This window comes from Pelobates fuscus, chromosome 13 (genome assembly GCF_036172605.1).
Source record: "Pelobates fuscus isolate aPelFus1 chromosome 13, aPelFus1.pri, whole genome shotgun sequence".
Classification (NCBI taxonomy): Eukaryota; Metazoa; Chordata; class Amphibia; order Anura; family Pelobatidae; genus Pelobates; species Pelobates fuscus.
In genome coordinates this window covers 108,000,986-108,145,164 of record NC_086329.1, presented here as the reverse complement: position 1 = coordinate 108,145,164, position 144,179 = coordinate 108,000,986, and the positions used below count along the sequence as shown (strand labels likewise).

The window sequence follows — 144,179 nt, the reverse complement described above, 5'->3', positions numbered from 1 at the left end:
TAACCTCTGTAGGCTCTAGAGACCTAGCCTGCAGCAAGTGACAGGGAATATCCTCTAGACTTGTGACCGGTTCAGGCTGTGGAATAATATTGTGTTTATAATACTCTGCAGAATACTTTTTTCCATTTTCCAGTTCTTTTTTGTCTACTTCTTTTCCTTGGACATTTGTAGCCTTTTTAGTTGTTTTATATTGTTTTGTAAGTAATTCAGGCTTCACCTTAGAGAATAGGAATGGGTCCCTGCAATTAAAATAGGAAAAGTTAAAATACAGATACAGTATCCTTTTCTCCCTTTCCATCCATCAGCCCATTTTGTCACTTATCTTATTCCTCGTCAGCTTTCCTCTTACTTTCAGTCCATCGGCTACCCCATCACTCGTTATCTATCAGTCATTATTGCACAGCTTGTAGTGACACTATCAGATCATTTATGTTACGCACATTACATTCTGGTTACAGTAATTCCAGTAAATAGTTTTTTTTTTTGTACCATTAAAGCTTCTGTTTATATTAAAATACATATCTTATAGAAATTAGGTTATGCCTGGTAAGTCACTTGCTGTAGTACTACCCAGTGATTTGTGATGTTGGCTCAGAAAGACCATTGACATCTTTCTCTATCTGTGGATCTTCTCATTGGTTCCCTGTGTACACAGACAGCCAGTGAGAGGACCAGGGTATTGGCCTACTGAGGACACTGAAGGTTTATTTGGATAACGTTATAGCATTATGGTCGGTCATTCTGTGTCTCAATAAACACTTACCTAGGTGGCCGAGCATATGTCACTAGGTTGTTGGTTTCTCTTGGAGTCACCCGAATATAGCATGGTACACCGGGAATCTTCTCCTCTTTTCCATATCTGACATAGTTATTATAATGTCTAAAGATTTTGAAGAAAAACCCACAAAAACAAAAAGGTCATTAATAAATTGATGTTATATTTCTGGAATAACAGAGTGTGTTTAGGAGATGATACAAGAAGCCATGAGATATTATGCATTGCTATTTGGGTTGTATTGTAATGATTAAATAATTCAATTTGATGTGTAAAACCTTTGTCACGTCTTGACAAGTTTCATCCTGCATTTCATCCCAGGATGGTGCTGTCTATTTGGGGTCTCAAAACACATTTAATAAATGGGGAATTATTGTGTCAGAAACACAAATATGTATTCCTGACACTATAGTTCGAATATTACTTTTTAGTGCCTCAGCCCCCCTGTCAAGAATTTAAAGGGGTTAAAACTCATCTTTTCCCAGTGTCACGCGGGGCTCTTTACGTCTGACTCCATCCCTAAACTGCCTCCTTAGCTGACAAACAGAATTGATGATCTCAGCCAATCCAACGCTTTACCTTTAGAAAGCATTGGATTGACTGAGTTAGTCAATTTTAATGATCCCAGCCAAGAAGGCATGCTGGGGGCAGAGGCAACGCTGCCCTGGCCAATCATAAATTGATGCATCTTGAAGAGGAATGTTCAGTGTCTTCATGCAGAGCGTGGAGACTCTGAATGTCAGTTCTGCACACTCTGCAGCACTGCCACAGGAAGCACTTATAGTGGCTGTCTGAGGGACTGCCACTGTAGGTGTCCCTAGGGACCTTCAGGGACAGACTATAGACACCAGAACCACTACATTAAGCTGTAGTTCTTCTGGTGTCTATAGTGTCCCTTTAATCCCAATATATTTAACTTTTTTTGTACACCCCTGTGTATTTTCCTGCTTATTTTATTTCAAATTCCATCATTACAAATGAGCTAGGCTGCACACATTCACGGATTTGTTCATTTTTATTTATTTTTTATCTCATCTGTTTAGAAAAATAACTAAAAGGTGTAACTCAAATTCGATTTTAAGCATTTTAACCTCTTGGATTACTACCATTCATTTAAAGATAACATTATTAAATCTACAAGAAATTATGCCCATTAACAAACCATCTTTTATTCTAACCTCTATCGATCTTTGACCCCCATCTTCCAATAACCCCATCTAACATACCTGCAGCAACTGTCCCCTTACCTGTCCGTAGAAGGCTGATAAGGAATATCCTTTAGACTTGTGACAGGTTCAGGCTGTAGAATATTATCCTGTTTATGACACTCTGCACAATAATTTCCACTTTCAGCCTTTTTAGTTGTTTTGTATCGTTTTGGGAGTAATTTAGGCTTCACCTTAGAGAATAGGAATGGGTCCCTGCAATTAAAATAGGAAAAGTTAAAATACAGACACAGTATCCTTTTCTCCCTTTCCATCCATCAGCCCATTTTGTCACTTATCTTATTCCTCGTCAGCTTTCCTCTCACTTTCAGTCCATCAGCTACCCTATCACTCGTTATCTATCAGTCATTATTGCACAGCTTGTAGTGACACTATCAGATCATTTATGTTACGCACATTTCATTCTGGTTACAGTAATTCCAGTAAATAGTTTACTTTGTACCATTAAAGCTTCTGTTTATATTAAAATACATATCTTATAGAAATTAGGTTATGCCTGGTAAGTCACTTGCTGTAGTACTCCCCAGTGATTTGTGATGTTGGCTCAGAAAGACCATTGATATCTTTCTCTATCTGTGGATCTTCTCTCATTGGTTCCCTGTGTACACAGACAGCCAGTGAGAGGGCCAGGGTATTGGATTACTGAGGACCCAGCAGTTTTATTAGGATGACCTTATAGGATTATGGTTGGTCATTCTCTGTCTCATGATACACTTACCTAGGTGGTCGAGCATATCGAATTTCCAAGTTGGATTTTTTTGGAGTCACCCGAATATAGTATGGTACATCGGGTTTCTTCTCCTCTTTTCTATATCTGACATAGGTATCATAATGTCTAAAGCTTTTGAAGAAAAACACAAAAACAAAAAAGGTCAGGCCAATTCTTACAGCACCCAGCCTAGAGGTTGTTATCGCAATTTGTTAATGTGATCATATAGTATGTACCTTTTATCAAGCACAGCAAATTTAGATGTAACAGAAGGGGGAAGGCGACGTCTCTCTGTGCCTTGTTGGCAACATTTTAGAATTTCATCCACAAACCCACCATTCTGCTCCCGTGGCTCCCATCTCTTCCCCTTCTCAGTTTCCGGAGAAATATCCGGATTAGTTGATAATTGGGGGAATGTCTGGGGCTCTGCTTTAAGAGGTAGCCTGTGTAGGAAAGAAAAAGTGATTAGTGAAGTTTCATATTTTATACATTTGATGCTTTGTGTTTGAAATAACGGAGTGTGTTTAGGAGATGATAAAAGAAGACATAATATATTATGCATTGTTATTTGGGTTGTATTGTCATGGATAAATAATTTGATTCAATGTGTAAAACCTGTGAAGACTAATTTCATCCCAGGATGGTGCCGTCTGATTATGGACTCAAAGCACCTTTATTAATTCCTATATATTTTCTTTTTTTTTCTGCACCCCCTGTATATAATGCCTGCTTATTTTATATCAATCACTACAAATGGGCTAAGCTACACACATTCATTGTTGTGTTAGTTTTTTATCTCATCTGTTAAGAAAAATAGCTATACGATCAAACACAAATTCACATTTTAAGGATCTTAACCCTTGTACCTGCGCTCTTCCCAAATCCCTATGTATATTTAAACAAATGGAGGTTATTTAGTTACTCCAATGGCAATGAGAGGTGATGCCCACCTGCCACGTCAAGGCAGACCTTTCACCTTGCCTCCTTGAGCTTCTGGCAAAGATATCTCCAATGAGACAAAGAGGGGTATTTAAATGAAAACATGTGTTTTTGCATTTAAATACACAACTTAATTTACCAAGTCGTGGTTGTGGCATTAAAGGGATACTCCGGCAACCATAACACCTTCATCACAATGGAGTTGTTATGGTGTGATGAGGTCCATGGCACCATTTCACCTTAAGGTGTTAAACCATTAACAGTTTAACCCCAAACACTTCCTCTAAAGGTCTGCAGCCTTGAACTGGGTGCCGCTGACAGGGCCAGCGCTATCAGAAGGCGTCACAGGTGTCCACCATAGGGCACATCGGCTCGGGGGTGCAAACTTCCATATGACCTGCAGGAGGAAGGCGCACAGTGCTCTTCTCCTGCCAGTCTCTTTATGTAGCATGGCCGCGTTCCAGGCCTGGTACATGGGATCGACAGAGGTCAAGAAATCTCCCTGTCTGGCTCCTAATGGGTCAGCTCTTCTCTAACGCCGGCTTAGGGCAGAGGGTGATGAACCACGGCAGCCTGAGTCGGGAGAGTTGGAAATTCTCCCTCCTACTATCAGAGCGTTCCTGTGCATTGCCACGGCAACGCTCTGATCCTTTCCCCGGCGGCGGAAGCTCTCTGCACCGACTGCGGGTGCCGACAAAGTAGCCCGCCTTCCACGAGGGAACAGGATTCCCTCTTCCCTTGCCAAAGGTAAGCCACATAGAGTATCTAACGTATTCTGGGTGTTTTGGTTGTATATTTTTATAGGTGGTTGTGAAGTACACCTGGGATTACTTCCAGCTAAACGTTTTATAGATCTTTAGTGTATATACTTTGTTTCTGTTTGCACAAGCCACATAGAGTGTTTTATTGTGTGACTTTTATGTATGCGTGCCTACATGGCTGTGTGTCTGTATGTTTGCGTCTATGCGCATGTATGTATTTTTGCCTGTCTATATGGAAGAGACACAGAAAGGGGCTGAGGGAAGTAAGGGACACACAAGCGGGTGTAAGGCACACTAAAGGGAGGATAAAACACACTAAAGGGGGTTAGGACACAAGAGCCAAAAGGGGTTTAACATTCAAGAGAGGGGAAACACTAAAGGGGGTAAGAAATTCAAAAGGGGGCTTACAAGACACAGAAGCAAAGATGCATTTCTATTTGGGGGGGTGAGGCAAAAGGCATCTTTGCTTCTGTATCTAAAATCCTTGATCAGCTCTGGCCGCTGTAAGACTGAGAGCACTCCATACTGCGCAGCACATCCTGTAGTCGCTGTTTGAGTCTGGTGTCGAAGCCGGATACTGTCCGGCAGTACTTGCCGTCCATACTGCAGTAGTGCTGGTTTTCCCAAGTCTAGGAAGCCATCCCACCACTTGCCACCAATGTAACGAAGCTCCCTGTACCCCGACTGGGTACCTCAGTCTATCGCTGCTTTCTAGTACTTGCGAGTACCATAATCACTGCACTGGACCACCATAGACCCCACAAACCGCCGCAGCCTGGTTGGGGTCTCCTCGTGCACTACCCACCCTGGACCCAAGACCAGGATCCAGCTTCCAGTGGGTAGACCTCTCCTAGTCAAGAGAGCATAGCAGGAACAGGGGACAAACCGTGTATACTGGTTTTGTGCTGACAAAACTCAGGCGTCTCCCCCCCGCCCCCTCTCCGCGCCAATCCCACCCAACCTTTCCCCCCTGCCCCGCCTTCTAAATATACACACACACATTCACTGACAGATACGCATACACTAGCTAACAGACAAACACACACTCACTAACAGACACACACACACACTAACAGACAAACACACTCACGCTAACAGACACACACACTCACTAACAGGCACACACTCACTCACTAACAGACACACACTCACTAACTAACAGACATACACACACACTAACACACACACACTCACTAACAGACACATACTCACTCACTAACAGACACATACTCACTCACTAACAGGCACACACTCACTCACTAACAGACAAACACACACACACTAACAGACACACACTCACTCACTGACACACACACACACTCACTCACTAACAGGCACACACTCACTCACTAACAGACAAACACACACACACACACACACACACTAACAGACACACACTCACTCTCTAACAGACAGACACACACACACTAACAGACACACACACTCACTTGTTTTTTCTCCCTCTCCCTGGGGTCTAGTGGGGCTGCTAGGCGGTCGGTCAGGCGGCGCGGGCGAGGGAGCACTTTCCCCTGAGCGCTCTTCTCAGCTCCCTCGCGCGCCACAGAGCGATGCCGGTCACCTTGAGCCGGAAAATGACGTCATATACCGGCTCCCAGTATCCCTCTGCGGTGCGCGCGCGCGAGGGAGCTGAGCAGAGCGTTCAGGGCAAAGTGCTCCCTCGCCAGCGCCGCCCGACTGACCGACCACCCGTCTGGCTTGTCAGTTAGCCGCAAGGCTAACAAGACATTTGCCCTGGGCATTTGGGGGAGTGGCGTTTTTTGCCGCCCCCTGGAAAATGCCACCCAAGGCAATGCCTTGTTTGCCTTGCAGCTAATACGTCCCTGACAAACCGCAGCACTTCTGCCCACAGTCACCGTGGCTTGACTGGGGCCCTGAAACTGCTCCTTCCTGGAGCCGAACTGGGAATTAGCTCTAGTCCTTACAAGGACTTTCCCCATTGAATCCCCTGGAACAGCAGACACAGGAGTAAATCTTCTTTCCCTCCAATAACAGGACGACACACAGTTTTGGAGTGTAAGCTGGAATAGGATTTTAATGGAGGGACACTGACCTTTTATGCAAGTTTCCCAACAAGGGTGACATCCAGGTGGACCTTGCTGGGCACAGGGACACAAACCAATAACAACACATTTACAATGTAATGCACTCCCACACAAGGCAAACAATCCCTGACCTCTGCTTGGGAGATAATTGAGTTAATAACTGTATCAACTCAATTATATCCTGGAAGAAAAAAAAACACATTTCTAAAAAGTCCCAAAAGTACCCCAAAACACAACATATCCCCAGTCACATCCCCTGCTAGCCCTGATCTGGGTGAACAACATATCCAAAAATCACCCAAATCGGTACAGGGGTTCAGGAATTTCCTGGAAGTCATAGTTTTGACCGACCGTGCACATGGTCCTATGCCCAAAACAGTTCCAGGGAAATCAGTGCTAACAGTCGGTCAAGTTTGGTAGTCTTTTACAGGTTTCCCTGCAGGGCCCATAGTCTATGGGCAGGAGGCTAGCAAGCAGGCTCCTCCAGGAGCTTGTGGTAAACTCACTTGGAGAGGGGAGTTTGTAACATCTGGTAGGCAGAAATTTGTGCTCACCTTTGCAGATATACACAACCCAAGGTGATAAGGTTAGAAACCACCAGGACTGTGAATCTGTGCACGGGGGCTGTGCATGAAATGTGTTTCCAATATGCGGTACAGACACGGGCAAATCCAGAAGAGTAGTCAGACACGGTTCCAAAAGTCAGGGCAGGCAGCGAACAGGCAATAACGGATTGTGACGAAGTGCCCTTCGTCACTTGTGCCTGGAGAGGACTAATTGCCAGCCTCTTGCCCTCTGACTATGGCCCTGGGGGGTATGGCCCTTTAAAAACAGTATATGGGCATATTGGGACTTTTTGGAACAATGACACTTTAAGACTGTGTCCACAGACTGTTAAAATACTGTGTTTGTGCCTTTTTCCCACTTGGTTCGGTAAATGGGGCTTACCGAACCACTTACTGCACAGGCGGACCACACACAAGTGGAAGTGTGCAGGCAATTTACCTCCCAGGCTGGCGGTTAACCGCAGGTTAATTGCCGACCGCTGGGTGGCCGCCGTTCGTACAGTCGATCATGTGGCAGCTGCCATCTTTATTTAGTCTAACGCGGTCAGCGGTGTGTGCCGTCAAATCCATGGAACTAAAATCGGCTACACATTTGCACGAACACCGCTGACCCTTACCTTCTCCTCCACTTCGATGCTTCGGCTAAAAAACAAAGCCCCATTCAACGATGCAAACGCACAGTATAGTAAGCCATTTGGTACCGTTCGTGCATTCGAATGTGACTTAGTCATTTTTCTGAGTGAAGGACTTACAGCTCACTTTTTAACCACTGGAGGGAATTGTCTGATTTTTGGGGTATGTTTGTATTTGAAGAATGCTGATTAATAATATGTAACTTTTATGTGAATTGCATGTATGGTTTGGAAGTTATGAATATTGTATAAAACTGTGTATTCTCCTGCCTGTGATAATTATGTCAACCCATTGTGTACAGTAATGATATCACAGGCAGAGGGGAGGATTTTGCTGGGGTGAATGGGAGTGTTTAACTGTATTATACGTGTTTGATTGGCTGTTCTACAAAACCATGCGGGTGGTACTTTGTGTGTAAAACTTGCATAAAGAAAGTCATTTGGTGCTTAATAAACAGACCTGCTTGACCCTTTCTTGAAGCCTTGGCTCATGCTTGGGGGATGGGATAACTACACTCTTGGGGGATTGCTATATCACAATACTCCCCTGAGTATAAGCTCTTGTAAGAGCTTGTTCCTGATATGCTCTCTAGATTAGGAGAGGTCTACCCACTGGAAGCTGGATCCTGGTCTTTGGTCCAGGGTGGGTGGAGGATGGCGAGACCCCGGCACAGCTGCATCGCTGGAAGTGGGGTCTGCAGTGCTTATGGTGTCTGGTGGAGTGCTTGGAGTCCTTGACAAGCACTAGGAGCATCTATTGGCGAAGGTACTCGGTTGGAGTGCCAAGCAATCCGTCAAACGGATAATCCAAGAAGAAAGGGTCACAGGCCAAGTCAGTCAGAAACAGCAGGGGCGGGCTGGGTCGGGGGGCAGGGAGGCAATTGCCCCCCAGGCCGCCCTAAATGCAGGGCCGCCCACATACAAAAATAAAGAAAATTGTTCCCCCCAAGTGGCTGGACTACCGGGCTCGGCTGCTCTGTAGACCCCTGCTGGCAGGACTGGCTCCCCTGGCAAAACTGCTATTTAGTATTTTGCTAATTCTGCAATATACTAAATAGCAATTATCCTAGCTCACTGATTGGCCGATCGGCCAGTAACCTCAGTAAGGGGCAGAGTGGGGTGCAGATGGAGGTCCCGCTGCATTCATTGTTTGTGTGTCCCGCGGAGGCACACCGGAACTCAATGCCTACCCTCACCTCTTCCTGGGTGGAGTTCTGGCAGAGCTGCCTCCATATCCTGCCTGCAGGGCCCCTCCCTCAGTTCCCAGGATGCCAGCACTTAGACAGCACAGGTGGGCTCAGAGCAAGCCCAGCAGACCTCAGGCCCCCAGGATTCCCTGTCCCAGCTGGCAGCACTGGGACTGCACAGGGGGGCACAGAGCAAGCCCAGCAGCCCTTAGGCCCCCAGGATTCCCTGTCCCAGCTTGCAGCAGTGGCACACAGGATCAAGGTGAGTGACATACTCTCCCTCACCTCTCCCTGCACACATAGGAGGCTGTCTCCTCCTGGCTCTACTTCTTTCTGTGTGTCTCACCTCCTTTCTGTCTCTCTCTAGTTTTTTAACTGTCTTTGGCTCTCCTTTCCTTGTGTCACTCTCTGTCTCTCTATAGCTTTCTAGCTGTCTCAGTCTCTCCTTATCTTGTGTCACTCTCTGTCTCTCTAGTTTTTTTTAACTGTCTCAGTCTCTCCTTTCCTTGTGTCACTCTCTGTCTCTCTAGTTTTTTTTTTAACTGTCTCAGTCTCTCCTTTCCTTGTGTCACTCTTTGTCTCTCTCTAGCTGTCTCAGTCTCTCCTTTCCTTGTGTCACTATTTGTCTCTCTCTAGCTGTCTCAGTCTCTCCTTTCCTTGTGTCACTATTTGTCTCTCTCTAGTTGTCTCTGGCTCTCCTTTCCTTGTGTCACTCTCTGTCTCTCCATCTCTTTACATGTGTAGCTCTGTCTCTGTCTCTCCTTCTCTGTCTTCTCTGGCACTCTCTATCTCTATCTCTACTTTAATTCTTGCACAGGGGCCCAACGGTCCCCAGTTACGCCCCTGGTGCTGGTACTGCAGTTGCACTGGGGCCCACACACTAAGGGGGACCAACGGGTGGCCCATACACAGCAAGCAGAGCCAGACCCCAACCCCCAAGCACCCTAGCCAGCACACTGGACCTCAGGAAAGGTACCAGCAAAGGTAGGAAGCTGGCTTTAAAAGTGTAAAGTGTGTGTGTGTGTGTATGAGTATGTCTGTGTGTGTGTGTGTCTGTGTCAGTATGTTTGTGTGTGTCAATATGTCTGTGTGTGTCTGTCAGTATGTCTGTGTGTGTGTGTGTGTGTGCAAGTAGGTCTGTCTATGTGTATGGAAGTATGTCTCTGTGTGTGTGCCAGTTTGTCTGTGTGTGTTAGCCAGTATGCCTGTATGTGTGTGTGTGTGTGTGTGTGTTTGTTAGTGTGTGTCAAATCAGCAAATGTGTGTGCCTGTCAGTGAGTGTGTCTGTTTAGGTGATTGCCCCCCTTTCAATTACATGGGAAACGTGGTTTTACTCCTCTTGGTGCGATGGGCCACTTGACTGGATTTGTCCCCCAGGCCTAACACTGCCAGCCCTCCCCTGAGAAACAGGATACAAGAAACAGGATACATGAGGGCCACAGTTCCCCTGTTGGGCACTTCTGTGGGGACCGCATCTGGCCAGCTTGATGTCCCAGTGAGAACCGTAACACTGCTGCTGCTGGCTGAGGATAATTGGAGACAGTGTAAGGGTCTGCAGCTTCCTCTTCCCCTATGTTACCTGTCTGTCACCCTGCTACCTCCTCTATGTATGAAGCTGGGAGGAAGTGTTCAGCTGTCACTTCCACCCAGCCAGCCGATATCACGGGGGCCCAGTCACGTTTTTAAATGGCGGCGGTGACCGACCAGGCTCCTGTTTAGAAATTAAGAAATAATTAAGCAACAATATCCATTGGATGTCCCCCAATGCATGGGCCACCCGAAGTGCCCCCAAAAGTGGCCACGATCCAGAGCACCACCAGTTCTGCCACTGGTAGTTCTGCCACTGCTTCCTTCTTCTGCAGAGGATAGAGACCCAGAATCCCTTTTTTAACCACAAGGCGTACGGCCCCTCATTCCCAAAATGGACATGTGTATATATAGCGATTATCGCTATATATTTATATATGTGCCATGTGCAGCGGCATAACTACCACGGGTTCCTGCACGCTGAGGGGGCTCATCGGGTGACCCATGCACTTAGGGCTTCCCAAAGGGCATGTCTTAAGAGGCCTGCTTAGCGCTGTCAATCTCAAATAGTGCGACCGGGCACCTCTAAAGTTCATGGCGGTGCTGGGAGGAAGTGAGCTGCTCAGTGCTAAATAAAACCATCCATGGATGGGCAATGAATTTTTACACACACTACTTCCATTACACAAACACATCCACTGCATCCACTACATAAACACACTACATCCTTGTGGGCAGACTCTCGGGCAGACACTGTGTGCGGATTCAAGAGCAGGCCCTATGGCCAGACTCAGAGGTGGGCCCAGACCTTGAGCTGTGTCAAGAACACCAACATTTCTGATGGCAGCCCTGCTGACCATAGTAATTATGTTCCTTTACTCCTCCTGCTAAACCCCATTCATTTCTACACAGTTTTGCCTTATATAGAGGACTTGGAGATTCGCAGTGGTAAGAAATGCAATTCGGCTGAATTTCGGCAGATCGGGTGTTCGGTCAAATTCCCAAACTCCAAGCCACAATGTGCCGAAATCTCCAACCGGGGCGTAGCAAACATGTTCTTTTTGATTTCTGATTTCCGTCCATGGCACCAGAAAAGAGGGTTGATTGATGGACTAGAGATAATTGATTTCTAAGGACAGTAATGTTTTTTTAATTTTTTTTTCACACGTCAAGTGAGAAGAGAGCAACATGGGAAAAAAACACTATATGATATAGAAATGTATAAATATAGATTTATTTTTTTAGCATTATTTTACTTTTGCCACTTGTGGCGGAGTAGTGAAAACAATACATTAATTTTTTTTAGTAACTTGATAATAGACAGTTGTACATGTAACAGTATTGGGGTACAGTCGATATATGGTAAGCTTGACTTTATTTGCAAGGAGTATACTATGAACACGAGTACTCGGTGAGCATTTGGCATCGGACATTAATAGTGGTTTCTGTTCCTGCGAGTATATACATTTATCCAATGGAACGGTTGAGATAACAGTAACTTTTAGTACCATCCGTAACCCCATATAAAAGTAGTATTATAGTAGTAAGTGTATGGTAAGGATCCCATTATAGATGGAAGGTATATTATAGAAGATCAGAAGAGGGAGAGAGTGAAGAAAGTTATAGAGAAGAATTAGATAAAGTGAGAGAGCGAGAGTAATTCCGTGTCATCGTCAGCAGGGCGCGCCGGGGCAGCGGAATGGGGCAACTATGGGGGGGAGGGCCACTGCGAGGGGCCAGGCACTTCCGTAATGGGGCACAGAACAGAAAAAACAGCCTGAGTGGAGAACCGGCGGGGAACGGCAGGCCCCAGACTCTATCACTCTCCCCGATCTCCCTGCTCCCCTACACAGTTCCTGAATACATTTCCCACAATTCCCAAACCCATTCAAACTTCTTCATGGTCCCTTTTACGTGCACTGTTAATTTTTCCACTAAGTAGTTATCTTTAAGTTTATTGATCACTAAGGTTAAATATAGATTTATTGTACTGCTTCTCCCGGACAGATGACCAGGCGCAGTTCTTCTCCAGATGGCATGTTCGGTGCTGCCAACTCACGGCTGTCAGATCAGTTGGCGCTATCCACGTCATCCCTGAGACCTCACTCTCGCATGTTTGGGGTTGGGGAAAAAAATTCACACAGGATTATTCTTTTAACGAGCTGCTTTTTCATTCAGCTTCTATGAATGCCAAATAAGTGTCAGGCATCCAATGAACCCGGCGCCATGTGAAATATATACCACCTCAAATGTATAACCCTGTCACTCCCAAGGAACACGATTTATAACGCCCCCCCCCCCCTCCCCCCCCCATGCCGCAGATGTCATCACAAACAGAATTGCCGCACGGACCTGCTTCCCATTGGTTGAGAGATGGCCAAATAGTGCCCTGCAGGGCCGGATAATGAATAGGGAAGACACGTTGTGGTGTTATTAAACATGAGATGTCATCGTAAATGCTGCAAAGACTTTTTTAATTACAGACAATAATTAAGCATGTTGTAACATGTTTAATTATTCACTGTATTGTTCTATTAGGCATTACGTTACACTGTAAATACGGCTAAATAATTAGTGTTCATGCGTGTGCTGATCACGCTGAGCATGAATCAGGATTAGTCACACTGATCAGGGATTCCATCTATTAACAAACTGTTCCTACATTGTATTCCTAGTACTTCACACAGGACATAACCATCCTGCAGGGCAAGGGACATAACGCAGCCTGCTGACAGAGGATTGTAGGAATTGTAGTCCATACGTATGCTGTTTAGGCTTAAGCCTAATACCCGTGGCACACCATGACTATCCCTGCTCAGTGCTCAGTGACAGCCATTCTGATTTAATACCAGACAGACACATATAACTTCACATCAATAAGCACTGACCCCAAACACTCCTTATAAAAACCTGTATAGCGAGAACAGACAATAAACTCAGAAATAAAGTAGAAATCGAAATAGTTTTTTCGAAACCTTTCCTGTAAATTTCAAGCCTCCGCTCAGGAACCCAGCTAACAAAAAAAACGTCAGTTACGCTAAGCACTCCCCACCCAGGATCCATCTATCTTATATCATGCTTCTACGGCTGCGTGAGATCAGTCAGTTATTCCCTTTACATGTTACCTGTAGCTGCAAGTATCTTCTAATTCTCTCTGGCCGTCAATTCCAAATTCACCCGCTACCGCTTGGCTTATCTCCCCATTAAATCCTTTAGAGTGTAAGCCCATGGGCCATTTTTCAAAGTACTTCAATGGCTAGATCTCATCTGACGGGCAGAGTCCTCTATACCTTTTTATTGGTCTGTGTACATTGTACTGTCTTTTTCCCTGTTGTACAGCGCTGCGGAATATGTTGGTGCTTTATAAATGCCAATAATATTAAATCCCAAGATCATCAAAGTTCTTATTCACTCCTTTAAGATCTCCTGTCTTGGATGAATATTTTCGGTAAGATGGTTCTTTTTATCGTGACTTGGTATCTCTCTATCAAGGACAGAATAATTCCGCTCATAGTCTCCGGTCTGTCTGTCTTGTTTGCCTGTCTGTCTGTCTGTCCATCAGTCTGGCCTTTACTCACATTCCAGGCTAAATGACATGGTGGGAACAAACCAGAAATGTGTGTCAGTAAAGGTAGTATTTATCTGTCTGTATGCCTATCTGTTCTATCAATACACAGATTCATTTGTCCGGGTACCTATCAGACAGTAGGTAATTCCTGATAGAAAGATCATATTTTCAGGGAAACTCCTTGTAACGGCACCCCAGGTATAAAAGGGGTTAAAGCCGTTTAGGAGATGTTCCCTTTCCAAAGATGAAGGCAGCTACAGAATCCACCAATCCGCCGAACTAGAAAAACCATATGAATGATTTACACTCCAAACAGCCAAACATGATAAGCATACGAATAAATCCCCCCCAAGTATGAGACAAGGCTCTGTATTGAGGGTCAAGCAAGAACAGACAGAGCTGTGGTTTTATTGTTCTTATATACACATTTTTTACACAATAGTACCACCCACAGGGTTTTGTGGAACCGCCAATCAAACACGTAATATACAGTAAAACACTCCCATTCATTCCCACAAAATCCTCCCCTCTGCCTGTGATATAATTACTGAACACAATGGGTTAATATAATTATCGCAGGCAGGGAAAATATACTTTTTACATATTTACTATAACTTTAAAACTATACATCCAATCTTCATAAAAATTATACAAATCCCTCCAGTAGTTAAAAAGTTAGCTGGAAGTCCTTTGTGACCGACCGCAAGCACATTTTCCTGCCCAAAACAGTTCCATAGATTTGGGCTGTGCGGTCGGTCAATTTCACACTGAAAAAATGACTAAGTCCCATTCGAATGTGCGTTCGAATTGCCAAACGGGACTTAGTCTCTGTGGCTGAAAACTCAATGGAGGAGAAGATAAGGGTCAGCGGTGTTCGTTGAAATGTGTAGCCGATTTCAGTTCCATGGATTTGGCTACACATACTGCTGACTGCGTTCGAATGAATAAAGATGGACGCCACCACGTGTTCGTTTGTACGAACTGCGGCCACCCAGCGGTCGGCAATTTACCTACAGCAGGCTCCCAGCTTGGGAGGTAAATTAGCCACACGCTTCCACTTCTGGGTGGTCCGCCTGTGTGGTACTTGGTTCAGTAAGCCCCATTTACTGAACCAAGTGGGAAAAAGCCATGCACACAGGATTTTAACAGTCTGGGGACACCGTCTTAAAGGGGCATTGTCCCTGTAACGGACCGTTTTGCACACAAGAGGTTAAAAACCGTTTAGGCGATATTCCCCTTTTAAATACACGAACAGCTGCTGCAAGCACCAATCTCCCGAATTGCAAACACATGAATACTCAAACTCCCGAACAGGAAACACACGAATTCACCAACTCCCGAACCGGAAACACACAAATTCACCAACTCTCGAACACACGCATACTGTTAAACAGCCGAACAGGAAAAACGATATGAACAGCTTACACTCCTGGCAGTCGCACTGTAACAGCATACAATCCAATTCCCCCCAAGAACGAGACGACACTTCATTTGAGGGTCAAGCAGAACTGATTTACTGGGGCTACCTGCCTGGCTTTTATGCAGGTCTCCCACCTGGTGGACACTCCCATAGGGGACCAGATGGAAGACTGGGAAATATATTGGACATTGACCAATCACAAGCTTACAATCCTACAATGCATCACAATCCCTCCTCTCTGTCCTGGAGATAATTGGGAAGTAATCCAATTATCTCCAAGGACAGAGGCAAAACTCCATTAACCACATGGCGGACAAAGGACAATAAAAGACATAAAAATACATACTGATACATTTATCACATATAACATACACATTCTACCTATCCCCAGATAGCTTAGATCTGAGCACACATTATTACCGGATGGCGCTCAGATCACATACATACAGTTCAATCGCCATGGAGCCAAAGTCTTTCATACAGTCTTTCAGTATACGTCTGGGCTCCATGGCATAGCTATCTGGGGTAGCATGGTTTAAACAGTAAATTACAGAATGGACTGGTGTTCGGATAATTGACTGCAGGTAGGAAGAGGGAGGTCGGCGGCTCAGCGGTGTTCGTGACTTTAACAGTCCGTAGAAAGGCACGAACCAGCCTTTCTGCAGGGAAAAAGAACAGTGTTAAACATGGGGCCATAGTCTAAAGGGAGCAGGCGAGCAACCAGGCTCCTCCAGTGGCCAGTGGCGAGGCTGGTTTCACCACAGTCCCAAACCAGTCTGGGGACACTGGGGACACCGTCTTAAAGGGGTATTGTCCTAAAAAGTCTCAATATGCCCACAGACGGTTTTTAAAGGGCCATACACCCCAGGGCCATAATCACAGGGCAAGAGGCTGGCAAGCAGGCCTCTCCAGGACCAAGTGGCGAAGGGCACTTCGTCACAGTCCTACAGGGCAGGTTTACCTGAGTGGTAAATATTAAACATCTGTCGTTTCCTGATGTACAAAGTCTGACTGTGCGACCCCGGCAGATTGATTTTCCAATTCGTGTCCGTCGATGAAAGACCGTTCTGTGTTGGTTTATTGAATTCCTTTTGTGCTGAGGCCTCACAGCCTGTTCTATTTTCCGGTCTCCATGTTCGATACCAGACGCTCTGACTGCACGTATATGGTGCTTCAGAAATTCTATTTATCAGACAAGTAACGATTATCCTGTGATATAAAATGTCGCGGTGGTAGCTTGGAAACCATTTTTTGGCGACATTTAACCTTTCACAATCTCTGCCGCTTCCCCAGACATAGAATCATTAGCCAATGTTTAAATCAGACTTCCCCAAACTCCGTCCCTCCAGATGTTGCTGAACTACAACTCCCATGATTCTCAGCCTATCTATATCATTCATAGAATCATGGGGGTTGTAGTTCAGCAACATCTGGGGACCGGAGTTTGAGGAAGCTTGCCTTAAATAAACTAATCTCCAGTGGAAATATTTAAATAGCTTTATTGATATTTAAAAGCGGAGAAGGGGTCAGAAAGTAAAGGGTGAAAACAATCTCAACAATACACATGACTGCTTTCACCTGACATCATAAAATCTGCAGAGTAGTAACATAAAAATCTATGACCGCAGTAAAACTATGATCCTACATGAGGAGAAACGACCCCGGGATGACAGCGGCGTGGGAAGCAGTCAGACTTGTCATTTTACCTGAAAATGACTGTTCTATTACTAAAATATTCATAGCGGAGTGCGTACACTGTGATGATCTGATCCCTGTGAGAGGAGGAAGCTGGATTTTTAATTTAAATGATTGATATGTGTCAGGACTACTACCAGGTCTATCCTGACGTGATTTCGTTATTCCGTTTTGTTATCTGAGCTGTTAATTAAGCTAAGCATTAAGCTCGGGCACTCTATGGTCCGAAGATCTACTTCATTCCTGGCAATAAAAGAGAGTCTCCACCTTTAAGGTTATTTATTTAATGAGTGAAAATTACATATATGGTATTATTCAACTGCGTGTCCTAATCAATGTCTTTGCCAATGGTATAAAAATGTCGGTTGGTCTGTCTATCATCTATCAATCATCTATATATATGGCTGTCTAGTGAACTCTCTGTCTATCTATATTTGACTGTCTATCTATCTATGTCTGACTGTTTATCCATCTCTCTGTCTGTGTCTGACTGTCTCTCTGTCTCTCTGTCTGTATTATTTATAGGGAGCGAAAGCTAGTAAACTTGTAGCGAGGCTGTTTGTATGACGCTGTCTGCTAGCGCTGCTGGGGAACAATACATGTTTTTCAGGGAAAGACTAAGCTGTAATTCAATCCCGGACTGTGGAAGATGTTTCATCCGATCCGTGCCCGTCTGTGACTGTGTTTATCAACCAGCACACCCCCAAGATGCATTGCATTATGGAAACACAACAATGGGTTTCCCTGCACAATGCTTACAATTGTATACCAACGTTATGTATTAGGACAATGTATATATTAAAGTTCAAATGAAAAAAAGCCCAGAAATCTTCCAAAGTATAATATGTCATTTATTTGAACATAGAGCACAAATATGTTAAAGTGTAAACAATTTGAAGCTGTGGATTATTTACAGTCTTGGTGTGTCCCATCATTAACATAGCATTAATTCTGTAACCACCTGCAACGGACGGGTGAGTGTCCCTTTAAGGCCATGAATTCTAACTTTTATTAGAATAAGCCAGACTTCAATGAGAGAAACATCTTACATGGTTATTAGATAGAGTTCAAGAAAGGGAAAGAGAGGGAGAGAGAAACAGTCAGAGACAAAGTAGGGGAGAGAGAGACAGAAAGGGAGAGTTAAAAAGGGGGAGAGACAGAGCCAGGATAGGAGAGAGAGAGAGAGAGAGGGAGCAATAGACAAAGAAGGAAAAGAGAGTGAGAGGTTTAGAGAGAGATACAAATTGAGAGAGTGAGAAAGGGATCCCCTGGACTGTAAGGAAGGGGAGGCATGACTGCTGCCACACAGTAAGGGGTGTGGACTGATGGGATACAATTGTGGCAATATGGGGGACAGTATAAGTATGTATGCTAGGGGAGGGTACTCACCATTCCTGAAAGAAGGCTGGAACAGGTTTTTTCCCTATTGTTTCCCTTCTTTCCATATACTACAAAAAAAAAAAAAAAAAAAAAGGAAAATTTCAGGAGATTTGATTAGTTTATTGCCTTACCTGATTGTTGATTTTAAGATGGCTGCAGTGTCTAAGGATGCCCTGATTGGGATGCTGCAGGCTTACCGTTCATCTCATGGAGCTGGCTCTCTGGCTGAAGTAATGGCCGGTTTACCCCAGGAGGTGAGAGGAGAGGAGAGGACCTGCTGGATGCTGAGAGCCCATCGCTGGTGAGTGGTAGGAGGCCTAGGCGGTCTAGGCCTCCTACTCTTCTTTCTCCAAGCCCAGTGAGACGAGGTGGCGGTGAGGTGGCTGTTACGGTCGGGAGAAGCACCAGGATCGTTGATGGCGTGGTGAGCGGTGGATCCTGGGCTGCCAGGAGGTGGCCGCGGGCTGCACGGATGCCGGTGAGTCGGGCCCAACATGGCGGAGCGCGGGAAGAGCGCTCGAGGAGTCCTCCTTCTCTTCCGGCCGCACCGGAAATGACGCGCTCACTCAGGATGGCGGGAAAGAGCGTGGTCGCGCCGGCAGTGACGGGCGGCGCACGCGTGATGACGTCACGCGCGCAAATGCCGCGAAACCCGGAAGTGGGGCAGAGGAACCTGGAAGTGGGGCAAATTCGGCGCAGTGAGGCTAGGGAGAGCCAGGAAAGAGCCTCAATATGTGAAGGAAGGCACCAGAGAGGCAATGTGGCGGGGGGTTGGCCCCTGGCTGCTGAAGGACGTGGAGGAAGCAGAATGGTCACTACCAGCAACCCATCTGGTAGTGGACCCAGCAACTGGCGGACCGGCCGGAGTACTGCTGACCGACAGGATTCGGAGTCTGGATCCCACGAATCAGATGACCAGGACCAACAAGGAGATGGGCACCTGCCTTGTTCGGCTACCTAGACCTTATTTGGGGTGCATATAAGGTTTATGGCGGTCAGAGCTGGTACCGGTATGACCAGCAGTTCCGCCAAAAGATGGCAGCGTGTCCAGGGTTCGATTTTAGTACCCAGGATGGTAGCCTATGGCTGCTGATAATGACTCCCAGTCGTCCTTCCCCCTTTTCAGGAGCAAAGAAAGGAGTGTGCTGGCTCTTTAACGAGAGCCACTGCAGGTGGTACTCCTCCTGCCGGTTTAGGCATGAGTGCTCGCATTGTGGAGGGGCTCACCCCGCTATGCGGTGCTTTAAGAAGGCGAGGCAGCCTGTGCCTAAGGCGGGGGGGCGAGACGACGGGTCAAAGGGGGAAGACTCCAGTGAGCGTGGCAAGGATGATGCCGTGGCTCGAGCTTTACCCTAGACGCCACGACGCAGTGGTACTGGGGGAAGGGTTTTCCATGGGTTTTTGGATCCCTTTTGTTTTTTTCCCAGAGCCACGTTGGGCTGACAATCTCCGGTCAGTCAAGGGCAGAGAGCCCCTGTTGGGCGCAAAGTTGGCTAAGGAGACAGTGATGGGTCGCATGGCTGGGCCATTCGATTTTTCCCCTTTTTCTAACTTACGGGTCTCCCCTTTGGGACTTGTCCCAAAAAAGGAGGCTGGCTCTTTTCGGATGATTCATCACTTGTCCTACCTGGCTGGGAGTTCAGTGAATGATGACATTGACAGAGAGTTCAGCAGGGTCTGGTATGCCTCCTTTGATCGGGAGCTGTCGCTGGTTAGAAAAGCGGGAGTAGGGGCACTCATGGCAAAATCTGATATTGAATCGGCATTCCGGTTATTGCCGGTTCACCCGGAATGTTTTCACCTTCTGGGTTGTCAGTTTCAAGGGTCATATTTTTATGACATGTGCCTTCCCATGGGTTGTGCCATTTCCTGTTCCTATTTCGAAATCTTTGCTTCGTTTTTGGAATGGGTAGTTGTTCAGTTCTCAGGTATTGCGTCAGTTACGCATTATCTCGATGATTTTTTGTTTGTGGGTCCTCGGGAGGGGGTGGAGTGTGCCCAGTTATTGTCGGCATTCCGGGCAGTGGCGCACAGGTTTGGTGTGCCGGTGGCGGAGCAGAAGACAGAGGGGCCGCTTACCACATTGTCGTTTCTGGGTATCGAAATCGATTCGATTCGTATGATTGGTTCTGTTGAGGATGGTAGATCTGGTAAAAGGGGCTAGGAAGATCCAGCTCAGAACGTTACAGGTGTTGCTGGGTCATCTAGCGTTCGCTTGTCGCGTTCTACCTATGGGTCGTGCTTTCTGTCGACGCCTGTCGTTGGCGACGGTTGGTATCAGGGAGCCACATCATTACATCAGAGTCACGGCCAAGCTGCGGGCTGACTTACAGGTATGGAGTTCCTTCCTAAGCAAATATAATGGGCGGTCGTGCTGGTTGCATGAAGCGGTGTCGAATTCAGAGCTGAATCTCTTCACTGATGCGTCTGGTTCAGTCGGTTTTGGGGCCTTTTTTAGGGGCAAGTGGTGTGCTGCGGCGTGGCCTCCAGAATGGCGTGAGTTACCTGTTATGCGTAACCTTACCTTCCTGGAGCTTTTCCCCATAGTAGTGGCCCTGGCATTGTGGGGTGAGAATCTGCGGGATCAGGTGGCGGTTTTTCACACGGACAATATGAGTGTTGTCCATGTGATTAACCGACCGTCTTCTGCGTCTCCTCCTGTTCTGGCTCTCTTGCGGCATCTGGTGTTGCTTAGTTTGCAATTTAATGTGTGGATGCAGGCCCGGCATGTACCGGGGGAGCTGAACGTGGTAGCTGACTCTCTTTCTCGGTTTCAGTGGGACCAGTTTCGGGAGTCGGCTCCAGAGGCGGATCGCGAGGGTCTTCGCTGCCCTTACTACTTATGGGACCTAATTTCGGAGGCTTGATGTCCTTGGTGTCAGACTCCTTGTCAGCTCCTACTTGGAAGGCATACAGGTCGGTATGGGTGGGTTGGTTGGCTTTGGTGGATAGGTCAGTGAGGCTGTCCTCTGAGGCCGCCCGGGTGGAGATCACTTTGAGGTACCTGGACGCGTTGCTCGCTGCTGGTAGGTCTTGTTCGGCGGCAGACAAGGCGTTGTCTGCCCTGTCTTTCCTGTTCCGGTTTCTGGGATGGAGGGACATCACCAGAGAGTTTTGCTTACAGAGGGTTATGCGAGGTTGGAGGAGTCGGAGAGGTCCAGACCGACGTCGGCCGATCTCCTTCGATTTGCTGGGCCAATTGTTGGCGGCTCTTCAGGCCGTCTGTGTATCACCAGGTGAGTGTCTGCTGTTTCAGGTGGCATTCTCCTTTTGCTTCTTTGGCGCGCTTAGAGTGGGGGAGCTGGTGGCCCCTTCCCGGCGGGCGACCCCCCCTTTACTGCTGTCGGATGTCCGCTGGTCTGACATTTTTGTGGACTTGCATATCCGTAGGTCTAAGACGGATCAGTCGGCAAGAGGCATGTGGTTGCGTGTGGGGAGTACTGGCGGGATGTTGTGCCCGGTGCGGCTGTTTGGGCAGTATCTGGCCATTCGTCCGTCGTCTGTGGCCTTGCTAGTTCATGCGGATGGGTCTCCATTGACGCGTTTCAGTTTGCATCAATGCTGGTTAAGGCGTTGCAGCATTGTGGTCTGGATCCAACCGGTTTCTCTCCTCATTCTTTTAGGATTGAAGCAGCCACTCAGGCTAGTGTGTTAGGATATTCGGGGTCTCAGGTGCAGCGATTGGGTAGATGGTTAGGTATCAGCTGTACGTGCGGCCTCATTTACTGTAAATTGTCCTTTGTTTTAGGGTGTTCTTCCCGGTATGTTTGGATTGTAGGACACTCTTTCATCTATTGGGCTGCTCACCAGGCAGAGTCTCGTTCATATGGTCGAAATTTGGGGATTCCAGCCGAGTTAGCAAGGGTTCGTTGGAGGGGTATTCGGGGTCTGTCATGGTGCCAAATCTACCCGGAGTGCGTTTCTCTCAGCAGGTTTGTGTCTGGGTCTGTGGTCATTGTAATCCATGCAGGGGGGAATGACCTAGGGAGGGTAAGGACGGTGGATTTAATACACGATGTACGGCGGGACTTGGCTCGGTGCATGACATTATTTGCAGAATGTTGTTTGGTGTGGTCAGAGATTGTCCCCCGTCCGTGCTGGCAAGCCTTGCCGCATGCAAAAGGGTTGGAAAGGGCCAGGCGAAAATTTAATGTTGCAATTTCCAGGTTTGTTCGCTGCCTTGGCGGTGTGTCGGTTCGACACACGGAGTTGGAAGGGGACAATCGGAGTTTAATGAGGGCTGATGGGGTTCACCTGAATCTGATTGGGCTGGATATACTTAATGTGGGTATCCAAGGTGGGATTGAAACGGCGCTGTCTGCGGGGGGCTGCGATGCCGACAAATGGAGATCAGGGTCGGCACCGCGGTGGCGGAGGTCCTGGCCAGCGCAAGTAATGCAAGACAAGGCTTTGGGGATCGCAGCTGCCAGGGCTGATGGCAGAAGGCAGACTGTACGGACTCTTGGAATTATCCGGTATATCTGTCTGTTGGGTAGTCACCCCAACAGCCGACAGGTGGTGATAAAGCTGGCTGAGTTGATATGTTGGAATAATAAAGCTGTGGCCGTTGCCCTTATCCAATACTCAGGTGTCTTGTCGTTATTGGGGGGGCAACGGGTATGTAAGTGGTCTGCAGTCAAGGGAATATATATATATATATATATATATATATATATACAGAGAGAGAAATGAGATAGATTGAAAAGGAGAGAGCCAGAGTGAGAGAGGGAGACAGAGTGCCCCTATCAACTATAATGTGCCTTGTGATAGGTGCAATGTGAGCAAAGAGAGAGAGGGAGAGAACGTGCCTTGTGCTAGGTGCAATGTGAGCAAAGAGAGAGAGAGGGAGAGAACGTGCCTTGTGCTAGGTGCAATGTGAGCAAAGAGAGAGAGAGGGAGAGAACGTGCCTTGTGCTAGGTGCAATGTGAGCAAAGAGAGAGAGAGGGAGAGAACGTGCCTTGTGATAGGTGCAATGTGAGCAAAGAGAGAGAGGGAGAGAACGTGCCTTGTGCTAGGTGCAATGTGAACAAAGAGAGAGAGGGAGAGAACGTACTTTCTGCTCGATGTAATGTGAGCAAAGAGAGAGAGTGACAGAGAACGTGCCTTGTGCTAGGTGCAATGTGAGCAAAGAGAGAGAGAGGGAGAGAACGTGCCTTGTGCTAGGTGCAATGTGAGCAAAGAGAGAGAGAGGGAGAGAACGTGCCTTGTGCTAGGTGCAATGTGAGCAAAGAGAGAGAGAGGGAGAGAACGTGCCTTGTGCTAGGTGCAATGTGAGCAAAGAGAGAGAGAGGGAGAGAGCGTGCCTTGTGCTAGGTGCAATGTGAGCAAAGAGAGAGAGAGGGAGAGAGAACGTGCCTTGTGCTAGGTGCAATGTGAGCAAAGAGAGAGAGAGGGAGAGAACGTGCCTTGTGCTAGGTGCAATGCGAGCAAAGAGAGAGAGCGACAGAGAACGTGCCTTGTGCTAGGTGCAATGTGAGCAAAGAGAGAGAGAGGGAGAGAACGTGCCTTGTGCTAGGTGCAATGTGAGCAAAGAGAGAGAGAGGGAGAGAACGTGCCTTGTGCTAGGTGCAATGTGAGAAAAGAGAGAGAGTGACAGAGAACGTGCCTTGTGCTAGGTGCAATGTGAGCAAAGAGAGAGAGAGGGAGAGAACGTGCCTTGTACTAGGTGCAATGCGAGCAAAGAGAGAGAGGGAGAGAACGTGCCTTGTGCTAGGTGCAATGTGAGCAAAGAGAGAGAGGGAGAGAGAACGTGCCTTGTGCTAGGTGCAATGTGAGCAAAGAGAGAGAGAGGGAGAGAACGTGCCTTGTGCTAGGTGCAATGTGAGCAAAGAGAGAGAGGGAGAGAGAACGTGCCTTGTGCTAGGTGCAATGTGAGCAAAGAGAGAGAGAGGGAGAGAACGTGCCTTGTGCTAGGTGCAATGTGAGCAAAGAGAGAGAGGGAGAGAGAACGTGCCTTGTGCTAGGTGCAATGTGAGCAAAGAGAGAGAGAGGGAGAGAACGTGCCTTGTGCTAGGTGCAATGTGAGCAAAGAGAGAGAGGAAGAGAACGTGCCTTGTGCTAGGTGCAATGTGGCCAAAGAGAGAGAGGGAGAGAACGTGCCTTGTGCTAGGTGCAATGTGAGCAAAGAGAGAGAGCGACAGAGAACGTGCCTTGTGCTAGGTGCAATGTGAGCAAAGAGAGAGAGAGGGAGAGAACGTGCCTTCTGCTAGGTGCAATGTGAGCAAAGATAGAGAGAGGGAGAGAACGTGCCTTGTGATAGGTGCAATGTGAGCAAAGAGAGAGAGGGAGAGAACGTGCCTTGTGCTAGGTGCAATGTGAGCAAAGAGAGAGAGGGAGAGAACGTACCTTCTGCTTGGTGCAATGTGAGCAAAGAGAGAGAGCGACAGAGAACGTGCCTTGTGCTAGGTGCAATGTGAGCAAAGAGAGAGAGTGACAGAGAACGTGCCTTGTGCTAGGTGCAATGTGAGCAAAGAGAGAGAGAGAGGGAGAGAACGTGCCTTGTGCTAGGTGCAATGTGAGCAAAGAGAGAGAGAGGGAGAGAACGTGCCTTGTGCTAGGTGCAATGTGAGCAAAGAGAGAGAGGGAGAGAACGTGCCTTGTGCTAGGTGCAATGTGAGCAAAGAGAGAGAGGGAGAGAACGTGCCTTGTGCTAGGTGCAATGTGAGCAGAGAGGGAGAGGGAGAGAACGTGCCTTGTGCTAGGTGCAATGTGAGCAAAGAGAGAGAGGGAGAGAACGTGCCTTGTGCTAGGTGCAATGTGAGCAAAGAGAGAGAGGGAGAGAACGTGCCTTGTGCTAGGTGCAATGTGAGCAAAGAGAGAGAGCGACAGAGAACGTGCCTTGTGCTAGGTGCAATGTGAGCAAAGAGAGAGAGAGGGAGAGAACGTGCCTTGTGCTAGGTGCAATGTGAGCAAAGAGAGAGAGCGACAGAGAACGTGCCTTGTGCTAGGTGCAATGTGAGCAAAGAGAGAGAGAGGGAGAGAACGTGCCTTGTGCTAGGTGCAATGTGAGCAAAGAGAGAGGGGGAGAGAACGTGCCTTGTGCTAGGTGCAATGTGAGCAAAGAGAGAGAGAGGGAGAGAACGTGCCTTGTGCTAGGTGCAATGTGAGCAAAGAGAGAGAGAGGGAGAGAGAACGTGCCTTGTGCTAGGTGCAATGTGAGCAAAGAGAGAGAGAGGGAGAGAACGTGCCTTGTGCAATGTGAGCAAAGAGAGAGAGGGAGAGAACGTGCCTTGTGCTAGGTGCAATGTGAGCAAAGAGAGAGAGGGAGAAAGAACGTGCCTTGTGCAATGTGAGCAAAGAGAAAGAGGGAGAGAACGTGCCTTGTGCTAGGTGCAATGTGAGCAAAGAGAGAGAGAGGGAGAGAACGTGCCTTGTGCTAGGTGCAATGTGAGCAAAGAGAGAGAGAGGGAGAGAACGTGCCTTGTGCAATGTGAGCAAAGAGAGAGAGGGAGAGAACGTGCCTTGTGCTAGGTGCAATGTGAGCAAAGAGAGAGAGGGAGAGAGAACGTGCCTTGTGCTAGGTGCAATGTGAGCAAAGAGACAGAGAGGGAGAGAACGTGCCTTGTGCTAGGTGCAATGTGAGCAAAGAGAGAGAGGGAGAGAGAACATGCCTTGTGCTAGGTGCAATGTGAGCAGAGAGAGAGGGAGAGAACGTGCCTTGTGCTAGGTGCAATGTGAGCAAAGAGAGAGAGAGGGAGAGAACGTGCCTTGTGCTAGGTGCAATGTGAGCAAAGAGAGAGAGAGGGAGAGAACGTGGCTTGTGCTAGGTGCAATGTGAGCAAAGAGAGAGAGGGAGAGAACGTGCCTTGTGCTAGGTGCAATGTGAGCAAAGAGAGAGAGGGAGAGAGAACGTGCCCTGTGCTAGGTGCAATGTAAGCAAAGAGAGAGAGAGGGAGAGAATGTGCGTTGTGCTAGGTGCAATGCGAGCAAAGAGAGAGAGAGAGGGAGAGAACGTGCCTTGTGCTAGGTGCAATGTGAGCAAAGAGAGAGAGGGAGAGAACGTGCCTTGTGCTAGGTGCAATGTGAGCAGAGAGAGAGAGAGGGAGAGAACGTGCCTTGTGCTGGCAGTCAGTATAGAGAGAGACACCTCCATCTTAGCTCCGTCATTCATTGTTATAAGCTCCGCCCTTTACACCTGGCAGTCAGTATAGAGCCACCTCCATCTTAGCTCCCTGTCAGTCATTGTTATAAGCTCCGCCCTTTACACCTGGCAGTCAGTATAGAGAGAGCCGCCTCCATCTTAGCTCCCTGTCAATCATTGTTATAAGCTCCGCCCTTTACACCTGGCAGTCAGTATAGAGAGAGCCGCCTCCATCTTAGCTCCCTGTCAATCATTGTTATAAGCTCCGACCTTTACACCTGGCAGTCAGTATAGAGAGCGCCACCTCCATCTTAGCTCCCTGTCAGTCATTGTTATAAGCTCCGCCCTTTACACCTGGCAGTCAGTATAGAGAGAGCCGCCTCCATCTTAGCTCCCTGTCAATCATTGTTATAAGCTCCGCCCTTTACACCTGGCAGTCAGTATAGAGAGAGCCACCTCCATCTTAGCTCCCTGTCAATCATTGTTATAAGCTCCGACCTTTACACCTGGCAGTCAGTATAGAGAGAGCCACCTCCATCTTAGCTCCCTGTCAATCATTGTTATAAGCTCCGACCTTTACACCTGGCAGTCAGTATAGAGAGAGCCACCTCCATCTTAGCTCCCTGTCAATCATTGTTATAAGCTCCGACCTTTACACCTGGCAGTCAGTATAGAGAGAGCCACCTCCATCTTAGCTCCCTGTCAATCATTGTTATAAGCTCCGACCTTTACACCTGGCAGTCAGTATAGAGAGAGCCGCCTCCATCTTAGCTCCCTGTCAATCATTGTTATAAGCTCCGCCCTTTACACCTGGCAGTCAGTATAGAGAGCGCCACCTCCATCTTAGCTCCCTGTCAGTCATTGTTATAAGCTCCACCCTTTACACCTGGCAGTCAGTATAGAGAGAGCCACCTTCATCTTAGCTCCTTGTCAGTCATTGTTATAAGCTCCGCCCTTTACACCTGGCAGTCAGTATAGAGAGAGCCACCTCCATCTTAGCTCCCTGTCAATCATTGTTATAAGCTCCGACCTTTACACCTGGCAGTCAGTATAGAGAGAGCCACCTCCATCTTAGCTCCCTGTCAATCATTGTTATAAGCTCCGACCTTTACACCTGGCAGTCAGTATAGAGAGAGCCACCTCCATCTTAGCTCCCTGTCAATCATTGTTATAAGCTCCGACCTTTACACCTGGCAGTCAGTATAGAGAGAGCCACCTCCATCTTAGCTCCCTGTCAATCATTGTTATAAGCTCCGACCTTTACACTTGGCAGTCAGTATAGAGAGAGCCACCTCCATCTTAGCTCCCTGTCAATCATTGTTATAAGCTCCGCCCTTTACACCTGGCAGTCAGTATAGAGAGAGCCGCCTCCATCTTAGCTCCCTGTCAATCATTGTTATAAGCTCTGCCCTTTACACCTGGCAGTCAGTATAGAGAGAGCTACCTCCATCTTAGCTCCCTGTCAATCATTGTTATAAGCTCCGCCCTCTACACCTGGCAGTCAGTATAGAGAGAGCCACCTCCATCGTAGCTCCCTGTCAGTCATTGTTATAAGCTCCGCCCTTTACACCTGGCAGTCAGCATAGAGAGAGCCACCTCCATCTTAGCTCCCTGTCATTCATTGTTACAAGCTCCGCCCTTTACACCTGGCAGTCAGTAGAGAGAGAGCCACCTCCATCTTAGCTCCCTGTCATTCATTGTTATAAGCCCCGCCCTTTACACCTGGCAGTCAGCATAGAGAGAGCCACCTCCATCTTAGCTCCCTGTCAATCATTGTTATAAGCTCCGCCGTTTACACCTGGCAGTCAGTATAGAGAGAGCCACCTCCATCTTAGCTCCCTGTCAGTCATTGTTATAAGCTCCGCCGTTTACACCTGGCAGTCAGTATAGAGAGAGCCACCTCCATCTTAGCTCCCTGTCAGTCATTGTTATAAGCTCCGCCCTTTACACCTGGCAGTCAGTATAGAGAGAGCCACCTCCATCTTAGCTCCCTGTCAGTCATTGTTATAAGCTCCGCCCTTTACACCTGGCAGTCAGTATAGAGAGAGCCACCTCCATCTTAGCTCCCTGTCAATCATTGTTATAAGCTCCGCCCTTTACACCTGGCAGTCAGTATAGAGAGAGCCACCTCCATCTTAGCTCCCTGTCAGTCATTGTTATAAGCTCCGCCCTTTACACCTGGCAGTCAGTATAGAGAGAGCCACCTCCATCTTAGCTCCCTGTCATTCATTGTTATAAGCTCCGCCCTTTACACCTGGCAGTCAGTAGAGAGAGAGCCACCTCCATCTTAGCTCCCTGTCAATCATTGTTATAGGCTCCGCCCTGGCAGTCAGTATAGAGAAAGTCGCCTCCATCTTAGCTCCCTGTCAATCATTGTTATAAGCTCCGCCCTTTACACCTGGTAGTCAGTATAGAGAGAGCCGCCTCCATCTTAGCTCCCTGTCAGTCATTGTTATAAGCTCCGCCCTTTACACCTGGCAGTCAGTATAGAGAGAGCTGCCTCCATCGTAGCTCCCTGTCAGTCATTGTTAGAGGCTCCGCCCTTTACACCTGGCAGTCAGTATAAAGAGAGCCACCTCCATCTTAGCTCCCTGTCAATCATTGTTATAAGCTCTGCCCTTTACACCTGGCAGTCAGTATAGAGAGAGCCGCCTCCATCTTAGCTCCCTGTCATTCATTGTTATAAGCTCCGCCCTTTACACCTGGCAGTCAGTATAGAGAGAGCCTCCTCCATCTTAGCTCCCTGTCAATCTGATACCGGAGAAACTGACGGAAGCCAAGCACAGAGAGATGGACACAGGTTTCTTCAGGAAGGAAGAGATTCTTTATTGGATCACCGATCGGGACTCAGAGGGACTAATGTCACCAAAATACAGCAAGTTCTGAGCCCCGGACAATAGTGCAGGCTCCTTATATAGGCACATAACTCCTCCCATATTAAGCTCCACCCGCACATTCTCTTGACCAATCAATACAAATAAAAATTAACTTCCTGCTTGACCGCATGGCCTGTACAGCACAATGGAGGAGGGGAATACTACATCCTGTATTCTTGCACATGCTCCGTACACTACTGATCGTATCTTGCCTCGTGCAACCAACTGATCGATACGTCAGCATATGCACGTACACATGCCATGTGGTAATCTCGGCCTACTAAATTTATTTTTACCGAGATTCCACCACATTCCCCCCTTTGATGCCTCTTGATATTTCACAATTACTTGAGGCATCACTTAACCTTGAACCAGACCAGACTTATCTTATGATGTGAATCTTCAACACGCATTGGTTCTCCCTGATCTAGAGCCTTATATTTATAAATTGCCATTATCTGTGCAGCAGCTTTCCTCTCTGCTATATTTTCTATCAGGCTTTGCACAGACCTAACTACTAAGGGTGTAAGACACGGCAGGAGTAGACACAACATTAAAATCAGTAGGACTCCACCTACCACTGCCTTAAGCCCTCCAAACCACTCATACCAGCTACCAAACCAACTACTTGGATTATACCCTTTCCATACCTGAGTAGGCACATGCGCTAGTTTAACCATATGGCTAGTAAGCTCAGCTATTGCTTGCCCTTCGTCATCTATTTGAAGACAGCAATTGCTCAGTTTAAACTTCCCACATACACCTCCCTCTACTGCCAAAAGGTAATCCAAGGCTAATCTATTTTGGTAGACTGCTGTCCTCATCCTGGTATTGTGCTTCGCTAGAAGATTGAGCGCTTGTGATGTCTCGTTAGTAATGATCTCAACCACTGCCTGTAATCTTATAATACGGTTGAGCATATAAATAGGGGTTCTATAACCAAAGGTACCGTCCTCTGCCCACGTGGCTGGCCCATAGTAATCTATAATACGCTGGGGAGGCCATTCATTATCTTCCCAGGTGCCTATCTCTATGGGTCCCCTTTTCTTCCTATGATTCATATCATACACTTTAACACCTAAAGTCTCACCTGTTTCAATAGGTAACAAGAAGAAGGATGGTTTGAGCATACCCAACACACATGCCCCTTCCCAGTCCTGTGGCAACTCCGAATAGGCTTTCTTACCACAGATCCAGTACAAATTTGCTGGGGCTCTCCAGGTAGATGTGATGGATAGATCAAACCACACATCCTTTAAATTGGTGTATCTAGCAAACGGGTTAGATGGTTCTGAGACATTTGAAGCCGACCACCAAGTTGTATTCTTTGTATCATCATCATAAGCTTTTTGCCCTAGACAAGTTAATTCTCCTATAGAAGTATTATACATCATTCCTTTCCTCGCTATGCAAACATAACCTATGATGGAGGTCTTTAATCTCCACTCAGATTTACCTCTAACACTCATATGATAATCGGCTTGTGTAGATATTAATTGGTCAGCTGCCTCAGAACCGGACATTACCTCCTTTGCTTCCCAAGGCCATTGGTCTCCCATGTTAGTACCTCCACACACATAGCAGTTGGTAACATTAAGACTACCGGCAATACTTTCGGCTAAATCAATAAACAGGTTTTTAGCATTATGGGGGATCTTATTATCTATGCTCATCTCTTCATAAAAGGAATGGTATACTTGATGAGTCTGGGAGGATACCGTATCAGTCTCTATCCCTATAAACAATACTGTCCCAGGATCTAAACCCGTCCCATATATTTGAAACCCAAATAAATTACCATATTTATCTAAGAACTTGTCGGGGTTATTTATAAGTATATGGACTGGATTGCATTCCATAGACTTACAATATGGGCTGGTAGGCAACTTAGTCACAATCATGTCCTTGTCTACTGTCTGTACCCAAGTTGCCCACCCCACACAAGACCAATATGGGCAAAAGTTATAATCTCTATTTGGGCATCTAGGACTCACATATTTATTTTTACTACTGGGACAAATATATTTATCGTTAGACCCATACGTCCTCTCCCATCTAAGATCCCCACATACATTCCATGGCTTTCTACCACTTGATATCGCCTTACACGCATCAAATAGCAGAACACCCGAAGAATGTACGGATTCTAATACCGTCTTATTAATTTGGGTCCCCTGAGGATCTCCATTCCTGAGAGTCAACCAAATTGTACGAGGTTGATACTCTGGACTGAAGCACTTAGGTTCTCCTACTCCTAAATGGCACACACTATATTCTATATTTAGGTATCTACATCTTGATACATCTCCTTTACACTCGTATTGTGAATGCCAAATTAGGGTTTGGGAAATATGGTTACCTGTTCTTGTAGTCTTAATGCATACCTCACAGCTAGGAGTGTCGGTACCTCTACCTTCCTGAATATAAAAATACACATATAAAAACATTATCAGAAACACATCTTTCGTCGTCATCCTCAGTCTTCGTCCGTGCAAAGGCACCTCAGCTTCCAGGATGTAAGGGCTGCAGGGAATGGAGTTCTGCTCGTCTTCACAGGGGTCCCTTCGGGACTTTTCCTGGCTTATACACTATACGTCGGTGAGCGGACAGGCTTTATTATGGCCTTCTCACTCACTTACCAAATCTCTGAAACAATAAAATTTGTAATCCACAAGGTTCCTCGTCACTCCGACTGAGTCGTGCGCTTTAACCGGATCTTGCAGGGATTCTCTGGATCTGCTGTAACTTGCCAAGAATCGACTGCTGCTGGTTTAACCCTGGAGTGATGTATCCACGGAGTCACTTCGGCTACTTTTATCGCTGTAGGGGTAGACAAAAGAACAACATAAGGACCTCTCCACTTGGGCCCTAACGGTACATTATTCCACTCTTCAATCCGCACTTGGTCTCCTGGGTGGTAACTATGAACTGGGGGATAAATATTCACAGGTAATCTATCTTGTACCCATTTCTGTACCTCCTCCATAGTCTTACCCAACTCTACAACCTGCTGCCGGGTAATTCCTTCTCCCAACTGACTCAAATCCCCCCTTAAGTTACCAAGTACGGGAGGTGGTCGCCCATACATGATTTCAAAAGGAGAGAGGCCCATCCTTCTGGTAGGTGTACTGCGGATTCGCAATAGAGCTATGGGCAAGAGAACGTTCCACTTAAGTTGGGTTTCCTGACACATTTTAGCCAACTGATTCTTAATAGTTCTATTCATTCTCTCTACCTTACCAGAACTCTGGGGTCTATATGCCGTATGAAGCCTCCACTTTATACCAAGCATATGAGTCAGTTTTTGTAGGCACTGATGAACAAAAGCTGGACCATTGTCCGATCCTATAGAGCAGGGTAGTCCATATCGGGGTATTATTTCTCGTAACAGGAATCTCACAACTTCTCCTGCTTTCTCCGTACGAGTAGGACATGCTTCTACCCAGCCTGAATAGGTACACACAACTACCAGCAGGTAGCGATGTCCACCAGATTTAGGCATTACTGTATAGTCAATTTGTAAATCGGACATGGGGAGTCCCCCCATAAACTGGACTCCTGGTGGCTTTACTGGTCCTTGCCTTGCATTATTTTTAGCACACGTTACACATCTTCGTACAATGGCCTGAGTCAAGTTGGACAATCTTGGTATGTAGAAATGTTTTCTGAGAGATTCTTCTGTGCTGTCTCTCCCAGAATGTGTCCCGTTGTGATAGTTTTGGACAATTTCTACCGCTAGTGATGCTGGAATGACTATTCTTCCATCTTCTAACTGATACCATTTGTTCTCCAAATACTTTCCAGGTTCAGTCTTTAACCACTCCTCTTCTTGAGCTGTATAAACTGGAGTCCATTGAGACAGTGGAGTTGGTATAAGAGCAGCTATATGCCCCACATACTCCTGTCTTCCCGATTCAGCGGCACGCTTAGCTGTACTGTCTGCCATCCGATTTCCTTTGGTTACATCACCATCTCCTCTCAGATGCGCTCGACAATGTATAATACCGACTTCTTTCAGCTCCCACACTGCTTCCAATAGTTGTAGGATTTCAGCTGCGTACTTGATTTCTTTGCCTTCTGAATTCAATAGTCCTCTTTCTTTATACAAAGCTCCGTGGGCATGAGTGGTTAAAAACGCATACTTGGAGTCCGTGTAGATGTTCACTCTTAAACCTTCAGCCAATTGTAACGCTCGTGTCAGTGCTATCAATTCTGCCTTTTGTGCTGATGTTCCTTTTGCCAGTGGCCGAGCTTCTATCACCTTGTCTATCGTTGTTACTGCATATCCCGCATAGTGGATCCCTTCTTTCACATAACTACTGCCGTCAGTGTAATATTGAACATCGGGGTTCTGGATGGGAAAATCACGAAGATCTGGTCTACTTGAAAATACTTCATCCATTACTTCCAAACAATCATGTTGACTTTCAGTAGGTTGTGGCAAAAGGGTAGCTGGATTTAAGGTATTTACAGTCTCTAAATGCACTCTTGGGTTTTCACACAACATTGCTTGATACTTGGTCATACGGCTGTTACTAAACCAATGATTTCCTTCGTAATCCAACAACGTCTGTACTGCATGTGGGACTCGTACATAAAGTTCTTGACCCAGAGTGAGTTTATCGGCTTCAGCTACTAGCAGGGCGGCTGCAGCTACGGCTCTTAGACAAGGTGGAAGTCCGCTGGCCACTGCATCCAATTGCTTAGACATGTAGGCGACAGGTCTTTGCCATGATCCCAGGTACTGTGTCAATACTCCCACAGCCATTCTTCTTTGCTCATGTACATACAGGTAGAATGGTCGTGTGTGATCAGGTAGACCTAATGCTGGGGCACTCATCAAAGCCTTCTTCACATCTTCAAATGCCGTTTGCTGTTCTTGAGTCCATAAGAAGGGGTCGTGCTCTGTACCTTTGATAGCTGCATACAGAGGTTTTGCCAGTATCGCGTAGCTGGGAATCCATATCCTACAGAAGCCTGCTGCCCCCAAGAATTCTCGCACTTGTCTTCTATTCTTGGGTATCGGTATTTGGCACACAGCTTCTTTTCTCTCTGGCCCCATAATTCTTTGACCTTCAGAGATATGGAATCCCAGATATTTGACAGTTGGCAAACACAACTGAGCCTTCTTTCTAGACACCTTGTATCCTGCCTTCCAGAGAATGTGTAGTAGATTGTGTGTTGCTTGCTGACATATTTCCTTTGTAACTGCTGCTATCAACAAGTCATCTACATATTGTAACAATACACACTCTCCTGGGATGGACTCAAAATCCAATAAATCTTGACTTAGAGCTGAACCAAATAGGGTAGGTGAATTTTTAAACCCTTGGGGCAGTCTTGTCCAGGTCATTTGGCGTTTTGAGCCTGTTACAGCGTTTTCCCATTGGAAAGCGAAGATACATTGACTTTCTGCGGCAATTCGGAGGCAAAAGAAGGCATCTTTGAGGTCTAGGACTGTAAAGTAAGTAGCCCCGCCCGGAATTAAAGCAAGCAGGTTATATGGATTGGGCACAACTGGATGTATACTAACAACCGCATCATTGACTGCTCTCAAGTCCTGCACAGGTCGATACTCATCTGTACCGGGCTTTTGAACAGGCAGCAATGGGGTGTTCCAGGGGGAAGTACAGAATTTTAGGATACCATACCGTATGAACTTATCCAGATAAGATTGGATGTTCTTCTTAGCCTTCTGCGGGATGTGATATTGTCTTAGGCTCACTGGATAAACCCCAAGTTTTAGTTCGATTTTAATAGGTGGAATATTGCGGGCCAGTCCTGGTGGGTTGTTCTCTGCCCAAACTCCTGGTATGTTGAATAAGGATTCATCACTCCTAAGGTTTTGGCTAGTCAACGCTGTATAAAGTCGCCACTCTTCTTCCTTTGGTACGGATAATGTCATAATACCTGAAGGTCCATTAAACTTTAAGGATGTTGTTCCATTTGGTAGGAACGTAATCTGCGCTTGTAACTTAGATAGCATATCACGTCCCAGCAATTGGACTGGACACTCAGGCATATAAAGGAATTGATGTTTTACTACGTGGCCTCCCAATGTACAGAGTCGACTTTTAAGAACCGGTTTTGCAGCACTTCTTCCAGTTGCTCCTATTACAGTAATAGTTCTTCCAGATGGAGGAGCAACTAGGTCAGTCACCACCGAATGTTCAGCACCAGTGTCGATCATGAACGCACTCCTTTTTCCCCCTATTGATACATCGACCATAGGCTCCGCTCGACCAAGGGGGATGGAGCCCGGTCGGTATCAATACTCCTCCATGACCGTGTCAGCCAATCCTACAAAGTCCCTACCTTCTCTATCGCGGGACCTTTGCGCTGCTGGATAGTACCTATCTTCCCTTACACTTCCTCTGTTCCCATTACTCCCTCTATTACCATTGTTCCCTCCGGGGCCTCCTCTACCTCTCGCTCTGCCTCTAAAGTTTCCGTAACCTGTCCTAGGTCTGTCTCTCTCATACTGTTCTCTTCGCGGACACTCACTTCTCCAATGCCCTTCTTCCCTACAGTATGCGCACTGATTTCTACTCAGAGGTTCCTCATTCCACTTACTATCGCCTCTATCTGGGCCCCGTCTATCTACGCCTGCGATCGCTACCGCTAGCATATCAGCCTTTCTACGCATCTTGCGCTCTTCCTCTTTCTTAGTCTCTGTTTCCCTGTTCATATATACTTTATTTGCTACCTCCATTAGTTGGGTGATAGACATACCTGCAAACCCTTCTAACTTCTGTAGCTTGCGCTTAATATCTCCGTAAGCTTGGCTGACAAAGGCGGAGTTTACCATTCGGGAATTATCTGCGTCTTCCGGATTAAAGGGGGTATACAAGTGGTATGCCTCCAATAATCGGTCATAAAAGACACTGGGCGCTTCATCACTTTTCTGAATCACCTCAACTGTCTTCGACATATTAATGGCTTTCTTCCCTCCGGCTTTCATGCCAGCAATTATAGCGTCTCTATAGGCTTTAAGTTGGACCATATCTGCGCCATTAACATTCCAGTCGGGATCGGTGTTAGGATAATGTGTTGCGGCCCATGCTGCCGGATTGGCTTGATTTAAAGCACGGGCTCTATCCTCTAGCGCTTTAATGGCCGCTTGGTTAATCCTTGTCCTTTCCTCATTATTAAACAATGTCATTAATAACTGCTGGCAATCAGCCCATGTCGGATTATGTGTCTGAACTATCGAGGTGAACAGATCGGTCATAGCTTGTGGTTTCTCAGTGTACGAGGAATTGTGGGTCTTCCAATTCAAGAGATCGGTAGTAGTGAACGGGACATATACGAAGACTGGGTCAGCATGTGCCATTTGACCTGCGGCATCGAGATAGGCTGACCCGGGATTCAGACGAAGAGGCATCTGATAATGTCTAAGTTGTTGGGTACCGGTCAGTTGTCGGGTTAGTATAGGGCTACGTGGAGGGGCGTCAGTTATAGGTTCCAGTCGGGGGGAAATAGGGCATGAGGATGTGGGAGCTTGATTTTGGGAAAAGTTGGTAAATAGAATACTCCCAGCCGAGCTAGAAGAAGCTTGACCGGAAGTTTGAAGTGGCGCCAAATCAGGATATTCAGATCTAACGGGGGTTGGTTCTGGTTCCGGAAGGGGAGGTTTAATACGAGGGGGGGTGGATTCTGTACTGGAGGAGGAAGCGGAAGTGGATGAGGGCAATGAGGGGAGGGGTATAGAACTTCCTGCACTCGCGTCACCTCTTCCTGTAGGGAAGTAAGGGGGCGGCAAAGGGATCTCGGACTCAGGGGGCGTGTCCAAAATGGGCCTAACCACAGTCCTAGTGGACAAACAAGTCCTGGCCACCATGAGGCGACATTGCTCCTCGTGGCATATCTGAATCCATTTTGGCGAGTCGTTTACGGCCTGTCTCCAACAGTCAATATATGGAAACTGTCCGTAAAGTTCAGGCCTACCTGACACAGCCACGTGTACACGCTGTATCAGGGTTGGATCCAAACTACCACGTGGCGGCCATGCCGCAACCAAAGTAGGCCACTCCCTAGTGCACAAAGTGACCAAACGTACAGGAGACATTTTAACCCCTTAAGGACAGACGACGGTTATATTCCGTCATGATTCCCTTTTATTCCAGAAGTTGTGTCATTAAGGGGTTAACCCCAAAATCACATGTTTTGAATCCCTTTTTAAAATTCTTTACCATACAACCTAAGGGATCCGGAATCGTTGACTCCGACGCGCCCATACTTATCAATGGAACGTCGTTGACAAAGAATACTATGCACGCGTACTATTCAACAGTCACACCCGTTTCCTCTGGCAACAGCACCACGTGGTACGGTTACCAAGTGAAACGTACACAATAACACAATAAACACTCAGGGAATTCCCGTACACACACAGCTGTTACACCAGTCACTAGATAATCAATATTATGCCCTTTGGCGAAACTATACAGTCACCCACGCTATAATTCTCTATGTATGAATTACCCGTCTATAACACACCCCAGTAACATCGTCTTTTACAAATAGCGGTTACAGTACGGTTAGCATAGGTCAAAGCACAATTTAAGGTCACAATACAATTATTAGTGGTTATGGTGTTAAACATGCAATAGACGACAATGATTAGTACTTATATACAGTGTCAGTAAATATACAGGGTTATGGTACCGTGCACTATGATACAGCAACACACTATTAACACTCTCGCTAGACGGCTGAGCTCGCGCTATCTAACAAGATATACACTTTACTAACAATCTTTAACACATTTACAATTCCCAACTAAACTATTGGCCAGTACCTTGAATGGACTACCTAAAACTATCTACATCTGTTTTGGTTAGCCACACTGCCCAAGCACCACATATAGCGAACTAGAGGACCGAATTTACACAGACGCCTCTTAGTCGATTACTCTATCAAAAATCTAGTGGGTTCCAAATTTACACGCCTTCCCACTTAGCCAAGATAGGTTGAGAGCTAGCGGACCGAATTTACACAGACGCCGCTTAGTCTCCCGGTCCCTCCGACCTAGCGAACGAAATATACACCATAGAACGCTAGTCTAGACAAGACACCGGTGTCCGGCTAGGGCTATTTACACAGAACCCCGCCTGACTCCAAACCAAATCAAACGGTCTTACTAAATAGCGTTCGATTGAGAGGTGCGCCTTCGCTCCTTCCCTCCGACAGAGGGGGCAGATTCCATACACAATTCAAACCCCTTATGGGCCTACCGCACAATCGGTATACCCCTAGTGGGTCTGCCATCTAAAACAGCAGTTGTCTTACCTCCTCGTTCCTGAACCTGAGTTCACACTCATCGACGGGGACACCCCAGCACTTCTTACGTAGAGGCCGATGATCTCCTGGACAACAGACCAGTGGCGCCGAGACGAAGGGAGGTCCACGCAGAAGTTCAGGGGTGCAGCCGTAGAGAACGTGGGCAAAGATAGACCGTCTCACGCCTCTGCCTCTCAGCTACCGTTGAACGATGAGCTTCCCGGCCAATGCACCAAATGATACCGGAGAAACTGACGGAAGCCAAACACAGAGAGATGGACACAGGTTTCTTCAGGAAGGAAGAGATTCTTTATTGGATCACCGATTGGGACTCAGAGGGACTAATGTCACCAAAATACAGCAAGTTCTGAGCCCCGGACAATAGTGCAGGCTCCTTATATAGGCACATAACTCCTCCCATATTAAGCTCCACCCGCACATTCTCTTGACCAATCAATACAAATAAGAATTAACTTCCTGCTTGACCGCATGGCTTGTCCAGCACAATGGAGGAGGGGAATACTACATCCTGTATTCTTGCACATGCTCCGTACACTACTGATCGTGCAACCAACTGATTGATACGTCAGCATATGCACGTACACATGCCACGTGGTAATCTCGGCCTACTAAATTTATTTTTACCGAGATTCCACCACAAATCATTGTTATAAGCTCCACCCTTTACACCTGGCAGTCAGTATAGAGAGAGCCACCTCCATCTTAGCTCCCTGTCAATCATTGTTAGAAGCTCCGCCCTTTACACCTGGCAGTCAGTATAGAAAGAGCCACCTCCATCTTAGCTCCCTGTCAATCATTGTTATAAGCTCCGCCCTTTACACCTGGCAGTCAGTATAGAAAGAGCCACCTCCATCTTAGCTCCCTGTCAATCATTGTTATTAGCTCCGCCCTTTACACCTGGCAGTCAGTATAGAGAGAGCCGCCTCCATCTTAGCTCCCTGTCAATCATTGTTATAAGCTCCGCCCTTTACACCCAGCAGTCAGTATAGAGAGAGCCTCCTCCATCTTAGCTCCCTGTCAATCATTGTTATAAGCACCGCCCTTTACACCTGGCAGTCAGTATAGAGAGAACAACCTCCATCTTAGCTCCCTGTCAATAATTGTTATAAGCACTGCCCTTTACACCTGGCAGTCAGTATAGAAAGAGAGCCACCTCCATGTTAGCTCCCTGTCAATCATTGTTATAAGCTCCTCCCTTTACACCTGGCAGTCAGTATAGAGAGAACAACCTCCATCTTAGCTCCCTGTCAATAATTGTTATAAGCACTGCCCTTTACACCTGGCAGTCAGTATAGAGAGAGCCACCTCCATGTTAGCTCCCTGTCAATCATTGTTATAAGCTCCGCCCTTTACACCTGGCAGTCAGTATAAAGAGAGCCTCCTCCATCTTAGCTCCCTGTCAATCATTGTTATAAGCTCCGCCCTTTACACCCGGCAGTCAGTATAGAGAGAGCCTCCTCCATCTTAGCTCCCTGTCAATCATTGTTATAAGCACCGCCCTTTACACCTGGCAGTCAGTATAGAGAGAGCCTCCTCCATCTTAGCTCCCTGTCAATCATTGTTATAAGCTCCGCCCTTTACACCTGGCAGTCAGTATAGAGAGAACAACCTCCATCTTAGCTCCCTGTCAATAATTGTTATAAGCACTGCCCTTTACACCTGGCAGTCAGTATAGAAAGAGAGCCACCTCCATGTTAGCTCCCTGTCAATCATTGTTATAAGCTCCTCCCTTTACACCTGGCAGTCAGTATAGAGAGAGCCACCTCCATCTTAGCTCCCTGTCAGTCATTGTTATAAGCTCCGCCCTTTACACCTGGCAGTCAGTATAGAGAGAGCCACCTCCATCTTAGCTCCCTGTCAATCATTGTTATAAGCTTCGCCCTTTACACCTGGCAGCCAATATAGAGAGAGCCACCTCCATCTTAGCTCCCTGTCAATCATTGTTATAAGCTCCGCCCTTTACACCTGGCAGTCAGTATAGAAAGAGAGCATACAGAGAAGAAATGAAACAATATTTGTATTTCCCTTCCTCATTTGCAACGTGTGCCTTGGCTGTGCCTAGCCTGAACTGGGTTATAAAGTCACTTGCTAAACCCTTAAAATATATTTAAAACAAATAGAGCTCATCATCAAAAAAAGGTTAACACAATTGTATTATAAACCAATTTCGCTGATACCTTATACACACCATGAACTTATTTTTTACTTCCTGCTCTTAGCACTAAGTGTTAAAGGATCCCAAGATACAGAGCATTTCAAGGATGTGTTTTTCTGACGGCGTGTAGTCCTTCGTACATCTCCGCGATGCACTTACTCAGCTAGTGAAACTCAGTACAATGTGTCCAGCGATCCTGTAAAATACATGCTGTTAATATTAGCCATGTGCGAGGCTTAGAATTACAAACTGCATTCTGGAACCATCATTCATTAGGAATTCACAGGATCCTGTCACTCCAGGCTTGTACGAACGGAACACTGGCTGATTATTACGTAACGCGCTCTCATATAATATACCAGCCACAACATAAACACGGATAATTTAACTCTCGACGTCTAGCTACGACATCTAACCAATACGGATTATAGTATTGCTGGGCTCCACTATCAAGCCTTTTTGGATATAGAACAGGTAAAGAACTGGCAGGTAAGCACCTAAGACATTGTCTAATCTATCTATCTGCTTACCTACCTATCGATCTATCTATGGATCTATCTATCTGCTTACCTATCTATCTACCTACCTACCAATTTATCTACTTACCTATTTAGCTGGTTATCTATCTATATATCTATCTACCTACCTATATATATCTATGTATCTACCTACCTACCTATGATTGATATATATCTGTAATAAATAGGGCAGGTCTGGTTTCTATACACTGAAGGGTTGATTCACTAAACTCTGAATTGTAGTGAATTTAAAAGTGAATTTGTTAAACTTTTCCTGATCTATAGTTAAGGCTGTTATTTTATTCTTAATGTTTAAATCTGCTTTTCAATTCTGTATTTTGGTGAATAAACCCCAAGGTATTGATTTAAAGTTTGAAAGGACACGATGATAAAATAAAATATGTTTCCTATGTGATTTAGGAAATAGTTTTAGATCAGAGACATGTCAGTTTGTTATGGCTTTGTTTACCGGGTGAGAAAGGCAATCGCTGTGATGTAATAACAGAGGATTTAGGGGGCTGAGATCAGCCATCTGTCACAGAGATGGTGGTCTAGCGGAGGGGTGCATGGCTATGACATCACATCTCCAAGCCAACTACAATACACACACACACACACACACACACACACACACACACACACACACACACACACACACACACACACACACACACACACACACACACACACACACACACACACACACACACACACACACACACACACACACACACACACACACACACACACACACACACACACACACACACACACACACACACACACACACACACACACACACACACTCTGAACACTCCCAGAACACTCCCAGAACAGGCTGGAAATACAAAATATTACTTTTATTTACATCACAAATTAATGTTTCAGTTTTACAAAGCCCAGAAATATTGGTTTTTATCTTTGAGCTGAGTAAAAGTGATATTTTCTGTTCTAGAACTCCATCTCCCTTCATGCACCCTGTCTGTCAGGACTCGGTTTCCCGGCATGCCGCGCGGCCCCCTGTCTGTCAGGACTCGGTTTCCCGGCATGCCGCGCGGCCCCCTGTCTGTCAGGACTCGGTTTTCCGGCATGCCGCGCGGCCCCCTGTCTGTCAGGACTCGGTTTCCCGGCATGCCGCGCGGCCCCCTGTCTGTCAGGACTCGGTTTCCCGGCATGCCGCGCGGCCCCCTGTCTGTTAGGACTCGGTTTCCCGGCATGCCGCGCGGTCAGTGTCTGTCAGGACTCGGTTTCCCGGCATGCCGCGCGGCCCCTGTCTGTCAGGACTCGGTTTCCCGGCATGCCGCGCGGCCCCTGTCTGTCAGGACTCGGTTTCCCGGCATGCCGCGCGGCCAGCACTTGGCTCGGGTTGAACTCCTGCCATCGAGCTGAGGAGAGCGAGGTCAGAGCTGGGAGCCGGGGCCCCGGGGAGCCGCTGACTGGGGGCCACGGAGAGCAGCCCCCCCGGGAGATGAGTGCGGCCCGCGGGCCGGAGCTGGGCGGGAGGCTCACTGGCTGCTCGGATACTTTACTCCGGGGATTGGGCCTGGACTGAGAGTACCTACCGCCCGGACACTGACACCTACCGGAACAACATGGCGGCCTCCAGGGGTAAATACTGATACTGAGAGAGAGAGAGAGAGAGAGAGACTGACTGAGACTGCATGGCCTCCAGGGGTAAATACTGAGAGAGAGAGAGAGAGAGAGAGAGAGAGACTGCATGGCCTCCAGGGGTAAATACTGAGAGAGAGAGAGAGACTGCATGGCCTCCAGGGGTAAATACTGAGAGAGAGAGAGAGAGAGAGACTGCATGGCCTCCAGGGGTAAATACTGAGAGAGAGAGAGAGAGAGAGACTGCATGGCCTCCAGGGGTAAATACTGAGAGAGAGAGAGAGAGAGAGACTGCATGGCCTCCAGGGGTAAATACTGAGAGAGAGAGAGACTGCATGGCCTCCAGGGGTAAATACTGAGAGAGAGAGAGAGAGAGAGACTGCATGGCCTCCAGGGGTAAATACTGAGAGAGAGAGAGAGAGAGAGAGAGACTGCATGGCCTCCAGGGGTAAATACTGAGAGAGAGAGAGAGAGAGACTGCATGGCCTCCAGGGGTAAATACTGAGAGAGAGAGAGAGAGAGACTGCATGGCCTCCAGGGGTAAATACTGAGAGAGAGAGAGAGACTGCATGGCCTCCAGGGGTAAATACTGAGAGAGAGAGAGACTGCATGGCCTCCAGGGGTAAATACTGAGAGAGAGAGAGAGAGAGACTGCATGGCCTCCAGGGGTAAATACTGAGAGAGAGAGACTGCATGGCCTCCAGGGGTAAATACTGAGAGAGAGAGAGACTGCATGGCCTCCAGGGGTAAATACTGAGAGAGAGAGAGAGACTGCATGGCCTCCAGGGGTAAATACTGAGAGAGAGAGAGAGAGAGACTGCATGGCCTCCAGGGGTAAATACTGAGAGAGAGAGAGAGAGAGAGAGAGAGAGAGACTGCATGGCCTCCAGGGGTAAATACTGAGAGAGAGAGAGACTGCATGGCCTCCAGGGGTAAATACTGAGAGAGAGAGAGACTGCATGGCCTCCAGGGGTAAATACTGAGAGAGAGAGAGACTGCATGGCCTCCAGGGGTAAATACTGAGAGAGAGAGAGACTGCATGGCCTCCAGGGGTAAATACTGAGAGAGAGAGAGAGAGAGAGACTGCATGGCCTCCAGGGGTAAATACTGAGAGAGAGAGAGAGAGAGAGACTGCATGGCCTCCAGGGGTAAATACTGAGAGAGAGAGAGAGAGAGAGAGAGAGACTGCATGGCCTCCAGGGGTAAATACTGAGAGAGAGAGAGACTGCATGGCCTCCAGGGGTAAATACTGAGAGAGAGAGAGAGAGAGACTGCATGGCCTCCAGGGGTAAATACTGAGAGAGAGAGAGAGAGAGAGAGAGAGAGACTGCATGGCCTCCAGGGGTAAATACTGAGAGAGAGAGAGAGAGAGAGAGAGAGAGAGAGAGACTGCATGGCCTCCAGGGGTAAATACTGAGAGAGAGAGAGAGAGAGAGAGAGAGAGAGAGAGAGAGAGACTGCATGGCCTCCAGGGGTAAATACTGAGAGAGAGAGAGAGAGAGAGAGAGACTGCATGGCCTCCAGGGGTAAATACTGAGAGAGAGACTGCATGGCCTCCAGGGGTAAATACTGAGAGAGAGAGAGAGAGAGAGAGAGACTGCATGGCCTCCAGGGGTAAATACTGAGAGAGAGAGAGACTGCATGGCCTCCAGGGGTAAATACTGAGAGAGAGAGAGACTGCATGGCCTCCAGGGGTAAATACTGAGAGAGAGAGAGAGAGAGAGAGAGAGAGACTGCATGGCCTCCAGGGGTAAATACTGAGAGAGAGAGAGAGAGACTGCATGGCCTCCAGGGGTAAATACTGAGAGAGAGAGAGAGAGAGAGACTGCATGGCCTCCAGGGGTAAATACTGAGAGAGAGAGAGAGAGACTGCATGGCCTCCAGGGGTAAATACTGAGAGAGAGAGAGAGACTGCATGGCCTCCAGGGGTAAATACTGAGAGAGAGAGAGAGAGAGAGAGAGAGACTGCATGGCCTCCAGGGGTAAATACTGAGAGAGAGAGAGAGAGAGAGACTGCATGGCCTCCAGGGGTAAATACTGAGAGAGAGAGAGAGAGAGAGACTGCATGGCCTCCAGGGGTAAATACTGAGAGAGAGAGAGAGACTGCATGGCCTCCAGGGGTAAATACTGAGAGAGAGAGAGAGACTGCATGGCCTCCAGGGGTAAATACTGAGAGAGAGAGAGAGACTGCATGGCCTCCAGGGGTAAATACTGAGAGAGAGAGAGAGAGAGAGAGAGACTGCATGGCCTCCAGGGGTAAATACTGAGAGAGAGAGAGACTGCATGGCCTCCAGGGGTAAATACTGAGAGAGAGAGAGAGAGAGAGAGACTGCATGGCCTCCTGGGGTAAATACTGAGAGAGAGAGAGAGAGAGACTGCATGGCCTCCAGGGGTAAATACTGAGAGAGAGAGAGAGACTGCATGGCCTCCAGGGGTAAATACTGAGAGAGAGAGAGAGAGACTGCATGGCCTCCAGGGGTAAATACTGAGAGAGAGAGAGAGAGAGAGAGAGAGAGAGAGAGAGAGACTGCATGGCCTCCAGGGGTAAATAGAGAGAGAGAGAGAGAGAGAGAGAGAGACTGCATGGCCTCCAGGGGTAAATACTGAGAGAGAGAGAGAGAGAGACTGACTGACTGCATGGCCTCCAGGGGTAAATACTGAGAGAGAGAGAGAGAGAGAGAGACTGACTGCATGGCCTCCAGGGGTAAATACTGAGAGAGAGAGAGAGAGAGACTGACTGCATGGCCTCCAGGGGTAAATACTGAGAGAGAGAGAGAGAGAGACTGACTGCATGGCCTCCAGGGGTAAATACTGAGAGAGAGAGAGAGAGACTGCATGGCCTCCAGGGGTAAATACTGAGAGAGAGAGAGAGAGAGAGAGAGACTGCATGGCCTCCAGGGGTAAATACTGAGAGAGAGAGAGAGAGAGACTGCATGGCCTCCAGGGGTAAATACTGAGAGAGAGAGAGAGACTGCATGGCCTCCAGGGGTAAATACTGAGAGAGAGAGAGAGAGAGACTGCATGGCCTCCAGGGGTAAATACTGAGAGAGAGAGAGACTGCATGGCCTCCAGGGGTAAATACTGAGAGAGAGAGAGAGAGAGAGAGAGACTGCATGGCCTCCAGGGGTAAATACTGAGAGAGAGAGAGAGAGAGAGAGAGACTGACTGCATGGCCTCCAGGAGTAAATACTGAGAGAGAGAGACTGCATGGCCTCCAGGGGTAAATACTGAGAGAGAGAGAGAGAGAGAGAGAGACTGACTGCATGGCCTCCAGGGGTAAATACTGAGAGAGAGAGCGAGAGAGACTGCATGGCCTCCAGGGGTAAATACTGAGAGAGAGAGAGAGAGAGACTGCATGGCCTCCAGGGGTAAATACTGAGAGAGAGAGAGAGAGAGACTGACTGCATGGCCTCCAGGGGTAAATACTGAGAGAGAGAGAGAGAGAGACTGCATGGCCTCCAGGGGTAAATACTGAGAGAGAGAGAGAGAGAGAGAGAGAGACTGCATGGCCTCCAGGGGTAAATACTGAGAGAGAGAGAGAGAGAGAGAGAGACTGCATGGCCTCCAGGGGTAAATACTGAGAGAGAGAGAGAGAGAGACTGACTGACTGACTGCATGGCCTCCAGGGGTAAATACTGAGAGAGAGAGAGAGAGACTGACTGCATGGCCTCCAGGGGTAAATACTGAGAGAGAGAGAGAGAGAGACTGACTGCATGGCCTCCAGGGGTAAATACTGAGAGAGAGAGAGAGACTGCATGGCCTCCAGGGGTAAATACTGAGAGAGAGAGAGAGACTGCATGGCCTCCAGGGGTAAATACTGAGAGAGAGAGAGAGACTGCATGGCCTCCAGGGGTAAATACTGAGAGAGAGAGAGAGAGAGACTGCATGGCCTCCAGGGGTAAATACTGAGAGAGAGAGAGAGACTGCATGGCCTCCAGGGGTAAATACTGAGAGAGAGAGAGAGAGAGAGAGAGAGAGAGAGAGAGACTGCATGGCCTCCAGGGGTAAATACTGAGAGAGAGAGAGAGAGAGAGAGAGAGACTGCATGGCCTCCAGGGGTAAATACAGAGAGAGAGAGAGAGAGAGAGAGAGAGAGAGAGAGAGAGAGACTGAGACTGACTGCATGGCCTCCAGGGGTAAATACTGAGAGAGAGAGAGAGAGAGAGAGACTGACTGCATAGCCTCCAGGGGTAAATACTGAGAGAGAGAGAGAGAGAGAGAGAGAGACTCTGCATGGCCTCCAGGGGTAAATACTGAGAGAGAGAGAGACTGCATGGCCTCCAGGGGTAAATACTGAGAGAGAGAGAGACTGCATGGCCTCCAGGGGTAAATACTGAGAGAGAGAGAGAGAGAGAGAGACTGCATGGCCTCCAGGGGTAAATACTGAGAGAGAGAGAGAGAGACTGCATGGCCTCCATGGTTAATTAGTGACTGAGACAGACACTCGGAGAATGAGACTAAGGGAGACGGTTGGGATAGAGAGACACTGAGCGAGACGGTCAGCGGAGAGAGACTAAGCAAGAGGGTGTGGAGGAGAGTGAGGCAGGGAGAAATAGATTGATCGGGAGGGAAAGACTGGGAAAGGGACACTAGGAGAGAGTGTAGGGAGTGAGACTTGGGGAGAGTGTCGGAGAGTTAAATACACTCTCTCGCAGTGTGAGGGAGACTGCGATATGAGATGTCAGCGAGACGTGGGCAGGTTAGCTGGGTGTCTGTAAATGCCAGTTTTTCAAACCTTGTGCCTACAAACTTTGGCTCTTATAGTTCATGGAGAACATTTATTGTAACAGTTGTTTTACAATATTAATATTTTATGGGACGTTGATATCAGGGTTACTGCTATCATGAAAAGCTGTAACAAATCGTGTTTGGAAATGTTATCATTATCATCAGTTACAATAAGTGTGCTGAGTCCTGCTCCGGTTGAATCTTTCTAAACCTGACAAGTTATTTATTAAAGTGAGAATTTTACATTTATGGTTTGGGGGCTATTTTGCCTTTATTGTCAGTTAACATTTATGATTTTTTTTCTCTGACATAACATTAGTTCTTATGTTATAATGGCAATCCAAACTCGTCAGATTACCAGCACACTTTTTACTTTTACTTTCACTGTGACCTGTAATTGAAATTTCTGATGGTGTAGTGCACAGGATATCCAGACAAAGAGTATAACAATGCTAATGATTGCTTAAATGACTGGTTTGATTTGTCATTGTAATGATTCAGGCTTCATTTTTTTTAGGACTGAGGTTCATTTGTGCTGTTTGTATATTAGAACTTAATTGCTAAATAAAAAAAAAATATTTTAAGGGTTGTTCCAAGCGCTTTAACCTTTTCAGTGATTTGAAGTGGTTGTGGTGCTGGAGTCTGTATGGTCAGCGGTTCACTTTGAAACACTGCACCTACGTACTCTAATGCCTTTATTGCCTGCAATCTTCTAACCAGATACATGTTAGAAGACAACTTTTCTTCCCGTTCAGATATTTTGGCCTTAAAGGGACACTATAGTCACCAAAACGACTTTAACTTAATGAAGCAGTTTTGGTGAATAGATCATGCCCTGCCATCTCACTGCTCAATTCTCTGCCATTTAGAAGTTAAAATATTTTTGTTTTTGTTTCTGCAACCCTAGTCACACCTCCCTGGCTGAGACTGACACAACATGCATGCTCAATCACATGTAACTTACGTTTATTTCCTGCTCTGTAAATTGAACTTTAGACCCTGCAGGAGACTCCTGGGTGTGATTAATCAGCTATTAACAGAGCAGGAGATGGGAATTTCTAAATTACACAGAATTTGGCATAATGTGTAAACATTAGATGACTCTTTACAGGAAGTGTTTAGGAAGGCTGTGTAAGTCACATGCAGGGAGGTGTGTCTAGGGCTGCTTAATAAACAAAGTGATTTAACTCTTAAATGGCAGAGAATTAAGCAGCGAGGGGCATGGGCTATACATCACTGCTTCATTAAGATAAAGTTGTTTGGGTGACTGTGGTGTCCCTTTTAAATGTGGAATTCCCACTTTAGTAAAAAGCTCTGTTTGTGTACGGAGAGGTGTCTGGGTTTTGAGAATATTTTTGCCTCCATGTCAGTATCTCTCTACCTGTGGCTGATAATGTGTACGGTTAAATTCACATTCTTCTACCTGGAGACATGGTCAGGTAGTGCTGTCAAACTTGGCATCCTTTGGCCTGTAAATGTGTCCCCCATTTAGTGTATGTGTGAACCATGCTTATAACGTTTTGCTCACCTCCAGAACAACTTCAGTTTCAGACCCCCGTTAAATTAAGATTTCACATGTTAGATCTTATCCAGACCAAAGCCGCATCAGTGTGCCCAAATGGCAATCTCAGTCAGCATGGTCAGGATGTCCTGTTTTATGCCAAATTAGTCAAAGTGGAAAAAACATTCTTCACTGCTGTCAATGCTTCTAATAGTAACGGTGTGAGAGGGCAACTTGCTACCTTTCTCTTTTACCAACTCAGAAAGGGGGCATTCTGTTAGCCCCTAAATAATCTGAGCACACTTAATTGCTTGAGGGTTTGGAGTGTCCCTTTAAGTAAATTGTGAGGCAGTTCTATAATAAAATGGTTGCAATTTGCTTTCACTCCAGTTTTTTTGAATATGTAACACTATTACTCCAACCTTTATACATTATTGCAGGTTTTTCTGCCTTTTCTGTAGGGCACCAACATATTCAGTATTTAATTTATTTTCTCTTTTGTGAGTTTTCCTCCACTATTCTCCATTTTCATACACAAAACACAAGTAGTTGCTTAGGGGGAAAAAAAGGCACATTCACAAGTTGAAGGATTTTTCTATTCTATAAACAAAAGGCGTAAAGGGCAAGCACCTCATTTGGGAATCCCGATAAATATTTTATATATGGGGAATCAATAGGAGCAAATAAACTCCTGAATAACTGCATACATATAAACTGTAGCTTTCTTTCTTTGTAACCCATACAGTGTGCATTAGGGTCAACGTCTCCTCTGTAGCTCACTGTCCTCCTACTCCACATGTTTCTGGATGTGCCATGTCTCTCTCTGGCACAATTCAGACTAACCTCATCAATAAGGCTTGGGTTTGCCAGGTCTGATCTACATTACAAGACATTGTGCTATGCCAGTGTTGGCTAATCTTGGTACTAGCCATCATTGCTGTCTGTGTGACAATGACTATAGAGAGGCACAGCTCTGTACGGTTACAGCGAAATGATTTGTAGAATTACAACAGTAGCAGTTATTTTTATTTATCACTTGCTGTGCAGTCGTCATCACTTGCTGTCCTAGCGTTTTATAAAGACGCTTATTTGATAGAATTTGAGGAAATGTTGCATGGTTGGGCCTGAAGCAGCAGCGATGTCTCCCACAGTGCCTGATCTAGCCTGGTAGCATGATCACAGTGTATTAATATGCCTTGGGTCTTAGTGTTGGGGGCCGGGCACCTACTTGTGTTTTTAAAGGAATCTGTAATTAATTGCTTGGCATGAGATGGAAACACACCCATAAGCCGTTCAGTGGGACCGAAGAAAATGATTTTTCTTTTATTTAAGTGTATATTAAATTGTGTGTCTGGTTTAAAGCCTTCAAACCATTCACAGCTGAGATTTACATTAAATAGTAAATGCCACAGGGATATTTAAATTGTTCTCCAAAACCGTTTTGCTGTAGGTTATTTAATTTATTTTTATTTATTTATTTTATATTAGTTGCTATTAATTAGGATTGCATTTCTTGCACATACTTGCTACAAGGCTAGCTGCAAAACTGAGCCAATTTCATGGTAAAAGGGGACATGTAGTAACTTTGTGATAACCTCAATGGAAAGGTTGTGACAAAATAGTGCAACAGTTGTTGTGTGTGAAACGATGTCCTTCACGGGTGTTCCAGGGTCCCCAAGCCTATGCCATCTATCCCACAAGGACCCACCCCAATTTTATCAACAAAACTATATCAACAAAAAAAGTCTATATTTAGTCCCTGTGATTAATGAGAACTTAGAAGGAAGGCCAAGGAAGTGCACCATAATCGTTAAGTATAGCAAAATCTGGGTTTGCCACCCAATCACAATATATCACTGAGCAAGCCTTGACATTTACCAAATAATATCACTAAAGACTTTGGCAAAAAGGGCCTCAGTGGCCCCTTCACACTGGCAAACATAGGACATCTTTCTCCTGTCAGTAAACATGCGAGGCCCCATGGGGCCACCTGGCAGCTCCGGGGTATCCTAGAACAGACTGTACATTATTGCACATACCGAACCTCTAATTTACTGTATTTACAAAGGCTTGGTGCTTTGGGCTACCCATCCACCTCTGCTGCTACTTGATGAGATCAAGTGAACTCTGCTCTGTGTTGTGTAATAAACGCCTTATCTAAACTGACAGCATTCCCATGTTTTAAATATAAACCCTTGGACGTGTTGTCTAATCTAAGCAGGTCTCTATACCTTACTAAAGCATTGATTTAAACGGACCTGACCCAGCAAGGAACATTAATCACTGCCTTATAAACAGCTGTCAGTAATATGTTTGCATTGTTTAGAAATTGTTTTAAGCTTATGTTTATACTCCTTGTCTGCTCTCCCTTGAGTCCTGCACCAGTTGACAAACCTTTACAGCATGATCAGCTGATTGTTTAAAAACCAAAGAAAAAGTTACCTGCGCTTTCTCCTTAATCCCTATGTATATTTAGACAAATGGAGGTCATTTAGTTACTCCAATGGCCATTGGAGGGAATGCCCACCTGCCAACGTCAAGGCAGACCCCCCTAAGCGGGTCTTAACACTGACCCTTCAGCCTGCTTCCTTGAGCTTCTGGCAAAGATCTCTGAGACAGAGAGGGGTATTTTTTATATACACCCCTATATACTTATTAACCCTTAATAGGGAACACATGGGATGGGCGGCGGCATTGTAACAAAGCTGTGTGATACAAACAGTGAATACAAATACAAAAAGAGAAGTCCTGCGCTCACTCCCATCACTCCTGGGCGGCCGCCACAGTACACATGGTGGATGTAATATATATTACACTTTTTAAAAACATTTTTTATTTTTAGTCATCCCTAATGACGCTATGTTTCTTGTGTTATTCTGAAATCAATGACTTCATATGTTGGGAGCTAGCTTAGCCGTGACTCAGTGTCTGGACAGGTCAGACAGGGGAGTTATTCTGGCAGTGATTCTCTCTATCTGGGATCATTATGAAAAGGTTTTATATGCAGGTGCAAAATGAGGCAATATTCTAAATGCTCGGGATATTGCATTATATTTACATCTACTTTTCTGTTTAAAGCAGAGGTGATAGGCATAATGCATAAATAGGCTTGAGAAATCCCAGGCCATTCAGCCCCGAGGTGGCCGGCCAAAATTAGAGACGGATGGCTGAGGGAGCTGTGACCTTCTTGCTCTGCTCGTGTGTTTGTGTGTGTGAGAGGGGTGAGTATATGTGTGTGTTCGGTGACCGTTCCCCCTCCAATAGCATTGGAAAGGTGTTTTTTACTCTCCTTTTTCCCACGTGGCGCTGGTCTCCTAGACCATTAAATATAGAAATTATTAAACAAAAATACATAGGAATTTGCTAATATTTAATTTTCTCCCAATCGCTGCATATCCCCATACTTTGCTGCATTTGGTCTGAATTTTTGCCGTGCCAAGAAGTTACCAAACCCATCTTGGTACACCCTTGGCTTTCCAGATACAGACTAACTGGTGTAGTATAAATGCAGAGCTATGTATAGACTTTACATACAGCTGTATTATTGGAGCCCAAAGGGAATTACTTTAGGAAAACAAGTTTGGGCTTTTTTTAACTAAGAGAGACCCATCCGAACTGATTTTAACCCAGACTACATTTTGAATCTAGTGCCTGATGTGTCCTTTTAAGAAGTCCTGTGGGCCTGTGCCCTCTGCTGTAAACGCCACCTTTCTCTTGATTCAGGGCCCCATTTCTAAGAGCTAGCGTGTCTCTAAAAGCAGATACAAATCCCAAGCATTATACGGGTGAACACTGATTTGGAAGAATTTGACGTGTCTATATAATGCAATTCGATGAATTTTAGAATAGATGTGTACAATCCGTGATGTTCCCTTACCCTCTGTGATGACTTAGATCCTTGTGTTGTCACATAACCACATACGTTGACGTCCTTATCTTAATAATGAAAGCAGTTAGTTCAATGTTTCATCTTGTTTCATCTTGTTCTCTGTCTGCCAAGGGTTACCTTGTGAATTAGGTTCTGCCAAATTTCAGACAATTGGAGGTTTGGTCGGATTCCGTATCTCTGAAGTCCCATATAGACAAATAAGTGACCAAAAAATTAGCGTAATGGGTGAGCATGTCTCCGTTAGCTTTGGGATCCCGAGTTCTGTCCGTGGCAACAAAAAAAAATGAAGATAATTGGCAAGGGGACAGCCACTAAATATGGATTTATTTTAATTACAGATCAAGTGAGCAGTAGAGGGGGAAAGGAAGAACCGGAGAGAATCTTTATATTGTATAAATATATATTTTAAATATACTTTGTATGGGGTTTTTTTCTGTTCTTTTTCCTTCTTTTGGTTATTTTTGTATCACTTAATCTGTGAACCAAATGGAGGGAAAAAGCACTCATGCAAGATATAGGTAATATTTATGTGCCCTTGTGTTTATCTGAATTGTTTTCCCAAATGTTTTCCATTGATGATATTTGGGCGAGCCGAAGTGTCAAAAGAGTGTTTGAGTACAGGAACTAAATTACATTTTTTTGGAAAAAAAAGTGGTTTGGCTGAACTGAACTTTTCCTTCATGGTGGTGTGGCACCTCTGTTTAAGTCATTTCACTCTCTTTTACTTTACGTTTGGATGACCCCCTTAAGAAGGAGACAGCCATCCTCTGCCTGAAGCTGTGTTGTCTCTTACTGAATTAATCGAACTCCCCAATGGAATGATATTTGGCGTGTTGGCAGGAACGTATGAAAGAACTTTACTGCTGGTAGACACACAAAAAAATAATTTGGTTTTGTGGGCTGTGAATGCTTTATATCTCTGCTTGGGAATGTGGGATTACGACATCGTGTTTTTGATATCACCAGTAAAATAAGCAGTGGTGTTTCTCTGTTTACTGCCCTTTTGAGTTTTATTCCGGTCAGAGTACATCTTGCATCCTCTGGTCACAGCTCTGTGTTTGGTCACCCTGGCTTACACTGGTATTACATCAGTCTCGTTCTCCTGTGAAAATAGTACAAAGTGTGGCCCAACTGAACGCTGATCTCCGGCCAGCGTGGAGATACGGGTAGTCATTCACTTCCTGGCACCCATCTGGGTGATCTAATCAGCCAAATTAATTGTGGACTTTGTGCAATTCTGTGTACATGCTCCGCATTACAATCCATGCCGCAGGGTACAGCTCAAATTCATAGTGCCTGCGTATTGTGAGAGGCAACGGATAGACTGTGTCGCTGGTAACGTCTTGCTTGTCCAACGTTTTCTGGTTTTGTAAAGTATCTCAGTCTTTGATTTACTAGCTATTGGTTTCTAACGTTCTGCATATTATTTATTTATTGTTGCCTTTGTATTTATCAGTTCTGTTAAACAATGTATGGCACAGTGGAGAGCCCAGTCTCTTGGAGTGGAAGTGACTGCAGGGCTGTGTTCACAGCAAAGTTTATCCACACCAGAATGACACAGTGCTAGTTGGAGAACATCTTTTTGTAGGGCTAGTAGTAATTCATACTTGCTCCTGAACCTTCGGCTGTATGTATGATTTGTAACCTGGAAGAGATCCATTTTCCCCAAACCTGCAGCAAACATAAAGGCTTGACCCCAGGAGAGTGCGGAGACCACCAAAGTGGTCACAGATCACCCAGGCAAGCTGTAAAATACATAAACCTGGCAACATCCATCCCAGTAAGGGGTTACTGTAAGGGTTTGTATAAGATGGTGATGTGAGTAGGATTCTGGGAATGCGAGTTAATTTGCATTAAAGGCATTTTCACTGGAGGTCTGTCATATCAGAATAAGCGAAACCCTCCAAGTCTAATACAAAATGAAAAGTCAGCCATTTGGAAGTATACATTTCCATACGTACAGAAAGAGCTTCTTTAATTGCTGGTATGTTAAAACCCTCTTATCTCTAATGTTAGACGACTGATCTGTTTTAACCAACGCAGTTTAAATTTTACTCCAATCCGTCTCCTACATACAACACGATGCTGGCGGCTGACTATCAGATCAGCCCACGCGTGGAACTTCCTTTAGCAGCTATTTTATTCATTTGTAATATATATATATATAATTTCCTGTCTCTGCTAAATCAAAATAGAATTTCTCTCCTCAACACAGGCTGGTGTCACTGAGCAAAGTGTGGGTAATGAACATGACACATCCCAAAAAGCTATTTATAAATCACTATTTATATAATAATGCTGTGTTTTTTCCTTGGTCTAGTCAATAAGGTTTAGTGAAAATATGTATTGCAGCCATAGCACACTGAGGTTACTGCAGCAGATCCGGTCTTTCCTTCTGTGTATGTGGGTGTGAGTACCAGTGTATCGTTGCGTGTCGTCCTGTCTGTGTATGGGGGGGTGTCTCTTCCATTGTGTGAGTGTGTGTACCGGTGTATGTCTTCCCGTCTGTGTATGGGGGGGAGGGGGTATACCTGTGTAATGGGGGGATGTCATCCATTCAGAGTATGAGGTGTGCGTACCCATGTATGGGGATGTGTCTCTTCCATTTTGTGTATGTGTGTGTGTGTGTTACCGGTGTATGGTTGTGTCTCTTCCATTCTGTGTATGTTGGTGTGCGTACCGGTGTATGGTTGTGTCTCTTCCATTCTGTGTATGTGGGTGTGTGTACCGGTGTATGGGGATGTGTCTCTTCCATTCTGTGTATGGTTGTACGTAATCCTGTCTTTGTATGGGGGGGGGATGGGTGTGTCTGTGTATGGAGGGTGTCTGTGTATGGGGGTGAGCGTACCGGTGTATGGTTGTGTGTAATCCTGTCTGTGTGTGTGTACCCGTGTATGTCTTCCTGTCTGTGTATGGGTGTGTGTACCCATGTATGTCTTCCTGTCTGTGTATGGGTGTGTGTACCCATGTATGTCTTCCTGTCTGTGTATGGGTGTGTGTACCCGTGTATGTCTTCCTGTCTGTGTATGGGTGTGTGTACCCGTGTATGTCTTCCTGTCTGTGTATGGGTGTGTGTACCCGTGTATGTCTTCCTGTCTGTGTATGGGTGTGTGTACCCATGTATGTCTTCCTGTCTGTGTATGGGTGTGTGTACCCATGTATGTCTTCCTGTCTGTGTATGGGTGTGTGTACCCGTGTATGTCTTCCTGTCTGTGTATGGGTGTGTGTACCCGTGTATGTCTTTCCTGTCTGTGTATGGGTGTGTGTACCCGTGTATGTCTTCCTGTCTGTGTATGGGTGTGTGTACCCGTGTATGTCTTCCTGTCTGTGTATGGGTGTGTGTACCCGTGTATGTCTTCCTGTCTGTGTATGGGTGTGTGTACCCGTGTATGTCTTCCTGTCTGTGTATGGGTGTGTGTACCCGTGTATGTCTTCCTGTCTGTGTATGGGTGTGTGTACCCATGTATGTCTTCCTGTCTGTGTATGGGTGTGTGTACCCATGTATGTCTTCCTGTCTGTGTATGGGTGTGTGTACCCATGTATGTCTTCCTGTCTGTGTATGGGTGTGTGTACCCATGTATGTCTTCCTGTCTGTGTATGGGTGTGTGTACCCGTGTATGTCTTCCTGTCTGTGTGTGTACCCGTGTATGTCTTCCTGTCTGTGTATGGGTGTGTGTACCCGTGTATGTCTTCCTGTCTGTGTGTGTACCCGTGTATGTCTTCCTGTCTGTGTATGGGTGTGTGTACCCGTGTATGTCTTCCTGTCTGTGTATGGGTGTGTGTACCCGTGTATGTCTTCCTGTCTGTGTATGGGTGTGTGTACCCGTGTATGTCTTCCTGTCTGTGTATGGGTGTGTGTACCCGTGTATGTCTTCCTGTCTGTGTATGGGTGTGTGTACCCGTGTATGTCTTCCTGTCTGTGTATGGGTGTGTGTACCCATGTATGTCTTCCTGTCTGTGTATGGGTGTGTGTACCCATGTATGTCTTCCTGTCTGTGTATGGGTGTGTGTACCCGTGTATGTCTTCCTGTCTGTGTATGGGTGTGTGTACCCGTGTATGTCTTCCTGTCTGTGTATGGGTGTGTGTACCCGTGTATGTCTTCCTGTCTGTGTATGGGTGTGTGTACCCGTGTATGTCTTCCTGTCTGTGTGTGTACCCGTGTATGTCTTCCTGTCTGTGTGTGTACCCGTGTATGTCTTCCTGTCTGTGTATGGGTGTGTGTACCCGTGTATGTCTTCCTGTCTGTGTATGGGTGTGTGTACCCGTGTATGTCTTCCTGTCTGTGTATGGGTGTGTGTACCCGTGTATGTCTTCCTGTCTGTGTATGGGTGTGTGTACCCGTGTATGTCTTCCTGTCTGTGTATGGGTGTGTGTACCCGTGTATGTCTTCCTGTCTGTGTATGGGTGTGTGTACCCGTGTATGTCTTCCTGTCTGTGTATGGGTGTGTGTACCCGTGTATGTCTTCCTGTCTGTGTATGGGTGTGTGTACCCGTGTATGTCTTCCTGTCTGTGTATGGGTGTGTGTACCCGTGTATGTCTTCCTGTCTGTGTATGGGTGTGTGTACCCGTGTATGTCTTCCTGTCTGTGTATGGGTGTGTGTACCCGTGTATGTCTTCCTGTCTGTGTATGGGTGTGTGTACCCGTGTATGTCTTCCTGTCTGTGTATGGGTGTGTGTACCCGTGTATGTCTTCCTGTCTGTGTGTGTACCCGTGTATGTCTTCCTGTCTGTGTGTGTACCCGTGTATGTCTTCCTGTCTGTGTGTGTACCCGTGTATGTCTTCCTGTCTCTGTATGGGTGTGTGTACCCGTGTATGTCTTCCTGTCTGTGTATGGGTGTGTGTACCCGTGTATGTCTTCCTGTCTGTGGATGGGTGTGTGTACCCATGTATGTCTTCCTGTCTGTGTATGGGTGTGTGTACCCGTGTATGTCTTCCTGCCTGTGTATGGGTGTGTGTACCCGTGTATGTCTTCCTGCCTGTGTATGGGTGTGTGTACCCGTGTATGTCTTCCTGTCTGTGTGTGTACCCGTGTATGTCTTCCTGTCTGTGTGTGTACCCGTGTATGTCTTCCTGTCTGTGTGTGTACCCGTGTATGTCTTCCTGTCTGTGTATGGGTGTGTGTACCCGTGTATGTCTTCCTGTCTGTGTATGGGTGTGTGTACCCGTGTATGTCTTCCTGTCTGTGTATGGGTGTGTGTACCCGTGTATGTCTTCCTGCCTGTGTATGGGTGTGTGTACCCGTGTATGTCTTCCTGCCTGTGTATGGGTGTGTGTGTTCCTGTGTATGGACATGTGTGGAAATGACCTATGCTTACTTTGAGGACAATGGGAAATGTAGTGGTCAGTAACTGGACTATTGACCTATTAAGTATTAAGCATTTTCCCTCCATTTATTAAGTATATGGTTCTAACGGTAAGATTTCTGTGCACCACGCATGCCTCACCCTTCTCTCAGTCCCTACATTGGCTTCCTATAAGATATAGGACTCAATTTAAATTCTGGTTCTTGCTTTCAAATCTCTACATAATGCTGCTCCCACCTATCTATCCTTCCTAATACACAAGTATGTCCCGTCTAGGCCCTTACGATCTGCTGAAGACTTACGTCTATCTTCTGTCCGTACTCCCACCTCTGATGCTCGCTTTCAAATTTTTCTCGAGGGCTGCACCATTCCTGTGGAACTCGCTTCCCTCCTCCGTTAGATGCTCACCCAGTCTCCACTCCTTCAAAAAATCGTTAAAAACCCACTTCTTCATAAAAGCGTATAAATTAAACTGTTAATAGCTGTGACTGATTCCTCTCTTGCAACTGTCACTAGTCTAATACTATCCTTACCTTTTTGTGTCACATTACCCCATCCCTCTAGCATGTAAACTCATTGAGCAGGGCCCTCAACCCCTCTGTTCCTGTGTGTCCAACCTGTCTTGTTACAACTACATGTCTGTTTGTCCACCCAGTGTAAAGCGCTGTGGCATTTGTTGGCGCTATATAAATCATATAATAATAATGATACCTGCTTCTCTCACGAGTTTGTGTGTTCAAGTATCATGTAAAAACCCTGGTGTTGGAGACTTTGCGGTGTGTTTTCCAATGATTAGAGACATACTTGGGAGCTGATCTCATCGTGTAGAGGAGGAGTTGGTGAATTCCATGCGGTTGAGAACCTGGAAATCTTTGCCTTTGGGAATTGTACCCAGGATTTGGGTGACTGTGCAGTGTAGAGGGCATCTTAACATCTAGTAGTATATATCTTAGAGGCTTATCTAATTGTGTCATCACCTGCTTCACCAGGTTCTATACCTTCCCTCTGGCTGGCTGCCAGTAATAGGAGTGATGTTACCCGCTAGAGGCTACCCTTCCAGGGCAGTGTGTATAATAAATAATATATTGATTTACAGAGCAGGCCAAGAGGATCAGATACCAGTAGTCATGTGTTCTTTATATGTACTGATTGTTCTTGTCAGTAATCGGCATTATTCACAGATATTGTGTATGCATCCCCTTCCACCCGCCTGCTATTCGAGGCACTCATTTAGTGAGCCTGCAGTTTAATGCGTGATTAGGAAAAATATCATCAGCTCCGTGAAGAGCAGAGAATGTAAAGTGTGCTGTCATTACACACTTTGAAAAATAATAAAGTGTGGTTAATATAGCACAGCCAGTAAAGTGCTAGACAAACAGTGCTGTTTATCTAGGGACAGACGTGAGTAGCAATTTACTTTCAGCCCTCCAGCTGCTTTTATAGAAAAATGTATCAAGCCGCCTGAATTTCCCCCCCTAGTCCTGGCCAGGCCTGTCTCCTAACGTGACCTGTAGCTTGTTTTTCTGGGAAGAACGTGTTAAGAACATCTGTGTGTCAGGGATGCAGCCATTCTAGTGTGCCCATTTATTGTGACCGAGCAGTCTGCCATCTGCTGAGAGAAAGCCAGTCCTGGCCACTCCAAGGCTAAGCCGATTTAGCTGCCCTGCGGTTTCTCTAGGACGCCGGCCCTGTGCTGGAAAGAAGATCATACTGGCTGCTGTGACTCATTCAGTGAACTGTGTTTACTAATTATTAACGAGCTGTGTCTATTCTAATAAAGATTAGCAGAGAATCCGCCATGTCATGCCAATAAGTGAGGTTACAAGCGAGAAAAATTAATACGTCTCCATCCTGTGTGCTGAATATGAGCTGCTGCTAAACCACTGTTCCTTTAATGTTTTGCGCAGCGTCTAAAATATGGAGTGGTTTTCTTTCTATAAACAAATGTCCAACTTTCAGGTTGGGTGGAAGGTTGCAAAGCGTCGCTTGGACAAGCTGTCGGCTCTCGGAGGGCGCTTTGCCAGATCGGCCGTATTTGGCTCTGGCTGTTGTGCGACACATGAAAAGCGCTGTCTGCGTTACGAAGAGTTCATGTTGCTAGAAAGGCAAGCAATTAATTAATCATGGAGAGAACCTGCTGGATTTACCACCCTTGTTCTTTTTAGCCAATTCTCCCAATATCTGGTCCAGCATTTTGTAATACAGACTCTGCTTAACCGTGTGTGAAATATCCCGATAAATATGTGTGCAGCGAGTGGAATGAATGGATGTGCAGGGCCAGTTACAATTCTGTGTGCCTCTCTTACAAACGGAACCCATGGTATCAGATAAAATAATTTTTCCAGAATTGTATTTTATTTTTACTTGTATACAGAAATGGGGGTAGGGGTCAGGGCAGAATAAAACAAGTCATTTTAGCTTCACAATAAGGAATATTTGGTTTTGCACATTGATATGGGGTTAAATTCAGCTCTATTAATTGTAATAGTGCACTAGTTGGTCACCTGGGCCTGCCCTTTAATCTGCTCCCTCTATTTACTATAGGGAATAAGCTAACCCAGGACATTTTTACGCTTGTGGGTATTGTCGTCACTGCTCCCAGATTTTATAACAGTGCCTTCCCTGTCCCTCTAATTTTGTGGGACATCTCCTCATAGTTATAAGTTTAGTTTAGGCTTGGTATTAGGCTGTTGGTGTACGGGCCCTCGTTTGTCCCTTTGCATGTTTTACATTCCCAAGCATGTCCGCCTTAAGTGTTAGTTAATGTTACTATCGTTCACAGTTAGCTATTTCTGTTAAATTGAATAGCCCGTCACGGGGTGTATGTTGTAGAGGGCATCATGTTTAGGTAAGATCGCTATATCTTTTACGGAGTGCTGTAAATAAACTGCCCTACAACCGTTGTATACAATAAAATCGTTCTAGACTAAACCTGTGAACCTGCACGTGTTGCCTGGGCATCGCTCCGATCATGTGTCTCCGCATGGCACTCCCACTTGTTGCCATTCTGGTGCGGTGCCCCACCTCCCTAAACGCACTCCTAACTCTGCAGCAAACCACATCCGCCAACAGGGCATCCGCCAACAGGACTTGTACCTCTCGTCCTGAATCGGCCCTACACCCCAAGGGGATGTGTCTGAGCCGAGAGGTGGGGGTGTTGTGTATTCGCCATCTTGTCATATTCGGTCCTTCCCTGTTTCGGCTGATGCTTGTATTTTAGTGGCGACCGCAGCCTTTTGATTTTTAGAACAAGGCTTGACTAATTTATTTGTAATCTAGGAGCCAGGTTTTTTTTTTCCAACTAGAAGAATGCAATTCTTCAAGGGACACTCTAGTCACTAGAAGCATTCTAGTTTAATGTAGTTGTTTTGGTGTCTACAGCCTGTCCCCGCAGGATTTTCAATGTAAACACTGCCTTTTCAGAAAAAAAAGCGGTGTTTACATTGCTGCCTAGTAACCGCTATAGTGATAGTCATTCAGACGTCCACTAAAAGATCCTGGGTCAGTGCTGCACAATGCAGCATCTACCTTCAGCATCTCCATGCTCTCCCCCATGGAGGTGCATTGATTTAATGCATATCTATTAAGAGATGCTGATTGGCCAGCGCTGTGTTTTGCTGTGCATGCACAATATTTTTCCTATAGGAAAGCATTGACTTAACTGAGATAATAAAGATCGTGGAAGCGGTACCAGCTGCGGCAAAACTTGCGAGTGGAAGAGGCAGAGGGAAACTGAAGGAAGATTACTGCTCCCTCATGTGTCGCCTCCATGCTGGCTCCAATGTTTTCCCCTCAGTTGCCGTCTTGGCTAAAGGGCTTACAAATCCTTGGGTGTAGGGCCAAATTTCTAGTCACCATGTCGACCTGGTGTCTGGGAATTGGCAAGACCTGATTTAGAAAGTGCCACGGGTTCCCTGGGTAGGAATACCAATTCCCGAAGTGCCGCAGTGTAAATGTGTCTGTAGGCTCTATTGCACCGGAGCTCTCACGCCATGCGACTGCTTGCCGTGCACTCCAATCCAAGCCCCTCCAGATAAAAAGTTCTCCAGGGTTTGTGAATATTTTCCAAACAGTGACCGTGTCTATTATACTGTTTGTTAGTTACTCCTGCTTAACTTAACTCATGAAGCCTTTATCTTACTCTTCTGATACACAAGCACATTCCAGAAATATTCCCTGCAAGCCCTGGGGTCCATTTTACTGACACCAGTCTGTGATAAGGACTCCCTCTCTGTAAAGATTTTCTGAGAGTCTCTGTATACTAATGGGAAAAGCTTCACCCAGCTTTATAATGCTCAGTCCAGTCCCATATTGCTGCTCAGTCTGAGCTTCTGTATACCAGCGTCCTAACTCCTCTCCAATAGATCCTTTGTGCGTATTTGTTTTTTCTCACTCGTATGCACTCTGGCTGCTAATTATGTGGTACCAGTTCCTGTATATGTGGGCTATTTGTTAGCCTTTAGTCTAACCCGTACTGTGTTCTATAAGGATTCCCTGTTGACTTTTTGATTTATACGTGAATTCTGTCTGTGAGAAAAGCTGCAAAATCAGTGCAGGCTATGCTTGTTAGAGAGCTTGCAGGCACACACAACGTGATTACGATATCAGATAGAAAGGAAAGCACTTGTAAAAAAACAAAACTGTCACTGAGTCTATATTCGCAATAACTTTATATTTATTAAAATAAACTTAACAGAGAACGTTGAGGTACCCTGAGACGCCACGGCTGGCCTTTGTAAATAGTTTATTGAGGACATATGGTCTCGTCTAGAACAATAGCCATCATGTGGTCCTGTAGCTGTGAGAAGAACAGGCTGTTTTTGTTTTATTTCGTGGGCCCATTCAGTATACACGTTGTAGAAGGCACGGGTCGACGCAGCCTGCCCGTGGCTCTAGTCGTCTGCGATGTGATCATTTTGCAGGCCCTGGCATTCCTCTGTGTGAGGGAGTTGGCCGAGAAGCTGTGTACATGCCAACAGCACCACTGGGTGTGGGCCGTGCAATCTGTGTCTTTATCACCTGCGCTCCCGCTACCAATTCTGATGTACATGTGTGCCTGCTAGAAATACAGGAGTAGACATTTTAGCCGTATTAGACAAGGTGTAAAATAGTATGTTGTAATACCTATTTTATTGGACTATTAGAATGTGTTGAAATGGCAAGCTTTTGGGAGAGTCTCCCTTTACAAGTCTAAAGCGCTGAGAAAAGGAGGATCCCCCAAAAGCTTGTTGTACCAATATTCTATGAGTCCATTAAAAATGGTATTACATTATATACTATATATAATAAGATACCAATTTAATGTCTTATGCTATAAATGCATATAGTCAGAGCTTGCCCAATAACTGGAGGTGGGTGGCCTTGACCTCTAGCACTCTGTCCTGTTTTAAATGTAAATTCTGTACCCATCTATGGCAGCGTTTCCCAATTTATGTTTGGGTTCAGAGAGAAAAACAATTGAGGTTTCGCTGCTATTTGTCAATCGGGTGGCCCATGCATTAATGGCCCCCCGATGGGTATTATTGCTGAACACTGGCCGGTCAGGCGCGGCAGCCCTTTAAGAGCGTGATCGGTCCCCTGTAGCATTGGATGTCGGGAGGAAGTGACAGACGTTTTTTTAAATATACAATGTATTTAGCACTGGGCAGAATGTATCTGATGACTGGAAAGGAGAGCGCCGAGCTGGTTTACAGAGTTTTTAATTAAGTCTGCAGAGATTAATTTAAGGATTGTATGATTGCAGCAATTATATAGTCATTAAGTCTCTTGTTTTACACATTACAGGTTTAGCTAATTCTACAGGGGGAGTGTGGTGGGAGAGCAGTCTGGCGGGCCGCTTGGCTTGATAACTGAACCGGAAATCAGCATTCAGGGGGCTGCCATCCTGGAAGTACAGGGGTCCCCCCCCCAGCCTGGGGACAAGCTGAGCTTTATTGTATAGTGTATATACTACATGGCATCATACACTGTGTAATATATAGTAATAAATATAGTATACTGTGTAATATATAATATACTATACCGTGCAATAATACACAATGAAGTATATTATATATTGCACAGTATAGTATATTTATTATATAATGTATAGTAATACATATACTATACTATGTAATGTATAATATCTAATATGGTATGTAATATATAGTAAATATATTGCTATATATTACATAGTATATTAGGTATTATACATTACACAGTAAATTATATTTATTATTACTATAGATTATATATCACACAGTATATTTATTATTGCTATATATTCTATACTCACAGTATATATGTATTATTACGATGTATTGCATAGTATATTAGATATTATACATTACACAGTAAATTATATTTATTATTGCTATATAGTATATACTCACAGTATACATGTATTATTACTATATATTAGATATTATACTTTACACAGTATATTATATTGCTGTATATTATATGTATTACTATACATTACATAGTATGTTATATATTAGATATACTTTACACAGTATATTAAATCTATTATTTCTATATATTATATATTACATAGTATATTGTATTTTAGATAATATACTTTACACAGTATATTTATTTTTACTAAAAATTATATATCACACAGTAAATATAACATACTGTGTAATATCTAGTGTCTGTGTGTGTGAGGATAAGCAATATAACACTACATGGCATCATACACTGTGTAATATATCGTTTTTAAAAAGTCCTGAATTTTCAGTTTCGGCCCAGAATTTTCATTTCGGTGCATCCCAAAATGTATGCATGCTTTTATTGGGGATATAGCTATTAAACGGTGATCTTTGTAAAAATAATGAATGCAATATATATTTATATATATATAATAAATCACATTGTGCCTGTAATGTCCCTTTAACATTCTAACCTATTTAATCTGTGCTTGGTTGGAAGTTTTACTTTCACTTTATTAAAGCACAGGATAACACAAAGACTCTTTGTGCCCTGGAACGCTGACCTGGTTTCATGTCTCTGGCATTGTCTTCCATGCCAGAGCACTTCCGTTAGCCGGTGAATGGGTTGCCTGCTTTATGGTACTTGATGTAGAATCTGATCAATGTACCTCATCTCTCACCCCAAAAGGGAGTCAAACATTTGGCCGGTCTCTCTCAAAAAAGGAAAGCAAGGCTGGGATTGGCTGATAGGTGGCAGCTACTTCCTGGTCTTGTCTCACTGCTGGAAGACATGAGGATTTGCAGTCAATTTCCGATTGATTTTTTTGAATGTACATATATTATATAGGTTCTACTATAGATAAAACATTAAAAAGGAAATTGGTTATGAACCCCTGTGTGGAGTGCTCCTTTGATCATGGTAATTATCACCATTGTTTCCTGCAAAGTGGTTTCTGTTATTTAACCAAGTGACTTTTAATTTATTCATTGTTCTCATTGTATGCAAAAAGTACCAAAGATTGGATGTATTGAGCTCAGAAGAATTGTATCAGACGGTTTAAGCTATTTGCACATTTAATTTGTATACATAAACACTGTTTGATTGTCCGCGTGCTTTGCCCCTAATCTTCCAATGTGGGGGGATAGAGGGGAAGGATGGGTAGGCGTGTGGACGACTTGCTCTGTAAAAGCCTTGTACCTGTAGGAGTTTAAACAATGTCACCCTTTTGCTTGTGAAATGAGAGGAGTGGCCATAGACAGAGAGAACATGCTTTGTGGGAAATCAACAAAAGGAAACCAGAGCTGTCTCTTTACAAGAAGCAGTTATGAACCCTTTAGCGGTGGGGTTTGTTTATATCTGAAATTGTCTTCTTGAGATCTGGATGCTTTTTCTTAAATGTCCTCCTTCCTCTCCTCTGAACGGAAGCAGCATTTTCTTAGAACACGGCCTTGACTTTTGAATAGGCCATAAGCTGAACCTGCGTGTTTCGTCTCAATGGTAGATTAAAGACTAAGCTTTGATCTAGGTTGCCCCGGTTGTCACCTGTCCCAAATGGAATTAATGCTCACATGACACGGGGACATGGACGTCATCCTATCAGATTTCATTCGTTCAACCGGGGCGGAGCCGGGCCTGGCTCGAGATCTTCTGGAAGGTAAGACGTTTCCACCTTCACTCCCTGTGAACGGCTGTTGAAACGCCATCATGTAATATGATGATTGAGCAACGTTGTGTTGACATCTATGGATACAAATATTTATCATTTTTATCAGTATATTCCAGATGTAAGGTTTTTGGTGTGTTTTAACTCTTGCTGCGTTTCTTGGTTACTCAGAGCTTTAATTTGTTATAAAGCTTGAACGTTATTGATACACAGCTTAGGGAAAGTAACATTGGGGGTAGCTGAGAAATTAGTATTTGCCCCCAGTGAATCTGTGAGCTGAGGGACCACATGGTTAGGAGTATTTTATCCATCCTTTTATTAATGTCACAGGTATTAATTCGAAGTACATTTACCGATTGGTCGTCTCTGAGTGGCAGGATATTTGCAGCACCACATAATGTGCACAAATCTATAAGCCATATAACCAGCAGGCGATGGACATGGATTCAGATTATTACAAACATGTGATCTAACTATATCAGGGCTTGACAGATTTGTTTGGAATATAGGAGCCAGCTAAAGCAGTTAGGAGCCAGTAATATTCAACGAGAGTGCAATTCTTAAAGGGACACTATAGTCACCAGAACCACTATAGCTTGATGTAGTTGTTCTGGTGTCTATAGCCTGTCCCTGCAGGCTTTTCAGTGTAAACACTGCCTTTTCCACAAAAAGGCAGTTACATTGCTGCTTAGTAACACCTCTAGTGACAGTCAGTCACTCAGATGGCCACTATAGAATCCTGGGTCACTGCTGTGCCATGTGCAGCACCCAGGTTACATCGTTACATAGTTACATAGCTGAAAAGAGACTTGCGTCCATCAAGTTCAGCCTTTCTCACATATGTTGTTGCTGTTGATCCAAACGAAGGAAAAAAACCCAGTCTGAAGCGCTTCCAATTTTGCAACAAGCTAGGAAAAAATTCCTTCTTGACCCCAAAATAGCAGTCAGATGTCTCCTTGGATCACTGAATGTTGCTCACAGAGATTGATTAATGTAATGAGGAGATGCGGATTGGTAAATTTGCTGCGCATGCACAAAATCCTCCCAATGTTTTCCTAAGGGAAAGCATTGCCTTAGCTGAGATCATAAAGATTGATCATCTCAGCCATGGTGAAACTGGCACGGTGTGGGAAGATGGGAAGAAAGGTGAGTAAAAACACCTTCCTCATGCGATCGGAGGGGGTAGGTACTTAAACACCCACACACTCTTCTGCTGACAACAGGCTTGCACGCACACGCTGACAGACTCGCACACACACACTCTGACAGGCGCTCACACACTCTTGACAGGCTCTTGCTCACACACACACTCTGACAGTCTCTCACACACACACATTTTTGTTTGAATTGCAACTCACTCAGCCTCCCTCGCGCGCCGCCACCTCCTCAATGCTCTTCAGGGCAGCCACCCACCTCCATGTACCCGCGGGCGGGTGGTCACCTTCGATATTCTTCATGACTGCCGCCGTCAAAGCTCCCTCCCAAACTAGAGAGCTGGCAAATCCCAGACGCCAGGGAGAAATTTCTAGTTGCCGTGGCAATCTGGCGCCTGGGATTTGTCCAGCCCTGAGCTATATAACCAAATACATGAAACAAACAAAAAATTATTTAAAAACTGCCTATACTGAAATTATGCAATGAACAAATACAGAAAACATTTATATTGTTACAGCTAATCCTAGAAAACTCCTCGAATACTGGATTGTAATGGGTCACAGTAGTGAACGGTCATTGGGCTCCATTGGTAAAACAGTGCATCCTTTCCTGAACTATGGGGTATATCCTGATCTACCACCTGACCCCCTGACCGATCTGGCCTCCTCCGAAACAAACCCTATTTACCATATGTGGTCTATAACATTATAATTTAATATAATAATTAATATATGCTATAATATGCCTTTAAAACAATCATAGAAATAACTTTGTTTTACTTTACTTGACTGCTCCTGTATTCACGCCTGAACCTTGTTTATCCTTCTCGTAAGACTCTGTGTTCATTAGATGGAAGGCTTTCATGACCAGGAGGAATATTCATGGCAGATCCTGCTAAAAGGTGGCTGCCTCTAATAGAATTACTATTTATTTTAAAGGACCACTGTAGTCACCCAGACCACTTCAGCTCAATTAAGTGGTCTCGGTGCCAGGTCCCCTAGGTTTTCCCCCTGCAGATGTAAACACTGGAGGAAAGCCTCACATTTATTGTAATTCTCTGATAATTCTTCTATGTGATAAAAATCCCACATAACGCTCCTCTTTATGGACTGTAGCCATATTGCGTTATTGTGATGCATCTCTAAGAAGTCTGGGGATAAAACTGTATTTGTTTTCATTTGAAGTCTCTTCATTTATGGCTTATCACATAGAATCTTGAAATGGGTATCTAGCTACCAGAGAACAATATTTACCTATCTCTATCCCAAAATGGTTACCAGCCTTCTACACTCCCGCACCTAGGGGACGGTTCCAGAAGCAGAAAATTTAGCACAATCATGACACTGGACAAAACCACTTAAATGCATGGTCTCTAACAAGAGTTCCTGCATGCAACCACACCTCCTTCTATTTAGGTAACCTGAGCAGTGATCCACATTGAGTTACTTTCGTGGCCCCTCACTGGCACCTTCTCAGTTCAAATGCTGATTGGCATGCTGGAAAAGTTCAATTCACATTTACTGGAAACCCCTCAATTCAAGAGAAACTTTTCCTGTTGAATCCCCTTCGAAATTAATTTTAAAACAACTTTATTAAAAATATTGCCTGCCGCTGCCAATATAATTATTGTTTTTTTTTTGTACGGTCCTTTTTGTTTGGAGACTTGTTTCCTGTCCTGGTGTTTTCCAGTGGAAGAGAAGGAGTTGGTTCAGAGGGGAAGGTTTTGGCTGTGAAACAATTAAGCCAACATTTCCTGGGAAAGCTTGTATTGAATCTTGAATGCGCTATCCCAGCAGTAAACAAGCCTTCACCTAGCTCATGAATATTGAGCGCCCATTAAAGGGAGCCTCGAATGGGCCCAATCTCCAACTCCTCTTTGGCGTCACAGGATCTGCCTTCGATGGTTACGTCCGCCCTCAGAAACTGACTTTGCATCTTCATAAAGCACATTTAAAACAGTGTGAATATTTTGTTAAAAACTATAAATCTGTTGGTTTTTTTGGTGTGTATATTATAATTGATCAGCTTCCTAATTAACCTGTACTCCCTTCAGCATCGATTGGGCTTTTTAAATTGTTTCCTCTTCCCAGTAGAGTGGAACTAATTGGCACAACTGCAGAAATGCTGGAAACTGCATGTCTGCTGACATCACAGCAACTATACCTAGCCCAACTGCAGATATGCTGGACACTGCATGGCTGCTGACATCACAGCAACTATACCTAGCCCAACTGCAGACATGCTGGAAACTGCATGGCTGCTGACATCACAGCAACTATACCTAGCCCAACTGCAGAAATGCTGGAAACTGCATGGCTGCTGACATCACAGCAACTATACCTAGCCCAACTGCAGAAATGCTGGACACTGCATGGCTGCTGACATCACAGCAACTATACCTAGCCCAACTGCAGACAAGCTGGACACTGCATGGCTGCTGACATCACAGCAACTATACCTAGCCCAACTGCAGACATGCTGAAAACTGCATGGCTGCTGACATCACAGCAACTGTACCTAGCCCAACTGCAGATATGCTGGACACTGCATGGCTGCTGACATCACAGCAACTATACCTAGCCCAACTGCAGACATGCTGAAAACTGCATGGCTGCTGACATCACAGCAACTGTACCTAGCCCAACTGCAGATATGCTGGAAACTGCATGGCTGCTGACATCACAGCAACTGTACCTAGCCCAACTGCAGATATGCTGGACACTGCATGGCTGCTGACATCACAGCAACTATACCTAGCCCAACTGCAGACATGCTGGAAACTGCATGGCTGCTGACATCACAGAAACTATACCTAGCCCAACTGCAGAAATGCTGAAAACTGCATGGCTGCTGACATCACAGCAACTATACCTAGCCCAACTGCATGGCTGCTGACATCACAGCAACTATACCTAGCCCAACTGCAGACATGCTGTAAACTGCATGGCTATTATTTTATTTTACATCTGTACATGTTACTGTTGCTGTTACCAGCTTGGCCTTTTTATTGGTGATCATTTGTGAAATGTTTGTTGAATTGATCACACCGCCTATGACTGCTGCCATCGTGACAGATTTTCATGTAATGAATAGATAGTTCTAGAGAAGGTTAAAGGAAGACATTGGGGGACTCCCGCTAGGTGACCAGTCTGAGAGTTATTGCCAGCTGAATATTCAACATGTTTTATGTGTCCCCTTTAATATTAAGCGTAATCGCTTGATGATCCGAACTGCAGGCTGTCCCTATCCTCACTATACATGTCGTAGTGCAGATTGTAAGCGGACACGCTAGCAGTGTTAATATGAATGTTTGTGGTACTGAAGGGGTTAAATTGTACTAACCATTACAAGCCATGACACTTTTTCCTTTACAAACTGTGACTCAAGTTTTGCTTGTGTTACAGTGATTAGAGTCCCATGGTGAGTGTATCTTTATGGAGATCTCCACGGGCTGCGTTCATAGCAGTGGGCATCGTGCATTCAGCGTGACGTAAGACAGATAAATATTTCAGCACACCCTTCACATGTCTTTGAACAACGCCCGCGTCTGCCGTCTAGCCTCCCAGTAACTTGTAATTCAGAGTTTGGCCTTTGATTGGCCTCCACAGGGCATGCCACTCTTTCAATGTCAGGCAGTGCCCGCTGTGACTACGTGTGACAGAGCTATTGCCAAACTTTTATGGCCTAGCTTTCTATGGCTATTTCCCACTATCGTGTGTTTTCCCCCAACTTGTTGTAGGTGGTGGAATAGCAAAGGGGTGTGTGTGTTTTTTTGGTTTTTTAATCTATACAGTGTGCTAATAGTTTTTCTAACAAAAATAGGTCCCAGCTATCCGTCAATGCTGCGGGGTGCTGAGGCATTGATTGACAAGGAGAGCAGAAAAGACCTCACTCGGGAGATCCCTCTCTTCTCCAAGAACAGCAACAACTGCGCATGATGCACTTATAGCGCTGGCTAGGGAGTGTAGGAGTGATGTGACGTTACATTGTTCTGCGGAGATTGGCCCTGCTTAGGGATGCAGGCGGAGCGGAGGATGACCCAGGGGTGGGTGTTACACAAAGAGTATTTTACATTGAATGCATCATGTGTCTTTATGATGTATGGTGTATTCTTTGTATATAGGAGCGATTTCAGGGTCAGTTTAATAATGCGGACTGAGCCTTTAAATTGTCATGAGAAAGAAATGGTTCAAGGTAAAATACTCTACCTACATTTAAACCTGAAATTGGGATGCATAAAAATCCCATAATTTAAATATGCCAGATTTGATATAGAAGTATATTACGTTAAAACCAGAAACATGACCAAACCGGTTTAATTCAAAGCAGGACAATTTAATGTATGGGAGAAAGTCTAATCATTATCTGCCCTGTAAGAGCTTTTTTAGATCTTATGACTGAGTTTCTGTGTGGACTTTGTAATATGTTATCTCTGTCAAGATTTGCTGATTAGAATTAGTCTTTCTTAACGGATCTTAAAGGAACACTCCAGGCACCATAACCACTGCAGCTCACAGTAAGGAGTCAAACTTTTTGTTTTGAATTGCTTGACCTCTTGCCCGAGGACATCCAGGTGTCACTGTCTGCCTCCACTACGAATGCCCGAGAGGTTCCTAAGCATTGCAGGACATTGAGACTAGATATCGTTTTATCAGCTGGTGCTGGTCCATGTTATCTGTCACCTTTTGGGCTGATTTACCGATAACCATTGCCGATATTCTAAATAAGCTTTAGATTGTAAGCTCCCAGGCAGGGACCTCTACCTTTTGTATTGATCTGCTTGTATTGTATTGTCTTTTTCCGAATTGTACAGCGCTGCAGGATATGTGGGCGATTTCTAAATGCCAGTAATAAATAAATTAAATCAATTATTCACTCTGCCCTCCCTGTAATCAGCTGAACTCTGCATTGAGGGGTTCACAGGGAGAGGTGACATCAGGTTGCGACATGGCTGGAGTTTCTGGTTATGGAGGACAGCGTGCGGTGAGTAACTTATCGGTAATTTGGTAAATTGCAAGACCAATACCAATTACCGTAAATATGCTGAATATCTGCTCTAATAATCGGGGCTACCGATTATTGGTCTATCCCTAATTAAAAAATCCTGTTTAGGAACCTCTTCCTCTCTTTCTTTAGTAGGGGGAGCTGTGCAATGTCAAAAAATGATTGACTCCTTACATGGGGGAGGGGCACTCCTGGCACCATAACTACTACAGTGAGTTGGTGTCCCTTTAACCTGTTTGATATTAAAGCTGGAACGCAAGGTAATCTGGTCACTACAGTTCCCTTTATTTAAATGCTTAACGTTTACCTGTGTCATATCTGCATTGATATAGTTCTGGGGATAGAATCAAACCTGTTTTAAAGTAGTTGTGTGTAATTATCTAAAGAGTGAACACATTCTGAGAACCGTCTAGCACGGAAATCCTTTCACATACACTTTAAGGTGAAGCTGCATTCACCTTGAAATAGCTCTGTTTTCTGTGTGGTTTGTCTGAACAGAAAGCACTCGCTGTGTGCATGCTGCGCGGCTTCCTCTGTGTTTGCTCTGCCGATCGCATGGTTGTAGTAACTCGCTGCTTTTCAGAATATTCTGCAATGTGATCAGATAATGGTCTGTAGGTTTTCACGTACAGCCTGTAGATTGGATCCTCCCAAAGTACACGGCTATCTCGGTGACCTAGTGCTGCTATTTTCAGGAATTTCAATCCACGCCTTCTATAAACCCAGATAACAGAATGGAAAGTTGCTCTGTAAACACAAAGGTTTATTGTAGAGAGCGAAAGTCTGAGATTATAGAAGCACATCATTTCTCTGCCTTGCTATGCAGTTATATACCCAAGCAGCATTCTCCGCAAAAGGAAGATAGCTGCTTTAAAACTATTTAACCATAACGTTTCACGGAGACCCCTCTTTTTTTTATTTTTGTTTTTGTTTTGTTGGGGAGGGGGAGTTGCACCATATTCTCATTTAAGGCCTGTTCAGATTTTCAGATTTTGTTTGTTTCTTTTCGCCGGCTCGATACTGTGTATTGCAGTCAGCGCATGTGTCATGGTTGAGGAAAGTTTGTGTCTAGCACGAAGAACGAGAAGGGATCGAAGGCTGTATATTTGGTCTGGTTTCTGCAGAGTAAACATGTTTACCATCTAGTGGGCAGACGTGTATGGAGACAAAATGAGCCTGGATTTGCTGCCGTATTATAAAGGATTTTGATATCGCTTGCTTACTGTCCCCTTTGTTTTTCTGTGAGTTTTTGAAGAATACACAAGGCAGATCTTCATCATTTTATTTAACTGCTTTTTACCCAGCTCGGGAGAGATTTAACTGCAAACTCGATTAAAGCGGTTGGTCTACCTAATGTTAACTGCCCCGGATTACAAGATGCCAAGAGGTCTTGCCTTCGGTAGGTGAGTTTACATGATGAGTAAGTTCACAAGACGATTTCTGAATTATAAGGCAATGTGGTCTTTGGGTATTGGTACTCTGCATAATGTCTTTCTTTACAACAAAATCTGCAGAATCTGCGTAAAACCTACTCTGCCTCTGATAGTCATGTATTGTTATTTATAGATTTATAGCCCAGATATCCCTCTGGCTGTATATACTGGTCTACCTGCAAATGTTAGTTAGTTAAATGTCTGAGAGTGTCCGCTGACTGGGTATAAACCTCGTGTGCGTTCCAGTGCGAATGTGTGACTGCTGTATGTGACTGTTGGGCTTCTCGGAGATGCTGAGTACTTTAACATGATTGATTGTAATGAGTTTGAATGAATTACATAATATAAATTCTATTCCAATAACACTGCGGCCGCAGCATGCTCTTGGTGAGTACATTCAGCGTTCTGAACCTGTGATAATACACACACGCTCCTTTACAAGGCATGTCGTCTTCACGTAGCAGGGCTGAAGGTCACTCCGGGAAATTGCTTAGTCTCTCTTTAGAGAAATAGGAGAAAAAAAATCTGGGAGCTGGCCTGTTTTTTTTTATATTTATCATAATTTTTACAGTTTGTTCAACAGCTGCTAAAGAGAACCTACAATCAATTTATTAAATAAATAAATAAAATAAATAAATACCAAATTATATTTATTCAGTATATCTAAGACAGTGCTTCATGATTATTCCTTATTTACATACATATAAAACGTCTGCATTAGAAGGGCTCACTTTGCTCCGTCCTGTCTTGTCCTCGCAATCCGGTTATGTCATTTTGATTTGATGCCTGTGTTAAGTATGATGAATATACAGAACAAGTAATTACTTTCTTATTCTTCACCTTTCTCTGGTGCTTAGCGCTCTTTCCCATTCCGTAATGAAAACCTGCACCCGTCTCACAGACTGGCTTCTTATTTTGTGTATGGGGGGGCCGGGGGGAGAGATTAGTTTTGGCTCAGGAGTCATTAAAAGGTCTTCTCTAAAAACATATTGTTTTAAACTAAAACCTGTATGAAAAGCAGTTTGATTGTTTTTGCATCCTCCATGGAATGGCATGAAGCGGGTTGTAGACAGTTTAATGTTTGTATTGTACTTTCTTTATCCTAGGTAAGAAATGGGACGTAAATGCAGCCCTCAGTGACTACGACCAACTTCGACCGGCAAATGCTGGAGGTCTGGGCCATTCGTTTACTGAAGGTCGCAGCTTTAAAGCCCCTGAAGTAGTTCGTTCCATGAGGCCGGCCCTCCAGCGGCAGGATGATATCGTCCAAGGTAACACCTCCTTCATTCTGCCAGGCCTGCAGGAGTACGGTATTATCCTACTTGCACATCTAGAAAAATGTCGCCTCGGGTTTGACCATTGGTGGGTTTTAAAGACAGACTTTGTGACGATTGCTGAACCTCAGGCCAACAAGACAGGCATGTGTGAAGTCAGTGAGTTTCTGGAAAATTCGTTCATTCCTGAGTTTGGATGAGATGATTTTCTCCTAAGCTTTAGTGTGTCCTTGAGGCAGCAGAGTTACATTTCGGGAACACACAAAGTGACCACTTTGGGGGAACCAACACATGGCTTATTCTGATTGATATTTTGTTCCTGCATGTTCAGGGCTTAGGTAGATGTTGATTGCATAAATTCTATGACATTTAACTTTTTCCTGATTATAGGCTGCAATCTTCAACGTGGGTGTGTTTGGGAAAAGACAATGAGTTACATAATGTGCATTGGCTTCGCCTTAGTGCTAAAGTAGTTTTAGTTTGAGGGAGAAATGTGAATTATGAAAAAACATAAAATTAAAATTATTGAGTTATATCTAAAAACTTCTCTTGTCTGTAGCCTTAGTAAGCCCTCCCCTTCTAACCCCGTCAAAATTTTTGGTGGCTTATTTTTAGCAGGGCCCTCCACATTCTGTTCCTGTTCGTCCAATTCGTCTTGTTGCAAATACAGATCTGTTAATCTACCTATTGTACAGTGCTGCTGAGTTTGTGGTCTCTTTAACCCCTTAAGGACCAAACTTCTGGAATAAAAGGGAATCTTGACATGCCTCACACGTCATGTGTCCTTAAGGGGTTAAAAATATTAATAACAATGAGAAGTCTTTGCAAGGCAGGTGCTCTGAGCAATTGCTGCCTCTTGAGTTTAGCTTCACTGAGCTAAACAAACCAGGAAGTAACAGGACCGGGTTTCTAACAGTTGGGGGGTATAACCAGGTTCATTTATAAAATTGTGATACTGTAATTCTATTAAAATCACACTCTTCACATATGAAGCACTTCAGCAATCTAAACTGCTTTAGGTGTGTGGAGTGTGTCACTTTAACCATGGTACCACACTGCAGTGTATGTGGCTGCTATTTACATATTATTTATACCACTTCCTCCTTTCTATTTCAGAAAAGCGCCTGTCCAGAGGAATCTCTCATGCCAGCTCCTCCATTGTCTCCCTTGCTCGTTCGCACGTTTCCAGTAACGGTAGCAGTGAGCATGCCCTTGAGACGCCTGTTTGCACTTTCCAGCTCCCAGACCTGACGGTGTACAAAGATGAATTCCGCAGCTTCATCGAACGGGATCTGATCGAACAGTCTATGCTTGTAGCGTTGGAGCATGCAGGTGAGCTGCTTAAGCAGAGATCTATAGTGTAACTTGTGACCAATGATCGGCATGTGTTGCTTCCAGAAGTTTTGTCTGATCGTCCTTTTGATTTATTTTCTTTGTAACAAAGTTTTGTTTTTATAATGTTTGCATTTTTAAGCCTGGCAGTAAAAGCCTTAGCCAGCATGCCATCAAGCAAGCTCTACTACGAATTGTTACACCACGGACAGTATATGTCTATGTAGATTAAATTATAGTGTCGTGCAGAACTTTCAATCAAGTTAATTTCTATATTATTTTGTCAGTGACAAACTCCGGTCACATAAGACTGCTAGATGTTGCAAAAGCAGATTGCTGATAAATAAAGATTAAACATTTCATTACAGGTCTTTAATTAGATAGGACTGTTTCACCTGTATTTTTTTTACTACAGAAAATGCAAAAAAAAAAAGAAATCACGTGATGGGTCCACTGTAAGCTGACTGCTGTTCTGAACTTAATTTAAAAATTGCCCTAACTGGAATCCCACCAGCTACTTTTAGACAAATTGCTCCAAGCAGCTTTCAACCATATTTTTTTCATTCCTGAGCGTATTTATTTGTAAGGGTGTAAGGAGCTGTCTTACTGTGGTGATCATACCCACTGTTGTTAGGACATTGCAGATTCTTCAGGGCTGATGTCACGCTTGTTGTGACTAACTTAGGATTCTAGCCAATGTGTGATGTTCATTAAAGGGCTGCTGCTCAGGGCTTGGCTTTGGCAAGAGAAATTAAATGAACGTATTTCACAACATGTCTATATTAAGCAGTACTTGCAACATTATAAAGCAATGTAGCAGTGCTTTTTGTGATACAAAAAGGGAAGAATTTGTTAAAAAGTGGATGAGTACAATAATCAAAGATTCAATAAATCGGTTTAATTAAATTTATTCTCCAAGCACTATAACCACATATGCTTCTTACGTTATCAGTCTCCCTTCATCCTAATATTTACAGCTGCTGCTATCTGCGAACACTCGAGGCATTTACAGGGCTTACAACATGCTCCGCCTACATTATTACCTCTCTCTCCAGTGACACCAGAGGGGCGCAGAACTTCTCCCTAGCCATTGGAAATTTAGAGTGATGCCAGCACTGTACCGTGTACAAACAGGGGCAGTGGTGTAACAGCAGATATATAGTCCCTGTACCGTGTACAAACAGGGGCAGTGTAACAGCAGATATATAGTCACTGTACCGTGTACAAACAGGGGCAGTGTAACAGCAGATATATAGTCACTGTACCGTTTACAAACAGGGGCAGTGTAACAGCAGATATATAGTCACTGTACCGTTTACAAACAGGGGCAGTGGTGTAACAGCAGATATATAGTCACTGTACCGTGTACAAACAGGGGCAGTGTAACAGCAGATATATAGTCACTGTACCGTTTACAAACAGGGGCAGTGTAACAGCAGATATATAGTCACTGTACCGTGTACAAACAGGGGCAGTGTAACAGCAGATATATAGTCACTGTACCGTTTACAAACAGGGGCAGTGTAACAGCAGATATATAGTCACTGTACCGTTTACAAACAGGGGCAGTGGTGTAACAGCAGATATATAGTCACTGTACCGTGTACAAACAGGGGCAGTGTAACAGTTGGCCTCTGAACAAATATGCAGCAGTCATTTATAAAATACTATTTAAAAAAAAAAAAAAAAAGATAGACTTCCAGTATAAGCGTTACAGAAATAATTAATATCCCCATTTCCTAATACTCAGAATACAATCCTACTACATTGGTACCAATTTCAAACCTAAGCATTACCTAGACATCATAACCGTGTAACTATATAAAAATCCATAACACCGCTCATAGCACCAACTTAGGTAAACATTACCTGCCATTTACTATCCTTAATAGTGTATCTTAATCATGTGACAATGCCACATGCATAATGCAAAATGTAAACACATAAACCATATACAAAGAGTGCGGAAATGTAAACACATAAACCATATACATAGAGTGCGGAAATGTAAACACATAAACCATATACATAGAGTGCGGAAATGTAAACACATAAACCATATACAAAGAGTGCGGAAATGTAAACACATAAACCATATACAAAGAGTGCGGAAATGTACACACATAAACCATATACATAGAGTGCGGAAATGTAAACACATAAACCATATACAAAGAGTGCGGAAATGTACACACATAAACCATATACATAGAGTGCGGAAATGTAAACACATAAACCATATACAAAGAGTGCGGAAATGTAAACACATAAACCATATACAAAGAGTGCGGAAATGTAAACACATAAACCATATACAAAGAGTGCGGAAATGTAAACACATAAACCATATACAAAGAGTGCGGAAATGTACACACATAAACCATATACAAAGAGTGCGGAAATGTAAACACATAAACCATATACAAAGAGTGCGGAAATGTACACACATAAACCATATACATAGAGTGCGGAAATGTAAACACATAAACCATATACAAAGAGTGCGGAAATGTAAACACATAAACCATATACAAAGAGTGCGGAAATGTAAACACATAAACCATATACAAAGAGTGCGGAAATGTAAACACATAAACCATATACAAAGAGTGCGGAAATGTACACACATAAACCATATACATAGAGTGCGGAAATGTAAACACATAAACCATATACAAAGAGTGCGGAAATGTAAACACATAAACCATATACAAAGAGTGCGGAAATGTAAACACATAAACCATATACAAAGAGTGCGGAAATGTAAACACATAAACCATATACAAAGAGTGCGGAAATGTAAACACATAAACCATATACAAAGAGTGCGGAAATGTACACACATAAACCATATACATAGAGTGCGGAAATGTAAACACATAAACCATATACAAAGAGTGCGGAAATGTACACACATAAACCATATACATAGAGTGCGGAAATGTAAACACATAAACCATATACAAAGAGTGCGGAAATGTAAACACATAAACCATATACAAAGAGTGCGGAAATGTAAACACATAAACCATATACATAGAGCGAAAATGTAAACACATAAACCATATACAAAGAGTGCGAAAATGTAAACACATAAACCATATACAAAGAGTGCGAAAATGTAAACACATAAACCATATACAAAGAGTGCGGAAATGTACACACATAAACCATATACATAGAGTGCGGAAATGTAAACACATAAACCATATACAAAGAGTGCGGAAATGTAAACACATAAACCATATACAAAGAGTGCGGAAATGTAAACACATAAACCATATACAAAGAGTGCGGAAATGTAAACACATAAACCATATACATAGAGCGAAAATGTAAACACATAAACCATATACAAAGAGTGCGGAAATGTACACACATAAACCATATACAAAGAGTGCGGAAATGTAAACACATAAACCATATACAAAGAGTGCGGAAATGTAAACGCATAAACCATATACAAAGAGTGCGGAAATGTAAACACATAAACTATATACAAAGAGTGCAGAAATGTAAACACATAAACCATATACAAAGAGTGCGGAAATGTACACACATAAACCATATACAAAGAGTGCGGAAATGTACACACATAAACCATATACATAGAGTGCGGAAATGTAAACACATATACAAAGAGTGCGAAAATGTAAACACATAAACCATATACAAAGAGTGCGGAAATGTACACACATAAACCATATACATAGAGTGCGGAAATGTAAACACATAAACCATATACAAAGAGTGCGGAAATGTACACACATAAACCATATACATAGAGTGCGGAAATGTAAACACATATACAAAGAGTGCGAAAATGTAAACACATAAACCATATACAAAGAGTGCGGAAATGTACACACACAAACCATATACAAAGAGTGCGGAAATGTAAACACATAAACCATATACAAAGAGTGCAGAAATGTAAACACATAAACCATATACAAAGAGTGCGGAAATGTAAACGCATAAACCATATACAAAGAGTGCGGAAATGTAAATGCATAAACCATATACATAGAGTGCGGAAATGTAAATGCATAAACCATATACATAGAGTGCGGAAATGTAAACACATAAACCATATACAAAGAGCGAAAATGTAAACACATAAACCATATACAAAGAGCGAAAATGTAAACACATAAACCATATACAAAGAGTGCGGAAATGTAAACCCATAAACCATATACAAAGAGTGCGGAAATGTAAACCCATAAACCATATACATAGAGCGAAAATGTAAACACATAAACCATATACAAAGAGTGCGGAAATGTAAACACATAAAAATTAGCAATATAAAAAAAGTGAACACACAAATCATGTGCAAAAATACATCCAGTCTTTAAATATACAAAATAATTAGACCAGTGGATCCCAGCTATAGGTGACATTGAGGCGATTTTCTCCAGTTCAGTTCTTGGAGGAGTTGATAAAACTTGGCTTGGCGTTGGTCTGATAACCCTTTGCTCTGATGCCAGGCATGAGGTAATTAAAGAGTTAAATAATAAAGTGAAGCTCCTTCTCACTGTGACCTCGTACTAGCCCACACCATCCAGTGTTCAGCTCCATCCCACTGCTGGAACGTGTCCACTTGGCTGGAGATGTATTGACTGAAAATAGCAGTGTTTCTGTGTGCAGCTATTGTCCTCGTAGCTGTGTACCAGGCGTTCCGCGTTTAAAGTGGATTCCTTTCCCTGATATTTGCAATCGGTCTCTGATGGCACCGACCCACCCTCCCACCTTCTCGCCCATTTTATTTGTAGTATTATTTTTATTTAATTTTTTTTTTTAGTTTATTTAAAGTGCTATTTTTATTTATTTTTATTTAAAGTGCTTTGGCTGTCCTCACAGGAATTTACATACAGGGCAATATTTCTTGTGTCTGATTTTGCTAACTTTTTACTTCTACTGTTTGCCCATAAAAACCCATTGAGTTCATGTAATAAAATGGTGTATTTCTGCTGTTTATTAACGTAAGGAAAAGTGAGCTGAATCAAATGTATTGACCTTTTGTCTTTGTATTTATTATTTCGACTATTCCGATATATTTATGTCTAGCTTATATTCTTTAAAATTCTTCTCACTTGTGAAATAAAAGGTGCCATCTATTTAGAATATTTTATTTTCATTCTTCTGAGAACATTTTTGTATGGGATTTTTTCTAATTGTATTTTATTTTTTGGAGAGAGAGACTGCTCCATCAGATCCTAACATTATATATTTCACTAGTTTTATCCACTAATATAATACTTGTAGTATTAATTTATTAATACATCATGTTTTTTGGTTTTTAATGAGATTGAGCTTTATAGGTTTTTGTTTTGTTTTTTTGGAGATAGAGGGCAATTTGACTGTAAAGTGAAATTATTTTCTTTTCTTGTTGGGCAGGTCGCCTCAACTGGTGGGCACAGGTGGATCCCAGCTACCAGAGACTTCTCCCCTTGGCAACCACAGGCGATGGGAACTGCCTGCTGCATGCAGCATCTCTTGGTAAGGTCAAGGAAGGAACATAAATAGGGGAAAGTTAATGACACCATGCCTGGGAGGATTGATTAATCCAGAGGAGTTGGGAGTCGGACTTCTGCACAATCTCCTCCAAGTTCCAAGGTTTAAAGATCTTATTTGTCTTTTCTGCTGTTGTTTCCTAGGAATGTGGGGTTTCCACGACAGAGATCTCATGCTTCGGAAGTCCCTGTATACGCTGATGGAGAAGGGGGCAGAGAAGGAGGCTCTGAAACGGAGGTGGCGATTTCAGCAAACTGTGCAAAATAAAGAGGTATTACATGTGACAGATCGTGCCGAGGATATTAATTTGTTGGCCTAATTAGGCTGTTTTATTGGTAAAACTTGATCAAGTGGATATTTTCTTCTAGAGGGTTTTGTGTTTTAACACAAAACAACATTGTGGAAGGTTAAAAGAACACTCCGTGCACCAAAGCAACCACATCAGAATGCATTTATGGTGTCAGTTGCTGGCATAGTGTTGCTTTTAGGAGTTAAACCATTAATGGACAGCTTAACCCCAAAGTGCTGAATCCAGTGCTGGTTAGCTCTGCCCCTTCTCTTACGCTTTTGTCCAAGGCTTGAATCAGCCTCCGACAGGGGCGGCGTTAATGGGCTTAGAGCGTATTTTTCTCAAGTCATTGTGTGAGTGGGAAACTACTGATTGTCTTAGCGCGTCAGCCAGCGTTCGCAGCCACTCAGAAGCGTCCCTGTTCAAGACTTCCTGATTCAAGCCTTAGGCAAAAGTGGAAGGACAGAGGCACAGCTAAACCGTGCTGGATTAAACACTTTTGGTTTAAACCCTTTGTTAGCAGTTCATCCCTAAATGTAAGCCAGTGCCATGGACCTCCTGGTAATTCTGATAAAGGTGTTAATGTGTACAATGCATTAGTGTGTGTGTCTGTACATGGAGTATGTTAGATCCCAGCATGTATGGCTGCTCACTTTGAAAGCTTTTTAAATGGCGGAACCTGTTTTATAACAAGTAAAGCTCTCTGACAGTGAGACAGGTCTGGTAGTGAAAACCTACAAAACACTGCTTTAAAATTAATCATTTACTTTTTGGCAAATCACATGCCTTTTGTCTACATTGTAAGCTTTTAGGTCAGACCCGGAAAACTTTAGATTTAACCCAGCGGCAGTGATGATATATTGTGGAGTAGTCCCTCCGTGGCTCTCCAGCCTAAAATCAACACCTCCTGATTTCTCAGCATTCGCTTCTTGCAAAGTGTGTGATATTTAATCGAAATGTGTTCTTCTTTCAGTCGGGTCTCGTATACACAGAGGAGGAATGGCAGAAGGAGTGGAATGATTTAATAAAGCTGGCATCCAGCGAGCCACGCATGCATTATGGCACTAACGGTGGCAACTGTGCAGGGTAAGAATTTCATGTAAACCAAACATTCTGCCCAGTGCTTAATGATCGATCTTAGGAGCTAAGCACAGGAGTGGATGAGGCATCGGACTGCTCAGTCTATGTAAGATTAGCTTTTTGTGAAAGCCTTGTGCTTCATGACGTTCACCAATATTTCTAATTCCTGCTTTGTTGGATTCAAAGAAATAAACTTGTCACACACACAGCTACTCTCATTCATTCATTCATACATACATACATACATATATACATACATACATACATACATACATACATACATACATACACAGCTAAACACTCTCATTCATTCATTCATACATTCATTCATACACACACACAGCTACACACTCCCATTCATACACACACACACAGCTACACACTCCCATACATACACACACACACACAGCTACACACTCCCATACATACACACACACACAGCTACACACTCCCATACATACACACACACACAGCTACACACTCCCATACATACACACACACACAGCTACACACTCTCATACATACATACACACACACACAGCTACACACTCTCATACATACATACACACACACACACACAGCTACACACTCTCATACTTACACACACACACACACGGCTCCACACTCCCATACATACACACACACACACACACACACAGCTCAACACTCCCATACATACACACACACACACACACACACACACACACAGCTCAACACTCCCATACATACACACACACACACACAGCTCCACACTCATATAAACACACAGCTCCACACTCTCATACACATACACACAGAGCTCCACACTCTCATACACATACACACAGAGCTCCACACTCTCATACACATACACACAGAGCTCCACACTCTCATACACATACACACAGAGCTCCACACTCTCATACACACACACACACACAGCTCCACACTCTCATACACACACACACACACAGCTCCACACTCTCATACACACACACAGTGTGGAGCTGTGTGTGTGTGTGTGTATGTATGAATGAGCGTGTGGAGCTCCACACTCTCATACGCACACACACAGCTCCACACTCTCATTCATACACACACACACAGCTCCACACTCTCATACACACAAACACACAGCTCCACACTCTTACACACACACAGCTCCACACTCTTACACACACACAGCTCCACTCTCTCATACACACACACACAGCTCCACTCTCTCATATACACACACACACAGCTCCACTCTCTCATATACACACACACACAGCTCCACTCTCTCATACACACACACACAGCTCCACTCTCTCATACACACACACACAGCTCAACACTCTCATATGCACAAACACACAGCTCCACTCTCTCATATGCACAAACACACAGCTCCACTCTCTCATATGCACAAACACACAGCTCCACTCTCTCATACATGAGAGGGGTTCTTCCCGTTTTATTTTGCTGTCTTTATATATTGTTCTTTTTAATGCTTTCTCCATAATGCAGGACAATTAGTAATAGGGGTTTGATTCACATTAATAGGAGTGACACACGCATAGTTAGCAGTACACAGTGATTGAATACGTTCTCCTTGTGTAAAGAAGTCTAGTAGTGCTTTGTTTATGCAGTAACTGGGAGTGAGTTCCTTCCAAACAAGCCAAGTATTGTATATTAATAGAAGTCAAGCCTTTGCTTCCTATCTTTTATTTACCGTATATACTCGAGTATAAGCCGAGTTTTTCAGCACATTTTTTGTGCTGAAAAACCCCAACTCGGCTTATACTCGAGTCAGAGTCTGTATTATGGCAATTTGCATTGCCATAATACAGACAATGGGGGCTGTGGGGGCTGCAGAGAGATGTTACTTACCTTTCCTGCAGCTCCTGTCAGCTCTCTCCTCCTCCGCCGGTCCGTTCAGCTCTTCTGTCAGCTCCCAGTGTAAGTCTCGCGAGAGCCGCGGCTCTCGCGAGATTTACACTGGGAGCTGACCGAGGTGCTGAACGGACCGGCAGAGGAGGAGAGAGCTGACAGGAGCTGCAGGAAAGGTAAGTAACATCTCTCTGCAGCCCCCACAGCCCCCTCCTACACAGTGCCCATCCACTGGACCACCAGGGAAGGAGAGCCCCCCTCCCTGGCCAGCTAGCAAGCAGGGAGGGGGGACAAAAAAAAATATATATATTAATAATAATAAAAATAATAAAATAAAAATAATAAAATAAAAAAATGTAATGAAACAAAAAAAAATATGTAAATAATAATTAAAAAATAAAAAATGCCCACCCCCCCACCAAGGCTCTGCATCACACTCTGCATTACACACACACATACACACACTGCACTCATACACACACACACTGCACTCATACACACACACACTGCACTCATACACACACACACTGCACTCATACACACACACACTGCACTCATACACACACACTGCACTCATACACACACACACTGCACTCATACACACACACTGCATTCATACACACACACACTGCATTCATACACACACACACTGCATTCTCATACACACACACACTGCATTCTCATACACACACACACTGCATTCTCATACACACACACACTGCATTCTCATACACACACACTGCATTCTCATACACACACACACTGCATTCTCATACACACACACACTGCATTCTCATACACACACACACTGCATTCTCATACACACACACACTGCATTCATTATATACACACACTGTAAATAAATATTCAATTAATATAATTTTTTAAGGATCTAATTTTATTTAGAAATTTACCAGCAGCTGCTGCATTTCCCACCCTAGTCCTATACTCGAGTCAATAAGTTTTCCCAGTTTTTTGGGGTAAAATTAGGGGCCTCGGCTTATATTCGGGTCGGCTTATACTCGAGTATATACGGTACATCTTTTTACAAACCACACAAAGCATAATAAAACCATTTCAAAATCTGACTTTTCTTCTTCTTCTTATTCTTCTTTTTAACCTGGTGATGACAGAGATATTAGGGTTTTTAATCCTGTAAGTGTATCTTGTTTAAAGGAACACAAACCTGTATTCCTCACCATATAGTGTTAAAACCATTATTTAGGTGGCTTGCCACCACACCCTTAAACCCCCTTAAAGGGACACTGTAGTCACCTGAACAACTACAGCTTAATGTATTTGTTCAGGTGAGATCTATAGCTCCCTGCAGGCAATCTAATGTAAACACTGTATTTTCAGAGAAAATACAGTGTTTACATTGATTGATAGGAATACCTCCAGTGGCCGTCACTCAGATGGCCACCAGAGGGACTTCCTATCATGCAGGGCCCTAAAAAGGCCCTGTACACGTCAGACGTTTGAAAATACGTCTGACGTGTGCAGAAGAGAGAGAAGGCACTGTGTGCGCGCCTTCTCTCTCCAGCCTGTCAGCAGAGGAGAGGGGGCGGGCAAAGACCGCGAGCTGAGCTGTCAGTCAGCTCAGCTCGCGGCCATGCACACCGTGCGCATGCGCGGTAGTGCGCTCAGGACTTCAGAGGGCGGCATGAATGCCGCCCTCTGAAGTATGTGCGGCAAAGCCGCACATGTGCACAAGGGAGCATGGAAGCGTCTGATTGCTCCCTGCTCGTGCCCGCCTATTTCGTCATTTTGACGAAATAGGGGGCGCGGCTTCACGAGGCTCCCGGCGCTGGAACCAGGTGAGTAAAACTGCTTGGCTGGAAAGTCCCTAACTTATTTCCAGTGTCGCGTGGGTCCGCTGTTGCTGACCATGCCCCCGATCCGCCTCCTCGCTGACATAATCAGCATTTATTATTTTTGGCCAATCCAATGCTTTCCCTACGGAGCACAGTGTCTGCATGCAGAGGGTGGAGACCCTGAATATCAGTCACACACTGTGCAGCACTGCCCCAGGAAGCATCTCTAGCAGCCATCTGAGGAGTGGCCAGTGGAGGAATCACTAGGCTGTAATGTAAACACTGCATTTTCTCTGAAGCAAACCGTGTTTACTGCAAAAAGCCTGAAGGTAATGATTCTACGCACCAGAACAAATTCAATAAGCTGCAGTTGTTCTGGTGACTATAGCGTCCCTTTAACATAAAAACTATACCCTATGTAATATTGCAACACTTTGAATTTACAACACTCACATTAATAGATGTAACCTTGTAGTGGGAATGGGAATGAAATGTTCTGAAATATCCTGTAATTTGTCTGGTCAGTGAAACATTCCCCGATCTGAGTAGATCTATTTATTTTGCAGGGCTGAAGGCTCGGAGGAACCTGTGTATGAGAGTCTGGAGGAGTTTCATGTTTTTGTACTGGCACACGTGCTAAAGAGACCTATTGTAGTGGTAGCTGACACGATGCTGAGAGATTCTGGAGGAGAAGGTAGGAGATTGTATTGGTTACTTCATCTTACCGCTGTATGGAAATGCATAAACAATCAAACTCACTTTAAAATCTGTGCCATCCAATAAGAATCTGTTTTCTGATTCTATTTATTCTTTACATGTTCAGTAATAAATACATTTGCAGAGTTATCTTGGCTTGGGGCAGCATGTTTGACTGCGGCTGTTTCGGAACAAGTCTTGAGGAAATTACCCATTTTCAGTAACCCAAAATGCAATGTTCTGTGCAATACAGTGATCCTTATCAAGCAGAGGCAGAATGATTTGACTGGTGGTTTATTAGCACAGTATTGTTAACCTCGTATCCCGAGGTTGGAAGAGGAGTGCTGTTACCTGGAGACAATTAGAGCTCACATCATGGAACACTCTGCCCAGTAGGCGTGTCGTCACACCCCATTTGTCAAGAGGAAAACTCTCTCCAGATTGAGCCCTTCTCTCCCCATATATATGTTTCATCGTTTTAATCTAAACCTTGTTTATGTTTCTTTCACTCTGATATTGTGTATAATGTGATTTTTATCTTCTCTCCATTGGAATCTGTTTATATTCTTTTTCTCCTTACAGCTTTTGCCCCCATACCATTCGGCGGCATCTACCTTCCTCTGGAGGTCCCTGCTAATAAATGTCACAGCTCTCCACTGGTGCTGGCATATGACCAGGCGCACTTCTCTGCCCTCGTATCTATGGAGCAGAATGAGCAAAGCAAAGAACAAGGTAACACAAGATCTGAGTGTATGTGGGGTGTGAGGGTTGCCATTCAATGAATACCAGTGGCATTTCCTGGAAGGTAACTTAATGAGTATTTGGCAGGGGAATAGTGGTGATGTGTGGGTATTAAACATTATTGCAAGTTATATCCAGAGCAATCAGGGGGGACCTTCTATTGGTTTTCAGGGCAAATTCCCCTCTTGGGTAATAGTGCCCCGTATTACAATAACACAATCTGGTTGAACACAACCAGGCTTCGCTCAGTCAGAGAGCTTCTGGTTTCTATGGAGGTTGCAGAGAGGTGGGGAACGGCACCCTTGAGTAATAAGTCAGACAGCTCTAATCTGGTTTGACTGTTTACATTGGTTGGGTTTCTGGGCACAATAGTCCGTGCAGAACACTGATGTGTTATGGTGCTCGGAGTGCACAATAGTTACTGCAGAACACTGATGTGTTATGGTGCTCGGAGTGCACAATAGTTACTGCAGAACACTGATGTGGTTATGGTGCTCGGAGTGCACAATAGTTACTGCAGAACACTGATGTGGTTATGGTGATCGGAGTGCACAATAGTTACTGCAGAACACTGATGTGGTTATGGTGATCGGAGTGCACAATAGTTACTGCAGAACACTGATGTGGTTATGGTGATCGGAGTGCACAATAGCTACTGCAGAACACTGATGTGGTTATGGTGCTCGGAGTGCACAATAGTTACTGCAGAACACTGATGTGTTATGGTCCTCGGAGTGCACAATAGTTACTGCAGAACACTGATGTGTTATGGTGCTCGGAGTGCACAATAGTTACTGCAGAACACTGATGTGGTTATGGTGCTCGGAGTGCACAATAGTTACTGCAGAACACTGATGTGGTTATGGTGATCGGAGTGCACAATAGTTACTGCAGAACACTGATGTGGTTATGCTGATCGGAGTGCACAATAGTTACTGCAGAACACTGATGTGGTTATGGTGATCGGAGTGCACAATAGCTACTGCAGAACACTGATGTGGTTATGGTGCTCGGAGTGCACAATAGTTACTGCAGAACACTGATGTGTTATGGTCCTCGGAGTGCACAATAGTTACTGCAGAACACTGATGTGGTTATGGTGATCGGAGTGCACAATAGTTACTGCAGAACACTGATGTGGTTATGGTGCTCGGAGTGCACAATAGTTACTGCAGAACACTGATGTGGTTATGGTGCTCGGAGTGCACAATAGTTACTGCAGAACACTGATGTGGTTATGGTGATCGGAGTGCACAATAGCTACTGCAGAACACTGATGTGGTTATGCTGATCGGAGTGCACAATAGTTACTGCAGAACACTGATGTGGTTATGGTGCTCGGAGTGCACAATAGTTACTGCAGAACACTGATGTGGTTATGGTGCTCGGAGTGCACAATAGTTACTGCAGAACACTGATGTGGTTATGGTGCTCGGAGTGCACAATAGTTACTGCAGAACACTGATGTGGTTATGCTGATCGGAGTGCACAATAGTTACTGCAGAACACGGATGTGGTTATGGTGCTCGGAGTGCACAATAGTTACTGCAGAACACTGATGTGGTTATGCTGATCGGAGTGCACAATAGCTACTGCAGAACACTGATGTGGTTATGGTGATCGGAGTGCACAATAGTTACTGCAGAACACTGATGTGGTTATGCTGATCGGAGTGCACAATAGCTACTGCAGAACACTGATGTGGTTATGGTGATCGGAGTGCACAATAGTTACTGCAGAACACTGATGTGGTTATGCTGATCGGAGTGCACAATAGCTACTGCAGAACACTGATGTGGTTATGCTGATCGGAGTGCACAATAGCTACTGCAGAACACTGATGTGGTTATGGTGCTCGGAGTGCACAATAGCTACTGCAGAACACTGATGTGGTTATGGTGCTCGGAGTGCACAATAGCTACTGCAGAACACTGATGTGGTTATGGTGCTCGGAGTGCACAATGGTTACTGCAGAACACCGATGTGGTTATGGTGCTCGGAGTGCACAATAGTTACTGCAGAACACTGATGTGGTTATGGTGCTCGGAGTGTGACATTTAATGTGAAATAAAAGCAAGCAATGCTTGTACACACCATGTTCAGGAGCTGCGCTGTAGCTTTGCATGGTGGTTGGAATGTCCCTTTAAAATCGTCATGGAAACAGTTTACCGGTTTAAGCCATTTTTAATTCCATTTCTGTGGTTTAGTACCTTTAGTCACAAATGGTTTTCTCCAAAAGGAAAAGCTGTATTTGGTCCGGGTGTTTTTAAAATAATATTATTTGCGTTCCCCTTCTGTTTCCTGTTGGACCTGGTACCTGGCAGAATTGATTGATTAGTACAGACTTCACAAGTCCCAGTGTGTATATTGCTCAATGTAAGATGGTTGTGGTTATCAGGTACTGACAGTATCCTTGAAATCTTGCATTTAATTAGTCTGTGAAATGATTTCCTTATGTTCCAAGAGTTGTCGGCACAAAGGGTAGGCAGAGCACTGCACAGGAGACTTGGTCTTGATGCTTCGTTGGTCACACCAGACATCTGACATTACCCGAGCGTGCATTAAGAGTGTACTGACAAAACCGCATTGATGATTTTATTTTTTTACAATAGATTTCACGCATAATTAAGGGAGATGGTTAAATGCTTGTATATTCTGTGTCAGCTTTTAATGCTCCATTTATTTATTGTTGTATATCTTGTAAAATACAATTTGTGTAGTGGTTATGGCACAATTGTGTTCTAAGAACGTGCAGCAACTCAGAAAAACTTTTGGTGACAACAACATTGATTAGATTTGTATATTTCTCTCTCACAGCTCCATTTATCCCCCTGACGGACTCCGACCATAAGCTGCTTCCTGTTCACTTTGCGGTAGATCCTGGGAAGGACTGGGAATGGGGCAAGAATGATTCAGACAATGTCAGACTTGCAAGGTAAGTGTTCCAGTACCAGCTCTGTACATCTGGAAAGTAATGGAACTTGCTAGAATTTTCAAGGAAAGGGTTTGTAGCTTACTACTTTATTTGTAACTGGCAACAGTCCCACATCCTGCAAAACAGTCCTGAATTGCAGAGAGAGACCGTTCAGAGCCTAGGGTGCGGCTGTGCACTTTGGCCTGACACATCTCCTTGCTACAAACACCGGTGTGTTCTCATGCTCTTGTAGCTCATGTTGACACCTGCTCTGTAGTGTAGCAAATCTGAGTGAGTGGTCTTCTAAGTAGACTAGACGCAGTAGATATTAAGGGCATGTCATACCTTGGGATCCATGTTGGGATTCATTAATTAATATTGCAGATATTTGCAGGTATCTGGTTAGGTCACTGTAAGGACCGATGCTCTGACGTGGTGATCTGTGCGCTCCTGTGTACCCATGAAATACACTTTCTTAAAAAGAGCCGTCACATGACTCCGTTGTCCCTGTATTGGCTGCAGCGGGTGGATCCTATCAGACATCCTGGAGAATCTTTACAATATTTTATATTTGTATTTTCTTGTGCTGTGAGATGGTGCGCGGCTCATTCTCCATGTTGTTACCTTATCTTCAGGACCTATAAATAATAAACTGTCAAATTTCTGGCCTCTCATCGTGTAACATAGGCGTTTCACTTCAAGCCATTTTGTATGAAATAATTTGCTTTTTAAGAACGATATGCTGCTTAGATTCTGTCGCCAGCACCAATGGCCCATTCCAAGCCCTTATCCTTGTCTCACTTGCTACATAGGGCTCTGATGTAACCTTTTCAAAATAACATTTCAAACCCTTGTAGCACTGCAGTGTGCACCATAAGCACTACGGCAGTGAGATTTTTTTGTAATCTCTCAAAGTCTTGTGTGAAGAAAGAAAATGTACTATGCCTAGCATTGAAAGCCTGGCTGCATTAACTACACCGCATTATCCACACAAGGACATCCAGACTTGAACAGCAATTTAAACTGCATGCATAGTTCTATAGACAGGAAAAAGCCTTGCGTCCATAGAGCTCAGCATTTCTCACTTCTGTTTTTGCTGTTTATCCAAACATTAAGAGAACACATGAATGTGTATTTCATTTAAACCCTGCCCATATAGCTTCTTTGATGTGTGTTGTGTGATGCAGCCACTCCGAGAGAGGGGGCGAGCTGTTAATGCAGTATTGAATAATCTCCTACTGGTCATGACTGGTGAATGGTAGACTCTTACTAATTCATGTGCTATTTACATGGTTCTTGGGATCCATGAGCAAAACCTAAAAGCCATGCTTTATATTTAGTGTTTCGTCAGCTTGGGTTATGCCTGTGCTTTATTTCTATTATTTGTATTCCCTAATTCCTTTAGGGTGGTTTTCCTGGTGTAGGATTAATGAATGTAGTCTCCACAGAGAAGTATATGTGAGCATGTTGGTATGGAAGGAACCCCATCTGCAATGCCTAGCACATAGTGTGGACATGATGTCCCCCTCTCCTCACACCAGGTGTTAACTAGAGTGAGAGGTGGAGCAATAGGAATTTCCAAAGGATTTAATGTTATGCTTAAAATTACGTGTGTGTGTGTGTGTGTGTGTATAGATAGAGATATTTGTGTTCGGGGTAACATTGATTATGATATGAAGTAAGATTGTTGTTAGCAAACCTGTGATAGGAAAGAGTCGGTTGAGGTGTGGCCACCAAATGTTGTGGCGGGTTGTTGGCCTCTCGGTGACCTTTAAATCATGATAAAGATTGGGTGTGACAAATGAGGCCCCCTCTATTCCACTGAGCGAGGCGGCTAACTATGTTTTGGCCCGTGGGGCGTAATACCTCATGCGTGGAGGATGGGTGTTGGCCTCACTGGACCACTAACTCCAATGCAGAGATGCCAGAAACTTAACATCTATTTGTCACCTAGATCCCTATAAGCCAGTAAACCACTCATTAAAAAGGTCTATATTGCTGGGGAACAATCGAGGCTAAAAACGTACCTGAATTCGTATGAGTTTGTTTAGTTCTGTATGGTATGGTTGTTACCTCTAACTGAAATCTGCAGTATCCCCTATAGGAGGCAGAGAGAGAAGAGAGAGGTCTATAACATACGGAAAGAACCGTAACTGACAAATGGGTGTGAGGTCTGAAGAGCAAATGATGCTCCGAATTGATAACCTGTAAAATAATATAATTTGATAAGACATATGGAAATGGATGTTAGCAAGACATCGTGAGTACCACGGTTTCTCCCCCCACCCCCCCATGGCGTTCTAGCAAGCCACAGGACCAAATATCCAAGGACTGGAGCTGTAGTGTTAAACCATGCATTCATATTTAGTGAAATCTCAATATGATTAGACATGACAAATAGATATGTTTGTAAGCAAAACCATAGACTGTGCAGAAATGCATATGTAAATATAGTCCGTGTTGCTCAAGGCGTATCGTCTATCGTAACTCATCTAATATGCCACATTGAAGGTAATACCTGTTTGTGGCATTATGATAATCAGATTGAAGAAATATTACTGCTACATAACTGTAAAATAATGATATCCGTATACCAGGTACCTATAAATGTACTACCCAGAACCTAAACAAGACATTATATTCTCAATCCAAAATCTATAAATGTCTCAATGAAATGCCAAATTATCCTGTGGCAGGTTGCCCATTACAGGGCATATGAACACATGTTGTAAAGGCATAGTGATGCCAGGAGTAGGAAATATGCGTATCCCGATTTGTATCCCCAGTTTCAGGCTGGCTGTGCAGACTGTGTTGGGATTAATGCAGGTGAAGGTAGGATGTGAATCGGAGAATGGTTGTGTAGTTTGTGTATGTAGCTAAGACATGTTGATGATGAGATGGTAGATAACCCGATAGTTACAAATAATCATCTAGTTTATAAAATGGTGAAAGAACAGAAGCTGTATGTCAACACTTATAAAACATCATATAGGGGGCGGAGCCTGACCGCCAAGCCGTGCAGACACGCAAAGCACGAGCTCCTGCCTGGCGGGCCAAAACCGGGTTCAAAGCGACGGCAATTCTGCCAGAGGACCACCGAGGGTACACGTCGGGGGTGTCCCACGGATCCGAACGAGACCACCCCGGAGCCTGTCGGAGCTATGGGAGCGGGAATCCAAGTGCGGCCTACTGGGACTAGGGTCGGGGAGAGGCGGCCGCTCTCCCCGACACCGGAACCCTCACGAGACCTCGCATCTCCCAACCCCCCCCCCCCCCCCCCCCCGGACCGGTGGGGGACATCCCGGTCCACATCGGACAAGCTACTGGCACAGAGGGCAACTGAACAGTCCACACAGCGGGCAAGGGCACCAAACTGCCAAATTGCCAAGACGCATCCAAAATGGCCGCCCAGCGCCGACCTAACGAGCAGAGTACCTGCGTCCAGCCACCCACATACCTCCTGGGGGCCTTGGACCAGATCTGCACAAGCTTCTGGGCCATACTACACAGCCGCGGAATGACTCTCCGACGGGCGGTGAAAACTGTGGCATCATGGGTCCGACCCGCAACGAGACGCCGCTGCTACAGATACCTGCCTCAAGCTCCCAGAACAACCATCCGGCGACGCAGATACCTGCGATCCCCACGGCGGGGAAAAGTACCACGCTGTTCCCACTCCCAAATACACATAAGCGGAACAGCCCACCCTGCTGACCACACAAGCACTCCACCTCATCTTTGCATCAAGCGCAGCACGACCCAGCCCACTCTAACCAGCGCTGCACACCAAGCGATCAAGCAGCTGCACATCCTACAGGCTACTACAAGGGCAGACTCCCAACACAGAAACGCCGAAGACATGAGGAGCTGCCTAACAGAGCACCAGCGTTTCCCGGTGTCAGGGGTCGGCTGAACTTGCACTGGACTTACCCGTTCATGCCAGAGTCCTGCAAACGGCTATGTACTTTTACCTATGATTTACCCTGATCTTTTACTTGCCCGGAAGCCCTAGCTAGTAACCTTTATTTTAAATTCTCTATCCCTCTGCAAAATGTTTATCTACGTTTGTTCATGCATTACAAGTCAGACAATCAACAATACCGCAGATGTATTTCGCTAGCTACACATTTTATACCAGCATAAGTACTAATCGACGGGAGCTAGATTCGACTGGATAGCCAGTATAGGGGGCTAATTAACTACTCACTGTAATCTCACTGAAGTCTAACGGCTTCTTAACCTCAAGTCCTAGCATGCTTAATACTTAATGCTTACTGTGAATGTCCTATAGCGTGTTAACACTATGTGCTAGCTACATTCATTCTTACTTTACAGTCCTAACGGCATGGTCTAGCTTGAACAATATATATAAAGTAGGGCCTCACAGTGAGAATTTAAACTTAGTCCACCATACCAGAAAAGAAGGCAAATATGTCGTAGAGATTTTTTCCTTAATTGTCTAATTCACTTGCTAGTAGCATTTACTCTGCTAAAATCACGCTGGATGAACGGCCAGCAAATGCTTAGACGTTATGTTAATTATATCATATTACTGCATCCGTATGTCGACTAAATGGTTAACCTTTATACGCATCTAGACTAACGCATTGACAACATGCATGTTTCTATTACCTCGCTATGTTCAAGCTTTCTGCGAAAAGCTAGTTTTCTGTTATAAAAAAAAAAATGTGCAGTACATCGTGACAAAGCTTGTATTCAACTCTGCACGTCAAAAATAAAGAATTTAAAATAAAACATCATATAATACATACGCACTGAGCCCAATAAAACAAGGTATTGGAAGACAGAATCAAAACGGGAAAGGAGGCCACTAGAATGCCACAGTGGCTGAACAGGCTAGCAGCCATTACGGCCGTACATAATACATAGGGAAAGACAGGAGATATAAGACTTACATTAAAAAGACCTACACCTGGAATGCTTAGGAGGAGGATAAACACTTACACCTACACAGCTGGCATGGAAGATTAGGGTGGAAAGCAACAGGAAATGCTAGAACATCTCCGTAATATTACCATCAGATATAAAACTTCATTGCTTAAACTGATGTTCCTGATGCATGTAGACCGTACTACGGATCGACCGATATTGATAAATTATTTTTTTTTTTTTTTTTTTATTTTAGAGCCGATACCGATAATCTGTGAACTTTCAGGCCTATAGCTTACTGATATTCTGTACATTTAGCGTATTTATTTTTTTAAATTAGATTTTTTGCAAATCTTTTTTGTTTTTATTACGTGGTAAATGCACAAAATATACATGCCAGTCAGATTTTTTTTTTTATGTTTTCAAGAATATTTATTTATGTGTGTAGTGGATGCAGTGTTCTTCACCCCCCCTTCCCTGTCCCATGGTGTTCTTCACCCCCCCCCCCCTTCCCTGTCCCATGGTGTTCTTCACCCCCCCCCCTTCCCTGTCCCATGGTGTTCTTCACCCCCCCCCCCCCTTCCCTGTCCCATGGTGTTCTTCACCCCCCCTTCCCTGTCCCATGGTGTTCTTCACCCCCCCCCCCCTTCCCTGTCCCATGGTGTTCTTCACCCCCCTTCCCTGTCCCATGGTGTTCTTCACCCCCCTTCCCTGTCCCATGGTGTTCTTCACCCCCCTTCCCTGTCCCATGGTGCTCTCTCATTATCGGTATTGCCAGTGATTATTGGCCAATACTTACAAAAAAATCGGAATATCGGGCGATATCTTCAAAACCGATAATCGGTCGATCCCTAAACTGTACAAAGAAAGTCTGGGTGGTGCTAGAAAGTGAAAAAAACTGTTATAGAAGCTGTGGCTGGGCTGGACACAGCAGTGCCACATGAGCTTCTAGTGAGGTGACTGTTTACTAGAGTGAGGTAAAACAAATACATGCGTGGGCCACACTAGGCCAAGACAAGCTTGTTTGGAGTTTAGGCAGTTTGTGTTGATGACCTTTGAACTGGAAGTAGATGGTTCTGTACTACACCAGACAGTCTCATCAGCCTGCATCTCGTCAGACCAATCACGGTAGGCTAAGGAAGGGGGGAGTCTCTTTTAAAGGTCCATAAGCCCCTCCCACAACTTCAGGTCAAGCCTTCCAATATATATCAAATCAGGGCTTAAAATGTGAAATACTATGCTACTAGCCAGGCCTTAAAGGAACTCTATAGTCACTAAAACACCTTTATCTTAATGAAGCAGTTTTAGTGTATAGATCATTCCCCTGCAATTTCACTGCTCAATTCTCTGTCATTTAGGAGTTAAATCACTTTGTTTGTTTATGCAGCCCTAGCCACACCTCCCGTGGCTGTGACTCAAAATATTAGTAAAGAACTGCATAGAAGGGTATTAGTATGCTAGAGCTCTTTGAGGGAGGTCCACAAAGCCCCCGGTAACAATCATGGATATGAATCCACAGGGTGTAGCATAACATACATTTATTATAGTCCAGAGGACAAAAATGTAATCCAACGTTTCAGCCGTGTGTACTTAATGATGTTTATGACTCCCTAAGCCTGTATGAAAACTATGGTTTAATTTTCAATCAATTTTTTTTTTTTTTTATCTCCTGCTCTAAATTTGAACTTTAATCACACACAGGAGGCTCCTGCAGGGTCTAGCAAGCCATTAACAGAGCAGGAAAGAAGACATTATAAATTAAACAGAATGTGCAATAAAAGAAGTACAAACATTTGATGACTCTTTACAGGAAGTGTTTAGGAAGGCTGTGCAAGTCACATGCAGGTAGAGGTGTCTAGACTCTAGGGTGTAGAAACAAAGTGATTTCACTCCTAAATGGCAGAGAATTTAGCAGCGAGACTGCAGGGGCATGATCTATACACCATAACTGCTTCATGAAGATAACAAATGTGAATCAAAATGAATTTCAAATTCAATACATAGCCAAACTAAGTCTGCTATACTTCCACTTCGGCTACTTTGTCCTTAAATGTGAAATTCACTGTAACTTCACTTTGAACACTCACTTTAGTGAGTAACCCTGTATATTGCATTTATTGCTAGGCTGCCCTGCAGGATATTTCTTCTGTAAGTTAATCCTCATTAAACAGGAAGTGGAAGTTCACAGGCAGAGGCAGCAGCTTCAGACTTTAATACAAGTGAGATTTTACTATCTTTAGGGAGGCAAAGGGAGCCGAGGGGGCTAGATAGTAGTTTTAACACTATAGGGTGAGGAACACAAACATGTATTACTCACCCTATAGTGTTAAAGCCACTATAGTGTTCCTTCAAGTGTAAATTATGTTAAAATCTTCTGTAATATCAGCATAATTAAGTTTTCATGCTTTTATTTGCAGTGTTGCCATCTCTCTGGAAGCAAAGTTGAATTTTCTGCATAATTACATGACGGTCACCTGGCTGTCCCTGCCCTGTGAAACCCAGGTATGTGAGTTCACTCTGTTTTCTGTGCAATATGGGGAAACATCAGACAATGGGTGGTATAATCCTGTATACACTATGTTTGAAGATTAAATATGTGATTAGGGAAATATTTATATGCTATATATCTAATTCACCGTTTGTTGGTTTCACAAAATAGAGCATGAAGTTCTTGTTCCCTTTATGATCTCCAGTCCTTCTTTAAATCATTTTAAGTATAGTAATCTATACAGTACACACGTTTTAATTGCTCTTAAAAGTTACTTGCCTGCTTCTAAATCTATTTCATTATTTGCATAGTAGATCAAGGTGACTTTAGCCAATTTCTCATTGAAGGGACACTACAGGTTAATGTAGTGTTTCTGGTGTCACTAGCCTGTCCCTGCATGCTCAGCAATGTAAACGCCTTTTCAGAGGAAAGGCAGTGTTTGCATAGTAACATCTGTAGTGAAGGTTTCTCTGACAGCAGATAGAAGGTCTTCGTGGACCAGGTCGTACAATGCTTGCAGGAGCTTCGTTCAGGGTCTCCACGTTCTGCATTGAGACGCTGATTGTTCCCCATAGAGATGCATTAATTCATGATGCTGATTGACACAGTGTGGCATATTGCTGCACATGCGCATTAGCCTCCCAAAGCTTTCCTACGGAAAACATTGAATTGGCTGAGATCCTTACAGATTGATAATCTCAGCCACCGTGGTGGGGCCAGTCATGGTGAACCCAGCACAGAGAGAGAGAGAGGCTAAGTTGCTATACCTTTTTTAACTCCACGAGGGGGCCATTTTACTGTTATGAATATTTGTGTTTGTATTCCCAACGCTATAGTATTCCTTTCTGATTTGTAATCACGTTAAATATCTTAGTGGAATCCAAAATGTGCCTTGATGTTGTTTTGGCGTGCCCTACTATCCTGTGGTTATCCTTGTGTTAAGAAAAACCATTCATTATTGTTCTGTTTCTTATGTTTAATAGGCACCACTTGCCCAACCAGAATCTCCGACTGCTTCAGCTGGAGATGACGCTCGCTCAGCTGCCGAATCCGGGGAATCTGACAAAGAGTCTGTGTGCAGCAGCTCTGCAAGCAATGGGGGAAACAAGGGCGTAAAGGAAAAGGACAAAGAGAAAGAACGTTTAAAAAAAGAAAAGGACAAAGAGAAAGAGAAGAAGCGGGCGGATTCGGTAGCGAACAAGCTAGGAAGCTTTGGAAAGAGCCTCGGCAGCAAGTTGAAGAAGAACATGGGAGGGTTAATGCACAGCAAAAACGTGAAGGCCGGCGTAAGTAACGGCCAAGGGGACACACTGGAAAAGAAAAAGAAGAGTTCTTTGAAGGGCAGGAAAGGAAGCAAGGAAGAAGCTTTGCAGGGCGATGTATCAACTTCGTCTGAGAAGATCAACTCTAGCAAAGCTCCAACAGACAAAGCACAGGGTGATCCTTACAAGTACAGCAACGATGTCAAGCTCAGCCTGAGCATCTTGCGGGCAGCCATGCAGGGCGAGCGCAAGTTTATCTTCGCCTGCCTCCTTAAAACCAGTGACAGGCATCCTTACCAAAAGCAGATGATTCAGCGGTATCTTGCCGATGCAGAAGAACGATTTTTGGCTGAGCAAAAGCAGAGAGAGGCCGAAAAAAAGGCCATCATGAACTGTGGCACAGCAAAGAGGTTGGAGCAGGATGTAGTAGAACCAAAAGCGGATGATTCGCTATCTCTGCCTTCATATTCCCAAGTAACTAACAATTATGGAGTACAAGGGATGGATTATGGACCAGGTTTCAAAGGTGCGTTACCTTCCAGTTACTCTGGTGGTTTTACAATCCCCCGACCTTCCATAGTAAACACAGCTGAGAGTTCGCACCCTCACAGCTACCAGGACAGTAGGAGGCAGGTTGCCGGGGGTTCTTGCAACAACCTGCCTTCTTATGCCACACTTCCTCGACACTGCATGCAGGCTCGGCCTCATCCATACCAGTCCAGCTCTCCCCATATGGGCAGGCTTCCACTCCTTGAGACAGACTTGCCTCCTGTCTATCCTGTAGACGGTGACCAGACGCACTGCATAACACACAGCAACGGCTACAAAGAGTACCCGGATCCCAGCACCCTACCGCGGGCTGCGCCATCGGACGCAAAGACACGGACATTATATAACGTGCAGCAGACCAAGTGTAAGCAACTAAACTGCACTTTTTATGGACATCCAGAAACGGGAAACTACTGCTCCTACTGTTACAAAGAGGAACTTAGGAGGAAAACCCGTGAAAAAGAGGCTTTAATACATAGATTCTGAAGAATCCTACTCTACTTGGTTTTGACTTAAAATCTATAAAGCGTTGGGCAGGGCCATAAAGGGAAGGATGCAATATATACTTTCCAACCTTCTCCTTGGAGCGTCCATTGGGTTGTCGATCTCCTCAACACTACCACGTAGTAGTTAAGGAAATCAGAATGTTAAAATAAACCAAGACAGGTTTTAGAAAGAGAGGAGGTAGCACAGAATGTCTGTTATGTGAGTAACATTTTTAAGGAAGATGCGCAGTTTGGTATTTTTGTGACTGTCAACCACATCTCCAAAAATTTTTTTATTTTATTTAATTTTTTTATTCTTTCTTTTTGAGCTCATAGTGAATTACAGGCTTAAGCAGTGACTTGTGCAATAAAATAAATCATAGTAGACAATTAGCAAAGGTAGTCAAGAGATGCTATGCTTTTTTTTTTTTTTTTTTTTCTTTGTGATCGCAAGATAGAAACAGGAGTATGACAAGAAATGACACATTAATGATGAACAAGGTACAAACATTGGGGTGTCATACTAAGCTGATTAGGAGGGAAAGAGTATATGAACAACAGGCTATGACATCTGGTTCTGCAAGCGTAACCCAGTGAGAGAACACCTGGTACTTCTTAGCGACATGGCTTACATGTTACACAGTGCGTATGTGCCGTGTACCTGTGCGATGGGGGTCTGCCATATTGGCATGTGCCCTCAAGCTAGTGTGTGCTTAGAGGTGAGCATTGAGTTTGCCTGTCGGCTGTGAGGTAAGGTAAGTAGTATAGCAGGTAGACTCGTGCTATTGGCAAGGCCTATTGCTGACAGGCAGTGTGGTCGCTATGCGGGTGTTATGAATAGGTAGCGTGTGGTGATGAAGGTGAATACAACTTTTGCACATCAGAAAGTATTACTTTAAGCTTGAAAGTCACTGTGGTCCGGAGCTGTGTGTGATTATGCCTTTTGCTCCCCATGTTTATCAGTCCTGGTCTTGTTATATATCAGGTCTAAGCTGATGGACAATGGACCTGGCGCTGGCATTTCTGGAGGCTTTGTGTAGAGTCCCTGTTAACTGATGCCGTCTCTTGGGAAGCAGCTAGTACTTGTTGGTGGGTCGTTAGAGGCTGCAGGAGCAGAGGTTTTTGTGGGGATATCCCTCCAGCCCCAGGCTGTTGCGTAGGCCTGCAACTCTGCAGCTTCTGAAGCGTTAGTTTGGCCGCTTGGAGCCTCCATGAGTGTGGGCGATGCTTCCGGGTCTTCACCCTTTTGGCCTCGATCCCGGGTAGGCTCCGTGATTTGGGGAAGTGTGGGTCGTCCAATGGTTTACCCCTCTGTCCCCGCTGCCGGCTGCCTCGCTTACCCGCTGTCAGTGGGGTTCTCTGTGCTGCTCTCAAACGGTCTCTTAGTTTTGCCCAGAAGTGTCAAAATATTTAGTTCAGGCGCTGTATGGTGTCTTGATAGATTGGTGCTTGCGGGAGCAGATTCAGCGTGAGCGGTGTGTTATCAGCCGCCATCTTAGGGGTACCGCGTGAGAGAGAACACCGCCTTGTCATCGTTCCAGAGATCGGTGTGGGCTGATTGCTCCGGACACACCGTGCGGACCGGGATATCCACCGCCGGTCCGGGAAGGGGGGTAGGAGGTGAGTAGTTTGGAGGTTCCCACTGCAAGGTCGCCCGTGAAGAGAGTGGCCGCCTCTCCCCGGCAGGGTCTCGAGTAGGCCTCTTTGTGCGGGTGCCGGTTCCCGGTCAGTGTCAGGTTAGTGCTTCGTGTCTGTCGATTCGCCCGGGTGTCCCCGACTGGTCTATCGCCCTCCAGGTGCAGTACGTGCAAGTTTGCTGAGGTTTTTGCCCCAAATTGTGCCGATTTAGTCAGGAGCTCAGGAGCACGTCCATGCAGTCTGGAAGCCAGGATCCGCCTCCAAGGTCATAACTTGTACAATTGCTTCCTTTAAGGGGTTAGAGAGAATGCATTAAAGAACAGTGAAACACATAGCAAAGGAGCCATAAAAGGTATCCGTCACAACCACACATTTCCATTACGTCTTTTTATTCATGTTTAAAACTTTAGATCTGCACGATCTCTATTAAGTATTGTAGGGATTTCCTCATCCTTCCAACATTTAACTGGATGGAGTCCTCATCACACCAGCAGCAGAAGCAGCACATTATTCACCAAAAGCTTCTGCTTTCGATTTCCTCATCCTTTGCAGGTTTTTAAGCTCTCTAAGGGGAGATGGCTAGGGATGAGAGGAACGTGACTTGCTGCTTACTCTATCTTCCCAAAATCCACTATGACTGCCTCTATATATAGCACTTTAGGTAGGAAAATATTAATATTAAAAAGAATAGACTTTTATGTTTTTTTTCCATTTGTTTGTTTTTTCATAATTAAGCCCTTAATAATTGTACTGCCATATCTTTCATCAGAAATGGAAACTGCTGAGTGTTCCTGGTTTGTTAAAATGTCTGAAGGCCACTCTAGATCAATGATATCAAACTGCTTCTGGGAAATGTAAAGCCTGGTATAAACACTCTGTTTATCCCCTTCCTTATTTTATCTTTTATAACTTCTATCTGTTGGAAGGAGGAGCAATTTCCATCCAGTAGTGAATGTATCCCCTCTGAGAGAATGATCTCCATCAATAAACAATGGGTTGCAGTGCTCCGCTTAGTAAGTTGGCGTCCTTAGAGTATCTGTGTAAACCTGATCACATCGCTTTCAGCATCCGTTTCTACCTTTCTATTTATATATATTTTTTTATATATTACATCTCACTCTTAACCCAATCAGAGCAGAATTAAGCAGATTATTTTATTGTGCCGGCCCTGACTTTCTCATCATTGTTTTTCTGCCTAATAAAATCTTGTCACTTTCCCTTAAGTCATAGTTTGTGAGAAAGAAGAGGCCCTTACTTTATAGAGTCCGGTTTCCAATTCATCTATTGTGGCCTAAAAATGATGTATTTATCTCTCCCATAAACCCACATTCTGAACAAAGCTAACAAAGGAAAGAAAAGGGCCTCATTAATATTTTACTAAAATGGCATGAATGTAGAGCAGGCACTCATTTGTTTGAGTCTAATGCCTTTTTGTAGTTTATTTTTTTATTTTTGGGAGGGAGGGGTAATGTTTTGTTTTCTATGATCTCCTATTCCAAGTCAGACTGTTAGACTGTATGTGCTAGAGGTTGTCACAAACTTGAGTTAATGCTTTGAATTACACAACACTGCCTCCCATACGACCGTGTGAATTTTAAAGAGAAAATATATTTTAAGAGACGGTCCGTAGAGCAATAATCTCTTACTTCACCCTCTTTGCTCATGCGCACAAAAGTGCTTAACCGGTTTGTTAAAGTAAGATTTTGATGCCAGCATCTATTGCGCCTGTCTTTGGTCTAGAAAGGAATTCATTTGGGTTTTTCATCTGCTCCTCATAACGCTGTTAACCTGTTTTATATTTGACTTGTATTTTCTACACTACCTCTGTTGGGCTCGCTATATATATTTACTATACATGTGGCTTAACGTAGATATTAATTGAGAAAAAAGGAGATATACAAATAGCTATTTTTGATATCCTCAAGGAAAACTAGTTGAAAATGATATATTTTTGTTTTGTTCAGTTTTTCTTTTTCCCCTCCCTTTTATTGTTTGGATAATCTGATAACTAATTTAGTGATTTAAGCAAGTCAATTGGGTGTATATGAATGCCTATAACAGTAATGACTGCCATCTGCTGTTATTTATAGGTTTTCCAAAGCATGTGAGATATTGCTTGTATCTTGGACAACTTAGCCATACGAATACCGTGTAAATATGGGCTCTACGTACTGTTTTATGCTACTTGTTAAATGCTTTTTTTATTATTATTTAAACTTTGTTTAAAATGTGAGTCATGGTGAAAATGGTAAATATCCAATCAGACTGCGATTATTTTATTGTCCAAGTTCATTTTTTATATCCTCAACACTTGGTGGGCCCAAAAAACATATAAACCGTAAAATCCGTATGATTATTGGCCTAGTTCCTACGGAGTCTGGTCACAGGTGTAAAATATATTTTTATTTATGTTTTTATATATTTGTTTTTCCATACTTTTTCAATACATTATGTATAAAATGTATTAAAAGGGCGTAATTGCCAGCCTGGTGTGCTGGATTTCAATATTCTAATGAAATCCAGGAGAATAGAATCCTTCACAGACTAAAACACAGCAGGGTGATTGGCTATTTATATTATTACCATAACCACAAGACTATAAATTGTCTCTTGGCACTTTCTATTCGTCTTTGTATTCTAACCAACGGCACATCATTTCCTTTTTAAGTAAAACTGCAATATTCGACTTTCCATCAAAGCAGAAATGTGCTGTTGCAATGCTTTGGGATGTGCACAGGAATCAGATTTATGTTTGCTGAATTAACCTGGCTTTAGAGACCAGCTGAGGGGTGCCTTCGAATGGATACAGCCACCGATACTGAAAAAAGTAGTGTTAGTTATGCCAAATGGTCTTATAAGGGTAGTTGGATTAAGCCCCTCAAAATGTAAAGGATTAAGTGGGTACACGATATAGCTAGTTTAGGTGTGGTTTTGAGGTTCTCAAATGTTCGTATACCTATTGCGCACACTGCATTTATCTACATACAACTACAGAGGCTAAAAAGCCAACAAGAAGCCATTTACAGTGCTGGGGATGTCTTGGGTAATTTGCACGTCAGTTTTTGGTTTTTTTTTTTTTTTAAAGCTAGTGAACTTTTCCTTAGTCTTTTTGTATTCAAAAATGTACATATGAAAATGTAGGTCTTGACCTCCTGTAAACTGATAGTTGCAATCAGAAATCCAAAATGGCGGAGGTAAAAATGAGCGGTATTTGCACAAACCTTTCTAACAAAAGCACAAAGCGTAAACGTGCGGTTTTCATTACATGCTTCATCATAACTGTAAAACAAGTGGTGTTTGGTTCTCCTAAAAAAAGCTTTGAAGCAGTGTCCCCAAATGAGGCCAGGTTAGAGCAAATCAAAGCGTCTCCAAGGCTTTTCCACGGGTGGGATTTTTTTTTTCCAAGTATGGGATTGGCTTGAAGATCTGTTTATTTTGAAACAAATCTGCTTATTTAAAACAATTGTTTATGACCAGTGGTTGAAGTGCCTTGGAATATTTAAAACGGATATAAGGGTGTTTTTTGTTTGTTTTTACTTGCTCACATTTTTGCAGCTGAGCCTGTGATGTCATCGTTACTTCATTATTCACAGAATGGCAATAAGAGTTGGCACAGACACACAGGGGGTAACATGCCATCTTTTTTTTTTTTGTCCTAGGGCTCAATACTTTATACTAATTAACTAATCCGACCATAACACTTATATTCTGTTTTGTCTCTTTTCCCATAATATTAAACACTGGGGGGAGGGGGGATATCAAATTGGTTTGTAAAAGAACTGTGTAAAAATGTGTATATTTTGGAAGTGGTTTGTCTGCTTCTTAGTGCATAACTATGCAAATAAGTTGGATGTTAAACTTTATCGCTGATAACCTCATGGGTGAAGGCAAAAGTGTACTTAAAATAAATTATTCTCAGTTGTCATCAATCTCCTTATGTGTGTCTTGTAACTGACCGGTTATGTGTTTTTCCTGTAAGACAGTCCGAAAGAGATTCATTTGAAAGAGGTTTTGGTTTTCCAAAGAATCGAATATCCAGGGGCGTGACCGCTTTTTCAGAAAGTCAAAATGAAAGGTTTTTGTTGTTTTTTTTTGTCTCCGATATTGAGCTACCTGTCCCTCTTACCGAAACAATTTATAGGAACACGTAAAATCTTTTTGCAGGTTTTAAATTGGGTTTTTCGATTTTTCGAAGCATAGCCTCCCAACGACCTTCTAGTTATCCAATTTATAATCCTAGGACTTCAAATAATTAGATATCCTGGACTTTCTTTTCCGTGTGATTAGGAGAAGATGCTTTTAAAAAATCGAAAATCATGTAAAAGTGTTTTAATTGATTAATATTACATTTCCTAATTTTCTTAATGATGACATCAACTGCGTCTTAAAAGTACATTAGACCTGTGCACAGTGGACATACTACTCAATTCAGCGGAATCACTTTGGCCGAACATTCGAGTTTGAGTAGTATGAGCGTTGTCTGAGGCAGATCAGCTCATCCGAATATCGTCCATCAAAATATTTGGGTAATCAATTAAGACAAACCAAACCAGCGTGAAAGTGAGGCAATCCGTGTATTGCAGATTATATACATATAATATTTTGTTTTGGTTTTGCATTACACTGGTAGGTGCATTTTCACACCATTTGGGTCACAGGTCTAGTGAGAAACCGTAAGCAATAGAGGGAGGAAAGAGGCGGATCAGTACAAAATAAATCTATATTTACATAGTAATCTGTTATACATATGTAAATTTAGATTCCTTTCTCTCTGTTGTTCACTTGATCAATTAAAATTGACATATCTTTATTGTTTTAGCACCACAACTGAAAGAACTCCAAATCACAAATCAGACGAACATGCCTGCCCGTTGTGTGATGCGTTTGTATATAGGTCCATATGGAGGTTCAGAGTTCTGATAAGCCCGCCAATCAGCCAAAATCCAGACTAATTGCACTTTGGCTGGAAAAAGCAGTTTCTCAGACTTTTCATTTTTTCTTTTAATTTTTTTTTTTTTTTTAAATCGAGTCCATATCTGAAAATCATTTGCTCTCAAACAAATATACACTGCTCAAAAAAATAAAGGAAACTCTTAAACACAATGTAACTCCAAGTCAATCACACTTCTGTGAAATCAAACTGTCCACTTAGGAAGCAACACTGAGTGACAATCAATTTCACATGCTGTTGTGCAAATGGGATAGACAACAGGTGGAAATTATAGGCAATTAGCAAGACACCCCCAATAAAGGAGTGGTTCTGCAGGTGGTGACCACAGACCACTTCTCAGTTCCTATGCTTCCTGGCTGATGTTTTGGTCACTTTTGAATGCTGGTGGTGCTTTCACTCTAGTGGTAGCATGAGACGGAGTCTACAGCCCAAACAAGTGGCTCAGGTAGTGCAGCTCATCCAGGATGGCACATCAATGCGAGCTGTGGCAAGAAGGTTTGCTGTGTCCAGAGCATGGAAGCGCTACCAGGAGACATGCCAGTACATCAGGAGACGTGGAGGAGGCCGTAGGAGGGCAACAACCCAGCAGCAGGACTGCTACCTCCGCCTTTGTGCAAGGAGGAGCACTGCCAGAGCCCTGCAAAATGACCACCAGCAGGCCACAAATGTGCACGTGTCTGCTCAAACGGTCAGAAACAGACTCCATGAGGGCCCGACGTCCACAGTTGGGGGTTGTGCTTACAGCGCAACACAGTTCAGGACGTTTGCCATTTGCCAGAGAATACCAAGATTGGCAAATTCGCCACTGATGCCCTGTGCTCTTCACAGATGAAAGCAGGTTCACACTGAGCACATGTGACAGAGTCTGGAGACTCCGTGGAGAACGTTCTGCTGCCTGCAACATCCTCCAGAATGACCGGTTTGGCAGTGGGTCAGTAATGGTGTGGGGTGGCATTTCTTTGGGGGGCCTCACAGCCCTCCATGTGCTCGCCAGAGGTAAAAACCAAAAAAAGAAAGTTACCTGCGCTCTTTCCTTAATCCCTATGTATATTTAGACAAATGGAGGTCATTTAGTTGCTCCAATGGCCTTTGGAGGGAATGCCCGCCTGCCAACGTCAAGGCAGACACCCCTCAGCGGGTCCTAACACTGACCCCTCAGCGGGTCCTAACACTGACCCCTCAGCCTGCTTCCTTGAGCTTCTGGCAAAGATATCTCTAATGAGACAGAGAGGGGTATTTTTTATATACACCTCTATATACTTATTAACCCTTAATAGGGAACACATGGGATGGATAGCAGCATTGTAACTAGGCTGTGTGATACAAAGTAAATACAAATACAAAAAGGGAGGTCCTGCGCTCACTCCCATCACTACTGGGCCAGCAGCAATGACTACAGTACACATCATCCCCAATATATAGTAAAAACCAAAGAAAAGAGAGTTTCCTGCGCTCTCTCCTTAGACAAATGGAGGTCATTTAGTTGCTCCAATGGCCATTGGAGGGAATGCCCGCCTGCCAACGTCAAGGCAGACCCCCCCCTAAGCGGGTCCTAACACTGACCCTTCAGCCTGCTTCCTTGAGCTCAAAAGAAAGACACTCCACCTTGTATGTATGGATACTTCTGTTTTTTGTGAGATTTAAGGGAAACTCACTAAGGTGTTATAGAGTATCTAATATTGCTTAATTACTCACTGGGATCCTGTACCTATATACAATTGTAGAAAGAATGTTAAACCAAGGCGTGGAGACACTAACTGAAGTGCTCGGAGGCTAAGGAAGCAGAGTGTCTCAGCAAGTAACAAGATGGACTCACACCTGTCTGAGTAAAGGTAAATTTGATTGTTGTTACAATTTCTGAAGTGTACCACCAAATGGTGGTTATGTTCAAGTAATGGATTGTTGAAGATTCTGAAGATCTATGTATTTGTAATTAAAACACATTGCTATTGATAAGCTCATTAATATAACCAGACATATCAACTTGCCCTGTGGATACAGCAGTACCAAACTATCTTCATTAGAGGCCTACATTTGAAACACGTTAATTGCAGTTTTGTGAAAGGAACTGTGACTTCTTAGGATTTTTAATATTATGTTTACTTACATCTATATGTCACACTTTTTAAGAGGAACAGTACCTAATTTGGGCCCAAATCCCTCGGTCCCTCTTTTCTCGGAGCTCCATATTGTTGGTGTGTCTGAGTGTATAACAGAGCGCCCCAGCAATAATACTCCCAGTAATGTGTCTGAGTGTATGACAGAGCTCCACAGTAATAATACTCCCAGTAATGTGTCTGTGTGTATAACAGAGCCCCAGCAATAATACTCCCAGTAATGTGTCTGAGTGTATAACAGAGCTCTGCAGCAATAATACTCCCAGTAATGTGTCTGAGTGTATAACAGAGCTCCACAGCAATAATACTCCCAGTAATGTGTCTGAGTGTATAACAGAGCTCCACAGCAATAATACTCCCAGTAATGTGTCTGAGTGTATAACAGAGCTCTGCAGCAATAATACTCCCAGTAATGTGTCTGAGTGTATAACAGAGCTCCACAGCAATAATACTCCCAGTAATGTGTCTGAGCGTATAACAGAGCTCCACTGCAATAATACTCCCAGTAATGTGTCTGAGTGTATAACAGAGCTCCACAGCAATAATACTCCCAGTAATGTGTCTGAGCGTATAACAGAGCTCCACTGCAATAATACTCCCAGTAATGTGTCTGAGTGTATAACAGAGCCCCACAGCAATAATACTCCCAGTAATGTGTCTGAGTGTATAACAGAGCTCCACAGTAATAATACTCCCAGTAATGTGTCTGAGTGTATCACAGAACTCCACAGCAATAATACTCCCAGTAATGTGTCTGAGTGTATAACAGAGCTCCACAGCAATAATACTCCCAGTAATGTGTCTGAGTGTATAACAGAGCTCCACAGCAATAATACTCCCAGTAATGTGTCTGAGTGTATAACAGAGCTCTGCAGCAATAATACTCCCAGTAATGTGTCTGAGTGTATAACAGAGCTCCACAGCAATAATACTCCCAGTAATGTGTCTGAGCGTATAACAGAGCTCCACTGCAATAATACTCCCAGTAATGTGTCTGAGTGTATAACAGAGCGCCCCAGCAATAATACTCCCAGTAATGTGTCTGAGTGTATAACAGAGCCCCACAGCAATAATACTCCCAGTAATGTGTCTGAGTGTATAACAGAGCTCCACAGTAATAATACTCCCAGTAATGTGTCTGAGTGTATCACAGAACTCCACAGCAATAATACTCCCAGTAATGTGTCTGAGTGTATAACAGAGCTCCACAGCAATAATACTCCCAGTAATGTGTCTGAGTGTATAACAGAGCTCCACAGCAATAATACTCCCAGTAATGTGTCTGTCTATAACAGAGCTCCACAGCAATAATACTCCCAGTAATGTGTCTGAGTGTATAACAGAGCCCCACAGCAATAATACTCCCAGTAATGTGTCTGAGTGTATAACAGAGCTCCACAGCAATAATACTCCCAGTAATGTGTCTGTCTATAACAGAGCTCCACAGCAATAATACTCCCAGTAATGTGTCTGAGTGTATAACAGAGCCCCACAGCAATAATACTCCCAGTAATGTGTCTGAGTGTATAACAGAGCCCCACAGCAATAATACTCCCAGTAATGTGTCTGAGTGTATAACAGAGCTCCACTGCAATAATACTCCCAGTAATGTGTCTGAGTGTATAACAGAGCTCCACAGTAATAATACTCCCAGTAATGTGTCTGAGTGTATAACAGAGCCCCACAGCAATAATACTCCCAGTAATGTGTCTGTCTATAACAGAGCTCCACAGCAATAATACTCCCAGTAATGTGACTGATTGTATAACAGAGCTCCACAGCAATAATACTCCCAGTAATGTGTCTTTAAACTGCAATAAATGTTTACAAATCAGTCTGTGTAAATAAGATACGTTGTTCTTCTTCTAAATTACATTTCAGTTGGATAAATTATCCATAACATACTTTACATTTCTCGTAACAGCCCTGCCCCTGGTCACACCCCTAAAATTAAATTGTCCTCTTTGATAATCTGTTGGGAGATAGGTCTATATGTGGTGAGATGGGTGTTAAAAATAGAAAGCCAAATCTCATAATTCTGTAACGGGGCGCCTCAATCTTGGCTCCCTGTCAGTCAACGTTACAAGCTCTGTCCTTCGCATCTCACAGTCCACATAGAGAGAGCGTACAGAGAGGATGAGAAATGAAACAATGTTTCTTCTACTCCACTGCAATGTGTGTCCTGGCTGCAATTACTGGATTGTAATGTAAATGTTATTCTAAAATTAGACAAAATATAGTGTCCTAGTCACAGTTTAGGTGGTTGTGCAAGGGTTAAAAATCCACAGTTGGCCCCACCTCCTTGGCTGAGATCAATCTTACTAGTTACATAATTGGCTAGCTTGAAAAAAGACTCCAGTTCAACAATTTTTATGCTGTTGATCCAAAAGAAGGCAAAAAAAACAATTGTAGCCGTTCCAATTATGCCATTTACATATAAATTATATCCTTGAATATTCAGCTTATGCAACAAAAAAAAAAGCATCCAATACGTTTATTAAATTATCAATAGAACCTGATCACACAATCTCTTTAGACAGAGAATTCCACATCTTTATTGTTCTTACTGTTAAGAACCTTTCCTTCTGCTGTAAGTGAAATCGCCTTTCTTCCAGTCTCAGTGGGTGACCTCTTGTCTGTTGTATATTCCTGCTAATGTACAGGTTAGCACATAGCGGTTAGTACTGACCCTGTATATATTTATATAGTGCTATCCTATCACCTCTGAGGCAACTTTTTGTAAGAAAACAAATCCAGTTTTCTAGCCTTAACTCATAACTAATATTTTCCAGCTTCCTTATTGTCAGGATTGCTTCTCTATGACCTGGGTCCCCCCAGCGATGTCTGTGACGCTGCACGCTTGCATTCCGCTGTGTTTGAGCATCTGAATTCTGATCTGACTGGCTAATTTGCCAGACCAAATTCAGCAAATTAATTGGAACGCTAAAGAAACATCACTTACGTAAATAATATACAGCAATTTTGGAATGAATATACATCAGTTTGCTAGATAAATTTGAAAACACAATACAGTGTAGTATTTTAGATAAAGCCAATGGGAGTGTAAATATAATCGATATGCACTCACACGGGTTGGAGCCAGATAAGAACCGGCTCAGATCTCACAAGCAGATGTGTTCTAAGGGGACACAGGCCTTATAATGGGAGATATAGAACAAATGACAAAGGCGAAGTACAGTTTGAAAAGTGAATAATTTTAGGTGAGTAGAAACCTTGCCAATTGGGCCTGGCTCTGGTATAAACAGCTTGTGTGTGTCTCTAGGGGGACACTTCCCTTCTTTGGTCCAGGAAGCAGTGGACATGGAGAAGCACAGACATAAAGTGAAAATGAGCTTCTAAAACAGACCTTTTTCTTTTCAGATTAGAGGCCGTGCTTTACAACGGGGATTTCTAATCTGGAGGGGAAAAACAGGCAGGCAATCCCCCAAATTTTCAAGAACCTCCCCCAATTAACCTTTATAGTGCCAAAGACATCCCCAGTTCTTTGCCTGCCTTCGGCAGAGGAGGGTGTCAGGTTTGTTCCCCAGGAGTAAGATGAGAGGGCTGAGGCTCGGCTTCTTTTTTTATTTTTTTTCGGAGATCTGCCAGGGATAAGCACACCGGACGTCTGCATCTCCCCTGTTTGTATTTGCTTCCGTCTATACCATGCCAGGTGCCAGGCAGACGATGGTGCGCTAGCTGGGAGGTCCTGGCAGTGGAACACACGTACAGGTTGCGATGCTTTCCACCATGGAATCGCGGCACGCAATGCGATTTCCAAATTCAGGCGGCAAAATAATTTTTAGATTTTTTTTTTTCTCCCTGCTTCAAAATTTTGATTTCCAGGACTTAGGCTTTTCCCCAGCAGCAACTAACTGTTTGCCAGGTGCCCTCAGAATCTGTTGCAAGTGTGTTCTCACCTTCCCTCCAACACGCTTTGAGGCCATTTAAAGGGACACCCCAGGCACCCAGACCCCTTCTGTCCATTGGAGTGGTCTGGGTGCCAACTCTCACTACTCTTAACCCTGCAACGGTAAATATTGCAGTTTTCTTAAACCGCAATATTTACACCCTGTTCCAAATTATTATGCAAATTCTATTTAACCCCTTAAGACCGCAGCCAAATGTACAAGTTGTGAACCAAAAAAAATGTAAACAAACCACAGATTTTGACTATATGTCTGTTCAACAATAATTTACCTCTTTCATATTAAATGCACCCACACTTATTATATATCATTTTGTTCAGGGGAAACAGGGCTTTCATTTAACATCCAATATTTAGGTATGGAACATAACGTAATATGAATAAAATATAAAAAAATGAGAGAAAATATGATTTTTTTTAAATTTTCTTAGTTCTATGTGACATTCTAACTGTGAATGTCATAATACTGTTTGCTTTTACTGCAATAAAATACACATATTTGTATTCAGCGATGTCTCACGTGTAAAACAGTACCCCCTATGTACAGGTTTTATGGTGTTTTGGGAAGTTACAGGGTCAAATATAGCATGTTACACTTTTCAGTTTTTTCACATTGAAATTTGCCAGTTTGGTTATGTTGCCTTTGAGACTGTATGGTAGCCCAGGAATGAAAATTACCCCCATGATGGCATACCATTTGCAAAAGTAGACAACCCAAGGTATTGCAAATGGGGTATGTCCAGTCTTTTTTAGTAGCCACTTGGTCACAAACACTAGCCAAAGTTAACGTTAATATTTGTTTGTGTGTGAAAAATGCAAAAAACTAATTTGAAAGCCAATTTTGGCCAGTGTTTGTGACTAAGTGGCTACTAAAAAAGACTGAACATACCCCATTTGCAATACCTTGGGTTGTCTACTTTTGCAAATGGTATGCCATTATGGAGGTAATTCTTATTTCTGGGCTACTATACGGTCTCAAAGCCAACGTAACCAATCTGGCGAATTTCATTGTGAAAAAACTGAAACGCAAGCCTTATATTTGACTCTGTAACTTTTGAAAACACCATAAAACCTGTACATGAGGGGTACTGTTATACTCAGGAGACTTTGCTGAACACAAATATTTGTGTTTCAAAACAGTAAAAAGTATGACAGCAAAAATATTGTCAGTGTAAGTGCCGTTTGTGTGCGAAAAAGGCAATAAATTTCACTTTCCCTGACGATATCATTGTTGTAATAAATTTTACGGTTTTGAAACACAAATATTTGTATTCAGCGATGTCTCCCGAGTAAAACAGTACCCCCCATGTACAGGTTTTATAGTGTCTTGGAAAGTTATAGGGTTAAATATAGTGCTAGCAAATTAAATTCCCTATACTTTCGGCCTGGGTTGTTAGGCAGGTCCCGCTAATTGTAATTAATTAGGATACCTAATTATGTAAAATTATTACATAAATATATATGTAAAATTATTATATATACACGTGTGTGTGTATATATATATGTATATATATGTATATAATTTTTTTACTATTATTTTTATTTATATATAGGTATACATATAGTGATGTATACGTATATACTTGGGTATATTATTTCGTTCTACGTGTATTTTGATATCTATATCTATATATATATATCTATCTATATATATATATATATATATATATATATATATATATATATTATCAAAATACAGTTAGAACGAAATTACACACATATATATTTTTAATTATTTATTTTTTTATTTTAATTTTTTTTACGTATTTACATATTTTTTTATTATAATATATATATATATATATATATATATATAATTATGTATATATTTAATCAATATCCTTCTACGTGTATTTTGATATTAATATATATATATATATAATTATATATATAAATATTAAAATACACTTAGTGTATGTGTAAATGTGTGCGTATATATATATATATATTATATATAGATCATATATATAATATATATATAAATGATGTAAGTGTATTTTATTTTTAACTCTAATTTATTTATTTTTTTACATTAAGGGGTTAATAGGGGAGGAGAGGGGCAGAGACAGTGTCAGCCAGTGATTTTACATCACTGGCTGACACACAGGATCAGTGATCACAGTGACAGGCTGTCACTGTGATCACCTCCTGCAGATCGCGGTAATTGGCCACAGGGGGAGTGCCTGGGTGGCCAGGCATGCCCCCCACCGCGATCTGCAGGGGGATCCTGCCTGCAGTTACTATGTGTCAGCCAATAGGCTGACACATAGTAACCTCTGATCGCAGTGACAGGCTGTCACTGCGATCAGATCGCAGGGAGAGGCTGTCTCTGCATTCAGATCGCAGAGACAGCCTCTCCCTGCGATCATACTCTGCAGATCGCGGTCACTGACCGCAGGGGGACTGCCTGGGGGGCCAGGCATGTCCCCCGACCGCGATCTGCTGCAGAGAATTCCGCCGGCTCCATGTGTCAGCCGATTTTAAAATCGGCTGACACATGGTAAATACCGATCGCAGTGACAGCCTGTCACTGCGATCGGAAGCTGCAGACCGCGGTCCCCAGGCACAGGGGGGCTGCCTGGGGGGCCAGGCATGCCCCCCGACGCGATCTGCAGCGGCCATGTTCCGCCGGCCACGTGGGGCTGAAGACCGCCCAGGACGTACTATGCCGTCCTGCGGCGTTTAGAGCCACCAAAATAAGGACGGCATAGTACGTCCTGCGGTCTTAAGGGGTTAAGTGTCACAAAGATTAAATATTTTGTTTTTCAGTTTAACTCATGGATGGCATTGTGTCTCAGGGCTCTTTTGATCACTGAAAACAATCTGGGACACCTGTGATAATTAGATTGCCAGGTGAGCCCAATTTAAGGAAAAATTACTAAAGGAGGGCGTTCCACATTATTAAGCAGAGCACCATTTTCATGCAATATGGGGAAGAAAAAGGATCTCTCTGCTGCCGAAAAGAGTGAAATAGTTCAATGCCTTGGATCATCGCACTATTAAGAGATTTGTGGCTGATTCAGAGCACAGACAGGTTCGTGCAGATAAAGGCACATTGAGGAAGATTACTGCCTGATCCATGCATCGGATCAAGAGAGCAGCTGCTAAAATACCATTACATAGCAGCAAACAGATATTTGAAGCTGCTGGTGCCTCTGGAGTCCCACGAACATCAAGGTGTAGAGTCATCCAGAGTCTTGCAAGGTCGGTCCCATAGTAGATTCTAATGGGTTCTTATACAGATATATTAGCAATTTTGTGCAGAGCCTAAAGGTCTGTGCACACTTCCCCAATGGTGTGCAAGATATATAAATAGAGAGAGTATTAGATAGGAATATACCAATAGACATAAATTGTATAAAATAATCAAAATGTATTATGTTTAAAACACAATTATTCCTAACTATTGCTATAAATAATCACTAAATGATGCAACTGAGTCAGTGATAGTGATATGAGCCTGACAAGCAAGCGAGTAAGACGTGCTCTGCTTGAGCTCCCGCCAATCGGAACACTCACAGCCTAAAATCTGGGGGTGAAACGCAGAAGGACCCGCATACTGCAGTGCGGCTGTGTAGCTTAGGGAACCCAGCACACACCCGCAGACACCCGACTTGCCACCCAGAATGCCTGGGAACCGAGACGGCGGACTGGGGCCTACGGGACGGACGGCTAGGGAAGGCGGCTGCTTCCCGCTCGCCACACCGGGCCACAGGCAGGAACCAAGCATCCCCCCCCCCCTATGGACCGGGGGGGATATCCCGGTCCCCGCCACACGGAGCTGGCCCTGCTACACACCTGCAGTCGGAGCCGACAGCCGACACCAACAGACTGGAGGTGAGGGCCTCCAAAATGGCAGACACAAGCGACTGCAAAACTCGTGGCATGCAGCAACAGTCTGTAACACCCATTCACATCCTTAAAGCGAGAGACTCCCTGGAGGAAATCTTTGACTGGTTTTGGGCTAAGTTAATGGCCTATACCTATACCTCTGCAACTCCCATGAAACGCCCGCCTGGACAGAGGGCACAGAGGGAACAAACCCACAAGCGGAGGGCTGTAGGAACCACGCAAAGACACACGCCCGACCGACCGATATACGGACCTGAAAGGACCCCAGGCTCATGGCCTGAAAGTACCAGCCCTCACACTGACCCAGGGCCGAGGAGGCACCATGCCTGCGAGGAGCTGCACAGCAGACCCACTGAATCCCACTGAACGCTCCCTTACCCAGCAGCGCACAGGTATCGGATGACCCACACACCGTGTTTTGACTGGCTGGAAAACGCGGCTGCCGAATAGACATAGTAGGACTGATATGCTTACACTTTACCCAGGACTACTAACCTACTCATGTATTTTGTGTTTTCATACCATGTACTACCCACCTACTGATGGAATACAGCTAAAGCCATGTTCTGTGCCTTGCAAGTGCTAACTATGATTTCCTTTTTGTTACTTACCGTTTATATTGAGCTCTAATAATGTGCCTAGCATAGACTGCAAGCACTGATCTACCCAAGCCAGTGCACTGCTAAGATTTTTATCCTCTATTACATCCCTAGACACGTTGAACAAGCCTGTTCCCTAAATGTTCAATATTAAAATTTTATTTTAGAATTAGTGCTGATTCAGCCAATCGTTCAGCTTGTGATTTTAAACAGCACACAGACAAGATGTGCATCAGCTAAGCATGCGACCTCATTTTATACTTCAATAATGCCAGCTGGTTTATGCTAAATGAATAACCTGCCTCCCTTATCTCTTAGCTGACATGTCGGTTCCACTCTTGACTAATTTACAACAACATATAAAATGTGCAACGTTATAATAAACCACACAAATGTCTCTAAATATGTTGACCATTATGCTTGCAATCGCTGTTGTGGCATTGCTTGTTGCTATTTACTTTTCTTGCACAATAAAATAAAGAATTAAAAAAAAAAAGAGATGGTTTATTGTTACTGCCTATGTTTGTTTTGACGTTTTCTTTTTAAGAAAGGGCTTGTATGGCAATTGCTACTTGTGATTATCTCACTATGCAGAATGTTCCAATCCTATAAATTTGTTGATTTACTACAATGCTGCTGCCGAACGGGCACCTAATTGGTTTTTGTACACGCGCCCCTAAAGGTTATGAAGCATTGTCAACCGCCTAAACAAGGATTCTAGTGAATCTTCTAATGAAGAATTCCCTTTACCAGAGGAGTGCAGTTTCGGTTGGTTGATGAGGAACCGTTCAGGAGCAAAGGAAGAAATCCAAGGTTTTCCCTTTCCACCCACATTAAAGGTTTTGATTCTCAGGGAATGGTAATTCCCAGGAGGAAAGCCTTTTCATTTCTTAACACTTTAAATCTCTCTTATCCTTCAGTAGACGAGATGCTATGGAAAATCATTTCGATTCTTTTTTGTCTCATCAGCATCTCTATGCATAGCACTGATTTTATGTTCTTCAGTGGCAAAGGCACAGAAACATTTGCTGGAAGAATTTGGAAAGATTTTTTGTGGGTAAATCCAAAAATTCTGTCATTCCATTTGAACCAGGCAGAAATGAAGGATGCCAGACGGTTCTTACAGTTCCGTTCTAGATCTCAAGACAAGATTTAGAAACAATAAAGTCTGCAACTTGGACTACTGTGGCGAAACCAACCTCGCCACTGGGCCCTGGAGAAGCCTGTTTGCTAGCCTCCTACCTACTGACTATGGCCCCTGGGTTATTTTGGGCATATTGTACTGTATATTGCTGCTACTGGCCCTTTTAACAGCATCTATGGACATATTGGGACTTTTGGGACTACTGTCCCTTTAAGACTGTGAAGCATATTCGAGTGTACTGCCTGTAATATTATATATGTATTTATAGATGTGTTAAGTTTATCCTGGGTGATTTGTATGCAGCATTCTGATTGTTCGGTAGAATCACTCCATTCAGTATATTGAGTGAAACTACCGAACAACCAGACCACCCAGGAATGAGTGTGCCTCCAATTACCGTTTGCAACAATGTTGCAAACAGGTAATTGGCAATCAGTGCAGTGTGGTCTTTGTCCTCTGGGTGGCCGCCATTCGGGAAACAAACACGTGGCGGCGGCCATCTTAAACTACCGAACAGCGGTGTTTTGCCGTCGAGTGTCTGGAACTAAAATCGGACACTTGACTAGGCAAACACCGCTGAGACCTCCATACTTCCAGAAATTCGTATGGAAACTACCGAATGACCCGCCGTTCGGTAGAAAGAGCCCCATAAACAAGGGAATTCATTCAAACCCTCTCCAGGCTCTATAACACAGGCAATTCGCCTGTTTTCATTCCCTTGTTTGTGACCGACCGCAGGGCCAAAATGCATGGAACTGTTTTCGGATACTTTACCCATGCGGTCGGTCAAATCTTTGGAACCCCATATCTCACGAACCATTCATCCGAATTACTTGAATTTTGAATATGTTGTCCCCCTGAATAAGGGCTATCCAGCGATGCTGGATTTAAAGGTGTACCCCCGGGTTTTGGGGTACATCCAGAACTTGGCTGAAAAAGTGTACCGGATAATTGGGTTTAATGTTATCTGAGGGGAGGGGATGTGTGGGCTGAACCATGTATGTGATTGGTTATTTTATGCCTCCCCCTGGGTGTGGCCTGTATGTGGATTAGTGTAATAAAAGCCAGGCTGGATGAGCCAGTCGAGAGTTCCTGTTTTAACCTCAAAGTGATGTGTCGTCTCATTATTGGGGGAAGGATTTATTGTATGCTGTTCCAGTTGACTGCTAGGGGTACAAGCCTATTCGTATGGTTCCTATTCAATGGTCTACAGCATTCATACGCTTGGGAGAATTTAAAGGTTTCTTGGATTCGGTGATTATGGTGTCTGCCAGAGTGCTTGGAGTCCTCAGGAAGCACTAGGAGCATCCATTAACGGAGGTACCAAGTCGGGGTGCCAGGTGATCCGTTACAACTACTATAGTCTGAGTTAGCTTAATAATGGCTAGTTTTAAAAGCTGAGCAGACTTGTCCCTGGTTTGTTTCTGGATGAGAGACCAGTCGTTTCTTACCATAAGGTGAAATTAGGTTTAAATCAGAACCCAGCAAAAGATTCCTAAGCTTCGCAATCAACTTCTAGTGACACTCTGCATTATCAGTTCAGTATCAGTTCCTTTGGTCTTTCCTCAGCACCAAGAGTGTTTTCTAAGATTCTGGTAGTTATTGCAGCAGCCTCTATCCCAGTGGTCAATTGGGCAAAGGCCAGAGGAGACCTCTTCAAAGAAGCCCTTTAAGCTTCTGGAACAAGCAAACATACAGCTTGGATATACCTATGAAACTCAACATTCAAGAGGTTTTTTTGTGTTTGTTTTTTTTCTGGTAGACCTCGTCTCGTTTATTGCAGTCAGGTTTTTTCTTTCCAGATGATGTCGCTCAGAATTTTACGACTGATGCCTCAGGTCTTGGCTGGGGTTCTCATATGGGTGAAATGAAGAAACAAGGAATTTGGCTGGGAAATATTGAGAAGTTTATCCAACTACATAGAACTGAAGGCTGTCTGGCTAGCTCTCGTTGCCTTTCAGAAACAGACCAGGAATCAACATGTCCAGATCTGGTCGGACAATTCTACAACTGTAGCGTATATGTATAAACTTTGTTCCAGTATATGCTGTGGTCAGAGTTTTCCTTCTGTCTATTCAACTATATACATTAAAGTAGTATTCAACATTATAGCAGACGCCCTGAGTCGTCAACATTTAATACAAGCAGATTGGTCCTTTTCTCCCAGATCTTCAGTCAAATAGCAAGGCAGTTCGGTTATCCAGACATAGAACTGATGGCTTCTAGATCAAACAAGAAAAACATGAAGTTTTTCATCTTTGGACTGCTTAGTCAGACCAGAGGTCATAGATTCCCTTTCTTTCTATGGAATTACAGCCTAGCCTATTTCTCTAGTCCCCAGGACTCTACAGGATGGAAAAGGTTAGAATAATCATAATACTCCATTGGTGGCCGAGAAGTTGGTTCACCATTCATCTGAATTTAACCAGATTAATCTTTTGAAAACTTCCCGTCAGTAGACATCCTGGAACACTCCATGGTACCTCTTCCAACTTTGTAGAAATTCAAACGGACAACCTGGTTTCTGAATACCTGATATTGAAGGAAAAGGTTTTGTCTCATGAATTGAGATTTTGATATATGCTGAAGAAAGAATCTTGGTCCAAGTTTTATTCCAGTTATGGAAGAAGTTTTGTTTTTGATGTATTAGTTCAAAGAAAATCCGGCAACCACTTCCATTTTTTAACGTCCTTAAATTCCTTCTGATGGGCTTTGCAAAAAAATTAAAACCAGCTTTCCTCAAGGTCCATTTTTCGGCTATCCGTTCTTTTCATTCAGCTGTTTGACTCCGTATTCTTAAATCACCAGAATTTTCAAGGCTTTGTCTCGTTTGGTTCCTACCATCAGGGAAACTTTTCCTCCGTAGGGTCTTATTCTTGTTTCATTCAGCTCTGCTGATCTTGAGTCTTCGCTCAAGGTTTTTGGGGGCAATTACCTCGGCCAAAAATGTTTTTAGGAGAACTGCAAGCGCTTCAGTTTTTTCCATTTTTTTCATCAGGACAAAGTGGTGTTAAAGTTGGGTCCTTTCTTTTATTTCCAATCTACCATCTATAATCTTTTTTTTTTTTTTATCCAACTTTGGCCAGCAGCTTTCTAAGACTTTAGAATTCAAATTCCACTGCCTGGACGTTAAGAGTTCTCTGCTGCAGTACCTAAAAAGTACAAAGTCAATTAGGAAATCTAACAGACTTTTGTCTTGTGTCTTGTGTCTTGGTCCTAGTATAGGTTTTATGGCTTTACGTTATCTGGCGAGAGGGTTAAAAGTCTGCATTGGTTTGGCTTTTTTCTCATCTAACACCTATCTCCATTGAAGCTCTTTCTATCAGAGCTATGTTCACACCTTGGGAACTGAGGGCTTCAGCTATGCCTTCTCATAATTTTTCTACAGCCACGTGGTGATCTCTTCACACATTTGCTGAACATTCCAATTACTTTCCGTAAATTTATTTTTCCTGAAGATTAGAGGCAGTGCTCACTCCTCCCCCCCCTCCGGATTTTGTATTTTCTGGGGCTGTCTTAGGTAAGAGGCACTTCATAGTGCCAAATGTTAATTGGAGGAGGTTCTTGACAATTCTGGGGATTGCCTGCCTGTTTTTTTCCCTCTAGAAATCCCCGTTGTAAAGCACTGCCTCTAATCTTCAGGAAAAATAAATTTACGGTAAGTAAAAACTTATGCTTTTTCATCCCTTGCAAATTTCGAATTGCAGAATGGAATTAGTTCACTAGATGGGGCTAGAGGGCTAGTGTGTTCTGACAATGCAATATTAAAGGGACACTCCAAACCCTTAAAGCAGTTGAGCTGGCTGAAATGCTTTATAGGTGAAGACTATGTCCACTTTATTTTTATTATACAAAAAGTGCAGATTTTAATAGAAATTGTCACTTAAAAAATGAACCTTGTTACACCCCCCTGGCTGTCACTCAGACATCGGTCCTGTTACTTCCTGGTTTTGAGATCTGCAGCTTTTGCGAACTGTTTTAGATATTGGTTTAGATTAGATTGTCAGGAAGTAACCAAATTGGAAGCATTGCTGACTTTTTTTTTATTATTTTAGCCTCAAATTTAAAAATTTCCTTTGCATGCCTTCAGTTCTTACTGGAGTGAATAATTCTGATAATACTAATGGTACAATCTGAAATACAGCAAGCCCTACTGTTTAGTGTGTGTGTGTGTGTGTGTGTGTGTGTGTGTCTGTGTGTGTGTCTGTGTGTGTGTGTGTGTGTGTGTGTGTGTGTGTATATATATATGAGGCATGTTTAAGGGTGTTTATTGTTTTTAAGATGAAGAAAATGTTCTTACTAAAATAATTTATCACACCTCCCTGACCTTAATAATACTTAGTAAAAAATTGTACTGATTTTCCATTGACCTTCTCGCCTTGAATAGATGGCTAGGTCTCCTGATTCATGGCCCTCAGGGGAGGTGGCCTCAGTCTCTGGTTGAGAGGAGAGGGGTTCACTTCCTCTCTATTCTTTCATACAATAGATCAATAGTGTTAGATTTTTATTCCTAACACTATAGAATCCCTTTAATGCTGCCCTGTGTCTTTTCCCTGTAATAAAAATAGTAATAATAATTAAATAAATCCCACCCTGTTCTAAGCCCAAATAACACCTTCCTGTCAGTGGTGGCAGCAGTGGTGTATCCTGGTTTTGTGCTGCCCTATGCAAGACAAAACTCAGGCACCCCCACCCCATCTTCCAAATACACATACACACTCACTTACAGACACATATACACTCAGTGTCAGACACACACTTTCACTGACAGATACACTCAGTGTCAGACACACACTTTCACTGACAGATACACTCAGTGTCAGATACACATACACTCAGTGTCAGATACACATACACTCACTGACAGACACACATACACTCGCTGACAGACACACATACACTCGCTGACAGACACACATACACTCGCTGACAGACACACATACACTCGCTGACAGACACACATACACTCGCTGACAGACACACATACACTCGCTGACAGACACACTCGCTGACAGGTACACTCGCTGACAGGTACACTCGCTGACAGGTACACTCGCTGACAGGTACACTCGCTGACAGGTACACTCGCTGACAGGTACACTCGCTGACAGGTACACTCGCTGACAGGTACACTCGCTGACAGGTACACTCGCTGACAGGTACACTCGCTGACACACACTCACTTACAGACACGCTCACACACGCACACACTCTCACTAACACACACGCACACACTCTCACTAACACACACGCACACACTCTCACTAACACACACGCACACACTCTCACTAACACACACTCTCACTAACCCACACGCACATAGTAACACACTTACTAACACACACACACACACTAACAGACACACCGTGGCAGATCTGTTTCTGTCAGTGGGCGCAGTGAGACGCGTTGTCCTTCCATCATACAGATTGTGTCAGTATAGATGCCCCCAGTAAGGCAAGTGATATGTTGTAGTAAGTGGTTTAACCCGGTACTGAAGCATTTGAGGAATATTTGGTGATTTCCAGCTGAAGTCTGCTGTAACTATCAGAATCTAATTAGTATGTTTTGGGATTAGATTTTTAACACTATATTTTTTTTTTTTATTTTATTGAACTATAAAGTAAATCAGACTGTGCACATCCATATAACACATTTTCTGCAAACAATCTGAAGACTGTTTATCTCACCCTCTGCCAATGACTGCTGTGTGACTTTTCTGTTTATTTGCAGATTAAGAGGTGCTGACGGACGAGGCGTTGACTTCCAATTCTGAGAAGCTGTTTTGTATCTGATTTCAGAAACCTGTAACTATTCTTCGGTGATGGACCCGAGACTCCTCTGTATATTCTGTGCTGGTACCGTGGGTTTTATCATTGGTTCTGGGCTGCTGACAGCCAGGTCCATCTCCATATCCCTCCCCGCAAAGTCATGTCAACAGCTGTCTACTATACATTCTTTAACAGGACACTAACACTTAAAGCCCTCCCTCATACCTCTTACAGCTCCGTCATTGTCTCCCTGAGATATAATTCCTCTCATTTGTTCTGCATCCTCTAAATTACAGAATGATTCCACTTTCTATATTGCCACAATACCTTCTCTCACTGGTTTTCCACAAAGATAAACTTTGATCTCAGATGTTCAGAGCCAATTGCCACCACTTTAATACTCCATGAATTTTCGTCTCCTGTAGATATGGTCCCCTAATCGACCAAACTAGTCTAGAAATGAGAACTGTTGAAAATATTTGCTTATATTTGCTTTGTTGGTTTGTACTGGACAGGTTTTAAACATTCACTTATTTTCTCAAAGCCATCTTCTTGCATACCACTCTAAGTTGTTATATGATCGGTCCTTGTGGCAAAACCACAAATCAACAGGCAGGATAGAGCTTCCAAATGAAGGAGCGTTTTATCCAGCCAAGGATAGTGAGAGTCTGAGCAGTGAGAGAGTTTTGTGTCCAGCTGGGTAAAGTGAGAGACCAGGAGGAGCTTTGTATCCTCTTAATGATATGAAGAAACCAGGAGGAGCTGTGTGTTCAGCCAGGAAGAATAGGAGACCAGGATGAGCTGCATGTTCAGCCAGGAAGAATAGGAGACCAGGAGGAGCTGCATGTTCAGCCAGGAAGAATAGGAGACCAGGAGGAGCTGCATGTTCAGCCAGGAAGAATAGGAGACCAGGAGGAGCTGTGTGTTCAGCCAGGAAGAATAGGAGACCAGGAGGCGCTGTGTGTTCAACCAGGAAGAATAGGAGACCAGGAGGAGCTGTGTGTTCAACCAGGAAGAATAGGAGACCAGGAGGAGCTGTGTGTTCAACCAGGAAGAATAGGAGACCAGGAGGAGCTGTGTGTTTAACCAGGAAGAATAGGAGAACAGGAGGAGCTGTGTGTTCAACCAGGAAGAATAGGAGATCAGGAGGAGCCGCGTGTTCAGCCAGGAAGTATAGGGGAGACCAGGAGGAGCCGCGTGTTAAGCCAGGAAGAATAGGAGACCAGGAGGAGCTGTGTGTTCAGCCAGGAAGTATAGGAGACCAGGAGGAGCTGTGTGTTCAGCCAGGAATAATAGGAGACCAGGAGGAGCTGTGTGTTCAGCCTGGAAGAATGGGAGACCAGGAGGAGCTGTGTGTTCAGCCTGGAAGAATAGGAGACCAGGAGGAGCTGTGTGTTCAGCCAGGAAGAATAGGAGACCAGGAGGAGCTGTGTGTTCAGCCTGGAAGAAAAGGAGACCAGGAGGAGCTGTGTGTTCAGCCTGGAAGAATAGGAGACCAGGAGGAGCTGTGTATTCAGCCAGGAAGAATAGGAGACCAGGAGGCGCTGTGTGTTCAACCAGGAAGAATAGGAGACCAGGAGGAGCTGTGTGTTCAACCAGGAAGAATAGGAGAACAGGAGGAGCTGTGTGTTCAACCAGGAAGAATAGGAGATCAGGAGGAGCCGCGTGTTCAGCCAGGAAGTATAGGGGAGACCAGGAGGAGCCGCGTGTTAAGCCAGGAAGAATAGGAGACCAGGAGGAGCTGTGTGTTCAGCCAGGAAGAATAGGAGACCAGGAGGAGCTGTGTGTTCAGCCAGGAAGAATAGGAGAACAGGAGGAGCTGTGTGTTCAACCAGGAAAAATAGGAGATCAGGAGGAGCCGCGTGTTCAGCCAGGAAGTATAGGGGAGACCAGGAGGAGCCGCGTGTTAAGCCAGGAAGAATAGGAGACCAGGAGGAGCTGTGTGTTCAGCCAGGAAGTATAGGAGACCAGGAGGAGCTGTGTGTTCAGCCAGGAATAATAGGAGACCAGGAGGAGCCGCGTGTTAAGCCAGGAAGAATAGGAGACCAGGAGGAGCTGTGTGTTCAGCCAGGAATAATAGGAGATCAGGAGGAGCTGTGTGTTCAGCCAGGAAGAATAGGAGACCCGGAGGAGCTGTGTGTTCAGCCAGGAAGAATAGGAGACCAGGAGGAGTAATGTGTCCTCCCAAAGAGGGAGATTGGAGACCAGGAGGAGCTGTATATCATCTCAAGGAGAGAGACCAGGAGTGGTTGTGAAGCAGCAAATTAAAAGCTATGATCTTTTACTCTCCCTGTCGGCTCCTATGGACATAAAAAGTTGTAATTGGTGAAATTCAGACACTCCTAACACGTTGGGGCTTCAGAGTGGGTAACCTCACACAGTGATGACAACATCCTGTGAATAATGGCAAATATTCCAAAAGATTAATTATATCTCGGCTTCTGACACCACGATCTGCTTGTTGAAATAACCGGCCACAATATTTGCGTACAGTCTGATATTGTCTTCCTCTATAGACCCACAACCTAAACCCCTGCTGCCATAATCATTGCTCATCCTTCATCTTTTCTTCCACACTATTTAGGTTGTATTTCATTTTGTTTTTCTGCAAGATTTGCATCCATTTAACCTTTTCAGCCGTTACATAGAATTATCTTGGTTTCTTTGAAAACATACTATTTCAGACTGTTTGCTTAGGTTGTGCATTTAGGGACCTGTTTTTCAGGTTAATTTCCAAACGATTCAACTTTCTCTATTTCCTCGCCTTCTAGTGAACTCTTTCTGTGAAGGTGAACATGTCTCCTAGTGCCGTGGTATATTCTAGTGACATACGTCATGTTTGTTGTATTATATGTTTCAGGAAACCTTCTCTGGATCACGGTTATACATATCTGACGTTGCCCATCGATCCAACCACTGGGGGGGTGAGAATCTTGCTTTTTACAAAAATGTTTTTCTACTTTCAAGTTTCCCAGTACAAAAAGAGATTAATGAATAATGTGAATGGACTGTGTGGTCACAAGCTGCTCGATGTGGGCAGGAAAACTATGCGGATCGTGGAGATTACACCCCTTCTGAAATATTCAGGATACTCTGCAAGGACATCTTTGAGATCTAACTTTGTATTTGGGAATTTTTGAGCAACCTTTATAAAGTGTCCCTTGTCTCTCTGTGTGAATGGAGGTCCTATTTTGCTGTAAAACATCACTGATGCAACAGTTTTTAGTTGGTGTTATCATTGTACGGCCACTTTATAATTCCAGATTCACATGGATATTCTTAAGTGGTTCTAAGCAAAGACACTCATGGTGGATCCTGGTTGAGAGACCCTGCCTTTGTCAAATTCGACAAAAATGAGCCCCTCCTTCCAAGAAGCATTCAAATTGTGGATTCCTCGCTAACTATCAACAGAAACTACATTCCATTCTGAATTGTTTCTTCACTTGAAATTCCATTTGAAAAGATGCCAATTTGTTTTTGTTTTTTTAAATGTTGTTATAAAGAATTTCCTTGTGACCGGCTAAGATCACTGATGGTGCATTTGTCATTGCCAAAACTTTCTCCTACCTCACTTCCATTTGAGAATTAGGCAGTATGTCTTTATTTTTTTTTTTATTCTGGACCACATCCAGCTCATCACCTTCACTCCAGCAAGTGGTTGTGGTCATTTAAAGAAAGTACACGTTTTTATTTAAGATTAATGTGTTGGGTTAGCCGATGTTCAAACATCTTTGTGGAGTCGAGGTGTTTAAAAGTAATTTTTCACTTGTTTCATGTTTTTTAAACACAATGTTTTTTCTACACGTTTCCTATAATGAGGATTATATAGAACGCGCAATTCTGAGCAAAGCTCTCATAGCAAATAAAACTAGCAGGGACATTGCACTTTGGAAATTTCACTGAGGAAAATTTCTGAGGTTACCTCCTAAGGGTGGAGTTGCGACCATGGGATGTACATAGCGATTTCTCAGGTTCTAGAAGTTTGTTCCTTAATTGTTGTTTGTTGTTTTGGTTTTTTTCCTAACTCCTTATTGATGTATTTCACTGGTTCTGCATTCACTGGTAAACGGACGATGCTTTCATAGCGCTGGGCCTTAAGCTATGCAAGCACACAAGTGTCATAACACGAAATTCCGAACGATCTATTGCTCCAGACTTGCTTGTCCCTGTGGTCTGTCGGCCAAATGTACAAAATTGGCCAAACATCTTTGGATTTTAATGAGTGGAATGAATACTTTAGTTAGGAGGGGGTGTTCACTGTCATTTTAAATCCCAGCTGTTTTTCGTTTAGAAATCTCTGATGTGAAAAACAACTGCTCTTTATTCTGTCCAGATATTCACGTGGCTTTCAGAATACATTTATTCTCCTCTCGCTGAGGATTAAATGTTAAAAGCCTATTTTTGTCTACACCCTGCAAATTCTTTAACACAAAAAGCTTGCGATCTTATTGTGTGATCTTTGTGCTTGAAAAGCTCTTAGTTCTATTTTTGGACAAACTCTCCTTTGTGAATTGCTGTGGTTGTCATTTTCTTAAGATTTCCGCTCGGATTTAAGTTTGGGATTTAAAATTAGATTCCTGCGATTTACATTTTGTTCCAGTGATTTCCAGTGAGACAAAGCACCATGAGAACTATAAATGAACCAAACAGATTATTTTTGTTTTGTTTGTTTTTCTACGAATATAAATTCAACAAGTTTTAAAATCTAGTATTCCACCTTGGTGGGGAGGGAATGGAGTTAGATACCTGATTGTGTGAGCCAGCAGTCAGTGATACCAGGGTGCAGAATTTGTTTGGTTCCCTTACGAGAGTGGTTTGGTTAAATTATTATTTTTTTAAAATGTTGGACGCTTTCTTGAAACGCCCCACCCCTCCTACAGGTTAGCAGAGTATCGTGGCACATGTCGTCCATACATCTGGTTTGGAAGGGAAATGCCAGCAAACAACGTCTAACCTTGGCTCTGCAGAGATTATCAAGGAAAAAAAGAATGAGTACAGTCAGTCAATTGAACATGAAAAGTTTACAAGCCAACTGCAGACACATGCTTTTTCTCAAGACAGTCATGGACAAATGCTGGAACTGAGGCAGGTGACTATTACTAGGCACAGAGTATGTACCTGCTACGTGGTGGAGACCGTTTAGAAATGACTTCAGAGTGTTGTACTAACAGATATAACACCCTAAAGACTGCAGGCACCACGTATGTAGATTGTGGGGGTGGGGACTTCCTACACATGAAAAGTACCCTCAGCCCACCACAAATCTGCTTGAGCACGTAAGGCATATAGCAAGACCTGAGATTATATAACCAAATATAATGCAAACCAGCGGAAAGAGCCTTCTCTAGTAAGCAGAGTACGTTTTACAGGTGATTTTTTTTTTTTTTTTTTTTAGGCACAATTTGAACGATCTGATGAACACTATAAGAACATTACTATAACCTCTTATTCGGTGATCTGGAATATAAATACCTTGTTCTACTCGTTTGAAATGATTGTTGGATTGGCCAATCTTATTTTGACTTTACATAGATAAATGTAACTAGTTACTCGATCAAATGATATTCATAAAATATGTATGTGTGTGTAGCGGAGCTCCCTGTACCCAGTCTGGGTACCTCCGCCAAAGGGCTGCTTCCTAACTTGAACCGGGAAACTGATAGGGGAACTAGCTCTCTTAGTCCTTACAAGGACTTTCCCCACTGCCCATCCCATGCAAGCTGGAACAGCAGACACCGGGGTTAAATCTTCCTCCCCTCCAGTAACTATACAAGACACAATTCTGGAGGTACAAACTCTGACAATCTTTATTTGGAACACACAGCTTTTATGCACAGACCCCCGCAGGGGGTCTCCATTCAAAGTTTCAGGGTATTTATATCGGCAGACATTTTGTGCTATGATAGAAATTAAAGTGTATATTGCCTGAATCATTCTGAACAGAGCAGACTCCATTTTGTTATCTTCAAGCTAACAAAAGACACAAGATTTCTATGCCTTATGTAAAACTAACCACTTTGCCAGACGCTAAGGAATGCTTAGTATATACACACCTGTTGATAAGAGATGAGAACGGGGGATGGACAGACTGTCTAAATGCTAATGGAATATAATCAATTCTAAACCCAGACATTTGTGACAGAGAAGATTAAATAATTTAATTTTACTTTCGATATTGTATAACGTCCCATTGTAAGTTTAGGGGTCATACTTAGTTATAACTGTCATATTAGAAATTATAGCATAATTTGCCAGACACATAGTCTGGACAAAACTTAAAGAAACTCTTGAACTGACAGAAAACTCAAGTTATAGACAACTATAAAGATAAGGTAAAAGACGTCAAAATAGCCACCAGGAAAAGTTAACTCTTTCCTGGATAGGTATGTTTAGTGGGACTAGACTGCCCTCTATAGACCAAATACTTAAATTGCTATCTGGTAGGTAACCACACCTCCAGTGTTTCTATTGGTCTATCACCTAGTGAATTTTCCTTTAAAAAGTTAAGACAAAGGGAAGAGAGGAGGTATGCAGAGGAAGCAAAAGGAGGAAGTCAGGATCGCAGGCTAAGAAAGAAAAGCAGAGTCAGAGCAAGAAATCCAAACAAGTTCCTGAATCCTGAGACTACCTACTAATCTGATGAAAATATCTACTCAACTGGTAAATATACTAGTTTCATTTAATTAATCTAAATTAATTACAATTTTTCTAATAGCATGATATATGACTGGATAAATCATGATTAGATTTCGGTATTTAGAAATCTTAGTTACTAAAGAATATATAATTATGACATCCCAATCTGCAGATGGGAAAAGATTAATTATGTATTTAATGTGACATATCACATGTTAGCATATCGTGATATTTATCCAGGTGTATTGATTTGCTCTAAACTAAGATAAAATATCTGTTTAGGCAAGTTACAATTCTGCTTATAGAACATGGTAGATTACTCTTATTGGATGGTTCCAGGAAATGACTAATGAGCTGGTATAAATGTTATTTTATTTAAAATCACATGAGAATAGGTCTTAATTACCTAGGAGGTCTAACCAGCATTGAAAGGGTTATTTTAACTGTCAGCTAAAGTTTTATGACCTTACGCTGCACAAAAGCTTTTCTGTGGGTGTAAACTTTCACTTTCGTCTCTCTATGAAGCCCATCATAAATCATTGTCTTGACAATTAAGCCATTGGGAGATGTTTTTACATTACCATATTGTATTGCATACCATGTTATACTAAATATTCATTGATTATTGTCCCGCATGTTACTTATTATTATTATTTAAATTGTCACAATAAATTTTATCTATTTTTATAACAATTTGTGATTTTTATTTATATGGAATACATTTCACTTACACGATAACGATCTTTGGGATCTGAGAATTGAAATAGTGGGCAATTCTCAACTGTTTATTATTATTATCCCATAAATATCCCCACAAAAGTAACCCAAAACATAAACCCACCCCAATCAAGTTTCCTCTCGGGTCCAGAGGGTAATCCCTCCCATGATCCTCTGTGCCTGAGGCCCCTCTCAGGTCCAGAAAAGTCTACAATAGTCCCAAACCTCCACACACATTTTAACATTACAAAAGGGGTTAATTGATTGTATGAAAGGACAGAGCTTACAACCTGAGTTACTCTTTGAAGCTCGGGACTCCAACAGAGCTATTCGGTATGGTGTGAGAAGTCACACCTAAGTTCCCTGGAAGCCTGGTTTGCCTCTTAGATAGGAAGTCATTTGACATGTTAATGCTCATCAGCTTTCAGGAACAAACAACCCCTTGTGTTTCAATATCATATCCAGAATGGGACAAGCACAATCTTCCAATCCAGCCCAAACATGATTTGCGAACAAGGGGACCCCACAACCAATACATTGCCTCCTAGATTGGGAGATCCCCGACATGAGGACCTGAAACAATGCTGGCAAGCAAGTAGGCATTGTGGATTTGAATGGATACATGGGACCGGGGATTTTTTTTTGTCTGAATAGGTTTTGGACTGCAGACAATATGTCTTCTATTTAATGGTTAAGACATATTCCACTGGTCCAGCAAGTTTTATCTGTGTTCTGTAGGCCCAGTAGAGTGAGAAGATTATTTACATAGGAAGCAGTTGTGGTCTTGTTTTGCATCTCCCTAGCAGGAGATGAAACCTTGTGTGTTGGAGATATGTATGGGTAGTGCAGGTCTGAAATCATGTCTGGGGTATGTTTTGCCCACAATGCTTTACTGACGTGTGTATGTATGTAACTGCTGCACATGTGGGTGTACAAAACATTGGCACACCCTTCCTAATTCTGAGAATGGTATTCCTTGTCGTTGTTGTATTCAGACATTGGGCAGTAAGCGGGATAAACTAAGGAACGTGAAAGACCCAACATCATTGCTGTTTTTATTCCACCCAACCAGCATGCCTGACTGCTTCCCTGGAACTCCATAAACGGCATCTTAATCATTTACTCAATAACTAGGACACACTCAATCCATGTGTATCCATGCCTAAAATCCAACTTCAGCTGCCCCTTCCCCTCTATGTACCCCGATGGGGATACTAATCAGGAACACCATAAAGGGACACACTCATCTAACATATCTAACCCATCTATCTACCATTTCTACCACAAAACCGATTAATCTGGGTATGTTCTGATATGCTGCAGAGTTCGTCTCACTAATATTCATGTTAATTGGGTGTTGCTGCCATTTTCAGGGTCACTTCTGAGTTACTAAGGAAAGTCTGGAGATTCTGGACCCTCTCCCCAGTAACCACTGCTGAAGGATAGGGGGAGCGGTGAGACATTGCCTTAAATGTCAATAAGCACTTTACATCTGCATAATATTAGATTGTAAGCTCCTGGGGCTGGCTCGGATCTATTTGGCAATTTCAGTAATATTTAATGAAACACATGTGTCTGCTCTGCAAATCACATCATTAGTGCAACAAACTAATGAATTAATCCCTGCTTTTTTAATGTCCGCGCTGGCTTTAACACACTGTACGTCTGCCAGATGTGAGATTGTGTAATTCTCCTGCTATAAATCGGAGAGGGAATCCCGTTTAACCCCGTTAACCCTTCACTTACAGGAAACAAATTGGATGTTTTTAGCCTCCTGGGGGTGGGGGCAAGCGGGGGGGCGAAGCAGAGAATTCCTACTATTTTTAGGTTTGGCACAAACACTCTGTCATGCCTTATCGTTGCTGCACATTGCAAAAATTGCATCATTTACTTGGAGTTTGTGCTTTCTGTCTCGTTGTTAAGATCTAATGAGCAAGGAATCAGATTAGCAGAGCCCAGAATAAACACTCGTATTCTCAGAGTCTGAGGGGAAAAACAAAACAAACTCCCCATTGAAATGTTCCCAATATGGAGTAACTCTTATTCACCCAATACAACTATTTATATGTATCTCGATCCACAGGGCTTCGCTATATGTTAAAAAAATAACTTTTCAAATATCCCTATTCTATAATTGTAAAGTGCTACAGAATATGCTATATACATACTAGTAATTATATTTTTTATTCTCATGAAGTTTAAATGTGTTTCAGTCTCTGTATGTGACTGATATAATAAGGGAATGCTGACCAAAAGCTCTGGGGGGGGGGGGGGGGGGGGGGGGGGGGGGGGAGGAGGAGAGAAGGAGAGAAGAAATTCTAAAGTAAACAGAATTTGCAATAAACAAAGTGTAAGCTTTAGATGACTCTTTACAGGAAGTGTTTGGGATGGCCGTGCAAGTCACATGCAGGGAGGTGGGAGTAGGGCTCCATAAACAGTGATTTAACTCCTAAATGGCAGAGAATTGAGCAGGGAGACTGCAGGTTCATGATCTATACATTGTATCTGCTTCATTAAACTAAAGTTGTTTTGGTGACTATCGTATTCCTTTAAACTTGCCCTGCAGAGAATCCCAGGAAGCCTTTCCCCAGTACGTATTGGGTTGTTATAGTAGGACCTGCCAAGAATGGGGTACATTGACGTTGTGGCAGGCTTATGCAAAGTATGATCATATGCTGTAACTAAACTCCCATTATTTTTGCCTAGGTGAGGTGTCTTTCAAAAACATGGCCTTTACAGTTATTCTGACGTAGAGAGTGGTGAGTTTGCCATTATGTACCTTCTCTCATATCCATTATGTATGTATGTACGTTATTCACTTATTATCCATTTAAATTTAGATTTGCAAACCTATTGTGAGTGGCAGTAATAATGCTCTCAATCCTCGAGTCTGGGGTTAAATAGTGCCTAAAAATGAAATGCGGACCCTTTATAAATATTTGGTAGATAAATAGTCTGTTTAGAGTTGTGGCCGGTTATCTAATATGGTTTAGGCGCATGTGGCAGACCATGTCCAAGTTACAGCTCATGTAGACACACAAAGTGTCTCCCAGGCTAGGCCTCTGCTTGGCTTTAAAGGGGCGGTTACCAGTAGAACTACTATTGTAGTTGTTATGGTGCTATAATGCTGAGGACACCGCGGCCCACAACCAGTTTATGGTCAAAACATAGTCAAAGCACAAGTGCTCGTTCCTTGAATCGCTAATAAGGAATTTCCATATTAACAATATACATTTCATACATTTTTGAGCCCTGCTGATAGGCTGAGCCTTCCAAATATTGAGGAAAATTGATGTTGTAGAAGGGGACTCCTATATTTAATCCAACCACATGAAAGCAGTTTGACACAGAACCGAGAAGATACCCACAAAAGCAATGTAACCGCTACATTGTCAAGTAGAAGTTATGGTATCTAGCCTTCTCTTTTAACCCCTTAAGGACCAAACTTCTGGAATAAAAGGGAATCATGACATGTCACACATGTCACACATGTCATGTGTCCTTAAGGGGTTAATGAAGAAATTACTATATCAACACACTGTCTTTATAACAAGCTTTTAATATTCCAAAGTCTAGTTTACTCCTACATGGATGACGTAATATAAGAAGGCCGTAGCCTGACGTCATACGTGATTGTACCTGTGGAATCGTCGCTAACTCTAGCTGACGATCCTGTTATGGCCCGTGCAGTCCTAACATGTTATGGTCTGTCCCATTATTTAATATTTTACTAATTGCAGTTATAAGCACTCACATGAGGACCACTGTGCAGACGGTGCGTAGGTTTATTATAATGCGGTCTCTTATCCGGCCCTGAAGAGCCGGTGTTTGGGTTTCTGATGGTACGAAGTATGATTTAGTCCTCTCACAGGCCTTTCAGTGGTGATGGTAGGGCAGACAGATTCAGTTGAAAGGTCTAATGAAACTCTTTTAACTTGTTTTTGTGTTTAGTGTAACTTGGGTCACCAAGTTAAAACCATGCACATGTTGTACCTCGCATTGCTCAGCTCTGGCTGTCATGTTACGACGCCTTCATCTCTCTATAAAAAAAAAAAGCGTGAGAATGCGCAGTTTGGATTCCCCCTGAGAGCTTCACACAGCTGACAGGCTCCTTTGGCCTCAGGTACAACTGCACTGGGGTAGTTATGTCCATGCAATACCTGCAAACTGTCCCGCTTTACAGAAGGCAGTCCCTTATATTGACCAAAATTCCCATCCCCAATTTCTGCCCTGGTGTCCTTCTAGTATATTTGGTGATTATATTTGGTGTTGGTTCCAGTGCAATACAATTCCCAGCAATGTGTCTTTATACAGCAGTGACCCAGTTTTTCGAACTCTTAACTATAAACACTTTGCCTATGTTTTTAATAAGCCATATAACTGACTGTGGATAAATTATGAAGTCACTCAAAAATCCCCAAAATATTCCGGAATATGAAATGTAGCAGCAGCCCCCCTTTTGGCAAAACAGCAATCACTGGATGAAGACCAGAAATGTTTGGTGGAAACTTATAAAAATAAAGGAAACAAAGTATAGCCCTCAAACAGGGAACAATATTGCCAAAAAATTATTTTCCAGAACAGCGCGTTCGAATACTGGCCTATATTTAAACTATGTACCACCCTGTGTCCCCGTCCGAGTTCCACGTGACGAGGTAACGTGGAACTCGTGCCCACACACATGATTCTAGGCTGCGTTTGTCTACCTGAGGATTGCGTAGTCTGAAAGAAATGCACGTTTAGAAGCGAGAGGGAAATCTGCGCTAATCTCTTCCAGATGGGCTTCTGTACGGCCGGGGTGGGGACACTGCAGCTAGAACAGAACTGTGGCTAATGTGGCCAGACCTGAGCCCCGCTGAGCCTCGCTGGTCTGTAAAATAAACGTAGATGTGGCCAATTCCAAGAGTGCGCGTGACCTCTTAACCCATTAACCGCCAACGATTGCAAAGCATTGGAGCAGCAGCATAAAATGGGATTATAATCCTGGCATTGGTTACTTGGCCAATCTCAACGTGATATTGGATACGATAAAGCACAATGTGGCTTGGCAGCCTCATGTGGGCCAAACCGAGATTAATGATGAGACTTATAGTGAGTTTTTCTTAGTGGTAGGTGGAACTGTGCATGTGAGTATGTAAACACGCTACAAATCCTCTAACTCGGATGATGTGGCAATCCTGGGGTTTGTGTCCAAATTGTGCAGACGTTTTCTCTCATCTCCATGAATAAGCTGCTTCTGCTGGCAGATATCGGATTGTGATTCCCAGCAACCTCTCCTGGATGGCGTAAAAAAATTAGTTAATACAGTGGATGCTGAGAGTAGTCTTTCTCTCTCTCCATCACTGCTGCTGAAATTGCAGTTTTACTAATAATTTTATGAATTGTTGTTGCATTCTCTGTATATTGTCCCTCACTGACAGCCGGACCTCTTTAAACCCACATTAACCATAAATGAGTTATGTTATGTTCCACTAGGTACTCCGCTCTTGTAAGAGGTAAGCCTGTTATTGTCACGGACTATAAATTCTAGATGGGATGTGTGCGTCGTTACAAGCTATATATAAATATATATTACAATTGGATCCAGACCCCCATGTCTCTCTCTTCGGACACCTGCAGGTGTGGGGTCGGTTTGTGTTATAGCGTCCCGTCACTCACAGATAGGGGAAGGATTATTTTATATTTTTAGGTTACATGGTCCCGTCACATCGATAGGAAACTAATTACTTTGGGTTTTTTTTTGTGAAGCAATATTCCAAATACTATATTTTGTACAGAAAGCGCCTCTAATGAGATTATTTAGTTAATGCTTGGAGTGATGATGGCGTAATGTGACAAGAACATTTACAGGGCTAAAAATTTACAAAACACTCTTAATTCAGCTTTGGGTCGACCGTTTCAGAGGTATCTTTTTATGTGGGTGAGGTTGTGGTTTAAAATAATTTTCCAAACCTTGTAAAACCGTTATACATTCCTGCCGACTCCCAGGAGCAGCCAGCGCTGGACGTGGGGGTGTGTGGTTTAATTTGGACGCAGCTTATTAGTCAACTACACCTACAGAACGAAGCCGTTAATCATGTGACACGCGGAGGGACCCTTTACTCCCATATTCCAGTGTTGCCATTTCTACAGCCGATCACTGCCCAATACCCAGCATTCCTTGTGTTCAGCGTCATTTCTACAGCCGATCACTGCCCAATACCCAGCATTCCTTGTGTCTAGCGTCATTTCTACATCCGATCACTGCCCAATACCCAGCATTCCTTGTGTTCAGCGTCATTTCTACAGCCGATCACAGCCCAATACCCAGCATTCCTTGTGTTCAGCGTCAGTTCTACAGCCGATCACTGCCCAATACCCAGCATTCCTTGTGTTCAGCGTCATTTCTACAGCCGATCACTGCCCAATACCCAGCATTCCTTGTGTTCAGCGTCAGTTCTACAGCCGATCACTGCCCAATACCCAGCATTCCTTGTGTTCAGCGTCAGTTCTACAGCCGATCACTGCCCAATACCCAGCATTCCTTGTGTTCAGCGTCATTTCTACATCCGATCACTGCCCAATACCCAGCATTCCTTGTGTTCAGCGTCATTTCTACATCCGATCACTGCCCAATACCCAGCATTCCTTGTGTTCAGCGTCATTTCTACAGCCGATCACTGCCCAATACCCAGCATTCCTTGTGTTCAGCGTCCGTTCTACAGCCGATCACTACCCAATACCCAGCATTCCTTGTGTTCAGCGTCCGTTCTACATCCGATCACTGCCCAATACCCAGCATTCCTTGTGTTCAGCGTCAGTTCTACATCCTATCACTGCCCAATACCCAGCATTCCTTGTGTTCAGTGTCATTTCTACATCCGATCACTGCCCAATACCCAGCATTCCTTGTGTTCAGCGTCAGTTCTACAGCCGATCACTGCCCAATACCCAGCATTCCTTGTGTTCAGCGTCATTTCTACATCCGATCACTGCCCAATACCCAGCATTCCTTGTGTTCAGCGTCATTTCTACAGCCGACCACTGCCCAATACCCAGCATTCCTTGTGTTCAGCGTCATTTCTACATCCGATCACTGCCCAATACCCAGCATTCCTTGTGTTCAGCGTCATTTCTACAGCAGATCACAGCCCAATACCCAGCATTCCTTGTGTTCAGCGTCAGTTCTACATCCGATCACTGCCCAATACCCAGCATTCCTTGTGTTCAGCGTCATTTCTACAGCCGATCACTGCCCAATACCCAGCATTCCTTGTGTTCAGCGTCAGTTCTACATCCGATCACTGCCCAATACCCAGCATTCCTTGTGTTCAGCGTCATTTCTACAGCAGATCACTGCCCAATACCCAGCATTCCTTGTGTTCAGCGTCATTTCTACAGCCGATCACTGCCCAATACCCAGCATTCCTTGTGTTCAGCGTCATTTCTACAGCCGATCACTGCCCAATACCCAGCATTCCTTGTGTTCAGCGTCATTTCTACAGCCGATCACTGCCCAATACCCAGCATTCCTTGTGTTCAGCGTCAGTTCTACAGCCGATCACTGCCCAATACCCAGCATTCCTTGTGTTCAGCGTCATTTCTACAGCAGATCACTGCCCAATACCCAGCATTCCTTGTGTTCAGCGTCATTTCTACAGCCGATCACTGCCCAATACCCAGCATTCCTTGTGTTCAGCGTCATTTCTACAGCCGATCACTGCCCAATACCCAGCATTCCTTGTGTTCAGCGTCTGTTCTACATCCGATCACTGCCCAATACCCAGCATTCCTTGTGTTCAGCGTCATTTCTACAGCCGATCACTGCCCAATACCCAGCATTCCTTGTGTTCAGCGTCCGTTCTACATCCGATCACTGCCCAATACCCAGCATTCCTTGTGTTCAGCGTCCGTTCTACATCCGATCACTGCCCAATACCCAGCATTCCTTGTGTTCAGCGTCCGTTCTACATCCGATCACTGCCCAATACCCAGCATTCCTTGTGTTCAGCGTCAGTTCTACAGCCGATCACTGCCCAATACCCAGCATTCCTTGTGTTCAGCGCCATTTCTACAGCCGATCACTGCCCAATACCCAGCATTCCTTGTGTTCAGCGTCAGTTCTACAGCCGATCACTGCCCAATACCCAGCATTCCTTGTGTTCAGCGTCATTTCTACAGCCGATCACTGCCCAATACCCAGCATTCCTTGTGTTCAGCGCCATTTCTACAGCCGATCACTGCCCAATACCCAGCATTCCTTGTGTTCAGCGTCATTTCTACAGCCGATCACTGCCCAATACCCAGCATTCCTTGTGTTCAGCGTCATTTCTACAGCCGATCACTGCCCAATACCCAGCATTCCTTGTGTTCAGCGTCTGTTCTACATCCGATCACTGCCCAATACCCAGCATTCCTTGTGTTCAGCGTCATTTCTACATCCGATCACTGCCCAATACCCAGCATTCCTTGTGTTCAGCGTCCGTTCTACAGCCGATCACTGCCCAATACCCAGCATTCCTTGTGTTCAGCGTCAGTTCTACATCCGATCACTGCCCAATACCCAGCATTCCTTGTGTTCAGCGTCAGTTCTACATCCGATCACTGCCCAATACCCAGCATTCCTTGTGTTCAGCGTCAGTTCTACAGCCGATCACTGCCCAATACCCAGCATTCCTTGTGTTCAGCGTCTGTTCTACATCCGATCACTGCCCAATACCCAGCATTCCTTGTGTTCAGCGTCATTTCTACAGCCGATCACTGCCCAATACCCAGCATTCCTTGTGTTCAGCGTCTGTTCTACATCCGATCACTGCCCAATACCCAGCATTCCTTGTGTTCAGCGCCATTTCTACAGCCGATCACTGCCCAATACCCAGCATTCCTTGTGTTCAGCGCCATTTCTACAGCCGATCACTGCCCAATACCCAGCATTCCTTGTGTTCAGCGCCATTTCTACAGCCGATCACTGCCCAATACCCAGCATTCCTTGTGTTCAGCGTCATTTCTACATCCGATCACTGCCCAATACCCAGCATTCCTTGTGTTTAGCATCATTTCTACAGCCGATCACTGCCCAATACCCAGCATTCCTTGTGTTCAGCGTCTGTTCTACATCCGATCACTGCCCAATACCCAGCATTCCTTGTGTTCAGCGTCATTTCTACAGCCGATCACTGCCCAATACCCAGCATTCCTTGTGTTCAGCGCCATTTCTACATCCGATCACTGCCCAATACCCAGCATTCCTTGTGTTCAGCGTCATTTCTACAGCCGATCACTGCCCAATACCCAGCATTCCTTGTGTTCAGCGTCATTTCTACAGCCGATCACTGCCCAATACCCAGCATTCCTTGTGTTCAGCGTCATTTCTACATCCGATCACTGCCCAATACCCAGCATTCCTTGTGTTCAGCGTCATTTCTACATCCGATCACTGCCCAACACCCAGCATTCCTTGTGTTCAGCGTCATTTCTACAGCCGATCACTGCCCAATACCCAGCATTCCTTGTGTTCAGCGTCATTTCTACATCCGATCACTGCCCAATACCCAGCATTCCTTGTGTTCAGCGTCATTTCTACATCCGATCACTGCCCAACACCCAGCATTCCTTGTGTTCAGCGCCATTTCTACATCCGATCACTGCCCAATACCCAGCATTCCTTGTGTTCAGCGTCATTTCTACAGCCGATCACTGCCCAATACCCAGCATTCCTTGTGTTCAGCGTCATTTCTACATCCGATCACTGCCCAATACCCAGCATTCCTTGTGTTCAGCGTCATTTCTACATCCTATCACTGCCCAATACCCAGCATTCCTTGTGCTCAGCGGCATTTCTACAGCCGATCACTGCCCAATACCCAGCATTCCTTGTGCTCTGCGGCATTTCTACAGCCAATTATCTCTCCAGCAGCCTTACACATTTAATACATTTATTTAGGGAGATTCCCCTGTCACGCCTGGTGATGTTTGTTAGAGTTTACCTGTAATACCCGCAATGCAGCGCTACGAAATTTGTCTGTGCTCTCTGACTTATAATAGAACGCAAAGTAATTGTAACCACGTGCTAAAAATTCTGAACTTTGTTGGAGTATTCTTGATCTTTAAAAAATAGACAATATAAATAACAAAAGCTGTAATTTCTACACGGTTCTAAGTGTGACTACCCTCATATTAAAGCAGACTTTCTTCACTCGATTCCTTTTGTGGCCGATTCACTTCACACGCAGTGTGCTAGGACACTGTCCAAATACTTATGGACCACCCTGTGGATTGTCTGTATATAGAGTGTTTGAACACAGGGCTAGATTGATCATTTATATGTGTAGAGTGATTGGATTATATTGAGTCTCCTGGCCACAAAGAGATAAAATATTAATAAGGAATCGTGGACATGGCTTTGGTGTAAGGCACAGAATTCTTAGTGGGCAGAGTATGTGAAACAGCAGGTGGCGCTGTCGCTAAGTCTCACCCATCTACCTCCCACCTCACCTTTCGTTTCTTAAATCGCAGGTCCAGTGGCCATTATATCAGCTCAGCTGGTGAGATCCCTGGTTTTATAACAGTTATCCTGACACTGCCACCATTCTGTGTGGGGGTGCTGGGGGAATAGAAAATAGGGGGCAGTCTATATTTAATCTATATGACTAACATGTTACGATCTCACATAGCTTCTAACGAACGTGGAAACGAGAGATTGTTCACTATGCGTCTGATCAGGAAATTGATCAACCTTTTCGTGTTTTTACTAGCACTGAATTAATAAAACCCAAACCCATCGACCCTCCGAGATCGACGTGAAGTACACCGCACGCGGAATAGCTGTTTATAAGGATCAAAGTCCCCTCGGAATAGGTAGAGTTTTATTGGACGTTGGCACCCGGGGTAAACTCCACATTCCTAAACCAAAAACATTACTTAACCCCAAATACAGCCAGTGGACAGAAACGGGAATAAAACGCGTTTTATTAACCTTCCTTGATGTTTTTGCTTTTTCTTAGATTAGCAGAAATTAAGCAGAAAACTATATAAGGCAAATTAATGTAATTGGCCCATCTTATCTCTCCATCCTGCTAAAATCTAGTTTATTTCTATTTCCTGCACTGTTTGTCCCTTTACCACCTCAGCTGGAAGTCAGGTCAAAGTACGAACTAACCAGCTACATTCACTTAGAGTAAAGTGACTTTATGGCTGATATACTACTCAATCTTCTCAGGTTCTGGTTGTAGGTAATTACTCAGGAGCGGCTGTTAGACCAGGTGTTCAAGGCCTCTCTTTGGAAAGCCACAGAAAGCTGCAATCTCAGAACCCCTTTTTAGCCACATTCTGTGTTCCTACGTTCGTTGATTTCCTTGTGTCTGTCATCTGACAGGGCAGCCCAGTCCTCTGATGTCACACTGGATCGGATTTCACATTCCCGCAACATGGCGACTGGTCACGCCAACAAAACTCCAACAGCCATTTTTTTCCACTCACCATTTGGCCGTTAGGAAAGATGGTGGCATTGGTCGAGAAAAGCTCTTAATATTAAGTTGTGATTCTGAGATCAAATTATCCAACTTTAACATTTTAAACCGTTTC

The 144,179-nt window shown here is 43.9% G+C and overlaps 1 protein-coding gene across 1 annotated transcript; it reads left to right on the top strand.

The window, feature by feature from the left end:
• The first annotated feature begins 42,761 nt into the window (after positions 1 to 42,761).
• On the top strand, positions 42,762 to 101,432 carry OTUD7B (OTU deubiquitinase 7B). Its single transcript, XM_063440437.1, has 11 exons — positions 42,762 to 42,989; positions 75,189 to 75,353; positions 76,473 to 76,688; positions 82,092 to 82,193; positions 82,352 to 82,479; positions 83,471 to 83,583; positions 87,809 to 87,936; positions 88,521 to 88,670; positions 91,497 to 91,614; positions 98,901 to 98,985; positions 99,955 to 101,432. Exons 1-11 carry the CDS (start codon positions 42,974 to 42,976, stop codon positions 101,266 to 101,268), a joined length of 2,535 nt encoding a protein of 844 aa, XP_063296507.1. The 5' UTR covers positions 42,762 to 42,973; the 3' UTR covers positions 101,269 to 101,432.
• Positions 101,433 to 144,179: the final 42,747 nt, after the last annotated feature.

Excerpts from the sequence above, each read along its gene's own strand:
- OTUD7B (XM_063440437.1), top strand. Across the intron at positions 88,671-91,496 it reads TGAGCAAAGCAAAGAACAAG|CTCCATTTATCCCCCTGACG; the intron begins GTAACACAAGAT and ends TCTCTCTCACAG. Across the intron at positions 91,615-98,900 it reads GACAATGTCAGACTTGCAAG|TGTTGCCATCTCTCTGGAAG; the intron begins GTAAGTGTTCCA and ends TTTTATTTGCAG.